General features: G+C 40.3%; 6 protein-coding genes and 2 long non-coding RNA genes across 10 annotated transcripts; 4 read left to right on the forward strand and 4 right to left on the reverse strand.

The window, feature by feature from the left end:
- Nucleotides 1–2,193: 2,193 nt before the first annotated feature.
- LOC307022640 lies at nt 2,194–12,365 on the reverse strand. 2 transcript variants are annotated; one of them, XR_013803462.1, is made up of 4 exons: nt 12,254–12,365; nt 6,907–7,041; nt 2,869–2,934; nt 2,194–2,265 (listed from the first exon to the last, which is right to left on the reverse strand). It is a non-coding gene; the product is annotated as an uncharacterized lncRNA (long non-coding RNA). The 2 variants fall into 2 exon arrangements; XR_013803463.1 differs by having other exon boundaries at nt 2,237–2,265; nt 2,808–2,934.
- Nucleotides 12,366–28,792: 16,427 nt separating this feature from the next.
- On the reverse strand, nt 28,793–31,376 carry LOC307022935. Of its 2 annotated transcripts, none has more exons than XR_013803529.1 (3): nt 31,241–31,376; nt 29,904–30,015; nt 28,793–29,625 (listed from the first exon to the last, which is right to left on the reverse strand). It is a non-coding gene; the product is annotated as an uncharacterized lncRNA (long non-coding RNA). The 2 variants fall into 2 exon arrangements; XR_013803530.1 differs by having other exon boundaries at nt 29,894–30,015.
- Nucleotides 31,377–33,628: 2,252 nt separating this feature from the next.
- On the forward strand, nt 33,629–35,717 carry bet1 (Bet1 golgi vesicular membrane trafficking protein). Its single transcript, XM_079655301.1, has 4 exons — nt 33,629–33,820; nt 33,997–34,103; nt 34,432–34,488; nt 35,041–35,717. Exons 1-4 carry the CDS (start codon nt 33,802–33,804, stop codon nt 35,194–35,196), a joined length of 339 nt encoding a protein of 112 aa, XP_079511427.1. The 5' UTR covers nt 33,629–33,801; the 3' UTR covers nt 35,197–35,717.
- A 25-nt stretch (nt 35,718–35,742) lies between these two features.
- On the reverse strand, nt 35,743–53,673 carry LOC307022491 (putative acyl-CoA dehydrogenase 6). Its single transcript, XM_079655297.1, has 9 exons — nt 53,448–53,673; nt 46,998–47,118; nt 42,269–42,398; nt 40,948–41,054; nt 40,375–40,542; nt 39,976–40,149; nt 39,315–39,476; nt 37,343–37,493; nt 35,743–36,226 (listed from the first exon to the last, which is right to left on the reverse strand). Exons 1-9 carry the CDS (start codon nt 53,646–53,648, stop codon nt 36,136–36,138), a joined length of 1,305 nt encoding a protein of 434 aa, XP_079511423.1. The 5' UTR covers nt 53,649–53,673; the 3' UTR covers nt 35,743–36,135.
- Nucleotides 53,674–54,371: 698 nt separating this feature from the next.
- Nucleotides 54,372–55,284, reverse strand: gngt1 (guanine nucleotide binding protein (G protein), gamma transducing activity polypeptide 1). Its single transcript, XM_079654573.1, has 3 exons — nt 55,239–55,284; nt 55,014–55,112; nt 54,372–54,802 (listed from the first exon to the last, which is right to left on the reverse strand). The coding sequence occupies exons 2-3, from the start codon at nt 55,107–55,109 to the stop codon at nt 54,677–54,679; spliced, it is 222 nt and encodes a 73-aa protein (XP_079510699.1). The 5' UTR covers nt 55,110–55,112; nt 55,239–55,284; the 3' UTR covers nt 54,372–54,676.
- A 1,149-nt stretch (nt 55,285–56,433) lies between these two features.
- On the forward strand, nt 56,434–58,508 carry tfpi2 (tissue factor pathway inhibitor 2). Its single transcript, XM_079655228.1, has 5 exons — nt 56,434–56,591; nt 56,776–56,949; nt 57,286–57,465; nt 57,710–57,883; nt 58,112–58,508. The coding sequence occupies exons 1-5, from the start codon at nt 56,519–56,521 to the stop codon at nt 58,192–58,194; spliced, it is 684 nt and encodes a 227-aa protein (XP_079511354.1). The 5' UTR covers nt 56,434–56,518; the 3' UTR covers nt 58,195–58,508.
- Nucleotides 58,509–68,369: 9,861 nt separating this feature from the next.
- calcr (calcitonin receptor) lies at nt 68,370–121,512 on the forward strand. Its single transcript, XM_079654698.1, has 22 exons — nt 68,370–68,669; nt 93,281–93,348; nt 96,137–96,284; nt 96,562–96,663; nt 98,402–98,487; nt 98,589–98,748; nt 98,831–98,941; nt 99,065–99,171; nt 99,699–99,771; nt 99,890–100,000; nt 100,253–100,365; nt 100,856–101,018; nt 101,098–101,208; nt 101,417–101,529; nt 103,163–103,254; nt 105,815–105,941; nt 110,425–110,578; nt 113,047–113,107; nt 113,284–113,350; nt 114,885–115,103; nt 115,630–115,671; nt 120,122–121,512. Exons 2-22 carry the CDS (start codon nt 93,304–93,306, stop codon nt 120,341–120,343), a joined length of 2,427 nt encoding a protein of 808 aa, XP_079510824.1. The 5' UTR covers nt 68,370–68,669; nt 93,281–93,303; the 3' UTR covers nt 120,344–121,512.
- Nucleotides 121,513–132,631: 11,119 nt separating this feature from the next.
- LOC307022495 (uncharacterized protein) lies at nt 132,632–137,003 on the forward strand. Its single transcript, XM_079655302.1, has 5 exons — nt 132,632–133,650; nt 134,366–134,947; nt 135,037–135,180; nt 135,491–135,746; nt 135,973–137,003. Exons 1-5 carry the CDS (start codon nt 132,946–132,948, stop codon nt 136,632–136,634), a joined length of 2,349 nt encoding a protein of 782 aa, XP_079511428.1. The 5' UTR covers nt 132,632–132,945; the 3' UTR covers nt 136,635–137,003.
- Nucleotides 137,004–137,979: the final 976 nt, after the last annotated feature.

Genomic DNA, 137,979 nt, shown 5'->3' on the forward strand with positions numbered 1-137,979 from the left:
ACTGAATTGTAGTTCCACTGTTCAGTTGTGACCTGAGTAACCCCGACTGACAGGAAAAAAGACTAGCGGTGGTCTGACTGGGGGGGTTGAGAGAGGACAGGCACTGACTCGTGAGAGAGCGAAACATGGGGGGGGGGGGGGGGGTTGTAATTTAATTGTATAAAACAGAAACATATTATAGAGCTGGTGTTGAAAATGCCTGCATGTGTAAATGATTTATGCAAATGTGAGTTGTGTCATATTTGATATTTGTATGATCATTAGGATGCATCCACTGAGCCCGAAGTCAGCGGTGTACTTCAATCAAAACAATTATCTTGCCGGAAAGTGTTATTTTTATGCAACTCATACATAATGTGATGACAACAATATGAAAGCCTCATATCTTGTAATGAGTTTATGTTCATCCTGTGTGCCTTTATTTTTTACTTTGCCTCAGTGTTGTTTGATCATTACTGTCGCTACAGAGATGTGATTCTGCAACAAGCTCTCTTTATGAGAGACACTTTGATTTGTTAGGACGGGAAGTTAGAATGTGAAATAATAAAGACTGTAAGAAGGAGATGGTTGGGTCTTTGAAATAAGACTGTTATTTATCAAAATGTTCATGTCTGTAATCATAAATAGCCCCGGGGTCTATCTTCATCGGCAGATTGCATCAAAGGAAGAAAGGACTGAAGCTGAAGTGGTAAAAAAAGAAAAAAGAAACACTGGTTCTCAAAAAGGATGGCACCATTTTATGATACGAATAAGAAAACACTGTAACTGATCGTGGGCTTTGATCCTAAACACAAGTCTGTTTCCTACCATATAAGCAAAACTCAGACACATGCTATGAAAGGTCTGAGTTCAGGTAGTTTAATAAAGTTTAATAATTCTCTACAGCTATCTCGAGGTAAAATGTTATAAAAGGATTTGCAACTTTTGGACTGAAATCCTCGTCTTTCTTTTGTCAATCTCCCTATTTTCTATTAATCCCGGACCATCTTCTGCCCAGTCATCATTACTTTTTCTGATATCACGATAGTTCACGTTGCGGATGTTTGAGACTTAGCCTGTCAGCCTGGTTGGGATCAGAGATGTGTTGGGACTTGCTGTTTGCTGTGAAATGTGACCCCTTTCCCTCCCTCAGGGACTACAGCACAAAAAGGATTCACCAGGGTTTCCCTTCCCAAACATACACATACACTTTACTAATTGATTACGTATTTATCTTTAAATCTTATTGATGAGTTTGAGTTTGAGTAGGTTGTAGGACTATCCCAATTAAACACCAATATAAGCTGCAAAATGTTAATGCAACTTTCAAGGACATATTCAGTATTTGGGGCCCTCAGAGCACTCATAAATCAATGTGAACCTTTTCTCGCTTTGCATTATTCACCTTAATCTGTAGCAGCATTTTGTTTGCACTTAGTGTTTTGGGATGAGAGAAATTATTTCTCACCTCGTGGATTGATGTTTGTTTGGTGTTTTAGAGGCATAATGGAGTGATGAAGACCACTCACTAACTTTTTTCTTTTGACCAAATACCATTCTTTTTTTAGTGATGCACTTGTTGTTCTTGACTATTTTATCTGTACAGCAAAAGCAGACCCAAATCCAGCTTTTTGCATATAGCATACTGTTAGGATTTAAAATGTGTTAATAATGTTGATCAACAATGCAATAACCGTGGGATCCTTTAAGATATTAACACACAGAAAATGATATCTTACACGTCATTATCAACATTGTGTCACAAGTTAATCTATTACCACACACACACACACACACACACACACACACACACACACACACACACACACACACACACACACACACACACACACACACACACACACACACACACACACACACACACACACACACACACACACACACACACACACACACACACACACACACACACACACACACACACACACACACTGACAAACACACACTCAGGTGAGCATGTGTTGTGGTTGGGGGGGGCCATGTTTCAGTATTTTCTTAGCCTGGTCAGACAGGAAGACCACACTGAGCAGGAATCAGGGGTGTTTCCTCTAACTGCTCCCTGGGGTCTACAGAGTCAACACACACACACACTCGCTCCTTCACACACGCTGTCATTTGATATCACTTTTAGTCATTTTATCTCTTAATTAGTGTGTGTTTGTGTAAGTGTCAATGTGTATAAGAAAGAACGCACATTTGTCAGAGAAATCTCACTTTTTTTCACCTTTTCATCATCCTTCAATCACCCATACGTCCGGCTTTAATCTGGAATGAAAGGATAAGAAAGATGCCGTTTTTTGCTAATGTATATTTTGACAGAGCTTTGCAGAAACATTGTTAAAGAGCTGCACGATTTTAGTTTAGGGAAGTTGTTGAGAAAGTAATAAGAAGAAAGCCTGTAGTCTGAGCTCTAAATCTGCAGCCTCTTGCCTCACAGATCTTATTCCAACATGGCAGTCATTTTCTTCTTTAACACAAAGCACTCGTATTTCAGTTTTTTTTCTGTGCACAACTAAAAGCACAATTCCAAAAAGACCACTTATGAACTGATTTTGGGAAGGACACATGATCCACACAACTGTTACAATATTAACATTTGATGGAAGGGTGCAGCCATAAAAACGTTGATTCTTTGGTTTGAGTATTGTGTAAACCTCTTATTGCTTCAATGCAGACTTTGAACTGCTCATATACACCCAGTCACAGTGTGGATGGTGAGGATTTAACAACTTTAAGGGGAAATTAAAAGAGAATATGAATGTTAAGGGGTTAAACAGCCTCATGCTGGAATGTAGACTCTTTCTTACTTTGATGATATGGCTTTTTTTTATAATGGTGTGATGCACAGTGATGATTTCCCTCACAGACCTGTAGATGACGTGGCTGGGGCAGACTCCTCAGATGCTGTCTGCTTCTCGTGGCGCAAACCAATTTCTAAAAGGGAACGGGAAAAAAAAAAAAAAGTATAATGACAAGCCCAAGCAACCAAAGTAAATGAAGAGCTGGCAGCGTTTGCATTTCCCTGCATCTGCCCGCCCATTGTGGAGAACAGTCAGTGTTTAGGGAGGGAAGACTCCAGCTTAGAATAACATGACATTAAACTTACAATTCGGAGTATCATTGTTTCCTATTTTATGTTCATGTGTCATTGTTTAAACTTTCTGCTAACTTATATGTGTGTCTTCATTTTGTCTTTATCGTCTTTTAATATATACTTCACTACGTTCTCTGATAGAAACCATGACGTCTCACTCTCACATTTAAGATACCTTCCTAAACGTTCCTAACTGTTTTAAAGGAAATGTGTTTTCTGCTCTTTGCATAAACCTATTCTTCTCTTTTTTCTTTCTAGCCAGATGTGTTTCTCCTCTGGATCTCCCCCTGTGTAGGCCCCCATGATTCATTTTCCACAGACATCTGAAAAGGTCCAAACCTCTCCCCTCCCCCACGCCTTTTTTCCTCTTCCCTTTCTCTCTTTTCCTGAGCTCAGACTCCCACTGCTGGATTGTCTCAGCCTGCAGTGTCAGAAACAGTGGAACCAAAACTCAGCACAGGGAAGGAATGAAGCTTATGTGGAATATCTTTAGCCAAAGGGTTGCTGTTTATCTTGTTCTGCCACCCTGGTGGTCAGAGGGGGGAGGTGGGATGAGTCTGCCCAGGTGTTTCAGGGTGGATCAGTGGATGACAACCTTTGGGAGGTAAACACACCTCCAGTATAAGGGGAAGGGATAACGAGGAGGACTTTTCTTATGGCCTGCATTACTTTCACTGATCAAAGTTGAGAGGAAGAAACCTGCATGAGCTTGCAGCCACTCCTCTTCCTCCTCCTTGGTTCCTTTTGCCGCCCCGCCACATTCCCACCCTTCCCGACTCCTCCCTGTCCCACCCAGACACCCTCTTTGCTCCCTGGTTACTCAACTCCCACCTCTTTTCTAAGCTTTTCCTACGACTTTCCAAGGGGGTTTATGCTTTTTTGTAATTGGTCGAGGGATATCGTGACTGGAATCTGATCTCAGTTTTCATCACTGTTGCTAATGCACTCAGCAACATATTATATTATATTTGGAATATTTGTCACTTCTTGAGGGATGGGAAAATGTATCATATCTGTTAATTAAATATTAAGGACAAAGTTAGCTTAGCTTAGCATAAGGCCCAGATTCGGGGGACAGATACACTTACACGTTCAACAGACAAAAACAACATTTGTCTCGTGTAAAAATTATAAGTTGTAGTTTGACTATGCTGGACTATTTCTTGGCCGAGAGATGTTAATAATGAGCTTTCCAGATGCTGGTTGGTTTATTTACATAACCTCGAACTGAGACAAACTAACTTTTCCGCTTAGTTTCTTATCTTTCCACTGACCTGAACTAAGCTAAGTTAAGATAAGCTAAGGTAAGCTAAGCTAACTGAATGGCTGTTGGGCATAGAGTTGTATGGTCAATTGAAAGGAAATAGTAATGTTTCATAGCATTATCCCTTTAAATGTGCCATGTTTTATGAAATTGGTAGTTAACAGGAGTAGAGCTTTATTCGTACCAATTTCTATGTAAATATATAACCAAAATACTGCTGAACTTATGACTTGCATAGTAAAGGTTGAACTGTCATTGTACAGAAGGGAAAACAGATGTGTTCCACACACACCTGTGTGCTGTGAGGTGAAGTGTGTGCAGGGAGTTTGTGAGTGAGCCAGCCATACCTCGTCTTTACAGGCACGTGGCCTGTGATTGCATGTTAAGAACATCTCCCCATTTCAACAGCAATAAACTGTAAATTGAAAGGTGGGCCACAGAGAGGATAAACCTACAATTACCTGCAGTCTGCATCTATATTACCTCAGTCTCACACACACTCTGATGGGGACACACACAGTCCCTTTTTCTCTTAAGTGTGTAGAGTTGGACGTTTTTTGCACATTTTACAATGATGTCTTTCCCAGATTAGCACCAAGATACCAAAAGAATGTGGGGTTTTATTCTTAAATTGATGTCGATTTCTGTCCTGGCATAAGCCAATGAAGGGTGGATGTCAACCTGGATAAAAGTCAGGAACCGCAAGAAACAAAGATAACCTGCATCCTTAAGTAGTTTGTCAAAGGTTGAACTGCTTAAATCAAACTTTCTTCACATTTTGTAAAGGTTGTTCAACAATCTCCTCCAATATGCAGTGACCTTATAGTGGCTCTGATTATTCAGCAGCCATTCCTTTATTTGGGGTAAACAGGAAGTTCCCCTTTAAGGGCAGCCTGATCCTTGTGATAAAGTCTGACTGCAAGCAGAAACAATACAAAGACAGGAGTGATTTGGAAACGCAATACGTTTGGGCAAATGCAATCCTCTTCTATAATACTCATGCATTACATTGAAGTACTGCTATTACACAGAGACTGTGTTAATTTTGTCTTATATTAAAGTGTACTTAATGCTGTTTGGTATAGCGTCAAATAGGTAATGAAAACTAAATTGCATGATGCAAAGAATCTCATCAGCCACAGTGCAAACAGCAGATAAAGGGGTTGGAAAGTTAATGACTGTTTAGTTAGAGCATACTTACTGTATGCATGGTTAGAGTTTTCTACCAGCACACATCCTGACATGAACCCGGAGTCCTATCATCTCATCCAGAGACTACATCGGACGAAACCTCCTGCCACGTTGTCTCTCCTGTTCTCCCCTCCCTGTCTCACTCCCTCTTCTCTCAGTCTCTCAGTCTCTTCCTCATTCCCCGCTCTACTTTTCTCACTGTAATTCTTTCATTTATTTGACCAAAGTCTGCCTCTGTTTTTTCACTGTCTCTTTCTGTAGGCTCTCTCATGACACCTTTCTTTCTTTCTTTCTTTCTTTCTTTCTTTCTTTCTTTCTTTCATTCTTTCTTTCTTTCTTTCTTCCTTCCTTCCTCTCTTTCATATGATGTGGTTTTTGCAGGGATGAAGACAGGGTCATTCCAGTTAATTTACTTCCTGTGCTCTTTGCCGTTTAAATGCCAGCTTGGTGGCCACGCAGCATTGCATTATGGGTGCAGCGATGGTTCAGCTGCAGCGTCTTTTTTTTCACCATACTGCACTCTCTCATTTTGTCAAGACTCTCAGACAGTCACATAGTTTGATCCCATAAACACACTGCATGGTGCATGTTAGATTAAAGCAGGATCGACGTGGTAAAAACGTCTATATTAGTATGGTCATCAATCAGTTGTTTTATTGATCAGATCCAGAAAACAAAGGTTATTAACAAACTGCAGTACACTTTTGTTTTTTTCTTAGTGAGTATTTTATTTTTTTCTCTGTGAAGTATTCCTTCTATTGTTTCATTTGCAAGAGGAATTGTAATGTGTTTATTTATTTGTTTGGAACAATGGCAGCATGCAATTAACTTCACAATATTCCCTGGCTTAATAAATTGAACATTTGAATGCAACCTTGGTTTCGTGCTGGTTTTGTTTCTTGTTAAACATTGAATCCACAAAAGAAGACTTAACCACCCCATCCTCTTTTTTCCAGTTGATATCATTTCACTTTGTCTCAAAAAAGCAAATCAAATGAACAGCTTTCTTTCTGTCAATCCCCCCTAATGTATCAACTGGCTATTTTTTGCTAGTATTGTACATTATTTGATATACAAGTCGACAATGGTGGCGACATCAGAGCACCTGAAGGCCAGACAGAGCTACAGAGTAGCTTCATACATACAGTACAGACAGAACCTGTATTTCCTGAATTAAAAACTGGCGCACCATGTTAATGATGCAAATAAATAGACCTTTTCCAACTTATTAAGTACATTCAAACGCTTCAAATGATACAGATAATAAACTAGTGTATCCCAGCCTCTGTTGTCTAGACTGAAGTCTCTCACTAAAGCTCCAGAGGGCTACAGTGGTCTAAACTGTACTTCTTCTTACCTGCTCATTACCACATTTAAAGATATTTTGGAGAATCACACCAGTGCTTTGCCTCAAACGCCTCTGGCAACAAAGTGGAAGACGTGAAGTGTCTGAACGCCTCCCACAATCCTTTCTAGGGACCGCCCCGACCATCTGAAGGCAAAAAAAAGACAGAGGAAAAATTAACTGCTTCTCCTAAAATAAAAGGCAGATAGAAAACAAGAAAGATAAAACAAATAATATCAAACATTCTAAGATACATCGGACTGTTTTAACGTCTACATTTCAAAACTTTTCTCTCAAATTGCCATCTAATAGAAATGTGTTGCATATCAAAAAAAGCATTGTGTCAAACGTCTGTATTTAAGTTAACTGCTTAAACTGTGTATCATAGTTTTCTCTTTAGCTTGTTTCTGTTTCTGTCAGACAAATACTTTTTTTCCTCGCTTAACTCCTTGGAATACTTCTAGTGTCCTTCTGTCTCTTCATGAGTGAGAGAGCAGCATCCTCTTCTGGTTAAAATGTTCAATAAACAGGACACTCCTTTTGTTGGGATTTCTAACCCCCTTTCTTCCTCTACAGTTTGCCACAGGGGAAACTGTAACGCAACTGTAATCTGTACAGATAATATGGTGCATATAATGGCTTTGTAGCATTCATGGAATACATTTTGTATGCATATTTCTTACATGAATTCTACAATCAAGCTGCTGTATGAAGCATTGTCATAGTGTTTGATCCCCATCTCCACAAATTAACTGTGAAAAGCCATTTCACATTATCCACTGGAGGGTGCCACTGCATCACATACTTTACAATAAACTACTGTATTTTTCTTCCATCAAAGTTTAAAATACCCAATACAACCACGGTCTGATCTGCTGATGTCTATATCCCTACCGGAGCAGCCAGGTATTGTGTATCTTGCTCAAGAATATCACAGATTTATTCTGGCAATTCAATGATAGCACTTCACTTATTTCACAACCAACCTGCTGTGTTCACATAACCCATTTTTTCTCATCTCCTATGAGATCCTCTTAAGCCTAATCTGCTCCGGGCAGCAGAGTAAAGTCATTTTATTCAAAGGAAAGCACAAACAAATCTCTGCATCAGTGCTCGATTCATCTTGTTTCTCACCTTCAACTCAAACGACCCAAGCATATAAAAATCCTTCAATGTATTAAATTAAAATAATTATATTGGAGAAAATTGTGCAGATTCCACATGTTGGGTTTGTCTCAAACCACTGACTGATCTGCTGACCATGGCACACATTTCTCCATCACTGGCATGATGTTGAAATACAAGATGTATTATTTTCGTATTATTTTCTCTGAGGCTGTTTGCAATCACATCAAAAATATTTATCGGAAACCGTTGTGAACTTCTGACCATCTGAAGAAATAAATATAACTTCTGAGTGCAGGGTGACCTGGCTGTCTGTCAGCATAATCATTTTTTTGATTTTCTCCCGCGGCTATGTATTTCTCTGAAGATGCAGAATGACAGACGGGTTGCCAAAACTGTCAGGCCTCGTTTATGAGTACAATATAGCAGTCATAAATCATTTTCTGTTTTTGTCTGTCGGACAAAAATGAAAAGCATGTATAAAGCAGGTTGAGATGGATCACATGATGCTGTTGGGATGTACTTAATGTAACACAAGTTAAAGTTAAGTCAGTAAGTGAAAAATAAGTACCAGATGCTTTGGCTAGGTAAAAGTAGCAACACCTCATACTCCATTGCATGTCACAGGGTGAAACAATTACACTGCAGCCTCACGTCCTGCAGTTTTGCTTCATTTCTGTTGCAGTAAACCACGCCAACAATCAGCACCACACATTTAATTGAAAGTAAACTCTTCATTTGCTTGTAACCTGACAATAATTTGTTTATTTAATATATATTAAATACTGCAAGGAGCCAATTGGGACAAATTGGGCCAAACCACTTGCTTGCAACTGAAAAGGGGAGATTCAGTTAATCATAATAACCCCTTGTTTTCCAGTTGGTTTGGCTTGGTTTATTTGAGGTGTTTTATACGCCTAGTTATTAGAGATTCTTGGTTTATATTTTTTGGGGGGGATTTCTGGGTTAAACACAGTTTCTTTAAATAACTCCCGTGTCGTTTGGCCTTACTGCTTGGTCCCTAACAACAAAATGTCAATTGATTGTGGCGAGACAATCCGGAACAATGTCACATTTAAGTTGCTGGTATGTTGTCAGGCTTGACACAGTTTTGGTTCACTTTCACAGCTTAAGTGTCATTTTCAGATGCAGAAGGCAGCTGTTCAACATCACCAATTCAGCTAAATTGAATTAAATGTACAGTAAAGCATTTGGCAGCCGAAGACACAGGAGTAGATGCAGACCAAACACAAGCTAAAAGTAAGCTGAATTGGTAATAAACAACTAAAACTAATATGTCAACATGGTGTTCACACTACCTTCACACATGTTGGCCTTGTGATTTTCTCAAGTTTGAAATATTTCTGTATATGTTTTATAAACTCTATGACATGGATATTATGAAATAATACTGCAGGGCCATGTTGCTTTTAGACATCTTACTGAAGCTCTCCTTTCCTTTCACAACACTGTGCCTTTTACCTGAGTTGCTCCATATTTGTCTTGGTTTCCATTCCAACAGTGTGACATTGACTGACACCGCTTTAATGACATCTTTGCTGAAGCAGTGCTCCAGCGGGTTCTCTCAGAACATATCACTATTGCTAAGCTTTTTTATATTAGGTGCAATACTCTCACCTCATATCACACTAAAACCGCCAAGAATTCTTCTGTTCTCATTCATAACACTCCGTTCGATGTCTCACTATGGGATGGATGCGCCTCATCGCGGAGCAAACAGAAGCATCAATCTCATTACGCCAATCCTGATTGGCTGGTGATCTTGACGTCAGCGTCAGGGAATCCACCCACCCTATAAGTAACACCTCTTCTCGCTTCAGAGCACATCTCCATGCATCAGTAGCCAGGCTAGCTTAACAGTCCACAGACTGAACCCAAAACTAACTTTCGGTCGACGGGCGCTCGCCGGCTACTTTTCTGCATCGCAAGAAGACTGTTAATACTAACACACCAGTTAGTATTGCAATCTACCTCGCCGTTTCTTTCTTCGGAAATAAAGGTAAGGTTTTGATTTTTCAAGCTGGTAACACACCTGTTGCTAGCTCGCCTTCCCTCACTACCGACACCATGGTAGCGAGGACGTTTTTTCTTTTTCTCTCTCACACCAGAGGAGAAGAGGATAAAAAGGTATTAACACACCAGTTAATATTCTTTGAGAATAAAAATCTACACCGTCTGAGTTCCTCTTGTCCGACTCGGATGAGCAAGAAGATGATATCTTCGTGTCGTCAGCTCAAGCTGCAAAGCCGGGAGCGATGGCTGCTCTCCCGGGCGATAGCGCACCAGCTTCGCCCTCCCTGTCTGAGCATGGACCTGCAGGCCGTGTGTCAACGCGCCGCGTCCAGGCTGGACATCCCATGGCCTGAAATGGCAAAGGAGACCTCCAGGTCTCGCTACGAGGGGAAGACTTTGCCCCAAGCAGCGAGGACAAAGAGGCAGCTCCTTCCAGTCTTCCCGGAGATTCTGGACGAGGTGTCGGTCTCGTGGAGAGACCGCCCCTTCAGTAATAAGGCCCCAATCCAGGGTGCCTCCTCCCTGGACTGTGACGGTATGGAGAGGCTCGGCCTGCTCCGCATACCGCCCATGGAACCGCTGGTGGCAGCCCACCTCCAACCGAGGCTGGCTCTGACACCGAGCAGGAACCCCACGCTACCGGTGAAGGCAGACCGATTCCAGTCAGCGATGACGGAACGGGCCTATAAAGCCGCAGCGTTGTCCGCCAGGGCACTCAACATATCCTCACTGCTGACCACCTACCAGGCGGAGCTCTGCGAGGACCTGTCGAGCAAACCTGGGCCGGCCGTGTGGGACGAGATCGCAGCGATCACGGACATTTGCCTCCGTGTGCAGCGCTGTGCAGTCCAGGCCACGGGCAAAGTCATGGGCATAATGGTGGTACAGGAGAGAGCCAGGTGGCTCAACCTGACCAACCTCCCAGACCGGGAAAAGGAGGATGTTCTCGACATGCCTATCGTTCCCGAGGGTATTTTCGGCTCCGCTCTAGTCTCGATGCAGCGGAGATGTGAGTCGAAAAAGAAGGAAGACGAGGCCCTCCACCTCTGTCTCCCCCGAAGGGTCCAGCCGCTACCTGCAACGGTCTCGCGGCAGTCCTTTGCCCAAGTGGCCTCACGTCCTGCCCGGTTCAAGATACCGAGGCAGCAGAGGCCACAGCCCGCCCCGAGTCCCCAGCCCAGGCAGGAGACGAGGACGAGCTGGCAGAGAAAATCTCCGGTTCCGGCAGCAGCCGTTCAGGCACAGCCGACCCAGATTTTCAGCCACCAGACGAGGAAGAAGAAGCGGGCGGCCTGACAGCCTCCTCTCCTCTCTTCGGTGACAGAGCTGGAAGTTCCCTGTTCCCCAGCTCCAGATGTGTTTTCGGGGTGCCACCATGCCCCCATCTTCCCGCCGCCTCGAGTGATGCCGGAACGCCATCCTCAAGTTCGCGCCAGAAGGGAAACGGACTTAGTACCAGAGACAGCGAGTTCTGCTATCTGCCTAAGTCACAAAAACACCTGTCACAAATACCATTGTTTTCGAATAAACCATTTTTCACTGTCGCATCCAGGCTTCAAGCCGAGGGCGCAGTACAAAAAAATGAAAAGAAAAACAATGAAAACAATAAACAGTCTGTCACCTGTCCCTGTTTTGAGAGCAGCTACGGCCTCTCTCAAAAGGCGGATAATAGACGGGTCTGTGAAGGCACCACCGCCACGCGCATGCGCAGTGCCGGCTGGGGCTGTGAAGACACCACCGCCACGCGCATGCGCAGTGTCGGCTGGGGTTGTCAACCTGGGGTACCACCGTGTTCAGACACTAGAGGGCCCCATAACACAACAAATAGAGACTCAGAGGGAAAGAGACGTGACATCTCCGCTCGCTTTAAGGAGCGAAAGGTGGAAGATGCTCACAGCTTCTGCTTGGGTTTTCAAGACAGTAACACGGAGCTACAGGCTCCAATTCACTGTCACCCCCCCTCGTTTCTCGGGCATTCTGTATTCACAAGCCCGGGGAGAGTCAGCCCATATTCTGGAGCGAGAGATTCTCTCGCTACTAGAAAAGAAGGCTATATCTATAATACCCGCCGAACAGAGTCAGAGCGGCTTTTATTCCAAGTATTTCCTTGTTTCCAAACGGGGAAGGAACGGAATTCGGCCTAGATTTGAGAGCTCTGAACAAAAATCTCAAAAGATACAAATTCAGAATGCTCACTCACACATCTCTGCTACGTCCCGTGCGACAAAACGACTGGTTCACATCAGTCGATCTGAAAGATGCGTATTTCCACATCCCAGTATATTACCCACACAGGGAATATCTGAGGTTCGCCTTTCAGGGTGTCTGTTACGAGTACAGAGTACTTCCCTTCGGTCTGTCTCTCAGTCCAAGAGTGTTTGTACGATGTACGGAAGCCGCGATAGCCCCGTTAAGACAACAGGGTATTCGCCTGGCAACCTACCTGGACGACTGGCTGCTTCTCGCAGTCGGAACAGGAGGCTATTATGCAGACAAATGTCCTCGTAAAACACCTGCTCGACCTGGGTTTCATAATAAACACAGAAAAGAGTATGTTGTCCCCAGTCCAGACTGTACTCTTCCTGGGTCTACACCTGAACTCGGTGCCCTTTACAGCCTGCATGTCAGCAGAAAGAGTGAAAGCTTTCAGAGCTTGTCTCGCTCATATAAATGAAATATGAAATATCATGAAATATGTTCTCTTCAGATCATGTCTGTGGTTACTGGGGCTCATGGCGTCAGCCATCCTGGTGGTATGACTGGCACGCTTACACATGAGGGAGTTTCAACGCTGGGTAGCCGCCCTCAGACTAAACCCCGCGCGTCATGGCGCGCGGAGAGTGATGGTCACTGTGTCACTGGCTGCACCCGACTTTTATAGTACGGGGCGTGCCTATGGGTGCTGTCCTATCGCGGAAGGTGGTCACCACCGACGCATGTCTGACGGGCTGGGGAGGTATTTACGAAGGTCTACTGGTGAGGGGTCTCTGGAGCAGAGACCTCCAACGGTCGCACATAAATTACCTGGAGCTTTTAGCGGTGTTCCTCACCCTGAAACGCTTTCTGCCTTTTCTCAGAGGACATCATGTCCTCGTGAGGACAGACAATACGACCACAATATCGTATATAAACCGTCAAGGGGGTTTGCGTTCTCTCCAGTTACACATGCTGGCACGCAAACTGATCTTGGAGCTGCGGACGTCTTCTCTCTCTGAGAGCGACGCACGTACCAGGAGTGATGAACCTCGGGGCAGACCTGCTGTCCAGAGGTGTACCACTATATGCAGACTGGACCCTACATCCAATGGTTGTGAGTCAGCTGTGCGTGCGTTAAGGCTGAGCCGTGTTAGATCTGTTTGCATCAAAGAAAATGCTCATTGTCAGCTGTTCTTTTCAATGCGCGATCTAAACGCACCGTTAGGCGTGGACGCGCACGTTTGGCCTCCGGTCCTTCTGTACGCGTTCCCACCCCTGGCTCTGATACCCCCAACTCTGGCCAGAGTGAGAGAACAACGCCACACACTGATCCTGATAGCTCCGCACTGGCCTGCAATGTACTGGCTGGCGGAGATTTATCAGCTGCTGTGCGGACAGCCGTGGCAGCTCCCCCTACGCAGGGACATACTGTCTCAGGCGGGGGGGACGATCTTTCACCCACACCCGGAGCGCCTGGCCCGTGAGTGGTGCAATCTGAATACAGTGAGTCTCCCGCAGAAGGTGATAAACACTATTCAGAGTGCAAGAGCTTCCTCCACCAGGTCCCTCTATGACTGTAAGTGGAGGGTGTTTGAGAAATGGTGCCTTCAAAAGGGACACATCTCTTTTCAATGACCTGTTGGGGTGATTTGATCATTTCCACAGGACCTAATTGATAAACACAGGGCTTTTTCTACGATCAAAGTATACCTGGCTGCTATTGCTGCATGCCATGTGGGTTTTGAGGGTAAGACGGCCGGCCAACATCCTTTGGTCTGCCGTTTTATGAAGGGAGCTCGCAGGCTCCTCCCTGTTTCCAGGTCACTGGTGCCCTTATGGGACTTGACAGTGGTTTTTGATGGGCTCACTCGAACCCCATTTGAACCCCTGGAAGGAGCTGACATGAAGCACCTGTCACTGAAGACAGTGCTGTTACTGGCCCTGGCATCCGCCAAGCGGGTCAGTGATATTCATGCGCTCTCTGTACATCCTTCGTGCACTCAGTTTGCCCCGGGGCAAACAAGCGTGTTGCTGAAGCCCAACCCTGCCTTTATACCTAAGGTGGTTGGTTCATGTACCCCATTGACATTGAGGCATTTCCTCCGCCACTGTGTTCCTCCGGGGAACAGCGGCCGAATTTGCTGTGTCCAGTTTGTGCTTTACGCACTTATATGGACAGGTCAAAAGAGTTTCGTTGTAGTGACCAACTCTTCATATCCTGGGCTAACCCTCAAAAGGGTAAGCCCGTTACCAAGCAACGGCTCTCCCACTGGATTGTGGAAGCGATTGATTTGGCCCATACGAGTCAGGGTTTGCAGGCACCTACGGGTCTGCGTGCTCATTCGACTCGTGGTCTGGCTACATCCTGGGCTTTGTTCAAGGGTGTTTCCATCCAGGACATTTGTGCAGCAGCGAGCTGGTCCTCGCCGCTCAGTTTTGTCCGCTTTTACAGGCTAGACGTCTCTGCTCCTAGTGTGGCCCGAGCAGTGCTGGGCCCCGTGTTGAGTCAGAGCTCTACCTGTTAAGTTCTGGTTGGTTTGGTGATTTTCGAGATAAGCTCGTCTGGCAATACGGGAGCTTCAATATCCCATAGTGAGACATCGAACGGAGTGTTATGAATGAGAACTATAGGTTACTTACGTAACCCCAGTTCTCAGAGTAACACGTAGTGAGATGTCTCACCAGACGGCCCTCCTTGCTAAGGTGAAGCGAGAAGAGGTGCTTATTTTGAATGACGCTGCGACGTGGCGCAAGCTACTTATAGGGTGGGTGGATTCCCTGACGCTGACGTCAAGATCACCAGCCAATCAGGATGGGCGTAATGAGATTGATGCTTCTGTTTGCTCCGCGATGAGGCGCATCCCATAGTGAGACATCTCACTACATGTTACTCTGAGAACTGGGGTTACGTAAGTAACCTATAGATTTGTCTGCTTTTTTAGAAAAATAACAATACCAATATAGGAAAAGTGGCACATGAGTGTATTGATACTGACACTAAAATAATCCATATGTGGTCTGTGATGTAAGATGTCTTTTTCAAAGCAGAAATAAGATGTCTGATCTAATTTTAAATTCATTTCTCCAGAGGAGCTGCTCTTGAATCTTGCCTGATGTATGATATGATCAGAAAGTCTTCCTTGTGTTTGCTTCCCCTGCCCCAGCTTAGCTGTATTTACTAAAGGTCTTGTTCAGTGACTCAAGAGTCACCAGGAGACTCTATAAGGCAATGAAATCTGCATACATTAGAATTGCAAATGCAGTCAGATGCTCACGACAGCAACCATACATAAAGATTAGTTTGGAAAAGTGACAGAACTTCATAGACACACGTAAGGGAGGAAGGGGCACAGGTCAGTCGGCTAGAGACAGGTGGGCCATCAGGACATTAGATTATCATGCATATGGTAATTAGCTCTGTTAGCTGAAAATGTGCCCTTGAGGAGGAATAAAGAATTGTAGGGCTCTAAAGATTTTTATTTTAATTGCTGGGTAATGGGCACTTTGGTGGATATGTTGCATAGTTAACAAGCAGGGGAACAGCAGTGCAGTATGCTTTGAGATTCTACTTTCAAGGAATATGAACACAAGCTCAGTCATTTACAACAAGTTTACACATACAGGAAATTAGTGTAACCCATTCAAATGACAACATGAACAGATTGGTTTGATTGACATTGATCGGACTGTCACAATAAAAAAAAAATGTACTGTCAGAAATGGGAATAATGTTGATCTATTACATTATTTTCATTATTTATTATCTTTGTAAGGGATTTTTTTGTATCACCAATCAAAAACATGGAAAAATATTAAGGGCCTGAAATATTTCGAATGGATGAAGTTTAGTGTTTGGTTTGGCCTAAAACTGTTTTTATGAAAGTTATGACACAGTTTGTGATGATATAGTTACTTTTGATTGGACTGTGCTTCATAGTTTTCCTTTAAATTAATTAATACATCTTTACTGATTTAAATCTGTAAAGACTTTGCATCTTTAAAAGATTTAGAAGACCACCAGTTTGAAACAAGCGGGGAACTTAAAGGTCACCTATTATGCAAAATCCACTTTTTCATGTCCTTTATACATCAACATGTGTCCCCTCTGTGCAAAGAGAATCTGAAATTTCAGGAAAAAATATTCGCGCACTTTTTGTCCTGATCCATTTCTATAAAAACATGTCTGACAATGAGCTGATCAGATTTTGGCCACTTTATGATGTCATAACGATTGTTTGGCTTGTGTAACCATTAGCCAATAACCAACCAAGGTAAGACCCGCCCACCTTCTCACCTGAATCTCCTCCTAGAGCACCATTGTGTTCTTTTTAACCAAATATCCCTCAGAGGGGAGTGGCTCCTTATTTTCATCTAAAGTAACAAACAATGGGCCTTTCTCATTTCTCTAATTCCCCTCCTCGACTCCTATCCTCGTGTCTTAGTCCCGCTCACAGGAGATGCGAGCGGAGGAGTTGAGGAGGGGAACCGAGGAGAGAGGAGGGGATGCAGCAGGCGGTTAGAGAAATGAGAAATCCTCTCCTCTGAGCGGTCATTTTAAAGAGACGTTGATTAATGATGACAGGAGGGACAGCAGCCCTCTGTCTGATGGACAGAACTGTGTTCATGATGACTTATATATTTACTTTAATTAATTGACAGTGCGGTATAATGAGACAATAACATATATACAATTTCAGATTCAAACAAGTATGAGAGCACTCTCATAATAACGTAACACTACGACCTGTCTGTCCGCCGCATCTACGCACACACGCACGTACACACACACACACACACACACACACACACACACACACACACACACACACACACACACACACACACACACACACACACACACACACACACACACACACACACACACACACTGTACCACACGCACCTACACACTGTACCACAAACACCCCTACAGCTCCTGAAGCATATAATATATCAGGATAAAGCCGTTGTGTATTTTATTATGTGAAGCACTAAATGGTTTTAGAAAAATATCGACTCTTTGTTTGTAGATATCAACTAAAGCATACAAATAGAGAGAGTAATCTAGGCCTGTTATACTGAGTGATATATATTATACACTGCTCTGATTTCTGCACAGACCTCACAGCTGTTCTCACTAAACATCGCGTCGTGATGAAAGCAGTTACTAAAATAATATCCAGGGGATGCATGCAGAGCTGTCATTGGCTGAGATAAGTCTGGCCATGCGTCACGACTCTTTTAAACATCACTGTTGCCGGAAATACATCCGCGGAAAATCCGCGGAGGACCCATCAGTGTATCCTCGATTATAGCTCCTCCAGAGAGCCTCCTCGATGCACGATCCTTGGTCCTCAAAGTGAATTTAGAGAAATGAGATGTCCTTCAACATGGCGCGCTGAAATCCATTTCCGGGTCACTACCGGAGGACCGAGGATTCGAGGAGTCAAGGAGGGGAAATTTGAGAAATAAGAAAGGCCCAGAGAATCAGCACTTTTGAAACAGGGCTGAAACAGAGGGGTTTATGGGATGCTACAATGCACGATCTGTTTGGTATTTTGAACCAAACACTTCAGAGACATGTTTGTATATATCTGAGAACTGTAATATATTGATGAAAAACAGTATAATAGGAGACCTTTAATAATCTATGAATAGCTATAGGACACGAACAAATATATTTGTGTCCCTTAGTGTCACACTGATGCCCCTTTCACACCAACGTGGTTCCCGTTCTAGCTCTGTGCTAGTGCTCTTCTGGTTCGGAACCGGTTTTTCTTTTCAGCCACCGTTTTGTTCACACCGCCCAGAGCCCGACTGGTGTTGCCGCTGCTGCGTCATGACGTCACCGTTTACGTCGTTGATATTCTCCCCAACGGCGCTCACAACAACAACAATGGGGGTTCATTGTTTATTAATGTGTTTCAGCGGCATTTACCGACCGCTGCAGTGCTACTCTTCCACCGGAGTTTATTCTCCCGTTAACTCACACGGCAGCGGCTGCTGTAAAGTATTCACTGTCTGACTGTCACACAAGCAGCTGATACATATCCCCAATTCCCCACAAGTGAATGTGTTTTAGTATGAATTGATGTTTGGCATCACAACGCTGTTATGAAAGTTTCTCTGGTATAAAATGGGTGATGTTAGCATAGCAACCAAAGCTAAACTGACTACCTTGACTACTTGTTGTTGCTATCCTATTGTGGCCTAAACCGTTTTCTACAGGCACATTTTACCGGCGTATTTTTCATTATGATTCTACTTGTGATAGTCGGACATGACAACCTGTGCAGCCCATGTATTGATTCCATCCGATAGCTGCTATAATCAGAGATGGGGTCGTTACTAAAAAAAGTGATATATTACACTACTTTGTTACTCTCTCGTTACTCTCTCGTAACTTTACTCGTTACTTTACTCGCAGGGCCGCCCGCCCGCCCCTCCCTACAGGCAGGTCATGCAGACTGCGGTGTAAGCGCGCCACAGTTTTGCCTCTGCGAGACAGATGGCTCCTGAATGTTTTCCTATCTGACCATTGCTGTCCTCTGTCTCCTCCTGCTATCTGTATTTTGCGCAGTATATCTCTGAACGATGGTGATTCCACTATGCAAATGGGCAACATGTCCTCTACTATGAAGGATGCTACAAGCCTGTCCATCTCTGCTTTGGTTACCGGTCCTCCAAATTACAATTTTTTGCTGCTTCGGAGTCGGCGGCGGCGCACTCACAACATCCTCAAAATAGGTTCGGGGGTCCTTAGCTATTAGCTTCACCTTAGCATGTCTTCTTTGCAGGTGTTTGTCGAGGTTTGATGTGGTGTTTACAGCAGTGGATAACAGCTTCTGGCCTGGACACAGTTTGCACCTCACCGTCACATTCCTGTCTATTCTTCGGACAAACTCAAAATAATGGGCATACCTCCACCCCTCGAAAGTTATCGCTGACTCAGCCATGTTTATGCAGCACTGCACGTGGAGATGTGGACGCGCAAATCGCGCAGATTATGTAGCCTACATATAAACCTGCGGCGGAAACCATTCTTGTCTGTCAGTGTAACGAATTAACGCGTGTCGGGGCAATGTTAGTAACGCGTTACACTACTCCGTTACCGACAAAAGTAACTTTACTTTGTAACGCGTTACACCCAACTCTGGCTATAATACAAAACAAAACGTCTGCCTGCTTTCCACAATGATCAATCATGGTCAAAGTAAGTTACAAATAAATTACTCGCCATAAACTGTTAGCTCAGGTTAATCTCACCCCCCTCCGACGTAAGCGTGACGTATGCGGTTCTTGCTTCTAGACCGACAATTTTTTGGTGCTTGGTAAGCACCGGTTTTCGGTGCTTAGAGCCGGCTCCACTGCGGTGTGAACAGAAAAAACTGTGCTTATCAGGCTCTAGCTCCGAACCGGCCATGGAACCACGTTGGTGTGATAGGGGCATGAGAGTCCACTGTGTCCTCGATGCACTTTAATCAGTCCTGGGTCAAGACCATTAGGGAGTCGGCAGTGCCTGCTTCCCTCTGGTCACCCTGAGTGGAAGTGTGCAAACACTTGATTAGCTTTCTGAAAGTCCATGGCACATCCAGGCCTCAGGTGATTAGTGTTGATTTGACACGAAGACATCATGTTCCTAACACAGTATGCGGTTAGAAAACATGTACGTAGTTTGGTTTGAAACTGACTCTCAACTTAAGTCACCTGATGCCAACACAATTGCTTACTTAGTAGGTATTGTGTTGTTTTTCAGTAATAAGGCAATATTCAGTACATTTTAAGCATTATTATCCCATCAAATCACATTTAAAAGGTGCTCAGAGCGCAAACCACTGCCAATTTTAATCTACAATATACCTTTGTGTGAAATCAAGTCTCTATCTAGGTTTAATTTCACTGTAAAAGTTGCAAATCAGCCAATCTTTTTATGCAAAACTGTATTTAAAATCATGCATGGTCTTCTTGAATAATAAAAAAACAAATATATTTATGTATACGTATCAAATTTGCATCTAAATGAAACTTGCCTAGACCCCCAATACTTAAAAAGAGTCTATATAAAACTAAGCACCATAATAAAAAAATGAATAGTGAAATGTTGGCATGTGCTACACAACTAGTGTTCTAAGATGTTGATTTTCTTGCCACATCTGTATGATTATCTGACATTCTGATTGCCAGTTGCTCCATATATAACACATTTCCATACGATACTACATTTCTTTGAAAGGAATAGCTTGCAGACTGAATCCATCCTGAAGTTTTACACGTTTTCACCCCAAAGCTGCTCTGTCAATTATGTTTTTTCTTTAGAATTTGATATCAGCGAGCTTGGTCCAGGTAACCAACTGTGAACAATCTCGGTCTTCTGTGACATCTGGCTCCGACCTGAGTAAAACCTGCGTATAGAAGATAAGGAGCTGGTAAATTACCTTCCAAGCAGAGAGCAGCACATTATCACAGGAGAAAAATTAAGCAGCTATAGACAATATTGAAATTAAACTCCCTCGCAAGCAATTACAATTGGCTTTTATCTTCTCCAGGTTTAGATTCTTGTCAGAGAACATAATTTCTCATAATTTTGCTGCAGAAATGTTCCATGTTGATTGACAAGCATGCATGACAGATTTGAACAAACCCACAGAAGTTTCACTAATCAATCTAAAGTCCTTGTCTTTCAGTCAGTGACAGCACAGCATAATCCTGTCAGTCAGAACCAGCCACATTTTCTTTGGCTTCATTCAAGCTGTGATCACCACTGATGTCATATTGTGTTTGTTAAATGGTCTCTGTCTCTCTCTTTTGCATTTATTCTTCATGTGCATTCTCTTATACAATTGCCTTGTGTCCACTTCAAAGCAAGGCTTTCATGAACAGTTGAATGGAAATCCTCAGAGACAAGGGCATCAGATTAGATACAGTGGCTTTGGAGGCAAAATGGAAAAGGCCTTCGATTGAACTGTTCAACTTTCTCTCACATTATGGCCTCAGCTGCATCTGCCTGCATCTTGTTTTCTAATGTTATTACCGTCATCCTCACTATGACTCCTCTGACCACCGCCTCACCCCAACCATCTGTCCCTTAAACAGTTGTCGGGTCCCCGAGCCTGCAGATCTGAAGTAGGCATGTTTAAATGTATTGTGACAAGAAAACAGAATGGAATTGAAATCTCCACTGCTGGAACAAAGAGTCGCAGAAAATTCAGTAGACAAATAAAAGAAGATTGTACACACTGAATTTAAAGCTTTTGTTGCAGAAGGACCACTAAAGATCCATGGAACGAAGGGAAAAACATCTTTATGTCATCTCGTCAAACCCTCTGATTGATAATCCTCCAACAAGTATCATTGCAAGTAGTAAAAGAGAACTCAGTAATCTGTGAATCAATACAACTCTGGGAAATTGAAACTCTCACTTACACACAAACAGATTGCATTGCATTTGTTTGGGGTGTCCTCAGGATACACATTAAACCAATTTAGTTCGCCTGAGAGCCACTAACAGATAGAAATGGGCTGGAGCCCATGGATCCCTTTACATACTCTGTGTGCATGCTGATAACTGCATGAGACCATTAGACCTGCCTCAGTTCAGTAGAGGTGATGGATCAATTCATTACCCTGTGGTATTTATTCACATCATGGAGTTGAATGATAAACAGTGTGTTGTATTCTTGCAGCTGATTTTGACCTTCTGTACTTTTTTACCTTCTACAACGTGAGTAAAATCTCTCACTTTTAGAGTGCATGGGCATTTGTCAGTTGGCGCATAGTGACTCATATCTGTGAATTTTCCTCTCTGGAGTCCTTTCTGTGAACTAACTGAAAAGAACAAAAATGCGTCGACTTCAAAAAATGTGTTTCATTGAAGTGCTTTCAATTCTACATAAATGCAGCATGTTCAATATACAGCAGGCAGACATAAACTCTCAAGAGGAGAGGAGAGAGGGAAATATCGTCAACAGTATAAAATGACTTTTGAAGATGAAATAGCACCCCAGAAAATGTTCTCTTATTTAACAAATATTCACCATTTCCCTGGTCTGAATAAACCCTCGGACAAACTGAATGGGTGCTTTCCATGAGGGTTTATCATATTCTTATCTTTTATGTCTTTTAAGCTGCATGATCCAATATCTTTACTTCACAAAAAAAACATTTCTCTGTGACTTTCAGTGTTAGTTCAGATGTTTTACTCAAAAGATGCAAACACATACAGACCTACTTCAATGATATGTACAGTAAATTCAATATTGGCATGTTTCACATTTCTATCTCAGATATACTGTGAAATAGGTACCTTGGGACTTGCTAGTCTTAACTCTTGATTCAGTACTTCATAGCTAACCATTAGACTTTCTTGCGACTGTTTGCGAAATTCAGAAAGGCAATTTCTCAGCTCAATATTAAAAATCACAAATTACCACAAGGCCCTTTAAGATATATTCAGCATACAGCCCTTTGACCCTGACTTCAGATCAGGAGAAAACCTCCAAAACTAAATTTAACTTAGAAAAATTGAAGAAACTTTGAGTAGAGAAAGTGAGAAGGGACATGTCTTCCTGCCATGTGTACAGAATATATGCATAATAAATAATGCGGAAATTACAATATTGACAATCAGGATGAGCAACAAGATGTTTAGCAGCTTCCAGGTGTCGCCACAACACAAATCAGAAATTCTGACATCAGGTATCAGGAGACCTCAACGTGCCAGAAGTACCCTTGACATTTAAAACACTGTCTCGCAGCTTGATTTAAAACAAACACTCTGCAATTAGTTTAAACTTTCTAAATTGACCTTGAGACTCCTTTTACCAAACAAAGATGAACAAATGCCAGCTAAAAGCTTCCATTTGAAAAAGTTATTATATGCTGCAGAAAACTCATTATATACAAATATATTCAAAAGACCCAGGCTTACTTGTGTCGGTCTTGAATCAAAATGACAGAGTTAGATTTTTTTCTGTCAAAGTTTTCAGTTTCCCCTCCTGAGGGTGCTGTGATGACTCAGCCGAGCAAGGGAAGGTGGGAAAACATTTATATGCCATCTGAGGAATTAACAAGTCTGTGAAGAGCTGACCTAGGTCTAATTAGGATGTGTTTCTCTAAATAAAACTCTCTCCATGTATACGTGTAACTCTTTAGAGAAATATTTACCAACAGAGACATTTCCATGAAGGTCATGCCTAATGTATTCCTGACAGCATTATGTTGATGTCTCTGTAATGACACAGCAAGATTACACTGACCGTGCCCATCACTCATTATGTCAATCAATCTTAATGTACAGACTATCTAATGATATGCCCTGCCATTAAGAGTGAAGGTTCCTTCAGAGCACGGACACTGGAAAGGATCTCTCTCATACATTAAACTAGGGGGCACTGTTGATCTTCCTTCAGTAAGAGAGAGAGAAAGGGATTATTAAATACAGCATTGTGAGTGATGGGATAATCTTAAAATCAATCATGGTTAAAGATTCCAGCTATACTAGTGATTGTATAGTGTTGTGATCTTTACAATATAACTTTAAAAAGAGCTCTATAATTACAGTCATGTCCTGATACACTTGCTGCATTAATTGAAAGATAAATCATTTTTTCTCGGCTTTAGATTTCCATATCAGCTATGACAAATTTCACAGTGGCTCTTTTTGGAAAATGCTGCCGCACTAATACCTGTGCTGGTTTATATAATTAGATTACAGTTCTTTTAGTCTGGAAAGTGGGTCAGGATGTTATAGAAAAAGGCAGCATGGGATCCGACTGCTCCTCCTTATTTTCTCTTTTTTGAAGATACCGGGTGTTTTCAGAGGGTGGTAGTGTGAACTCAAAGTCACTCTATAACTTTAGTCAACCTTCAGAAAACAAAGGCTTACTTCCATTATGAAAGCTACTTTGATAACTGACTGTGGCCTAGATATGATATTATTAAAAAACTCTTAAGGCTTCATTGAAGGTTTATATTCAACAGCAGAATGCCAGTGCTTAAGTGTTTGGTGTTTAAGTAAGAATAGTATAACTTTCAATAAATAAATATTTCTGTTCCTTATCTTGAATTTATTTTGCCAATGTTATTCATTGATTGTGATGGTTTTGCATTCTACAGGATTCTATCAATGAAGTTAGAAAACCTGGGGACATTTTACTCTACAACAAGGCAAAAACAATGTATCCAATTTGTCGGATTCATTTAAATGGCAAACAAGATCAGATAAGACAAGACATAATTAAATAAAAAAAGAGTATTAATACAGAAGGAAATTAAGACTGATTTGACATGCAGTAAATACCTCTATATTTTTCAGTTTTTCTGTATTATTGTGTTGCACTGTTGGAGAAGCCTGTGACCTAAGATTTTCATCGACATAACTACTCTGTAGCTATGTTAGTTTGACAATATAGAACCTTGAACCTTGAACCTTGGGTTAGTCTCAGCTTCTTTTTGACTAAAATGGGCATTATCCCTGTAAACGTTTATGCAGGTCACAGAGCAATGTGACAATATTTGCACTATAGTGTTGTGAGAATACTGTTTTGTAATAAACAGTGCATGCAATAGCAAATATTGCCAGATTTAGCAGATTGCTCTGCTCTTCCCTGTGTGAAACCTGCAAACAAGCCTCATTATGTCCACCATATGTTCACCACTTTGTAATTCACATCTGCCTCTCTGGTAATTCAGGGGGGATTCGCTCTTCAAACATTGCCCAAATCCCCTCCCGTCTGGACTTAAATGTCTAAACTCTGCCTGGGCCAGCCTCGGTCACAATGAGTATTCTACAGGCGCAACAAAGCAGGAGGTTTGACATTATGCCTCATCCCTGAAGGGAGATTACCGTATAGTAATTCATAGCACTACTCAGCAAACTATGAATTACTTGTCAAAGCTTGTCATGCCGAGCAAGAGGGTGCTGGATTTGAGCCCCGGTGATACTCAATTATAGCAGGACAAAGGCAGCGCGGTGACACATTGCAGGGAGGAGAGACCAAAGCTCTGGTAACATACTGTAGGGAACACAGCAATGCAGAACATTGTGATTTGGTTTTTGGTATGTTAGTAAGCCTTAAAAATGGAATTCACATCAGGGTAGGCTTTGTGTGGTTTGCTCTTTTGCTGAGAGGAAATAAATCCCATTCATGATGGTAAAATAGAAAGCTGTCAAGTCTGTGGAAGCAGCGAATAATTCAGCGGTGTATCAGCACGTCCGTGCGGTCAGTTCCAGGACTCTCTCCACCATTTCATTGAGAGTAGAAGATTTGCTTATGAAAAATAGGCTAGAGCAAAACCAGCTTGCACGTTGATGCTTTTGTCCGACCGCGTTGGAATGAAATGGCTCAACTTTGCTGCAGGAATCGAAAGTGATGACAGAAATGCTTTCTCAATATAATCAAAAAGACAACAAGCTCAATCTGCTCCTGGCTGGCTGATGACTCACTCAGCTCAATTGATCCTTTTGGTCTTGTAAACTTTTCTCCTTCGAGTGAACAAACAGAAGAAGCTAATTAGTGCCTTACATGCCTTTTCATCATTATGATTCATTATCTGTTTGTTCCCCCTGACCCTGAAAAGGGTAGAAAGATAAAATGACCGATGGACCCTTGAAAAACAAAATCATAACTCTTTGTTCCTCACATCCTGTTTGTTTCTTGGATGACTCCCAAACAAATGAAATTAACATATTTATTAGATAGGTGAATTGTATTCTACCGCACCCTGTTCTTTTCTTAGACTTTGTAAACAAGAGTTATAAAGCAGGGAAACTCAGACATGCAGTTGTGTGTGGGTGACTTTAAACACCACACGGGATTCTGCAGACAGGGGAGAGCAATACAATAACCAATACAAACCAATACAAGCAATAGCTTTTATTGATGCGTGCCACACTGTGTAGCTGTAGACAGACCATTATGGGCCGTTTCCTTTCTGGGGACCATGATGCATTGCATTGCTGCACACCAGTTTATGGCAAGCATTTATATAAATACTCAATGAATTCCTGATATTAGAGAGACCCTGCTTCACTGTTGCTGCTTAGCCAGTTCCTCTATCTGTACTTATATAATGTGTTACCTGCTTGGCAGACAAGATTTAAATGCAGTATCCTCATTCTGTTTGAGGTAATGTCCCAAAATAAAATAATACTTGGCCATTACATTTGTTTTGTCTATAAATGTTTGCTGATTGGAAGTGTTTCCCAAAACAGGCTGTGACATTCAAACATCCTGTGAGAAAAAAAATGTGTGCCTGAATCAAGGAAAAGACAGATTAGTATGTTGTTAGAAATACAAGGTTATGATATATTCTGATCAAAGTAATGGGCCAGACTGGGGAAACAGCCTATCCTGTATAAAATCATGAGAAGTTTTACGATATACTGAGATTTAATTAAACCTAGTTTATATAGTATGGTTATATGTCTTTACTTTAAACCAGGGCATCTAGCTCATTCAACGGCCTTGGACAATACCATGATTCCTCCAAGGTGTCTGACTAAAAGAACAATGGGTTTTTCTCAGTGTATAATTCCCATTGTATTTATAAATTAATCAAAAATAAATACTTATAAAGTCTCTTTGTTAAACTTGTCCTGTTACTTTTAAGATCTGTGCTGCAAATGATGCAAGGTATTTCAACATGATTACCATAATGCAAAATCATTTCCACCAGCTGTAGAATTACTTACATCCTGTTACATCATGGGTGTTTCTCAATCTCGAGTAAAGCTGCTCCAGAGCCACTATTTCAAGCATACTACGTGATCAAGTGCCGCCGAAGCACTGTTCCAACTTCCAATGTCCAGCATACTTGGAATTCTACCGAGCCCGGCGTACTTGGTTTGGAGAAATTTCGAGGCTGCACATGTGTAGACAACTCCGCGGTTATAAAATCCCCACAATGCTTTGCGCACGGACCAATTTCCCCCAAATCTGTGGTGGAAAATGTAAGGCGGGGCCTCTCATATGACTCTATCGTTTTCTGAGGCTAGGAAGTATTCTTGCCTCGCTTCTGAAGCAAGATACTCGGAAGACGTGTGCTACCAAGCAAGCGCACTCGAGATTGAGAAACACCCCATGGGTTGAGCTAAACAGCCTGCAGTGGCCTTGAGTCTCAATGCATCTGTGTAGCTAATGGACAGGAGAGCGTGTCCTGCAAATTATCCTTTTTCGTTGAGGGCAGTAGGTGACCAAGCAAACTTTAAATCACTTCAGAAAATAGGCTTATCAAATGTTTAAGCAATTTAGTTCGAATAAGTGTTCAAACTGCAGAATTTTCAGTCTATCAACTTTGATAATGGAACGAAAAAATATGAATGTATTTTCCATATATGGTCTCATGGTTTCATTCCATAGTGAACCATAGCAAAAGCAATGGCCAACATTATTGTAAACACACAGCTCACATATCTTTATCTTCTCTCCCAACCGCTGTTCATTCAGCACACTGATAATATATACGCTCTGCATTAAGTGCAGATAGAGAAGAGAAGATTGACTATTAGAGGTGTGTGTATGTGACCATGTCTGAAAGAGAGTGACAGGATAAACGACCAAGCCTGAGAGTCGGATCATGTTACATCAAGGCTCATCCGTGTAAGTGTCAGCACATGAATAAAAAGCTCAATGTGAACAAGACATGAAGCTCATATGATCAGTATTTGTAAATGGGCAATTTTGCACCATTTCCACAGGATTTGAGGGGGGTTGTCAGGGTGCTCACACACACACACACACACACACACACACACACACACACACACACACACACACACACACACACACACACACACACACACACACACACACACACACAGATAAGAGAGGTGAATAATCCCATGGGTACAACGGTGTGACAACTTATTTCACTTTGAGTAATAGTCTTGGTCATTAGGAGTGACGGGGGATCCCCTAAAGGAATTCAGCCGCAAGGAAAAGCCATGAAGCTCAAATGTGAGCTATTAAATAGATGAATTTTAGAAAGGAACTTCCCTGCCATGACCTTCCCCCAACCTCTTTCGCTCAATGTCAATTATCTGGTGGCTGTGGCTCAGTGGTTAGAGTGCTGGACTTCAATCCAGGGGGTAGCAAGTTTGAGTCCCACTGCAGTCACCATGTCATTGTGTCCCTGGGCAAGACACTTCACCCAAAATTGCTCCTGTGGGGATTACCCAGTACTGAATGTATGTAAGTCGCTTTGGATAAAAGCATCTAACTAATGTAATGTGCTTCATTTGCAGAAATGGTTGGTACCCATTCCTGTAAAAGCCATTGATGATTTAGAATTACACAGCATAATGTGAGATGGCAATACATGGGGGTATAGGAAACCTAAAAAAATACACATTGAATCCCTATAAAGACATACATATCTGTGGGAGAAACTTCTGTGTAGTGGGAGTCACCGACTCAGCAAGGAGACACAGGGAGAGCTGGAGCTCTGATGTCAAACACTGATGGTTTATTTAGGAGCTTCGGCCGGTGTATTCACAAAACAAGTCCACGAGCCAGAGGTTCTAACTTCATGGTAGAGTTGCCACGTCAATTCTGAAGAACTCAACCCCAGACCCATGTATTTAGCTAGTTCAGAGAGAATAATCAACATTGTGCATAACAAGATAGAATCATAACACCTCTATCAGCTGACGCCAACAGGCAGGAACAGGGAGACAGAACACTGAGAGCACAGCAGCCAAGGTTACAGGTGCGTGTGCTCAGTCAGGACAGTATGAACTGATAAACTGGGCCAAAGTTTTGGGCTTTGGAAAATATTTCCCCAACAATATCTGCATCTGTTCATCAGAGAACGTATTTAGACAAGGTTTGACAGAGGGCTTTCTTATGTTCTTATAGGCGTGACGGCAGATGCCGCTCTGTTTTAAGACAGCTTCTATTTAAGCTTTTCTTTTCATGTGGAAAATTAAGTATGGCATTTATGATGCTGCAGAATATTTAACATAATGTGCTTTACGTCTAGAGAAAATCTACACAGATTCCTCCATAATTTCCCAGTAGACACCAGCCTTTCAGAGCTCAGGAAAGTCATGCTAGTGATCTGGAGTTTAGCTTCCCTTGGTTTAGAGCCATTTGTGTATGTGTTATCTCTGTCCTTATACTCAAAGCCTCAAACTTTGAGGCTTTGAATATAATCAAAGGTTGGATTTTCCACAGTGTTTGTACAGAACAAACAAGATACAAGTTGTCAATACAGCCAGATGGTTGTTTGACCTTTGGACAGACCCAGTTTAGCCAGTCGCCCCTGTTTGAAAACTGGTTGATAAGATAGTGGTGGTTCCTCAGGTCCCATATGGTCTAGCGGTTAGGATTCCTGGTTTTCACCCAGGCGGCCCGGGTTCGACTCCCGGTATGGGAACTGGAGTTTTAGGGAGAGAGAGAGTATGAATCCAACACTGATCTGGTTTCTTGGAGCAAAATTACCTTAACTGATTTGTAGACACCTAAACGCGCTTAACATCTCAACAAAACAATTACATGTCGATGGGCCTTTCCAATTTATCGGGGAACACAAAATAGATTATCATGAAAATTAAGTTAGCTCGTTATTATGATGTTACCTCTTTGGTGTTGCAATTCTAAATCGTTTAAGGAAAACACAAAACTCTGTGCAAAACAAAACCTACAGACTCCTACTTTGGTTGTTGTAGCCAAAAGGATCTGCCTGGCTCATAGGGATGTCGTTGACCTGGTGAGGACGCAGGTGATTGGCTTAGAAGTGAAGGGGCGGGCACAATAACAAACCCACCTGAAAGGTGAGAGTGAAAAACACTTGAAATAAAGGTTTTATGAAAAAAGACATTAAATGAAAAAATGGATCATGACATTTCATTTCACAATATCTAACAGAGTTAGATAATTTATCTAATAATTAAATACTTGGGGCTCCAGGCGTTTTATGTAGTTTGCTGCTTGTCTTTCATTTTAGCCTCCATCCTCTCATTCACAATTCTCTCACTATCTCCCAACTCACCCAGTTTTGTTCGAACCTCATTAAAACTCATTTGCTAATGAATGCAGATTTAGGCTCATTCTGAACAACGCAACCATCTATTCAGGATCCAAATCATTTCTGAGCATGGCTAATGGGCTGCTAGAATTCTTTTAACTGCAGTTCAAAGCAATGCTAAGTGTGGGAATCAAAATCCTTTCTCCTGAGACTAATAGTAGGAAGCACAATAACATCCTCTTGATCTATCCTCCAGCATGTTTCCCTCTATACTGCGACTCCTCCGTCATCTGACTCATCCATTGCTCCTTTCTCTGGAGGAATTATGCTAATCAAGGCAAGCCAAATACTGTTAAGCATCAGCAGTATCCACTGAGACGTGTGGTACAAAGATAGCCTATGAGCATTTCTCATTTTCAGCTAATTATAGCCCCTCTCGCCAAATGGTAGCATACTTAACTGACTGGGGAGTATCCCTTTGATCTTGAGCCATCATAGATCAAGTATTGGAAGAAAATAAATCCATACATTTATGAGCAGAGTAGCCAATGCATAAGTCCCTCATCAATCTTTTCTGCCATTTATTTTCTTACTTGATGATATTTATAAATGATTGCTGATTGCAGAGTAAGATGATAAGATTGATACCACTCTTCATGTATGACGAATATATAACTGGAGTAGGTTTTTGTAGCTTATTCTTAGCTTTGCTTAGCTTAAAAACTAGATACAGGGATATACAGTTAGCCCGGCTCTGTCTAAATATAACACAATTTGCAAAGCAGCACCATATAGCGCAAGTGCTAAACAGAAAGTATAACAACACAAAATAAAGTATTTAGCAAAATAAAAGACATTCATATAGTTTCCTGGATTCCTTTGCATGCAGGGGCCTTTAGGTTGGCTGACAATTGTTCCCAGACAAGAAATGTTCAGGCCCATTTCAGGCTTGATTCTCCACAGTGTTTGTACAGATCAAACAAACAAGATACAAGTTGTCAATACAGCCAGTAGCTTGTTTTACCTTGGGAAAGAACCAAGTTAGCCAGTTGCCCCTGTTTGAACTCTAATTTGTAAGATAGTGGTGGTTCCTCATGTCCCATATGGTCTAGCGGTTAGGATTCCTGGTTTTCACCCAGGCGGCCCGGGTTCGACTCCCGGTATGGGAACTGCAGTTTTAGGGAGAGAGAGAATATGAATCCAACCCTGATTTGGTTTCTTTGAGCAAGATCACCCTTACTGATTGTAGGCACCTAAACACGGTTAACATGTCAACAAAACAAACGACATGTCAGTGGGCCTTGTGCCTGTGTCTCTAAATTAACAACCTAGTGACAAATTGAATTCCCCCAAAGGGATTTAAGAAAGTTATGCCTCATATTAACTATATACAAGAGGTATTAATCCTCTCTTTTAATCTGTTCGAGAAAAAGTGTATTTTTGATTATGATATCGATGACATAACAAGTATTGTCTCTGAGAAACTTTTGCCAAATTATAAGTATGATAAACTGATATATAGCTTAACTTTCTTTACATTTGTACTCATTGCAGAAAACTATTTTATTGAACCCATACGATTCAAATCTGCTGCAGACATTTAAAACATAATTTCAAAACACTTCAGGTAGAATAGGTAAATAGTATACATTTCGTATAAAGGCTGTTACACACAGCTTACCGTGTGCACACAGGGCTGCTAAGTCATGTGTGCATCTGTGTACATTCAGGCCAAAGTGTGTGTGCGTGTGTGTGTGTGTGTGTGTGTGTGTGTGTGTGTGTGTGTGTGTGTGTGTGTGTGTGTGTGTGTGTGTGTGTGTGTGTGTGTGTGTGTGTGTGTGTGTGTGTGTGTGTGTGTGTGTGTGTGTGTCTGTGAATCATTGCAACAGGAGTGCTATGGATCCACAGAGTTTCAATGAAGATTAAGAACAGTTTCCAACCGTCCAAACGCCTTTCCCCACTCCAAAGACCCATCTGACAAATCCAATCCTCTCAGATCCACATTGAATGAGATGCACACACAGTTCAATCAATATCCTCTGTTTCTTGGACAAGCTTGTCAAGGTCATGCATGCAGTAAAGCCTTTGGGTGATACATAAAAAGACGAGTGATAGGGCATTGAAATGCACTATGGTAGATAGAAGCTTAAAGTTGTATTTATTTATAAGATATTGAACTGGAATAAATTAACATTATGAAAGTCATTGTGATCTCCAATATCATATTAGCTGTCTCCTGCAATATTGGCACAAGGCAAGGTGAGGGATGATGAATGAGGGGATACGAAAGCTAATCACTGCTAAATAGCACCTCTAGGATTTTGGAAATATTGAGAAACTCTTTTCTATCCTACACAGCTCAGACGGATGTGTCAGTAAGCCCCATTATTAAATCCACAAAGGATATTTGTCTCCATTTTATGGTGGTAACATTTCAAAATGTTCAAAGCAAACAATCTGTCTTTGTCTAAAAGAAACATCTTAGCAATTTTCTCCATATAATAATATGTTGCTCCCCATATATACAGTCTATGGTTGCTCCTAGCAAAGGGAGATTAACCCATTTCTGTTTGTCTCTTTGGGACCTGTGTTTTAAAAATGAGAAAAAATTGGTTGTTTTCTTTTCAGCACTTTGCCTTGATATTTGTTTTCTTTTATATGGAAATCAAGCATCGGACCATGGAGTTTTTGGTGTGAAGGAGGAGTAACTTGTACATTATTATCTGTATTTTACATTACATTACATGTTACTTATTAGACGCTTTTATTCAAAGTGACTTACATACTCAATACTGTGGGCAATCCCCACAGGAGCAATTTGGGGTGAAGTGTCTCAGGGACACAACAACATGCTGACTGCAGTGGGGTTTGAACCTGTGACCCCCTGATCCGAACACCTACGAAATATCTATCATTATTTTTGCTCCCGTAACAGATATTGTATATTATATAATAGAGATTGTGAATTGTTTTATAATACTCAAATAACATCACCATGAGACTGAAAGAAAGCATGACAGCAGTCACATTATTTGGATATAAGATTATGTTTACACATAATAATTAACTTAAATATAATTATGTAATGTGGATCTATTAATGTTACAGCATGCACATGAGTCAGGTCAACAGAGTGAGTCTGCTGCTAAGTGTAATTTGGCTTTAATAAGTTTGTATCCTCACATGCTATTTTCTGTTGTTATTTCAACTATGATTTCAACGTGAAAATAGCCCTGTATTCTCTACACATTATCAACTATAAACTGCATAAACAGATAGTTTATTTTAAATTAACTCATCTTATTTCAATCAGTGTTAAAACAATAATTACATTTGAAAATACCAAGCAGTGTTCTTACTTTGCATGTAGGCTGTCAATCCCTTTTTTTAAATCATGAATTATGCGGTTTCGTCACACAGGGATTTTCCTCCTCGGCCACCGTATGATGTCGTGGCGTTTGCTATGCACTAACTCACCATATTTACTTGATTACTGTTAGCTCTCATTTCTAGCTTATTCGGTCTACATTTTTTTACGTACACGTTACATAAACCACCGGACAGTGTTACCGTCAGCCTTTCAAGATGAGACGCGCTGGTGCGGGTAAGAGACAGACGGACATGTTTAATTTAAAGCTAATACCTAGCTTGCTGGCTAGTTAGCAAACAGCTAGCTCACGTTAGCTAATGTTGTTGATATTGTAGTGAAACGTTACAGGGCTAATTTACAGTAAGGACAACATAGCCAACCGATTGTGTTTTAATTATCGTTTCATTCAGGTGAAGGAGGCCCTGGGAATTATGTAGCAAGTGGCTACAGTGTGTATGAAGAGGAAAATGAACATCTACAGGAGGGATTGAGGTCTAAAGTCCACGCTTTGAAAAGTGTAAGTAACTAAATATAGTTGATTAATGCATTTATATTTGGTTTAGCAGAATATACTGCACATGATCTGTGTAGTCCACTCTGATAAAGGTACATTTTGTTTTTAGCTCATCTTATACGATATACTTTATTGTCCCCGTAAGGACATTTGTTTTTATTTAAAATGTCAATAGTTTACTTGTTTTTTCACTATTATTATTGTTTTTGTCTTGAATATATTTATGTTGAGCTGTTGAAGGAGCTTGGGACGTAATACTTTCATTGCCAAACTGTAACTACATTAGCTACTGTGCATATGATTCATATTTATTGTTGCTTGATATTAACAGCTTACCATCGACATTGGGACAGAAGTCAAATACCAGAATAAAATGTTGGATGAAATGGTGAGTTTTACTTTCTGTTCTTTCTCTTCCTGAACAATGTTAAAACACTGCATAAGAGTATGTAACTGGTGGAAGAGCTATTCAGAGTCAAAGTTAACATACTACAATGTAACGTTTTACAATTAAAAGTCCAGGATTAAATTCTTATGTACAGAAGTATTGACCACAAAATAAGAACTAACAAAATGTATTATGAATGGCATGCTATAATTTGATTGTTTTATTCATAGATTATCTGGAAGTATAATTTAAATGTTTCTGCTGATGGAGAGAGAGAGAGGTTATTTTAACTATGTTATACTGTTGGTTAATTTTTATTTAATCAATTATATTTAAAAGTTCATGTCACTTTAAAAAAAAAAAAAAAAGCTCAAATAAATGAAGTGGATTCAAAAGAACGCTTTTCCCCTCTCAAACCGAGTTGAGTTGAGTTCAGTCAGTGCCATACTGCTCCAAGAGTCACTGGAGTAATCTTGGGTCTGCGTGTTACACTATGTTTGTTTGCTGCTGGCCTGGACTTTAAACTCTCTATATCCCTCTTTCCCACACTAGGACTCAGACTTTGACTCGACGGGCGGCCTGCTGGGTGCCACCATCGGCCGAGTCAAGCAGCTGTCCAGAGGCAGTCAGACCAAGCTGCTGTGCTACATGCTGCTCTTCTGCTTCTTCGTCTTCTTCGTCCTGTACTGGTTCATCAAGTTGAGATGATAGGAAGACCCAGTTGAACTTCTTTACTCCTCATCTTCATCCCCAGCCTGTGCCAATGCTGATGGATCAAACCAACATAATGCTGATGAGAACACGCAGGGATTTTATTCCTCAGCTACACATGTGCCCATGTATCTGAGTATTTCAAAATCCCAAATCCTTCTGATTCTGTATGATTGAATCCTTACAAATAAACCACGGTCTAAATAATGGACCACGTGAAGTAGGTATCTGAAGTATGCGCAACTGGTGTACTTTATCAGCCAATTTACAACTGATACTCCTGTGTCAATAACCTTAATGCAGTCATTAACACATTGTATGGTAAACATGAGCAAATGGTAAATCTGTCATTAAGTTATAGAAGGCCACTCAAAGCCAATAATCTAGTCTTTTTGCTTTTAAGAATGAATGGATAAAGTACAACATTTGGCGTCCATACATAAATAGATAGTATTGTTTTTGTTTTATGTTTATTGTAAAATATTTGTAATGTAAATAAACACATGTTATGAGATGAATTGAACAGTGTCAGATTTAAATATACACAATTGAACTGGTTCTTTTATTATTTTTATAAATTTGTCGTTGACACACAAACAAAAGGCATATTATTTCTTGGGATATTTATTGTACAAGTTCTAGCACATTATTTTTCTTCACCTATTCTATAAAAATAGATTTAGTCTTTTAACTGACTCATCACATAGCAATACAATTAGGAAGTTCACATGTTCATGAAAACAAAACAGGAGCTTCATTATTCTGTGTGTTTAAATGTCTTTTGAACTACATACAGTTCAGTCCAAACAATCAAAGGCAAAACTAACATGCTTACATAAGTCAAGCATCTTAACATACTGCACTTGGGTGTTTGTTTTAAGCGGTTCATTGGAAGTGATTAGCACAATATCAGCAGTACAGTAGGCGGTGATTGCATCACTTCTTGGGAAGTGTGTCCATGTACTTGCAGATGATTCCCAGCATAACCTCATCAGCGCCTCCACCAATCGACATCAACCTGGAATCTCTGTAGAAAGGACCAGACATATACAAACAGTCAGAGACAACACTGACTCCTCTTGAATTTTCCCATGACTCAAAACTATTGTCTAAAAGCTTCATGAACATATGAAAGACATTTTCCACGACCAACTTTGAGCTCTGCTGGTCCTTCTGTCATTCTTGTGATCCACAAATGACATCTCACTGTGGAGCCATGGACTTCATTCAGACCAGTATAATGATGGAAAGGAAAAGTATACTGAGAAGAGGGAGCCATACTTTCAGGGATGGATCACAAAGTTGACAAACGTGGCCTCCTACAAAACGCATTTCTTTTAAAGTTCGAAGAACAGGACTGAGAAATATGTGGTAGATTGAGGAGACTACCTTAAAATACATTGTGAATGAGGACAAATGTTGAAGTAAGCCCCATGTACAAAACACTAATACACAGCACACACATACTCATTATTTATTTAGAAGTCATTTGTTTCGTTAACCAAAATGTGATAATGTTTATCAAAAATGTCTAAAAAAAGAAAAAAAAGGGGATTACTTTATTCACATGAACAATGGCTTCAATCAGGTTTTCACGGTCGTACACCCTGAACCCCTCGTTCAGCTGCATTATTTACCCCATCAGTAGATGTCAGCACAGCATAACATAAGGTTTAAAATAATCTGAGTGAAACAGTGTTACTTGATTGAACACTGTATAGAAATGAGGATACTCGAAGCCTATTATGATTATTATGACTTGATTACATGCTATGTTTATGCAGCAGCCATCACTCAATCTGATTCTCACCATCTGGTTTAACTTCTCTTAAAAAAAAGACATGGACCGCAAGCTTTATCTAGCTCCTGCCAACTGGTGAGGTTGTTCTTACCATGGAAACATTATACCCTCTAAAAAAGCATAGTTGGCAGCCAAATGTAACCATAGTTGGCTAGCAACGGGTGTTAGTGACTGGTGCTGCTATGTCATGGTTGTTTCGCAGTTTGTTTTCTTGGATGAGATGAAAAATGCAACACAAGGGTAAAAAATAATTGAATTGTGGTAAAATGCTATAAATCACAGTGACGGAAAACACAGGAAACTCATTTTAAAAACCAGATCAGTGAACATTACTAGGCTCACCTGTAAAATCTGCTGACCAGCACGTCACTGGTGAAGCCCATTCCTCCCCAAAACTGGAGGCAGCTGTCGCCCACCTCCCTGGCCAGGCGGCCCCCCTTTAACTTGGCCATGGAGGCCAGCTTGGTGACATCATTGCCTTTAATGTACAATGCTGCAAACAAATAAAGAAAATATGTATTGAGGAAGGTGGATACAAAGGCATTATAAAGAATGTCGAGAGGAAAACAAAGACCGTGAACAAATGATGTTCAGTTCCACCGGTGGCTGATCAGTGCCTCTATTATTTCTCTACGTACCCTCCAGAGAAAACATGTGTGAGCTGTTTATTTCCTGTTGAAATGTGTGTAAAATGTGTGTGTGTGTGTGTGTGTGTGTGTGCACGTGTGTGTGCGTGTGTGTTTATCTACCTGTGCCAAACAGATGCAAGCTTTCATCTGTTTCTGGGCATGCAAATCGGATGAGATAGAATTCACTCAAAGCTGGCCGCCAATGAAGTGGTTACAAACACGATGAGAAAATCACAAGACCTTGAACACACGCCCGCCAGATGCACCCTCGTATTCTAAAGCACTAGCGATGTATTTTGAAACAGGTGGGTATGAGCCCGTTTTTCAGATGGGTTTTGAAGTTCAGTGTGCAAGAGCCATTAATCGTTTGATACCTTGAGCTCCTCCTGTCTACAAGTGTCCTTAAGCAAAACACTCACCATTTGCTCCATAACAGGAGTTTGAAATGTATGCTAAGAGATGAATGCATCAACACATAAATAATGGTATTACACAGGGAGGATTACATTAGAATAGCTCTTGATGCCTGTGAAAATAACAAAAAAAAAATCTTCTTTACAACGCAGAGACCTAAACTTGAGTAAAATTCACCAGTTCGGGCAACTTATCCAGGAAATTCTTGTTGTTTCAGAGATATAGCAGCGAGCCATTTTGATGCCAAGCAATCACTGTTCTGTCTACAGCCAGCCAGCCATATTGTTGTTTACTGTTACCTTATCACTACTAAGCTAGCATATCACTCTCCAGCCAGCACTGTTCCCTTTATCTTCTAACCCAACCTGCTGCATTGTACATAATTTACAAATTACAAACTGAAGGCTGGTTTGGCATACTCATTCTTCTTGCGTTGCAGAGTGAACCGTGGCCTTTCATACAGAGTCTTCAGTCTTATCTAATGTATTGAGTGCCACAAGGACAGCTACATGCATTTATTTGGAAGGATCTTCTTAAAATACTGCACATCTAAGCAAGCCTGTTGGATATGCAAAAGGGTAATTATGCATGTAAAGAAGAGACGGATGATAAAGGTCACCTATTAGGCAAAATCCACTTTTTCATGTCTTTTACACATCAACATGTGTCCCCTCTGTGTAAAGAGATTCTGAAAGTTTCAGGAAAAAAGATTCACTCGCTTTTTGTCCTGATCCATTTATATAAAATATTGAAAATGAGCTGATCAGATTTTGGCCACTTTATGATGTCATAACGATTTGTTGGCTTGTGTAACCATTAGCCGATAACCAACCAAGGTAACCCCCCCCCCCCCTCCCACCTTATCACCTGAATCTCCTCATAGAGCACCATTGTGTTTTTTTTAACCAAATATCTCTCAGAGGGGCGTGGGGAGTGGCTCCTTATTTTCATCTAAAGTAACAAAGTGACAGACAATCAGCACTTTTGAAACAGAGGGGATTATGGGATGCTGAGACATGTTTTGTATATATCTGAGAGCTATAATATATTGATGAAAAACAGTATAATATGGGACCTTTAAAACAACAACATCAACACTAATACAAGTCAGAAACACACATATTTGAAAACTACGTATATGTACAGTATATAATACTATATTGATGTATGTGCCTTAAGAATAGAGAGGGACAAAAGGTTATTCAGCTTCTGCAGCAAACACTACCAAGCTATCATTATGGTTCACATGTCTGTATGTAAAGTGAGCCCACCTGTAGCGCTGTGCAGGAGAGCGCGCAGCAGCTCCACCTCAGTCTGCAGCTCGGCCAACCTGAAGTGAACCGACTGGTGGTGGAGGACCGGCTGCTTGAAGATCTTCCTCTGCCTCGTGTACTGGATGGTCTCCTGAATGACGTTCTCCATCATGGTCAAGACTGGATGTGTAAAGATAGAGGGATAGAGAATTACTACTAATGCTGCTGCTGCCACTTGAACTGCATGCATGTCTGTGCTTGCTTCTCATTTGTGCCTCTGATCTATGATATAATTCAAAAATGTTTGACAGGCAAGACGCCTCAGATTTAATAGAAGCATATCAACTTTCCCTTCTCAGAAGTCGTTTCTTACAAGTTCTTCCCAAGAAAATATTGATGCATGTTTGCTAACCATTAACAAAAGCAAACATCTGCTTTGCTACAGAAGATAAATGGCTTATAATACTGTAAGTGACTAAAACTCCCACATTCTTGGAAACGGAAATGATCCAGTATTATAATCTGTCCAATCTACTGCTCGATCTGTGTGGGGTGGATGAGACTTAGTAAAAAAACAGGGGAGAGTGAAGGATGAGGGGAAAAGTAGGACAAAATGAAGTCTGATTACTGGATATTGCTTGGGGTAGTGAGAGATTAGCTGTAAGAAGGGCTCACTCACTATTGGCCACTGCCCAGAGCCTCTCTTCCTGGAACTGAAGCATCTGATAGGTGAAGCCCATGCCTTCCTGGCCAATGATGTTCTTGCAGGGCACGTGAACGTCATCGAAGAACACTTCAGCCGTATCCGATGACCACATGCCGAGTTTCTCAATCTTGCGAGCGATTTGTACTCCTACGGAGGGGAGGACAGGAAACAGGCACACTTATCATAACAAATGCTAGTATCCATAGACCGGATAAGGACCTTCTGAAGAGAGGGATTTTGTGGTAAAATGTGGGAATATAATGTGTTTTAGTAGGATTTGAGGGCTGTTAAATCTACTTGAATCACAAAAGATGAATGTGAAAGGCCTTCTGCTTTGAATGGAAAACACACACATAGCAAACAGACCCCTACCTGGGAGGTTCATGGGCACACAGATGAGGGACTTGTTCCTGTGTGGGGGGCCGTCACTGGTGTTGACAAGCAGACATATCCAGTCAGCCTGGGTACCGTTGGTGGTCCACATCTTTCCCCCGTTGATCACATATTCATCGCCTTTTCTCACTGCCTTGGTCATGATACCTGAATCGATGTATGGTGGAGCGTGTAAATGGAAGGAGAGAGGGAAATTGGGAAGTTAGTGGAAGGACATAAGGTTAAATGAAAAGTTTCAACGGATGAATAATCTAAGAAATAAAACCATGTTTAGGAGCAGAAAGACACACCAGTCTAAAGTTTAAAGCTGGTGTTAAGTTTAAGCGTGAATCATAATGCATACTAATAAAAAAATGCACAAAGTTATGAAGTTTGGTCTATATACAGAATGTACAGCATGGGACCCTTGTCCCCTGAGAGAACATTAGTGTCAGATTGATTGTAAGACTGCTGATTTCTGGCTCCTCCATCATTTCCGCAGCCTGAGCTCATTTCAAATGGTCCTTCAGAAGCTAAAAAGGAAATGATGTGATAGATGAAGGAGAGACGTACTTGAGACATCCGAGCCGGCTCCGACTTCACTGACTCCGAGGCACGCCACTTTGTCCCCCATGATGGAGGGAAGGAGAAACTCTTGCTTTAGCTCAGCTGAGCCAAACCTGCAAACACACATTAATAAATAACTATTTAATCAACTAACAATACAGTAAGTCCTAAGTTTTCTGACATTACAGTACTTTCTACAGACTTCATTGTCAGGCTACTGTCTAATAAAAGTTGTGTGAAACTTTTGTTGTACTGTAGAGCAATAGGTTGTGTGCAAACAGCACTGCCATTTTTGAGGCAATTACATTTCCAGTGGGACAGAGGAGGGAGTCTTATCCTGAAGCTCAAATGGTATTTTTTTTTTCTGCAGCTCTCTTAGCACTTCGACCTCGTTGCAAGCTAGTGTGGATCCCCTAATTCAACTCCGGAGACTCATACAGTCTGTTCAACTGAAGTCTGTCTTGTGTCACCAGCATCTGTTTAGAAGCAGAACAATATCACAAGCCAAGGCCCTACATGCGTGAGACAAACAATGACCAAATATACAAATAACAATACCCTCAAGGGAGTTTAACTTTGATATAACCACTAACACATGATGCCCAGTTAAATAGGGCTTGGACAAAATACATTTGGTCATAATTATATTTACAATTGAGAAATCCTTGTAGAAATGTCCATATAACCAGTAAAAAAATTATATGGATGTGGATTTGGTTATAGGATTTGTAGCACTGTCTATAACATACATTCTTGCTTCATGACTTTAAGTGCCTTCAGTGCAATTCACTGCTTTTTAAAGAGTGCAGCCTTTAAATTCATTGTTGTCAATGATAGACCAATATAAATGCACCAAATAAACACAAGCTAAGAAAAGCTGAGGGGAGAAAGAATGAGATAGATATGTCTGCAAAGCTGGAACAAATAATGAAAATGTCTGAAGTAGCGATGCTTCCTTTATTGCTAAGACATTGGTTTGATTAGAAAAACTCAAGCTTCAAACACAAGGTAATAACTGCAGGGTAATCCATGTCATACATTCTATGTGCTAATCAGTGAGGGATAGCAATTCATGCTAGCTTTTTATAGCCTCATTATAAAAGATGTCCATGTAGGGAGACTTTTTAAAGAATGTATTGTAGCCTGAGTCAATCATTAGTTGTCCTTCTGATAAGAAAAATGCAGAGGTGGAGGGAGATAAGTAAAGCTAAATGTACAGTGACGTGTCTCCAACCCAAACTAATGGGAATTTTGCTCACCTACAGTAAGACCCATATCAGCAGATTCGTAAAAAAAATAACACATTTCCTTGTTTATGGGAAGGTACCTGGCCAGTGCAGGAGTGGTCATGTCAGTCTGCACCCCGATTGCCATGGGGATGCCTCCGCAGCGGATGTGGCCCAGCTCCTCTGCAACTGCCACACTGTAGCTGTAGTCCAGACCCAGGCCTCCATACTCTGCACGGGACAAAACACACACTCCTTCAAGGACAGATCGATGCTCTTGTGTGGAAAATTGTGTGCCATACTTATGTTAATTTGAAAAGAGAAGTGGACCTTTACCAATGTGAAGAACGGCTTAGAAATGTTTGTTTGGACATAACTAACCCATCACTTAATTCTCCTCTTAAACTAGCCTTGAAAAAACCATCTTACCCGTTATCTCTGTAATAACCTCGCTGCCTAACATGTTTATGTCAAACCCGTATTCTGAACCGTTGGCACCGGAGCATGCACTCAAATTAATTACAGGATATTATCATTAATTGAGCTTTCTGTAATTACGTGTAAAAAGCACTGCCGGGAGGTCAGCAGCACGTTGCGTCACAGTCATCTCATCTCTTTGGCTTAGTACACTTTTGTTCTCTTAAACAACCCATTTACTGAAAAAAATATCTAAATTGATGTCTATTTCTTTTATTCTGGCAGTAGAGGCATTTGCAAAGACCTTAGGGCCTTAATGGAGTTGAACAGTGCACTATAAACTATGTTTAAAACACCACTTTCTGTCAGTTATCCTCATAGAGCCATCTATTTTTCTTTCCTCTGCCTTTCATCATCAGTCGGAGCATCTATTGTGAAATGAATAGGGTGTTTTTTTAATACTAATATACTTAGTGCTAAAAGCCAATTTTCTGTCTACTACTAGTGGAACTTACTGTAGCTAGGTAATGTGCTCGCTTTTATTCTGCGTTTCTCTTTAAGTCATTAGTGTCGAACACACACACATTCAGACCCTTTCAAAACAAAAACAATACGAAATTGAAGTCTGTTTGCAGTGAATTTTTGTTGACATTATCATCCAATGCTAGCAAATGTAATCTGACAGTTATTCATCTAGGACAAATCTCTTGATAATAACGCCAAGTCAGCCGAAAGTAACAAGACATTTGTGAAGGGGTCGTCAATGTCGTGGTTTTCCCTTGACTAAATACAGTATGCCAGGTACTGGATGATGGATACTAAAACTTACTGACAATGAATAATTATCAGCGAGTTTACCACATGGAGGCCTGCACTCCAGCATAGTGGTTTAATATCACCTGTCAGGCTAGTTATCGAATAACGGAAAGCCGTCTGGCAGACTGTCAGAGAGCCACAGGGAGGGGAAGAAAGAGAGCACAATAAATGGCGACAGGGAGAGAGGGACATTTATTAGTGGGACCAGCAAAAACAAGGGAGTAGGGGAGTCTAAAATAAGAGGAAGTAGGTGCAGCTGTGCAGCGATAGGTCTCTGAGCGCTGGAAACCCTGCGGTGGATAATGTGGACTAAGGGAAGCACCAAGGTTTATCCCACTTTAAGCAAAACAGCAGGCTGTCTGTTTGAACAAGCAAGCAGGAGAAAAACAAACACGATTCTGTCATAAATGTCAAACCTTTACACATGTGTTTCTACTGAACACCAGATGTTCCTCAGCTAGGCTCTCATCGGGTTGAAATCCATATGAAGCTCATATTGAAGGATTGAGATGAGAACATTTCAAGATGCACTCACTGCATATGTCGAGTAAACACTGTTTTCCATCTTATTTGCTCAGGGATACAAGTGATGGTAAATCGGGGATGACAACATGGGAGAGATTGCCGATGAATCACTGCCGTTAGCTTAGATCCATGATAATTCGGTATAATTACTACAATAGACATAGGTGTAATTACACTATTAGTCAACCCATGAATGCATGCATCACTAACACAGTGTGATATACTATAACATCTGAAAAGTAACTATCATGCATATAAGTAGTAATCGTGAGAAAGGGCAACAGCCTTGACACACAACTTTCCAACAGGTTATTTTTCAAAATATTAGTAGCAAAAATATGTTAAAGGAAAAAGTATGCAGACTGCCAGGGTCTATCTGTCAGGCAGGAGACAAGAGGCCATTGCCATGGTGTGAGCAGCGGATACTTCTCTCAGAGCAGAGGAAAAAAGGCAGGGAGCCAGGGGTCATCTCTGTCTTCTCTCTCAACGTGGCTGCCTTAGGAAAACTTCCTGTTCTCTGGTTTTTATGTTAATAGTGCCTTTCCTTGTACATGGAAAAAGTGAAAACATTTGTGTTGAGTGTTCATGTCAGGGGATTAAATAAAGGGACGTGCTGGATATGTCCAAAGCTGTAAACAGGAGCGTTAACTTTGTTGCTTGGCCTGAATCCATTAAGTCCACTGATAGTGCTGTTTTCCCATTATTTTAAGTCATCCATGCCCACAGAGGATCACTGAGAATTAACTGGGATAACCAGGTTGTATTCTTCTGCCAACCAGTCAGTCCAAAAAGTCATGCCTTCATCATTACCAGCGGCAATGCTGGTAATGAGGGTCTGAGTGTGTTTCATCTACAAAATGTGGTCTTGGAGACACCTTCTGTAGCAGAGACACCACACAAGTTGCTTTGCCAGGTGTTTATATATCTGTCTGTGAACACATTTGTCACAGCGATAGTAAAAGGTTGGAACATTTGTACTGTTTTGAGAATCAAAATAAAGGAAAAGTAAGAAGAAGGTTTTGGTCCGATTAAGGGTGCCATATGTCTTCTCCAAAAACCTTTTTATATATTGTAAGTACATAATGAAAGCTCACCACATGTTGCATGTTTTATTTAAAAAATAAACGCTGTTTGTAGGAGATTATTTTGATTGTATTTGGTGTTGAGTTATTCTCACATTCCGCCTGATTAATCATTTCTCCATTGGCCAGACTCCTAAATCCCCATTCCTGTAAATCGAGCCTCTAGATCAATTAACTCAGAGCAGAATTCTTTAAGAGTCTGCTCCATTAGTCAGCACCGCAGAGAGGGGACATCTAGTTGTACACTATCCCAAAGACATATAATACCATAGCAACTTAACTGCTCAAATTATTACAGATATCAAGCCAAATTTGGCAGGATGATTAATAGATGCCAGATTAAATAGTGTGGTAACTGAGCTCAGTCTTTATGAATACTGTAATATTAAGCCTTTATTGTCATTATTTGGAAGGCTTTTCCATTTTTAGTTGTAAAGACGAGAATCAGTGGCTATTCTCTCTAGTGCAAGTGTGAGAGGTAAATGCATACTGAAACATTGCAACCCAGACATTTGTTTGTACACATTTACCTCAGGTAATCCACCTGATAATGCAGAGTGTCTTCCTCTGAGCTGCATCTCATCTGTAATCCTGCCAACTAATGCTTATCTCTCGTCTACTCAGCACATTTTAATTCCTTTTCTTTGACCTACAGGCCTGTGGTGCAATCCTCTTCACCGAGCTCAGTGCTCAACATTATTGTTCACACATTTGGTTTTTCTCAGCATCCAATGGAAGAACAGCTATAATACTGTAGAACAACAAAGATTAGAAGTGGAAAAGATAGCGGGATAAATACATCTACTACAGCGGGAAATAATAAGGGAATATGAAATTACTTTAAACTATAAATCTCTGCAGTTGATTGTCAAACATTTGCCATAAAAATCCCTTTATGTATTCAGAATGATTTCACACACAACTATTTTGTGATCCTTAACTTTGCAGAACTTATTCCGCTCCATCTCTTACCCCAGCAGGGACACAGCTGGGTACACATCTGGAAATGGGATATATAATATAGCAGACAGCTGTTGTGGGATGTTGCTGTGACACCCGCACCCATCAACACAGTGGGAACATTTCTGAAGCCGAGCGACTATAATGTATGGCTGAGAAACAAAGGGAAAATGAATGGGAAGCGACTACAGCTGTGAGAAAGTAATGCCACATGCTCCTTGAAGCGGAGATGGTCACTCTTTGATTCACCTATCCCCTCAGAACTATTCTAACCACAACTGAAATTATGTTTCTGAGTGACATTTATTCATGTGTTCTTGAATTACAAAAGGAAATCCTTAAAGGCAAGGTCTGAAGACATGTTACTGATTTATCATGGGAGTTTTTGCAGTGGCAACAGAAACAGCACGGCCCAACAACATATATCATGTGGACTGAGGCATAGGTTATTAATCTGTTGTCATATTTGAATGGACTACAAACTAAAATGCCCTAGAGTACAAAGAGACTCAAGGTCTGGGCCAGAAAATGCCCCTTAAACACTTCCAGAGCCATGGATACACATGTTGCAAACACATGCCAAACATCTCTGTTTTTTAACAGTTTTATTCTCTTGACTTCTCAATAAAAGGGTTAGCACAAAAAAGCTAATCGTTTCCCCGCAGGATTATTATCTTCTTCACTGACATAAAAAGGCTTCTGGGTCTCTTTATCAAACCAACCTTTTCCCTAACCACTCTGCTACAGATAATGCCACCCAGAAACACTCACTAAATTAATGAAACCGTTATAATTGTTCAGAAATCTTTCTTAATGTTTATTACAAAAAACACTTGCATTTAGCTAATCCTGAATTCCTTTTTTATGATTCAAGTGGAGTAGTTGGATTTTGGAAGAAGACACAGGAATCCAAAACATACTAACTCAACGTCATGCAAAAATCCCAAGAACAGAAGTATTGAACTTTATCTTGGACTTTATCCAAACGTTCTGTGTATGAAAATGAATGTTTAATAAAATACACTCTTACCAACTGGTTTGTTGACCCCGAGAAAGCCAGCACTTCCTAAGGTCTTAAAGACTTTATGGGCTGGAAATATGCCTTCTGCTTCCCACTGCTCCACGTGGGGGTTGATCTCCTGGTCAATGATCTAGAACACACACACAATAAGGTACAGATATGTTACTGTATGTTTCTGATAGTGTGTGCGTGCTCTTTGTTTGTTTATCATGGTGAATTTGAAGCATAACCACGCATATGTGCATTTTTACCGTGCCAAAATGCACATATTTCCTTGACTTCTTTCTTTTTTTTACCCTCTTTGTACGACAAGGAATGACAGCCCGGCTATTTGATCTCCTGTCACGTAAATACCACCAAGCAGATACCCATTATGAGTGAACACACACACAATGACTGTTATACATACACAAGTTTCCTGCTGTCCAGTGCAAATCTCTATTTAAACCTATGTAATCTATCTTCAGCAGACAGCGTTGAAAGGTTTTATATATCAATGAATAGAGAGCAGGCTGGAAAGTTTTAATATATGGGAAATCCGTTATACTGACAGCAAGGCATGCTATTTTCTTCATATGCATGTTATCAGTCCCCTACTGATAACCAAGGCTTGGCTTGTGACACACAATATGACAGCTGCAGGCTGAGAAAACAATGGCAGGGGTTTGGCCTTAATCCCAATCTATGCATTTGGGAGCGGAAAAATAGCACTAAAAACTAAAGCATAACAGAATCCAGTAAAAAATGATGGTAACCCAAGTTGTCCAAAACAACTTGCATTGCAAATTACACTGAGGGTTTTGGGGATGATTGGTTTTTAAGAGCTGACACTGATGGAGATGACTGAAGTTGTTGGTATAGTGCTGACTGCTTTGCATTCAGCCATTCAAAAGCCAATTTTTTAATGATCTGTTTCCTCCGGCATTTTTATTCTTGGCAGGAGAGAAAAACCTCTAAAGTAACATTTAGACCATAATAGCAAAAATAAAGTGCAGTACTGAAACCACACGAATGACATTCCTTCTGGGTTAGCAGTCACTTTATCTATTCAGCCACTGGCATAGACAGCCGCCTGGAAATGAAAGGTGACTTCATTATATACGTTAAGAGGGGAACAAAGAAAATATGTGTGCAGTTGTGGTTAATGAATGAATTTCTATCTATAGGAGGTGAATGTCATTAACCGGCTGATACAGTATCTGAATTTGATCATTTATATATCTCTAAATGAACCAGCTTTTCGTTAATTTGATTCAGTACTAATTCAAAAAATAATGACTTCATATGTGAAGAACAAATAGATTCTGGTAATCTCGTCACAGAATTTTACATAATAATCTTGAACAGTGAGTGCCTCTTTTGTCTCTACGCCCAATTGAAATGCTTTGTGCTTTATCAGTGTTTATCACTAGTGACTGGTTAGGTGAGTCATGCCCAAAAGATCCACAGGGAGTTAATCGCAGGTTTGCAGCCTGACATTGGACTGAGTGCCGTGACTCATTTCGAGCACCTGGAAGTGGCCCACAGCTGGAGAAGCACTTATGAATCTATTGAGACACTCATACGGTGTTATTTCTACTGGAACTCACACAGGATAGGCAGTGGATCTATAGTGTGGATTAAAGTTCATGTTGTATTTTCTTGCCAATTCTTATAACAATTCAACCTTAAACAGCAGGCTTTGTCAACAGGAAGCTTTAGTGCACGGGACGTCAACAACCGTTTCTGCTAAATAATGTTGGTATTTTGTGCTTTACCCACTATTATAACCAAATAAATTAGAAAATGAAATATATGAGCTGTGACCTGCCTTGTCTGCTTCTCCAACTAAAAATAAAATGTCCTCCAACAAATGGATTTGCACTTGTGTGCCAGAATTATATAAACAACAGCTTTTTTATTGGTTTTATTTACTACAATGCATAAACTATTTTAATGGACCCTGGTTTCCCATTATAATCTGCTCCACAATGTGTTTCTCTGCTCAGTACAATATGCTCTAAATCAGGGGTCTCAAACTCAAGGCCCGGGGTTCCAAATCCGGCCCGCGATTTCATTTTATGTGGCCCAGCAAGAGCTTGCAAAGAATACAATACGTTTATTATATGGTTACATGCCACTTTACAGAAGCAGGTTGCCCATAAACTACATTTCCCACAATGCATCTCGTTTTGTGACATGCACACTGAAGAGACTTGCAATTATTTGCCCTGGACTTCTGCTTTCAGACATAGTTAATTACTAAGTTATTATCCTATCCGATAATAATCCAATTCAGAGGCAATAATGTAATATAATACATTATTTTATAAATATATTATATATTTATATAGTTACAACCGGGCCTTTGATTGCAACCTTTATGCGAATGTGGCCCGCGATGAAATTGAGTTTGACACCCCTGCTCTAAATGGAGGGTAAAGCAAATGAAAAGTAGTGATTAAATCAAAATAGGTTGCTCATGGAAATAAGAAACATTAGCTCCAAGCGTTGGCCAATGAAAGGAGTTTAATGAGCCATTTGAAATATAGTGTGAAATATAAAAGCTATTTGATTGTTCTTTCATGCAGTTTAGATTCAATTTCTGCCTGAAAGTGAAAGCACGACCATCAATGAGGATAAGACCTGTGTTTTGCCATTCAAACTAAAAAAAACAAAGTGCTGAAGAAGAATTAACAGGTTTTTTCCAGGATTGCAAAAGTGATGCACACACTTTTTGTCTTTCCAAAACACACAACCAGTCGGACAGCCAAAAAAAACACAGTGGCTGAGGAATATCTGAATACCAGGCCGACAAAAAAACATGGACATCATGTTTTCACTGCTCAAAACAGAAGATAGGAACTACTTTCAAAATATATGGGGTAAATAAGTAGCTTTTTAAAATCTGTATAAATCAGCTAAATAAACATCCAACACAAGATACAGCATTTAAAAAAAACTGGTCCTCTTTAACCTGCAATAAACTCATCTGGTTTCAAAGGTCGAATCATGTGAGGAAAAGGGAGGAAAGAGAAGCTGCTGGAAAGGGAAACCAAAAGGTCATTAGGGAGTATGTCCACATCTCTATTGTGGACTATTTGTGCTGCATACCAGAACAATCATCACACCGTCAAGGACAGGGTCAAGGTCACCAGGTCTTACAAAATGTCCAGACTGGCACAATACATAAAGACTGGGCTTCTCTCAACCAACCCTAACCATTGTGTTAAAATGGGTTTTCTTTAATACATATAGATTTTAGTACTTAACACACTATGTGTTAGAGCTAGGACCATATATGGTATTATCAAGACATTTTGTCAATTACTGTAGGTTTGGAAAATGTGACATTCTACACTGTAGTGATACAAATCAGCTCTGAGATTTCTCTGGTTGTATTATATATATATTTTTTTTACATATGAGGCAATGTTGCAAATGGTTAACAGGGCTACCGAGTTCTAGATCTACTGAATGATTTATTAAATGTGAAGTACATGTTCTTACATTTATTTTCAAGTAAATTATTCAATTGATCAGCAAAAGACAGATTCAGACTCCAAGTCTAGCATGGATCACAATACGTGTGAATGTAGAAGAAACTATACTCATAAAGCAGGAATCAAACTTATAATGTATCAAATCAGTTCATTAAAGAGTGTGTCCAGTTAGTGGGTTCAGCATAGATGAAATACTGGTAATGAAGTCACTCGCAAGCAAGATGAAAATAAACTACCAAAGCCATCATCTATCGAAAGGTTAAACCACGAGAAAGCAGTGAACAGCTAGGCCTCAACATCACTACATCCTGATATATTTTAACCAAGAGTAAACTATTTCAAATCAACATATGAATGAATAAGGCTGCATGATTTAAGTCATATATTGGTATTTTTTGCAGGAAAGTCAAAAGTATTCAGACAAGAAGAAAGTTATATTATTCACAAGCCAATTGTAAAGGATGGAAACATAAAAAGGTAATGTGTTGCTAGTAGCACAAAACATAAACAAAGTAAAGAAATACAGCCCACCTGCCAACAGTGTTCAGCCTACAATAGCTTTAAGTGTGTGTTGGGGAAGTCTGAAACCATGGGAGGCCGCATGTGAGGATGCTCTTCCTAGAAGTGCTCAGGAAAACTCTATTGACTCCATGTCCTCATTAATGTCAGAAGCTGACCCCACACACTCTCTCACACACACTACAATTGTTTGGCTGGTTTGTATATGGGAGACTGGAAGCCTGACTAATTTCTTACTATGGGAAGTTGTTAGTCTAATCTATAAATGAGCATCATGCCACACACACACACACACACACACACACACACACACACACACACACACACACACACACACACACACACACACACACACACACACACACACACACACACACACACACACACACACACACACACACACACACACACACACACACACACACACACACACACACACACACACACACACACACACACACACACACAGCCAATTTAACAACATTGTATGTGGCCCTACGCCCTCCCCACCCATTAACAGAAGATTGGTAGTGGAAACATTGGCACGATCAACATCTGACCTTGGACAGTCACTTAAGGATTTCCTATAACCCTATTTGTATAGCATCTATAAACACACACTATTCTACAGTGAATTCTTTTAATAAACCTCAAGTTCCCTTTCCTGCACTGCCAACATATTGTTCTGCATTTCCTTTTCACATTTTCATGCTTCCCATTATTCCCAGTGCTCGTTTATTTTCAACCTCCAAGCATCCTTTTGAAGGTTTAGTCACACAACAAGCTTCCCCCCATTTACCGCAACATCTTTCGCTCCCTGCCTTAAATTAGACACTTGTTATTTCTGCAGTCTATGTCTCCAAAGTCTGTCTAGTAATATGTATCCCAAATGAGTCATGCTGATTACTAATCCTTGCTTTGATATTTTACAACTCTAATTTGCAGCTTCTGATATTTAGCTTTTCAAAAATAAAAGCTCTGCATGTCACAAATCAGTAACTAATATAGCTGAAAAAGGAGAGGTACACTGAGTTTAAGTGGAAGAAGCTGGGAAACAGAAAACATGAGTAAGACCTTCGCCTTTGAAACCAAATTGTTCTCAAGCAAATAGAGAATAGACTGCTGCTTGTGTCACTAACAAAAGCATTACATACTACTGGAGACATCAGAGCAAACACTAAAGAAATAATCCATATGCCTTCTATTCTAGGATTTTGAAACAAAAGTAGCAAATTTAAATTAAACAGCCATTTTACACTTTTAATGACCAGAATATTGCAGGGTTTCATCAAGCAATGTCATGGGAAAATACAAATTATTATATCATTGTGCTGTAAAACAGAAAGTGGGACTCACTTTCCATTTTTCCCAAATTACACAATCTGTTTTTATACTGAATATTTTCTAATCAGACAAAGTCAATGGCCGGAAGAAGAATAACAAATGTGCAGTTTTTATATAAGGGAGATGCAACATACTATTCAGTGTCCAAAAAGTCCAAACATCAGATCTGCTTTGGTTAAATCCCATTGACCAGCCCTACTGGCTTGATAGGAGATTAAATCTGAATGTCATGGCCCAATCAGTTGTCAAGCCACGTCAAAATGTGTTTAGGTCTACAAATAGTCCCCAAATCCTCTGGTATCAGAACATTTCCCACACTTTATCAGTACTTTACTGTCATACTAATATAAATATCGTTTTATAGGAAGAACACATCTAATTTTGACCTCTAAATCAATCAACCTAATCTACGATTGTTCAGCCAACATCAGTCTCTGAAACACATGTTAAAGCATATCTAAAAAAACTTGTTGCAGTATTCATTTTTAAATTGTTCCGTGAAACTCCTACGTGGTCAGGCTTGACCACAACTACTTAATCTTCATTGAACATAGTTTGTGCATCCAGCCGTATCACACAATGACTGCTGCCATGACACCATATGTTATCTCAAGTTGAACTGACTAAAGTAACCAAAGCTTAAAAATAATCTCAGTGCCAGAGCAGAGATGACATTACCCAGGTAGGATATGTGGGAGTGTAGTATGGGTCATAAAAACACTGAGTCTGTGCAACAACAAAAAACATGTTATTATTTGTATGTTTGTGCAGTCATTTGAGGATGAAGACAGCTTTCCAACAGTGCTAGCAACGTACAAAGTTATGTTTAACTCAGTGAAGCCATAACACAATCAGCTTCTGCAGACACCACGACAGTTCAATGAAGGGTACCTATATACTGTAACAAGCTAACAAAGTGACCTTTCACCCACTCCCATTATAATGCCCTTTTCTGCGTCATACAGCTACTTTAAGCATAATAACACTCCTGCTTTCTAACAACACACTTGGGTACTACAATATATCCACCTGTCACCTTGTTACCAAAGATAAACCTAGCCTTGTTTTCATGGTAACGCCAAAGGATGCTATGTTGTTAGCAGTCATGTGTTACCTTTCTGAGGGACTCCTTTAATGCAAAGTGCTCTTGTGTGTAGATTAAATGGTCACCCGCGATCTCTGGGGCACTGGGTGTTACAGGTTTAGATGAAACATTGTCCGACAACGACCGGACACCAACAGAGGAGTTGAATTTGTAGAAAGTACGGCTGTTGAGTAGCAGGTTTAAACGGAGAGCTCCTTCACGCAGCGCCATGTCTGTAGACAGCGTGTGCGCATGCGCAGTCTGTGAATGTAACTTTCACCTACTGTGAATTTTGTGTTTCTTCCGAGATAAAACATTAATCCAAATGGGAAATGTTAATGTTGGTAATGTTTGATTTCCCGTCAGCTTCAGTCATGTAGGGAAATACCCCTACTAGATAAATATACAATGTGTAACCCAGTAGTTGAAAAAAGCTTACTACCACTTGCAGTTTATAATCTATTAAAGTAGTGGTTCCTCCCAGTATGAAGGAAGTTGGGGGAATCATACTTCTTCTGCACTATTACACATGTGTTTTATTTTCTGTAATCATTGCTAATCTCTTGGTAAATCCTAGAGAGTTTTTCCTCTTCAATATTCATCAGAGATTGAATCACAGAACAAAGCTTTGTTAAATATAATAATCTGTGGAAGGAAATATCCTTGTTTGATGAAAGTCCTGCAATGTATGACTAAGAGTCACAAATAGACATGCTTGTTTTAAATAGATCAAAAGACAAAACAACTGTCTTAAAGGATTGGTAGATGTGCATGTTTTTAACCATGAAATATGTTGTGCTTTTTTATTCCAGGCAAAGATATGAAAAACGATATGCAACATATAGAAAATTATAGTTCAAACTTGCGCGTAATCGGATTTATGAAACTATATATTGTCTGAAACCTTTCACAGTTATGATGGAGACAAGCTGAGTTATAAACAAGCTCGTTTAATGACAGTTGCTTCTGTATATGACACAACACATGGGCCCATTCACCCAGACTATGCACCACACAAGAGAGAAGGATTACATAACCATGCCAAATACTACTTTTTTTATTGCATTTTTTCAAAGAATACTTTTATATGGCTATACATCCTCCTAGAAGAGGGGGCATAGTTTACATGGGAACTTTTGTAATATCTTTCTTTTTATTATATCCCTCAAGTCTTCTCAGACTGCAAATCCATTTTATGAGGGGGAAGGAGAATGTTCTTTGGTGCTAATCTGAGATATGAAAAGCTCCTCAGGTTCAGTTTAGGAGATGACACAGCCACCTTTTTCCTTGAAGGGGTTCTTATCCTCTGCAATGCCTTTGAAAAGGACGTCCTCTTCCTCTGCAGCCTGAATGTATGCCTTGATTTCCTCACAGCACTTAGATGTCTAAAGTGAACAGACAAAGGGGTTGAGACAGTGTTATAGTCATATAGCAAATCCTGGAAGAATGAGTTGCAGTTTGTATAATTGCATTTAAACAGGTTGACAATTATATGTTTTTGCTTGTCAAGGATTAAAGTCTGACAACTAAATGTCTTTACTGAGGTCTTTAAAAAACATGAAGACAGTGACATAATATCAAGGGGGAAAGACTTACCAACCACCTTTCCAGTTTTATTTCAGTTTTAAGTTGGTTTACTTCCATTAGAGCCTTGTCCTTGTCTGTCAGGTCTTCTATGTTTATGTATGGCATTCTCTGGAAAAAAAGAAACAATTTTCTGCCAAATCCTCACTGCCATTTATAAACACAGATAAAGATCTCTAAAGATTCTTACTCACATGTTTCAGAAAACGTACATTTATGGAATATAAATTCACTTACGGATGCTTAACGAGGAGCAGTCCTTCTCCCTTGAAATCCAGTTGAAGAATCCCTCTCCTCTCCCTCAATCTGGGTTATAAAGTAATCTGCAGAAACAATCCTAATCCTCTAATCTGATTAAAAAAAGGCCCCTCTGATGACCAAGACAGTGTCCGATGCTTTTAAACAGGACAACTAATGACACAGGTGTCTGTTTTGAGTAAAACAAGAAGCTGTATATTGCAGATTACATTTAGATATAGCTGTATTTTATTCTGTTTTCTCTCATATAAAATGGGTTACTGGTTTGCTTCATGTATGAGGTCCCTTTGATAAGAAGGATAATCTGTATTAGCCTTCACCTGTCAAGATGGATGCACATCTTCATTTTATTCATGACTGCATGCCAGTTCTAACATCCTGCAATAAACAAGTGGGGAGATGCACATATTTGAAACCAAACAGCTCTATTTTATCATACATCTTTACCTAAATTGACAGAATAGGTACTTTGAACATTTTAAAGTTGCCAGACATTACTGTTTCCTTTAAATAATCTAAAAGGCGGCAGCAATTATTAGGCAAAAGAAAATAACATATAAAGCACAAGGCTGGAAACGGAGGCGACTGTGAAACCTTCAGGGTGTGTGTGCGTGTGTGTGTGTGTGTGTGTGTGTGTGTGTACGTGCGTGTGTGTGTGTGTGTGTGTGTGTGCGTGTGTGTGTGTGTGTGTGTGTGTGTGTGTGTGTGTGTGTGTGTGTGTGTGTGTGTGTGTGTGTGTGTGTGTGTGTGTGCCTCTGATCCAGTCAGACGGGTAATGGTGGGAACTTGGCAGGATTAATCAGACAAGTGAAATGTTAATGTTTCACAAGAGTGTCTGTCCATTAAAACAACGCAATAAAAGGGGTTTCATGAAAGAAAGTCTGTGGAAAAATTACAAAGATTATTTGGGGTTACTGTGTAGATCATCATGATCATCATCACCATCATAATCATCATATCCTACTCAGGAACCAGTGAAGACCGAGGGGAATTAAACTTCTCTCCATGTGTTGGTTTTAGTTGTGAGGAATACGCCGTTAGTCACAAAATATACGCACTATTACAACGTAAAAACGAGTCTATGATGTCAATAAGTGAATTCATCACCAATACCCGGGTTAACATGAAGTATTCAATGAGTCATTGAATCCCCGCCCCTCAAATCCATGGTTGGAAACACTTCACAAAGCTATAAAAAGGGATGTGGCTGGGATGGTCGTCAAAGCGGAAAAGTCTGGAGTTAGAGCAAAAGTTGCACAATGGAGTTTTGCACATTAGCGCTGTTTACACTGTTCTCCTCGTTTTACAACGTGTTAGCGTTGTCACCAAAAGGTAAGCTCACAGCATGTTTTATCGTTTCTTCTGTAGTTTTCGAAACTCTTTTTAACACTTTAAAGTCCTGTTGTCCAAAACATAACCTCCTGGCTTCGTAAGACCTACGGATCGCCAGTTTAGCGGCCGTTACGCACAGCTTCTTTACTTCGTGTTTAAACAACAATGTCTTTGCTGCTTTCAGCTGTGAAGTGTCTCCTTCAAGTGGACGAGGGACCTTGCAGAGCGGATATTGAGCGTTACCACTACAACACTATCACCCAAAAGTGCGAGATTTTCTACTATGGAGGGTGCCAGGGGAATGCCAATAATTTCAGGAGCTATCAGGAGTGCCAGAAATCATGTTTCAGAATCCCAAGTAGGTTCTCACTGTAATGATGGTGCTCAATTCTGTAACTTATTAAATATGTGCTAAAGGATGTGGTTTACTCTTTGTATTGTATATGATAGTGTAATTGACTGCTATGAAAGTTATATTAAAGTATCATTTATTCAATACTTTGAGTTTTTCTCAGGATGCTCTGATCCTAACCTAAAATGTGGCTCTTCTTCTTCTTCTTCTTCTTCTTCTTCTTCTTCTTCTTCTTCTTCTTCTTCTTCTTCTTCTTCTTCTTCTTCTTCTTCTTCTTCTTCTTCTTCTTCTTCTTCTTCTTCTTCTTCTTCTTCTTCTTCTTCTTCTTCTTCTTCTTCACAGAGGTTCCCCAAATCTGCAGGTTCCCTAAAGAGGAGGGAACATGCCGGGCCCTCTTTAGCCGCTACTTTTTCAACATGACCACCATGCAGTGTGAGCCCTTTTATTACGGTGGATGCCAGGGAAATTCCAATCGCTTCCGAGACCTCACATCCTGCAAGGAGTACTGCAGTCCAAAAAAAAGTTAGTATACACTTTGTTTACTTGTTCTGCCACTGAGTAATCCTGGAGTGAAACTCACTTTATCCATCTCTTCATGCGTAAAAACCAAGATACAAGACATGATTGCATTCCAACAGTTTGATCTATATTGTTTAGAAAGAAAGAACATTCAAGGTGAACTTAATGCATTCACTGTGTGTGAAAAAAGGGCTTTTCCATGCCTTTGTGATGCACCATGTCTTATGTCTTGTGTCTTATTTTTCAGGTGTTCCTGTGCTCTGCCTGGACCCTCTGGACAAAGGCAGCTGCTCTGCTTCAATTCCTCGGTTTTATTACAACACCGCCACCAAGATGTGTGATGAGTTCATCTACTCAGGCTGCGGGGGGAGCAGCAACAACTTCGTCACGAGGCAGAGCTGCATGGACGTGTGTGCTAGAAGTGAGTAACAGGTGAATGCATGCAGTGAACTGAAGACGATAATACAAGGAAAGTTTGCAGAATTAATTAAGTAGTAATGACTTGGATTGCCAACTATATTGCTAAGTTAATGTATTCATCAGAGGAAACCAAGGAAGATCTTACTCTTGAATTTGCTGAATTATGAGAAAAGAATGAAAGGAATTGTAATTATAGGTGATCACACTAATCAGTTTTTTTTGTTTCCAGGAGGCAAGAAACTCACAAGCCAAGTCAAAGGTCGCCGCAAGAGACGGAACAGAAATAATCGCATCACCTTCTTGCAGGCGTAGATATCTGACGCTCGAGGACTCTGACTCGGACAAGCCCTTAAAGGAAACTAACATTTATTAAACTGACTTATTTGAACCGGCTCTTCTTTGTTGTGACTAAGAGTTGTAGGGGCACATTTCCACTGTATTTGTAATATGAGCAATTTCAAATGTGATTTATATGAAGGTTGTTACTACTGCACTAATGTTCCTGATGGTGTTTTTTGAGACTGTATGTATGTTATGTATGTTTTGTAATGTAATACATTATGACGATGAACATTTACTGTTTTATAAGCAAATTTTTTTATAAAGATATACACATTTTTATGAAATATTGTGGTGTTTTTTTGTACTTGAATTCTGCCGATTGTGTTATTTTAAAAATGAACTCAAAATGTGTTGCTTATAACTTCTTCAAAGGGAGCATTTTTAGCATAAAACCTCCAGGGGGTATATCTTTATGAGTTTAAACAAAGCATAACAACATTGCAGCCAGAAAGAAAAGAGGTTTCTCTGTTTCCTTCCTTTCTCACAGTCACGCTCAGTGTATCTCCAGGCCTCTTCCATTCCTTACTAATGCTGCTGTCTTCTTATCTGGTTATACTTCGCCAGGCACTCAGGCGTATCTCGTCGCTTCAGCATAGCCTTGAATCAGGAAGAAAGCAATCATGAGCGAACTTGACCGTGGCAGGTTCATTAGAATGTTTCTGCATGTTTAGAGTGGAAACTGCAGGTTTTCCTAATAATGTTTTCACAAATGACAAGTGGAAATATATTGAATTAAACACCATTATAAGTGTGAATGGGATGCACGCATGCACAAAGCATAATTAGCTAATGAATGCACCGATTTTCTGCAATGCTCACTTATTAAATGTGTCTTCCCTTTGATCAATATTACCAGTTTTCAGGATAAATCAAATTGCTACAGAACCATATTAAAGTCACGATGCTATTAAATCAAAGTATTCTGTTTCCAGAACTGGCCTAAATCTCTGCTCTGTTTCATCCTATAATAGATTAGATGGTGCGCTGTGATTTTTCAGACAATAAATATTTATGGAAGATATAAAAGGAAATTGCTAGCCCATCCATCTTGGATATAAATAGCAATAAAAGCTAATACATCTGGTCAGGACCTTTGCTATTACAGTAAGAACCAAAGCTAAATCATAGGCACATAAGAGAGGATATCATCCTTCTCAACTTCTCTGTCTTTTTGGGGATAGAGGTTAAGCTTTTGTGACATACTGCTCTTTGAGGTAAACTTTTCTTAACTACAGCAACTTTTCAATCATTAAATATACAATTGATATATATTTAAAGGGTTAGACAAAGCTAATCCCTGATACAGCTCAGCAATAGGTTATTAAATTAAACATGATGAGCTACTACGAATATTATTGTAACAAATGTTTTGTTAGGTATAAATAAACCTTGCAGTAACATATTCTCACAGTGTATTTTAATCACCAATGACATGACGAATGTTTGAGATGGTACAGAAGGACACAGTTGGTTAACTTTTAATTATAACAAATTTCTTTCTAGGGCCATTAATGGATGGCATACTGTATATGATACTGACCGCAAAAGATCTGTTGTACTGCAGAGAGCTCGAGATGAATTGTTCCTGCTCTGGTTATTTTATTAGATACAGGGCATTAGGCAGGATAATTCTGTCCCTCGATGGAGATTAATGGACCTTTACATTGAAACATGCTTCTCATTAACAAAATTAGATTAATTGATGTAGGATGTTTGACCATTTATCAGACGGAAAAATTGTTTTGTTTAAGTATACTCATTTTAAAAGAGGGTATATGTATATGTCTATTAACTACTAAACACTTTCTGGACATAAAATAAGCTAATTTTATCATTTGAATGAACATATACTGCTCTTAAGAGACATTAACATACTGTAGGACGCCCCCTGGTGGCAGATGTACTTCTCTAACAAAACCAAAACCACACATCCGATACTTCTATTTTGGGGTTTAGGTACATGGGTATTTGTAAACACATTAAATAAGCAACTCTTCAAGTAAATCGTTTTCTGAATGCTTTCATCAAACTAGTGAACTTCAGAAACAACAGATGTTGCAGCCTGTACACAGAGAATTGGAGTATATTGGAGCAGCCCACGCCATGCAGCTCAGGTGTTGACTCAGCACAATATATTCTACTACAATCAGTGTCTGTGGGTGGATCTGTTTTCTGAAGTGAGTGCTGCCTTCAGAGTACTCTCACGCTCTGGCAGTGTGAGAATATAAAAACCCTCGGGTGGAGATCCAGCTTCACTATTTACAACGTCCCTCTCCTTTTTGGCACGTGGCCAACTCTTCTTGTGTTTCTCATTTAAGGAAACTGACATTGGAAGATGGTCAAGCAGTAATTGACAAAAAAAATCAAACGGTATTTCCTAAAAAAACAACATTACCCAAAGATTGATTTTGCTTTCAATAAATCTTTCAAATAATGTGCCTGTGTCCCCAATGCCAGAAACAGGAAATCAATGTTTCCATTTCAGTTATGACATTATAAGACAAAACAGCCTGGTCAATATATTGATGGGTAACTTTGTTTTTGCTCATAAAAACTTCTCAGCAAATGTAACAGGATTGGATCAGTTTATAGAAGTTGGTGCTAAATGAAAATAAAGGTGAGGTATATATGTTCCTTTATATATTCTTCGCGTCCACTAAATAATGGGTTCTCTACCAAAAACTAAATATATTGAAATAACCATTTTTATTCTTTATGTAACCCAATGTCCCGTAGCCTCTCTGAACACCCTGGGACTCTGCGTTGTGTTTATTACTGGTGATGGGATGTTATGCAGAGGGGAGGAAGACAGGACAAAGTAGATCACCATACTACCATAAAAAACATTTAAAATATTATGTGTAGCCCTTTCTAATAGTGTTTTATTTAGTTTGTCTCTATCTTCACTTTTGCTGTAACAATGTACATGTCCCCTCTGTAGGACAAATCAATTCTGATCCTGAAAAACACATACGTTCGGCAAAAAAGCTTGTCTAGTCTTTATAAATATGTTTTTTTTCCTGCTTTCCTTTCCTGTATTTGATCTCTTGTCCCTTCAGATTCACAATTAACTTCTTGCTGCATTTAATTGGCAGTACAACTGTGTTTAAAGACACAATCTGCTGATAGAAGTTGGCCACCAGGGTAACAAACTGCATGCAAATGTAAGCGACTTCATATTTTAGTTGGAATGCTCGGTCGGGAATCGATGGCTATTACTTTTCTTATTCATAACTTTCATAATTCCAGAGATACATCCCATAATTCATCAAATGTTTAACATGGAAGTCAATGGAGAAACTCTTCAGACTTCAACAATCTCAATGCAACTGCTTTTTCATACTTTCACTCAGAAACCTCATTCCAACATCTTTCTGACATTATTTGTGCAACACAACTTTTAAATCTGATTCGTACTTTTAGAGATATTAAACATTGTTCAGACCTTGGTCAAGAGGCCTTCTTCAGATTTAGAGTGCGTGATGTCACAGAGTGGAGGATGGATTTAATTTTGCCTTCATATTTTCTTTTAAATCTGCCATAATTCCTAAACCCTACATTCCTGAGACATAATCTTTCATGAGAAACGTAGGAAAACATCTCGTAGCTTGAAATATAAATAAAAATTAAGTAAAAAAATTAAACAAAATGCCTCTTGAGGGCATGAAGTGACAACAACTTTAAACACTTCTCCATTAAACCCCATTGTAAGTTCAGCCTCATCTTTCCCCACCACAGCAGCCGCACACCTTTAGTTAATCTGCCAAAAAGGCCACATTATTAACCAGAAAGTACACCAAAAGTACACTTCAGGTGCTCAAGTTCCTTAGCCGCATTCACACCGCGGGAGTTTCCCTGGTACTTTGGTTCTTTAGTTCCGTTAGTACCAATAATATCGCGTTCACACCGCCGGGACTATTGGCTGGGCGAATTGCAAACCACGCCCCGTTAGACTCTGAATTTGTTTTGTTAGGCAGCCATTTTTTTCCTCGCTACAAAACCAAATCCACACCTGAGCGAGTAGTTTTTGTGTACTTTAAAGCAGTTATGACCACACGTACTACAACACCGGAGCGAACTCCATCATGTCTGAGGTCGGAAAGTAAACAAACGCCTCATGTACAGCGGGTGGGCTTTATACCCCATCCCCCGTGTAGTTCTTCTTCTCTCGTTTTTTTTTGTACTCGCCGTGAATTGGTTTTGCGGCCTGCCAGTAAACCCAGAGAAGAAGAAGAAAAAGTGACGTCAGCGTAATCTTGCCTCAGGGAAAGTACTGCGGTGTGAATGCGATTGGCACTAGCCCCCTGGCGGATTCAGTGCTGTGGTACTTTAGTGCCGGCACTAAAGTACGGCAAGTCCTGCGGCGTGAAAGCGGCTCTTGACATGCTTCACGCTTTGAAATTTCACCGATATCTGTTACGGTTCTTCAACAAAACGTTCACATGTAAGAGGTTTATCTCTCATTCAGAACAATGAAAATGCTCTCCTCTCACTGATTACTGCACATCACCATGGAAACCTTTGATATCTGGACGCGTTGTTAGCTCAAATATAAACACCTGTGTCATGGAACACGATGATGTCATAACTCCAACTGACATGCTCAGAGCAGCATACTTCAGATAATGGTTAATGGTCCTGCCCTCAACAGCTCTACGTCAATTGTGGGGTGTCATCCTATGCCGTTTCCATGGAAACGCATAACTTGCCATAAAACAAGATGTCGCTGTAACTCCAATGGACACGGTCCGATCATCCCCCAAACTTCGCTTGTATATCACCGGTCCATGCCTCAACAGCTTTACGCCAAATCTGAGATCTCACCATAGGCTGTTGCCATGGAAACGCATCCCTCGCCATTAAACACGATATTGCTGTAGCTCCAATGGACACGGTCCCGTCGTCCCACAATCATCACCTGTATATCACGTCTCCATGCCTCAACGGCTTTACGTCAAATCTGACATGGAAACGCATCCCTCGCCATAAAACACGATGTTGTCGTAACGCCTATGAAAAGGGTCAAAACAGCACCACACTTCAGATAATGGTTAACGGTCCAGCCCTCAACAGCTCTACGTCAATTATGGGGTTTCATCATATGCTGTAAAGCCGACAGGTCACCCCCTCTTTCAGGTAACATTGAACATCTCCATCTCCATCCCCCCCTTTCCTTTCCTCTGATTGATGTGTCTGGTAATGTGAATCTTGGCTTTTCTCCACTGACCATCAGGCTGCCAAACACACAGTGCTGATAATGAAACATGTCAGAAAATCCACACTTCTAAATACTTGGAAACCCCAGCAGATTAACAATTGATTTGCAGAGAAATGCCAACACAAAGAGATTAATTTGTCAGCGTGTGTTGTCGGTGCTTGTTCATGTAGACAAGGTTTACTAATAGTCATTACACTACCTTCCCGATTCTGGAGTCCTAATGTAATTTCACCCTGCCTTGACTCCGGTAGTGGTGCGGCAATTTAATTTTGCGGTGAATACTAATGAATACTGTGAATACTAATCAAGACTTTTTTGTGTAAGGGTTCTAACCTAAAGAATAAGAGTATGGCATTTTGTTGTCACTATTGTCCAAATCGTACGCTCTCTTCACTGGTCTTTACTACAAAAACCATCCTGTGCTTTTGTTGTTTCACAATCCCAAATAGCTGGCAGCAGATGACTCATTTTGCCCTCACCTTCCCGCATATCTGCCAGAATCTTTTTCCATCAAGGTTGGGAAGATTAAAAGCGATTTGAGCAGAACGAACAAATACAGATGCCTATTTTCCCTAAAGCCATGATTTTTCTCCTCCTTCCGGCACAGTTGAAAAGCTCTGAAATAAGATAAATAAAAATAAAGATTTAAATCTGAGCGGGAGGTTATTCCTCTTTGCCTGTGCGCTTCAATTACCATCTTCTAAGAGGTCAATTACTTCATATAAAGCTCCCTTTCAGCACTTCTCTCACAGTGGCACATTGGCACAATTGAATTTGAATGGGTTTTTAATATATATTCAATTTAGGAAAGCTGACCAACCATTTGCTGCCCACAAGAGGGTTTAACAGGAGAGGTGAACATTGCCTGAGTGAGCATGTTTTAAGCAAAATCTGAGAGAGGGAAAAATCTGTCCTTTAGCATAACTGCTGAACACTTTATTATTATGATTATATTATTAAAATTCAATATAGATTGGTGAGTGAATAAGGATATAAGCAGACTCTTATTTCAATAGAGATGAGAATTATAATAACCAACTGATCACACTGCCTTGACGAGTTTCACTAACTTAAATGTGGTGCCTGAAACACCTCCATTGGACTCCTTTGTTTACTTCCGTAACATAGTGACATCACTCTGTAACTCTTGCGATTCTATTGGAGCTCCAACTAATTATACATGATAAGCTAAGGGGCGGCCGCGGGACATATCTAAGCGTTGGCCAATCAAAACAGAGCCGGGCAGCTAACCTATCAGAGCAGACTGGGCTCTTGTTTCAGACAGAGGGTGAAAAGAGGTGCTGCAGCACAGGCAGTATGAGAAAAATAAAGAGCTTTTTGAACATTAAAGCATGGAGACATGTCACAGTAGAGGAACAAAATACAAATATGAACCTGAAAGGAGTGCATTTCATGTACTTCTTAAAGAAAAGGATGTTCGATAATATAATCCACACAGTAGACACAAGCTGCCAACACATTATCAGTTATCAACCCAGCACTCTTAAACCAATGCTACCTGGGTACAGCAGAAACATGCTGACATATTATCACATTTTCTATTATAAAGTTGAATGTGTTAGCAGTTGCACAGTACACATCCAGCAGATACTTGGCAACACCATCACTCAGTTGGAGTTGAGTTGTTGGACATATGTTGAATGTCATTGCAGTGTTCGAACTTCTCTTGAGTTTCCGTTTTGGTATCCATCAACTCCTAAGGGAATTACATAGTTACACGCTCCACTATGTTAACAGTCACTACCTTTCCTGTCTGCTGTTTGGTGCTTGGCAGGTTGAGGTAAAAGTAGTGAAAGTTAACCAAACGATGGTCTTACAATAGAGACATATTCAATATAGCTAATTCAATGTTCAAATAATCTACCCTGTATTAGAATTCATAAATGTTCTCTCCATAATATTGTTTCATCTTTCATGAAGCTGAGCAGCAGAGTCATTATGTCATTTAGAGACGAATAGCAGGGCAGCCATGGGATCTTCCTGGAAAATAGGCATAATTCCTGACTCACTCCTCGAAATCTACATAAAAAGCAGACAATTAGGAATGTAATGTTACAGACAGTAGACAGTCTGTTATGAACGGAGTCGGACAAGAATAAGGTTAGAGAGATGTTTGTATTTTTTTTATTGGCAGTTTAGAGACTTGTATCCAGGTGTAGATAGGTGGAAATAAAGAAACAAATCTGTAACTAAAAAAGAAAATGTATTGGCTTTCCTTTTCCAGAAATCAGTGCTACCAGGAGATTCAAATTATTTGCTCTATTGCAGGGTTAATCCAATCAATTTATGTGTGCAGATATGCCTGTCAGATATAGATGACAATACTTATGTTGTTGTCATCTTTGTTTGTCCACTCCTGTCCCCCTCTCGTCTTTTCTGCTGGTTTGTTTGCAGATCTCCTGGCGTTAGAGATGACAGCCTCATCAAGTCTTTCACTGGTATAATGTGTTGACTACCAGGCCTCAAATTACCAATCGACCTGCTAGGTGAGTGCTTTCTGCTCTCAGTGGTCTTGTTATAAACATAACATATGGGTGCTGCTTTTATCAAAACCAGCGGTAATGAGATAACATGATGAGTTTGAGCATCTGTTTTTTGTCAATTATTGTCACAACATTTAATAAAGATTTCTGTTAAAATGTCCTTTGTACGGTGGCCCTGAAGTGCAAAACACCACAGCATTTCACAAAACACTACAGCATTTCACAAAACACCACAGCATTTCACGAAACACCACAGCATTTCACGAAACACCACAGCATTTCACGAAACACCACAGCATTTTAGAAAACACTATACCATTTCAAAAAACACCATTGAATTTCAAAAAACGCAACAGCATTTCAGAAAACGCCACAGCATTTCAGAAAACACTACATCCTTTCAGTAAAAACCACAGCATTTCACATTGGACGGAAAGGGTACTCCTTTAGGGAGAACACTTCTTGTTTCTGACTGGACAGAGCCAGCCAGAGAAGCATTGCTGTGATTGGTTGTTTTTACTGTCAGCATCCGACTGCGCAACATGTCCACTCCCAACACATCAGCCGTTAGCTGTTAGCACACACTCAGACCTCACAGCTCCTCATATCTGTTCAGAAACTGGACAGTCTGTGTTTTATATATGTTTAACTTTTGTCCAATTTCTGAACAGATATGAGGAGCTGTGAGGTCTGAGTTTGTGCTAACAGCTAACGGCTGATGTGTTGGGACATGTTGCGCTGTCGGGTGCTGACCAATCACGAAGCGTAATTTCTTGACTGGCAGCAAAAACAACCAATCACAGCAGTGCTTCTCTGGCTGGCTCTGTCCGATCACAAACAAGAAGTGTTCTCCCTAAAGGAATACCCTTTCCGTCCAATGTGAAATGCTGGCATTTTGTGAAATGCTAGGGCGTTTAGTGAAATGCTGTGGCCTTTTCTGAAATGCTGCGGCGTTTTGTGAAATGCTGTTGTGTTTTGTGAAATGCTGTTGTGTGCTGTTGTGTTTTCTGAAATGCTGTGGTCTTGCACTTCAGGGCCACCATACCTTTGTTTTCATCTTACCTACATTCACTTTAGAGGGCCCACTGCTGACAACCATGCCACTTTAAAGTCTACAGAGCCATTTACAAAAGTGGATCCAAAATCCAGCATGTCTTCAGTTAAATTCAGTCCACCCTACTCCACTAAAAAAAATAAAAAGGCTGCTTCCACCTTGATCAACAGAAGAAGGAAAGTGTGTCTGCACCATAGACTGTACTCACCTTACAGGTAACCCTGGAGTTGTCTTTGAAAACAAAAAAGTTGTACCCACCAAAATACATTGTATGTATCCTTGATGTCAAACAAACGTGATGAGAGCATTATTTTGCCATGAAATATATTAGCAGTTGAGTTTTTCAAAGTATTTAAATTCAGCATTGTTTATATCGATATTTGTTAGTATTCTTCTTCTCTCTTTTCTTTGCTGTTGCAGGACATTTTGGCGTGTTACTGCCACCTAGTGATCAGTGGAAAAGAGTCACACCTGTATTGAGGCACGTGTTAAACAAAATGGGGACCAACTCGTTGAAAACAGCCGCATAAAGCTAGTGGAGGTCTGAAAAATCCTCTTATAACCATTACTTATGGATTAAAGATATGTATGAACAAGTAGTGATGTGTGATATCACAACTAAAAACCAATCATGGTTCTCAAGGAACATATTCAAAGTAGGACAAAAATAACTCTGAAACTGTCAAATTATGATTCCAAGCATATCATGTCACGTTTTACAGGATCCTTTTCAAAAGGTAAGAGCAATAATGAACTGACACAATCTATATTTATCACCGGATACTGTGCCTGTACTTTTGAAAGTAGGCCTACAGGCACAAATTTAATTACAGATGGTGATCAGATAATATCTTTAATAACCAAACAATGTTATGATGTGATTTCTCACAATTTATCATTTGACCATTAGTTATAGGCTGCTATATTATTGATAACAAAATATATGATATGACAAGATGATACAAGTAGAAATAGGTTGTTTAACAATCACTGTTGACTTTCACTGACATATTGAGTTGTATCAAATCACTACCCTATTATTTATTTATATAACAAGGTCATTTAACAATCAAAGAGTAGGCCTAGGCTAAACACATGTACAAAGAGGTAGTTTAACAACCACACACGACACATGCATAATTCACACACATAATGAGTTTAATCAAATTACTAGCTCGTGGTTTCCTCCCATTATGGTGTTTTGTTAAATTTTTAACGGTGTCCAGAAGTGTCCAAACCGAGTGCATACACGCTGAGAAGAGGCTGCCTCCCCCCGTTGTGCTCGGCACACAGACCGAGATAAGGCGAGGAGGAGCTCCACCACACACACGCTCATTCGCATAACCGGGAGGCAGTTAGACGCTCTTGGATTACCGGGCAGCGAAGTGTCACCGCTCAGACCGGCTCCAGACCGGCGCACCTCCACCGCACCGCCGATCATTAATCCTTCTCATAAAAAGGCAGACACCTGGGCAAAGCCGCGGCAGTAAACAGCATTTGATTTATTTTTTTTATTATGGGTTTTATCTCCGTGGATGCAGAGAAAAAAGTTTTGTATTGACGCTGCTTTGAAAAGGAGAGTCAGTCTCCAGGAGGGACAGCACTGGGATTCTCCTCAGTATCTGTCTCTTTCTCTGGGGCTGCTGTTTCCAAAATCTGTTCAAGTGAGGTAAGTCACTGATCGAAGATTTTCTTCGTATTAACTTATTTTAGTTACGGCTGCTGCTGTTACAATTAGTCTGCTAAATTGGGGATTGCATTTTCAGTTTGCCTGTCAGTCAATTTTAATCCAAATTATCTGTTTACGTGACACATCTACTGATGAAGGAGGAATGTGCTCCTCTTTGAACAGGGTTATGGTGACTGTGTGCAATGTGAATTGGATTTTCATTTCCCTGTATTTATGTTCTAGGGATCATATTAATTATTATTTAAGGATTAATATTATTGCAGCCTGTATTTGGTGCTTAAATCCGAACACCAGCTAAACTCAAGAGTATTTTAAGCATGGGAAAAAATACAAGATGTGACTCATACTCATGTGCTGTACAGTTGTCTATGGTTCTCTATTTATATGGCTGAAAAACTCAAGTGAAGGCATTCTGTTAAATACAGTAATCCACATGGTATTTCAAATAAACCAATGCGAATCTGCTAATTTCTGTGCAGATCGGATACCACTTGGTGAGTCAATGCAAATGTATATGTGCACAGTTTGTATTTTCCATACAAACTGTGCACATATATTGCAGCTTGGTTTCTTCTAAACGTGTCCTCTTTGCAACCAAAAATATGTGAATCCTGTACGACACACACACATTCACTCTCTCACGACCTACACAGCCACACACAGAAAAGTATTGCTTTGTACATGGGCTCCTGCTTTTCTTCAAGAAAAGAAAAACCAGAACACAACTGGAGAGTCATCTGCTGGCATTAATTATCATTTTAAAAGGTAATAAATACACATTAAGACTCCCTCCACACACACAAAGCAGTCACGCAGCGTGCAATTCACAAAGGTTGACATGCATACACAGATTAAAGGTCAATGCATGCAACCTTTCTGCACTTGCTGTATTAATCATAATGCCACACTCAAAGCACACGGCGTTGGTGTCGAGGTGAGGCTTAGACTGCTTTTTGCTTTGCTCCAAGAAAGAGCTGTTGACTTTTTACGAGTTATATTTTCATCCAAATCCACCCAGGACTCTGTCTCCCTTCTCATCCTTCTCAACGCTTGAAACCACCTTCATGCATTCACCCTCATATTGATTATATTAGCAAAACTGTGGAAAGGGGAAATAAGCATTCCTTCATGGACCCATCGGCCCGCAAGCCGGAAACAAAATAATCCAAAATCGCCGAATGCTGCGTGTCTCTGTTCAGTCTCCAGTTGTGGAGGAAACAGAGCAGAAAGCTGAAGTGACTGCCTTGAAGATGTCTGTGGCTAAATTGGGATTCTTCTTTTGGGGATTCCTTGGTGTTTACGTAACCATGTTTAGAGTAATGGCATGTGTCATCTGGGGGTTTGTTAGAGGCGATGGGGAGTGGAGCTGATATGAATGCGAGGAATGAGAGATTCTCAGTATCCTGATCTACAAGTATTGTGCACTACAGACAAGGACAAGAATAGCAACAAACACACAGAGAGGATGTCAGAGAGAGGGAGGGAAACAGAAACAGCAGGCTATGAGAAAGACGGCGATGAAGTGATACGTGCAGACAGCAGGCTGAGATATGTTCAGAGCCCCGCAGTGAGTTGGGCTGCGCTGGCATCGTGTTTGGCTGCTTTCTGAGTGTCAGAGATAAGTTTGTCATTCATCATACCGCACGCTGTCTGTCAGTCTGGTCTGAGACGGGTGAGCGGGCAAGCCAGCAAGCAGAACATTCACTCCCCGTTTCAAGGAGCAGCAGCGAGAGGTCTGCTTGGAAATATGAAAAAGGAGAGGCAGGCCTTAGAAGGGACAGTGTGCATCGAATTCAAGAACTGCGTATGTGAGATATCAGTGGCTTCCAAGGGTTTGGAAAATGCTTTACGTCCAACTGAAAGGGAAATGGATAAACACGGGGATACACACTTGTGCAGCATCTCTGTGCGTTTGTATCGGAATAGGATGAGGACGACTGCCATGGGAAAAAACTGCACATGTGCAAATACACAGCTTTACCTAATGGCACACACAGCTTCAGTTTCACACACACACACACACACACACACACACACACACACACACACACACACACACACACACACACACACACACACACACACACACACACACACACTGAGTCATGCAATTAGGTCCCATAACTCAGGGAAGGTCAGCGACTATCTTCTGCTTGTTCTTATCCCTCAATATGAATCAAGCTAATGCACCATGTTTAATTCATAGATACATGCGATGTCACTCTCTCTCTGTCTTGGCATCCTAATCGTCGTGTTCATGAACAAGGCGCTAAATTAACTCCTCAGGAATTACAGTGAAACTGCTCCTGCGTGTCTCTTGGAAAATCAGAGGAATCTTGAATCATGTGAACTAACAGGATTGTGGTACAGAGTTGCCAACGTAGAAAAGCCCTCTCCTTTGACTCCTAGCTGTATTAAGCTTGTCGGATAATGCAGACAATTTTGCTGTCATGGCATTGACTACTTACATTGGCTGTATTTCAAACCTCGAAAGACGAGCTGTTTGGAAATGTTCGGAGAAACTGCATAATTTGGACTAGTGCTGAAATGTCACACTTTCCCATGCTAGCAAACCATCTATCATGCTCAGACCGATCCAAGGGTGTGGTTTAACCTTTTCCATTAGCACTGTGTTGTCAGAGCCAGAGGTCAGGCTTTACTTTTTCATGTCCTGCTACCATAGAGCCGTGCACAGCTGTGTAAAAGGATAAAGACATTTAAAAAGTAGCATGAGACTCTCAAGTTGACTTAGCTGAAACCATTGAGTGAGCTGGACTGGTTAAGGTGGTGCGATTAAAGTTAAGTGTTATATAATATGTGCAGCACAGCTGGAGCAGTTTCGCGCTCTATCCATCCTTCATGTTCACCTCTCAGCGTGAGTCAGATGTGAACTTTTTTCTGTCAAATGCTATTGTTTGATCGTGATTTTCCACGAAGACAAAGGGGTCTGCTGTTGTAAAATTCTATTTCACAGTCATCTGTTGCAGTTGTCTCTGCCCCGTTAAGCTGTTTACCAAGCACAGGCTGCATGAGCAGTTTCAGTAATAGAAGCTCGCCTCATTTGATTTGTGCTCACTGAAAACTCCAGGAAAAAGACGCACATGAAATAAATGGACCACAATTGTCTTCATGTATTTTATGCACTGATACATCTCCTGTTAATGGTCAACTGCAGCACTTCATATGGTTGTATCAATAGGTGGTGCTAGAACAGAGTAAATGGTTGAGTGATGTCTCAGTAAACAGACACAACGGAGACGGTAGAGTGTGTGTGTGTGTGTGTCACAACGGAGACGGTAGAGTGTGTGTGTGTGTGTGTGTGTGTGTGTGTGTGTGTGTGTGTGTGTGTGTGTGTGTGTGTGTGTGTGTGTGTGTGTGTGTGTGTGTGTGTGTGTGTGTGTGTGTGTGTGTGTGTGTGTGTGTGTGTGTGTGTGTGTGTGTGTGTGTGTGTGTGTGTGTGTGTGTGTGTGTGTGTGTGTGTGTGTGTGTGCATAGTTACTCATTTAATTCTGATGGATCAACATTGTCAGATGTTTTTTCTTTGTGTTTCCACTGACATGTGATATCCTTCCTCCCTCTATTACCTGAATTAAATTTGCAGCGTGGCTACAGCTGCTCAGCTAATGGCATAACGTCTTCCCTTACTTCCTTGATCTATCAGATGTTCCCTATCTTAAATCATGGGCATTTGTTAGCAGAGCCAAAGAACGTGCAGTCCCACATGACACTTTTATTATTCCCCCTGCATTCATCTTACAGGTTTTCCTTATGGTAAAAATGGCCTTATAGGCTTTCAAATGTTTCTTACAAAAGGATATTGCAAATGTTGCTGGGGTTATTATATTATTATTATTATATTATATGTTCTGTTTTTAATGGTAAGGGACTCCAATAGGTGTCTCTATGTGGGGCAGACTGATGAAAGCCTCTTTACAGCTATTTAATTGGTCTTTAAACGTTCAATTAATTCTCCGGAATGGTTTGTTAATTTCTTCCAGGCTAATAAAGCTTTTAATGTTTTAAGGTTTACGTTTAGGAACTTACTTCACTTGCAGACAACAGTGAACAATTACTCTGCTCTTTGCTAATATTGCCATTTGTCATTGACATTTCTATTAAAAAGCCTCAATTGAGTGTGAAAGCAGGGGGAGACATGTCAATGCACGTTCCTTTGGGTAAAATCATTAATATATTATGCAATGTATTTCTCTCACACAGTCTTTAATCCCATCTTTATCCCTCTGGATGATATTGACAGAACATTTGACAATCACATCTGTATAAAATAGCCAATTAGCATGCTAATTTCCGAACACTTCTATGTCCCTGCTGTCAGAGAAACAAGAAAAATCATGCATGACAATTTGTTTTTCTTTTGATCTCACTGGTGTTTTCTACTCATTGATAGCAAGTACTAGTTTTTATTTAGCCTGTTATTCCAATAAATACTTTGCTCAAATGTGCTTCTACTTTGGTTCACTTGTAGATCCGAGGTATCTGGTACCTGGCACCTGGTTAGACTGCAACAAATCTGCATGATTTAAAAATTTAAGAAATCTTATTGTGACATTGGGGAGGCGTGTGGTGCAGTGGGTAGTGCGTTGCAGTTTGGATCAGGGGGTGACAGGTTCAAACCCTGGGCAAGACACTTCACTCTAAATTGCTCCTGTGGGGATTGTCCGCAGTACTGAGTATGTAAGTCGCTTTGGATAAAGGCATCTAACAAGTGAAATGTAATGTATCTTGTTTCTTCTTCATAGTTTCCCCAGTCTTCTGTCTTCGTTATTTTTTTACTTTTACTTTTCTTGAATGATACACCGACCTGCTTTCTCCCATTTGATTGAATGCTTCCCTGTCTATCTCCTCGTCTCTTCATCTGTGTCCTCTGTTGTCCTTTAACGCTTCGTCCTTCACAGTTAATTGCATTCTCCGTCACTCCTGTTTTTTTGCTCATTTTTGTCTTCCTTCCATCCTCCCACTATTCCTCTAAATCTTTACACCCCCCCCCCCCCCCCCCCCCCCGTGTTTGGTTATAACACACTTTCATGAGGGTTTTTTGTTTCTTTCCAAAGTGTCAATCCCTGATAACTTTCTGTCGCTCTGGGAGATGCAAAGTCACAGTGCGCATCATTTGGAGTCACTGAAATGTTGTTAGACAAGTCAAAACAAATATATATTTTTGTTGATAATGTTTCAAGTTGGTCTGGTTAAAAATTCAAGTTACCAAAAAGATTATTCAACCTCTCATAATGTCCCTAATCTCCACTCAGATAAGACACAGCTCCCCTGCCTTTCTGCCTGTGTTCACCTCAGATCTTCCTTGCTGTTATGCCAGCCAGGTGTCCAGATTATCACTCCAGATAGGCCTGTGTTTTCTTTCATAAATACTGACATTTAAAGTGGCGCACTGGAATATCTTTTGGCTCTTGTTTTGCAGATTTGGCATCCTCACTCAGCCCTGATGCATCTGCAAACGTGCCTGCAGACTGTCAAAAAGATCACTATCGAAGGCATAGATAGTGATTTTTTATTAATGAGAACCTGCCTGATGAAATACAGGAGAAGAAACAAACATGTTAAAAACACACATGAAAAGGTCATTGCCGTCGTGTTTCTTTGCTATTTATAAAGATTATTATCACAGGGTAAAATGCGTGTTTATGGTTATTTCTTTAAAGCTATCATTTTGCTCTCAGCCAATAAATGGCTCTTCAGTTGTATTTTCAGATTAAATAAACAAAATATAACATGTTAATTAGTGAGTCTTAGATGTGCTGGTATGCAGATTTTGACTCAATGATTAAAACAAATCCTTGAGGCCCAGGGAAATATCTAGCAAGAGCATTAAAGGCGCACCAAACACCACAAGAAGACCCCTGCTGTTCAACATTGAAGCCTACCTCTCATGGGGGCTGAGAGCAAAGCCCAGCGTGGTTGGCAGTAATTAATGTAGCTTTCTTTTCCCCTCCAAGGGCAGTTCTGTGTGTGCTGTGAGACATTGGTAATTCTGACTTATTGCAATATCCCCTAGACTACCAGGACACTCATTGATTTCCTTTGCCGTTCGGCTCTTTTTCATCCTCATTTTCGGCTCTAACTTCAAGACTCTTTATGACTCACAGGGTCGAATGTAGTACCAGGTGCATTCACCGCCCATTAAGGTTCCTCTGATTGATTGGTGCCACCCAGGGAAAGCCGATACGCTGTCTTTGGATGTTGATTTCCTTTCCCTATGAAACACTTCCTTTTGGTTGGTCTCTGCATTTTTTTTGAAAATCTGGCGGTGCATTTTCAAGTTGGATGTGACCTTGGGGCTGTGAAAAAGCACTGAAATGTGACTATTTATTTCCATGTCATTGTGATAACTGGAAAATATATTTGTCTGCTTCTTTTACAGCCTTAGCAATGATGTCTGTTAGTTATCATTTCACACAGGTGCATCTATCTTGAATTGTTTCTAAATGTTACTAAAGAAACGGTACAGATCTGACGTCCACAAAATCCAGAGCGAGGTATTGGAATAAAGCTCTTGCTTTTTACCACTAAGCACTGTGCTCACGTGGCAGACGTGCTCTTCAGTGAAATGGTAACACTGGGTCAGAGCAGTAGAGAGCTCCGGGCGGTCTCCCTTCTGAGGGTCTGAGAGGGATTCAGGGGCTTCAGAATGAGGCTTTATGGGCTTGTTGTGCAAAGAGAGAGAGTGATTTGCAGCATAACCACCATGTTCTTAAAAAGCTCTCTCCGTCCACTCGCTGCTTCACTATTTTTCTCTTTGTGACACTGGTTACTTTCTTCTTTATATATTAACGTCACAAAATTAAGTGTTTAGTTCCCCCCCCCCTCTCTCTCTTGGTCTGTTTACAGCATCCAGACACAGCCCACTCCCTGACCCAACAGAGCGTACAAGGAACACTGTGCCCAGAAGGGAATTGTAGTTAATGCCTTTCGGCTTGAGTCCAGCGACAAAATACTTCTTTAATTGCTTCCCATAGCCCTTAGCTGCAGTGTGCTTCCTCTCCGATTGTCTATTGATGCAAGTGCGAGTTAGCACTGCAAAACCAAAGGCAGTATCCTAACGGGATCCGTATTGCAGGAAGTTTGTTGTAATCTTTGGTTCCACTTTATCAAACTTGGTTTATTTTATTATTCTATTCTGATCAGTTAATATTATCCCTTATACTTAATCAATATGTTTTGCTTTACTTTTAAGCAGATTTGATGTATGTAAAAATGGCTTGTGTGCATTCACGTTTGTGGATACCTTGGCTGCCTTCATTATTCATTTATCTTTTTTTCCCCCGCCCGATCGCCTCAGTGACTGACAGAAGATTTAAATTATTTTTAAAATCATATTTAATGTGGAAAGAAGAGCAGTGGTTTGGAGTGGGAGGCCTTAGGGGAAAGGATTCTTCCTCACTGTAATAATTGAGAGCATACTGTGGAAGAATGCACTTTTTTATTTATGTTCTAGAGTTGGAAAAGCAAGGCTATCTTTAAGATGTGAATTATGATGTGCAGATGTGAGGAGAGGAGGGGAGGAGAGTGCCGAAAAGTAAGTCCCCTAGAAGACAGCGCAGGCCTCGGCTCAGCCCATCTGTCACTGTCGTCTCTTCACTCACTTCAGAGGGAGGCTTCCCGTTCATGCAAAAACTGAAATGTTTGAAATTCGATTTTAAAAAGACACATGAAAGTTACCTTATAGAAACAAGAGGTGCAACATCCTACATATAAACATGAACAAGGTTATGTTTGACTTACCATATGATTTGGAAAATGATAATAATAATAAAGGTTAGGACATAATGAATAAAGTCACAATAACTACTTTATTATTATTGAATTTGTTCAATATTATGTATGATTCATTTTGTTTTATAAAAAGTGTAACAGTCTAGAGTAGACCCAAGGTTGTGATATTTAACTTTTTTAGGATATACTGCATTTATTTGCTTTAGAATTGTTCTGATATTCCAGAGTTTAAGAACAAAAATAGTATTGTAGTAAGGTGAGTCCAAAATATATGTAGATGAACAATAACATATATTTTTGAAATGTCAATTTCAGCATTAAGATTGTAATGTAACCCCAACATATGTACAGGAATTCATATAATTATGTATACTGTATATTGGTAATTAAAAAACAAGAAGTTACATTTAATTTGAAGATTAGCAATCGTTAAATGATACTAAATCATAATTTTTAACTTTCAAAATATAATACTTATAAATAGAAGCAATACAGTATTTGTCAATTATTACTCAATTAAATCATAACTAATTACAAATCAGTAATTCATCATTAAAAGACAGTACATTCTGTAAGTGAAGGTTATAATAATCCTAATAATTATGACAATTGCAGAATTTCCATAGATGCTAACTTCATGTTTGAATCATAGCAGATGCTCATTGTTTAGTTTAAATATATATTTGTATTTAGATGTACTATAAAAACACACTCGCTGTTTTCTCCCATTTCATTTTGTGAACATTGCATTATTTGTTTTAAATGACTCTTGTATTTCAATGAATAGATATAACTCCATTTTTTTTGTTTTTTAAACAGTACACATGTGGGCTGTTTTTACTGAGTTCATGTAATGATTTGATACTTTTTCAGTCAGTCAGATTTTAATTAGAGTAAGATGTCTGTACTCAAAGCAGCGTGATGGGGAAAGCTCTCTATAGGAGCATGTCCTCCTGCTAAAACTTCATCCTGATGGTTGTAATGGGTTATTATGAGGCTCCCTTTGATAGTAACGGTGCAGAGCGTCAGCGCTCAGTCTACATCTCTCCATTGATTAGTGCATAGTGGGGCAATTTGCAGCACGGTCAGAATCCTCCTGGCCTCTAAACGGTGGCCATGAGCATGGCACAGATAATGGTAATGGTATCAGACAGAGAGGAAATGGGGGACTCTCTTCACCTGTGTGTGTGTGTGTGTGTGTGTGTGTGTGTGTGTGTGTGTGTGTGTGTGTGTGTGTGTGTGTGTGTGTGTGTGTGTGTGTGTGTGTGTGTGTGTGTGTGTGTGTGTGTGTGTGTGTGTGTGTGTGTGTGTGTGTGTGTGTGTGTGTGTGTGTGTGTGTGTGTGTGTGTGTGTGTGTGTGTGTGTGTGTGTGTGTGTGTGTGTGTGTGTGTGTGTGTGGACGCTGCCCATAAGGACATGTGTTGTGATTTAAACTACTTTCATCTCACCACCAAAATGAATGCACATGTCCGCTGAAAGCTATTAAACAGAACTTTCTATTATTTATTTCACTCAAAGACAGAATATTGAAACTGAAAGAGTGATCGTCTCGTCCACAGTTATTTTTAGAGCACTGACTTCAAGCTTTGGCAGACGTTTAATACATTAATATTGCAAGATATTGCATGACAATGACTTTTGATAAAGTATCGTTGGTGCCGTTTTCAAGGTTGTTACATCCATCAAAAATAGCTCAAAGGATTTTTAAATGTTCTGCCAATACTGCGTGTATCTGCCAAATTATCCTTATAGTATATGATTGATCGATGCGGATAGCGGACTGCCTACACACACACACACACACACACACACACACACACACACACACACACACACACACACACACACACACACACACACACACATCTCCTCTTTTGGCACTGCAAAGAACTGAAGAACCAAAGCGTTTTACAGCATTGAAACTCCCCCACTATTATTTATTTCCTTATTCATTAATTCATTTATCTACAAAAATTAATTGTTCCAACTTTTTACCATTATTTCATTTTCAAATGTTTTACATTTATCTGTTATTTAGTTGTTTTGTTAATTCATCTAATTAGCTCAAGAAAAGCCTTTAAAAAAATTATAAAAGAATAAATAAATACAAATATATTACCTTTCTGCTGATGTTCACCCTTATCCCAAACAGTTTGAGGTTTAGGTTAAATATCTATACTCTTCGAATTGCACCATTAACATTAAATTCTGTTACTGAAAATGTTCCTCAAGTTAAGGAGTCGGCAATTTGCACATGAAATGGAGAAGTGTCCTCATTCTGTTCTGGAACTGCAGTCAATAATCCCTGCTCTGCTAAAGCCAGCTTAATGTGGTTTTACTGTAGGTGCCAGGGCATGGTCAATCACAGGGTGCGAAGGAATTCACCCCCTCCCTGCCACTAGTCGATAAGGATTGCAAATGCAGCGAGAAAATATTGCATTAGGGGAAATGTAAGCATAATTTAGAAAATGGTGACAAATCATACATACAATGTTAAAGAGCCAATACATTTAGAAGAGTCCACAGTCAGCAGAGCAGCTTTTCTCAGAGAAGAAATGTATGCCCTTGCTTTGGGGAGATCCAACCTCTCCATCCTCCACAAAGTAATTAGAGGGACAACAAGAATCGTCTCGCCTATGTCTGTTAATGATTTGGGAACCTTATTGCTGGGCTTGGTTTCATTCCAGGCAATCTTGCTCAGAGAGCTGCACTCAGGGCTGCCACCTATCAGAGAAGCCTTCCAACCTCGTTCTCTCTCACCTACACTCGCCAGACGATGACATCCGGACAAATGTATAAAGTTAGAAATATCTCACTGTTATTATGGAGGACTCATATTCAGTTGAAGAGTTGGCTTGGTTTAGGGCTGCTCTGTCTCAATCTTATGCAAAGGAACAAAAGTCTTCAACAGATTATTGTTCTTCGGCTAGAAATAACTTGTGGTCTACTTTGAGAGGAAGTTAGAATGTGTGTTTTCTTCTGTGTGTGTGTGTGTGTGTGTGTGTGTGTGTGTGTGTGTGTGTGTGTGTGTGTGTGTGTGTGTGTGTGTGTGTGTGTGTGACATTAAAGCCTTATTTTGACGTAAATTTGAAATCACCTTGTGGACTATATAGAATAAATACACTGCTATAATTCTAAAACAAAATGTCACCGTTTGGATTATCTACATCATTTTCAGTACAGGATTTATGAAAGTGTTCAAAAATATAACAATGCATGTATTCAGATATTAATTTAAAACAAAGCTGAAAGTGAGTTTCTTTTTATAAACTATGTGCAAATGACTGGAGATGAGAGGAAAGCAGCAGTAGAATAAGAGTAGGTGGGAGGAGGGGGATGCTGCATTATCAATTGTTCTTTAGGTTGTTTGAAAGGGAGGTTTTTTATGTTTTGATGTTGTTTTTTCGAACATGTTCATATCCATTACATTCAGAGTATGAGTGCTTACTGAGAAGTGAGGCTAATAAGAGAACAGTTAAAGTGCATTCTCTCTCTTTCTCTTTCTCTCTCTCTGTCTCTCTATCAATCTATCCTTGACACACACACACACACACACACACACACACACACACACACACACACACACACACACACACACACACACACACACACACACACACACACTGGCAATGTGTTTATATGAGTGTTAAGTGGGCTGTAGTAATTCGGAATTTAATCACACACAAATGCAGCCAGTTACACATTTAGAAGCGCATACTTATAGGTACACTCATGCCTGACTTTATACACACACACACACACACACACACACACACACACACACACACACACACACACACACACACACACACACACACACACACACACACACACACACACACACACACACACACACACATGTAATCCCCCATCATTCACACTCACGCTCACACAGCCTGAAGAAGAAGTGCTCGATAATGCAATGCACATCGGTCTTCCTCCCCTCTCCTCTTTTTCTGCTGTTCCCCTGTCATTTTTCATTTGCATATAGTTTACTTGAGAAAATACGCTTCTTTGCAGCAGACATAAGAGATGCATAGCTTTTGGGTTTGATTGACTTGTCTTTTGCATTTCTGTGTTACCTCATTCAGCCCTTTTTAAATGCATGTCCTTGGCATCACGGCTTGTGTTCCTGCAGGCACAGAGGGTCATACATCTGATATTTACAGTAGTGTAGATGTTTTGCCGCGAGGACAACTGTATTGGTTTAGGGAAATGCTTCCTGGATTACTTGGAAATGTGTTTCCATATCTGCTAAAGATTTCCCTATCCGGAAAACACGGTTGTAAAAAGGTTACAGAAAGCTACGGTATTTTGTATCCACTAAATGGGATTTATGCAGTGTGTTTCTGTGCATGTGTCTTTATCTGGCAGTCTTATTAGATCATGCAGCAATGATATGCCCTTCAGGCCTCGAGTGAAATGACTGTGCTTTGTGTCTCTGATGTGCTTTTGCCGTGCCCGCTGGAACTGAGCTATTCCTGTCAACCCTTTTTGTAATTTCCTCCCACCTAGACGGATTTATTGTCAAGAAAGTGGCTCCATTCACATCCCAGAGCTATCAGTTGTTCCGATTGGTGGTAATCGATTTCCCTTCGAATAAGCCTCCTTCTTCGTGACGCTTCTTGAACATTTCTTTTTGAGATTGAGATTGAGAAGCAGGATTGACTTGCATCTCTGCCTTCGGGAACGCTGATCTCGTCCCCTAAAGTAGGATCAATTGTCTGTCTGATTGTGACCCTTGATCCAGAGGGGCTTATCTTTTACGCTTGATTTGTGGCACCTCTTCTCTGCTAATGGTTCTACAAACTGCTCCCTGCAGCCATATTGAACCTCTTCTTACATGCAGCTCTCTGCACGTACTGCTGCATTTTTATCCCCTTTAGCATTTAGTAATGCCTTCAATGTGAGGGTGTAATATTGTATCTTCTTTAAGCGCAGAAACCTCTTGAGGGCTCAACTTGAAAAGTCAAGCGTGGGCTTATGGCTCCAATCAGAATGGGAAACTGGGAAAAATTTGCATTCTCAGAAATCTCCAGACATCAAGAGGACTTCAGTCCATGGCTCTGTAAAGTTGACCAAATTCACATACCAGCACTTTTTAAGCTGAATAATTAGCATATTAATTATGGTTAGTTCAGCTTGGTTTCCAAAAAACTAAGCTGAACTTAACATATTGTTTCAGAGCTTTGGGGTATTTTTAAATGAACCTGGGAGAGGCAATAAGGCATCATCTGTAATGTAATGTAATCTGTAATCATCTGTATCATCATAGGGCACCATCTGTCCTCTGCTTTTGGGAAATGAGACAAACAAACGTCATTGGTTATTTGACAGATGAGATGCACACTCAGTGGAATGTCAAGAGGAAATAAGGAGGTTGGGGAAAGGAAAGGTTGCCAGATGAAAGGACTTTGATCCCTGGAAAATACCCTCCGTTCAGTGGCAGATGTCATCAAGCACCTGGAGCTCTCCTCCCTGCCTCTGAGGCTGCGAGTATAAAGTGACACTTAATCGGTCCAGGAAATAAACACAAACTTCGTGGGAAGACGTCAGTGTCAGGGAGAGAGCTGCTTATTTGAAAGAACAAAGTCTGCACTCGTAAACAGAAGCCTTTTGTTTAACGCTATCAGGAGGAGAAAATGTTATTCAGGGGATTATATAACGCAGCGGATATATTCAATTAACACAGCTGAGTGGTCTCTGCACTTATTGGAAATCCTGTCATGTTCAGTGACAGTCTGATCTGCAGCTACATTTGGTTGTAAATGAGCTTCATAAACCATGCTGCATGAAATGTATACTAATGTGCTTAAAATATGCAGTGTTATAGTGTAGATCATGTTTCTTTTGTTCTCTCCGCTACATATGGCAAGTATTACAGAAATAGATGTGTTGAAAAAGAAAAGAAACAGCTGATTGCTTATTGTTAAATGCTCACATGAAATAAGAAACTAATATTTCAAGGTGCAGTGTTTCTAAGTGCCGCTCTGCTTCACACACAAAGCAAGTGTAATGTTGGTGTGAAACTAGCTCTTTAACAACACACCATTTCAGCAGCAACCCTCGGGAAGCGGTGACATTAGCATGAATTAATCACTTGTATGCAAATCAGCCTTTGAAAGCAGCAATCACACCAGTGTTTTTCTTTTGTTAGCCAGGCTGTAACATCGGCAGACGCTGTTGAACATCTGATTATTATATTGTGTGATGATGTTGATTGGCAAATTTGCTGCTCCTGGAAAAATAAAGGCAGGTGACTGTGTAGCAGTTTTGCTGTAGCCCAAAATAGAATAGTAACACCATTTTCAGAAGCAAAGCAGAATGAAGTATGTGTAAACCTGGCAAAGAGAAGTGAAGAAGCTTGTGTGAATGAACCGAAGCTGGACTGTAGTCGGTTGATTAGCTGTAAATGTGTCTGCGGCAGATCCTATTCTAGATCCTGGTGGTCCCTCCTAGGATTAATACTAAGACCACCGTGACTGTAAGCTATGAGGCAAGCAGAGGAAGAGAAGTGGCAGGAGAGGAAGATGCAAAGAACAATGGGTGCAGGTCCTGCCAGGATGTATAATGGACCATGTCATTGAGCCCAGGGAGGGGTTTGCTTATAAAGCGTATAATTCTTACTCCTGACTTCAGTTATTATTTTAATTAAGCTATATATATATATATATAATTTATTTTTTAAACACACAACTACTCATAAGGGTAAGGGTGGGAAAAATTCCACTGCGGTTCCTCCCTTCTCTACAACTCCACAGAATGCCTTTATTTTTTAACATCTTTCAACTTATTATTTAGTTTTTACGGCTAGATTTGGTTGTGTCTCAACAGTCTCTAAGTACTGTTTTTTGCATCATCAGGCAGCTGTTTTCATTTTTTTTTTAAAACACTGCACGTTACCTGCTCAGCATCAGACAGCTGACATTCAAAATTACAGTAATCCAAAGAACATAATGGAGCAATTAACTGGACATTTCCCTCAGGAGCTGGTGGAGACCAAAAATAGAGAAAGAAAAGTAAGTATTAGACTTACTTACATTCATCAGGTGACCTAAAAGACAACTAAATCTATGCTAATGTTGCATTGCATCTGCTGGATGTGTAAATAGGCAACTGTTAGCTAAACATCTGACCAAATAACTTTAAAATGTTATATTTCAATGTTGTTTTCACAACTCATTTCTGCTGCCACTGAAGCCCATACAAAGTTTTATCAAGTTTAACCAGACGTTTTTCCAAAGCCAAACGGACCGCATTCATTGATTTAATGCAGCCAAATAATTGCTGTGCTGAGATGTCGATGAGCAAGTCTTTCATTGCTCCATTTTCTTGTTTCTGAAAGTCAAAATACTTTTTTAATTAAATAATGGTTTGTGCTTTAGAAGAAATATAAAAAATGATGAGGGATGTACAGTAGATTACACAACAAAACGTTTCCAGACTTGTTTCAGACAAATCGTTGGTAAGGGTTCAGTAAGTAGACCGCACTGAGATTGGTCCATTCCATCAATCTCTATTAATAAATTAAAAAATTGAGCTGAATCAAAAAACAGCATTTTGAAACTACTATGATGCCAACGTTAGGCTCATCAAGGGACATTACAGAAATGGAAAAACCCGGTTCACGATGTGATTTTACCTCACAGTAAAAAAAAAACACATTATACCAAGATGCATGGGCACACCTAAGGTTGTTAACCACAGTTAAATTATTAGCTGTTAGAGTTGAAAAGTGTCTGCGAGCGCTCCAACCTGTTCCATGCAGTCATAAAGAGGGAAACAGTAAGACGGCTCCCATTAGTCTGCCTGGCAAACACTGAAAAACACCAATTTGCAAAAGATCTTCAAGACCTTGAATAGAGTCAATACCAGTAATACCAGAAACATTACAGGCTCATTTATCTGGGTGAACCCTAGACTATGACAAGATTATATCAACCAGAGTTTTGTTTCACTGCTATTCATGTTTCCTATCCTAATTAATCCAACCAATCTCTGTCTCCCCTATGTGTGCCTCTTCAGTTTTTAGCATATGAAGTGTGTAGGCTGTCATTGTGTTATAGAGATCAGGGGCCGTATTCACAAAGCATTTTATCTTACCGCTAGGAGTGCTCCTAACTCGCGCTAAAACATTTTACGTAGGAGTTTTTTCTTAAAAGTTATTCACAAAGCCGCTGAGACCTACTCATACTAAGGATAAATCACTAAGAGTGAACTAAGAGTGACGCGCCGTTGCTATGGATGACGTCGATTCTCGTGCATGAGTTTAGAAGCGGTCAGTACGGTGATTGGTTGTTCAGAGTAGGCGGTCTCGGTGAAACTCATCCGCAACATCCCACAAACGAGCCCACTAAATCACCGAAAAACAAGGAAATAGCCTAGGCTAGAAATGTATTCCTATCATATAGTTATGGACAGTGCAGTTAGCAGAATACACGCATAATGACAAGTTTGTGCAGACCACGATAATGACGTTGTATATGCACGTTAAAGAGAGAGCAAACAATAAAAATACGTAAATTACATTAAATCGAGGAGGCAATTAAAAGCACCCTGCAAACTATTATCCAATGAGCATATTTCCAGCACTTAAACACTTTCAATAACAGCCCATACCGCCGTTCAAGTCTCCCTATCATGATGAATGAAAACAATCTGCGTGTTGATGGAATGTACTTTCTTTCTATTGACGAACACGTCCTCATCTTTTGATGGCGCAATTATTTTTATGTGCGTCCCGTCAATAGCACCGACCACACCGGGCATACCTGCATTGCCATGAAGTTGGCTTTGATCATGTGTAGTTGTTGATTGTCCAAAGGAAACCGGATAAACTGTTGGATGATATGTGGTCTAGAGAGCGCGTTGATGGTTTGGTTTATGGCACAGCTGACTGATGGTTGCGATATTCCTAAATCGTCGGCATTGCAAAGTTGCATTTTCCCTGTTGCTAAATATCGTAGTGTTGCCAAACATTTTATTTCCGGACTAATCGGGTTATTCCTGTTAGTCGGGGATGTTATTGCATCCCGCACTAATTCCACAACAAGTTTGATACCCTCACGATTTAGCCTATATCTCTTGATCAATTCACAGTCTTCCATTATCTCCAAAACATTTCGTCTCTCAGCCATTTTCAGATTCTTTGTGAATAGGTCTTACTGAGTTAGGAGTCCTCTCGAGGACTTTTAAGCTCTCCCAGACTTAGGTGCTACTTTTAGGCCTAAAATACTTTGTGAATTGCTCTTAGTGAATAAAATTAGGAGTCCTACATTTAAGACTGACACGCCCATTATGCTTAGGAGTTTCTCCTAAATTCGCCAGTTAGGAGCTACTTTTAGCCCTAAGATCCTTTGTGAATACGGCCCCAGGTATAAATCAGCTGTTTACACAGGGCCAGGAAGAGTCTTTTTATTACAGGCGGCTTGTTTTGAACAGCGGGAACACTGGGGAACACAATGCTCTCCGTCGTCAGCGCCTCCAACCATATTCCTGCCACTTCACTGGTGAAGGAGGTGCTTGATCTTGAATGCTGAAGGCAATATATTTTCTTTAGGGTGAGCTGCAGCAAAACATCTATATTGTCCACTTTATAGGGGTTAAGTGATCGTTCACATTTTAGAGAATCGTACGGCTTAAAGGTCCCCTATTATACTGTTTTATCAATATATTATAGTTTTCAGATATATACAAAAGATGTCTCTGAAGTGTTTGGCTAAAAAAAAAAAACATATCATGCATTATAGCATCCCATAATCCCCTCTGTTTGAGCCCTGTTTCAAAAGTGCTGATTCTCTGTCTGTTACTTTAGATGAAAATAAGGAGCCACTCCCCACGCCCCTCTGAGAGATATCTGGTTAAAAAGAACACAATGGTGCTCTAGGAGGAGATTCAGGGGATAAGGTGGGGGACGTTACCTTTGTTGGTTATTGGCTAATGGTTACACAACCTAAAAAAACCTTATGACATCACAAAGTGGCCAAAATCTTATCAGCTAATTTTCAGACTTTTTTCTGGTTTTTATATAAATGGATCAGGACAGCAAGAGAGGGGGTATTTTTTCCTGAAACTTTCAGAATGTCTTTACACAGAGGGGACACGTGTTTATGTATAAAAGACAGGGAAAAGTGGATTTTGCATAATAGGTGACCTTTAAGAATGCACAACATGTAGCTAGGAAGATTGTGTTTGCAATTAAATATGCTGAAGATGGACCACATTATGCTAGAGGAGATAACGGTCCAATCAATCCAGACGATGAAAGCTTTGTGTATTCAGATGCATCTTAATTTGTTTACTCATCATGCAGATTCATTTCCCTGTCATAATCTGTATCATCTTCCACCGGTCAACCATAAACATATCCGTGGGTTGTTGATGCTCAAGACAATAAATCAGGCTTCTGCGATCCTTCACTCTAACAAGGAACAGGACACTGAAATGTTTGCTTATCACTAAATAAGCTGCTTTGTCTTGTGCTTTTACAAAGAAAATCAACATAGACTGCATGGATTTCAAATCATTTATTCAAGCATTAGTAAACAAAAACACTGACTGATGGACAATAAGTGTTATTGTTTTAAGTAAGGGCTGAGGCATTGCAAACTGATTGACTGAGAGGCTATTTGATGTGCACTTTAAATCAAGGCCTCATTAAGTTTGACAGAAAAGCAAAAGCAATTAAACATCTACTGAATTAAAAAGCAATAAATGCAGAAATGTGGCAAATCTGTTAAGACTATCTGAAGGCAAAATAGGGTGTTTATTTTTGTACATCTTGTTTAAAGACATGCTATGCTTCAGCTGAGTTGGATCCTATGGATAAATATGATACATACAAATATGCTCTAGAAATAAAACACTGAATATGAAAAACAATAAATCACGAACTCTTTTTTGGTCAGCATTATAGTGCTCCTTTTCGGGTATGGCGTGTTTACAGAGACATGTTTTGTAAATAATTGTTATACGTAGAGTTTGTGCATACTATGAACGGAACAAAATGAAATAGTGAGGCTCATCCGTTCACAGCAATGTTGCAAATGTTATTCTCTTGAATAAATGTTTATTATGTTATTTATCACTTTTTATTTTACAACATGTATTCTGGTACATCATCTTTTTTCATTTCGGAGTCATGAGTAACTATTCTAGCAACTTGTAAACTAATAATATATCATAGTTAATTGGTTAGGGACTGTACAATAATCCCCCCACACCCATTTTCATTGTCATCAATTGTTTAATTAACCAAACACAAATATAATGTTTCTTCTACCAAATCATTATTTCTATTTTCATCAAATTAGCCAATCTACTCCACAATCTGTAATCCTTCCCATCCTGTCGACTGTTCCAGGATCAAAGCTCTGACTTGAAAAAACATTTATCCTCTGTGAAATAAAAGAACCATTAGTCTCTAACTTTTACTTTAAACCACCATATGTGATGTTACATGAAGCTTAACAATCATAAATCCTTCCATTTTCTGTTATTGTGCTTTTGTTAAAGTAACGTTTTATTAGTCCTGTGTCTCGTCTGGTTTGTTACATTTACAGTAAAACGTGGAGCAGGACTGAGGTTCACAGACGGATTAGATGAAAATATGATGTGTCACCAAAGCGGGAACCTGTTTAATGTTTAAAGGATGTCCTAGCTGATGAATCTGTCGGATCTGCCCGGAGAGAAAGCCATGAAAATGTAGCCGGAAAGGGGGGGAAAGGAGGCAGCTGGAGAGAGAAAGAGGGGAGAGCGTTTAAAGAGGGATATTGTAGAAGAAAAAGGAGGGGAGGGCGGAGGTCAGAGCACAGACGGGAGGGGGGGTGGATGCGAGGGATGAGATGAGGTGATAGGAGAAATAGATTACAGGAGCAGATGATATATGGAAGTGAAAAGACAAAAGAAGCCTGGAACAAAAAGAAATGCAGAGAAAGTAGGAATCGGGCGAGGAGGGGGAGGTCAATAATACATGTGAGGGTACAGCAGAGCTTGTTCTTTTGCAGACATTGGAAAGACTGATATTCTGTTTATTTTTAGGTAGATAAAAATGCCAGAGAAACAAAATAAATTGAGCTGCAGAGCTTTCACCAATTGCACTGTTTACCCGGTTTCACCTCAGCATAAAATATGCTCTCCACATGAGCTTGGCGCCGTAAAGTTCTTTGACTCTTTTTAACAAAGATTTGCATAAAGATATTGAATGTGTGTGTGTTGAGGAAGACGTACGGTTTAAATCACTGCAGAAATGTAATAATACTTTAGACGTTGGCAATATAATGTTATATAGCATGAGATGATAAATGTGGAGTGTGTCATATATTGCACTCTACTGTTTAAACCATGGTCGCTTTCCTTTTAATCAACCTGATTTTCTATTAGTCCATTGTTCGCAATCTTGCATACCATTGAGCACGGAAATACATTTTTATATGATTTTCCCATCAGTATGATTAAGTACTTTGATTTGTCCAAGTACTAAATTACTAAGGCATTCCCACTTGCTATTGAATACTTGATAGTAGAGACAATTTATTCATATCACGTCCTTCCATAAACATAAAGGCCTATATATTCTTTTTTAAATTATTTTTAATCGTGTTAAAAAGTGTTTTTACATTTTTCCCGGATTTCCTTTAACAAATTCAATGAACAAAGATAATAATCGTCAGTATGCAATATTTTCACTTTTCCTCAAGTAAACACTTTAATAGCCCTTATTTTAAATCATTGAATCAAATCATTATCCTAAAAATAAATAGAGTTTTTTACCCTCTTGAGCCAGAGAACAAGCAGCCTGGAACAACTTTTTAAAAATGCCAATGCACTTTCTCTAAGGATTCAGAAAATGTGGGTACTCAAAGGGGACGTTTTTTGGATTGGCCACTAACTTTCATAAGAATGAATGGGTTTCGTCTCCAATGCCGTATCCAGTTCTCTTAATGCATCAATGATACATGCTTCATGTCCGGACATGAATATTCCTCCCAGAAGGCTCTATCCAGTGCAATGGATGCTTTCCCGGGTGTCAGCACTGAATGGGAGGTGTGATTATGGATGTGTTGCTGTAGAGTTGTTAGACCCTAACCCTGTCATAGTAGAGAGACTCCTTTAACATAAGTTGTAAATCAAGTAGCTTGTAGATCATTGAGCATATTTTGCTCTTTATATGACAGCTTTCTGCGTAAGATCCACAGTTTTTCCATTTGTCAAACTAATCCACTTGAGCTTGCATTGTAATCCGGCGAATTTGTCGTTGCTCTGGGAGTTGGCCGCCAAATCACGTCTGCGTGGCTGCAGCCTTCAGCCTGAGTGATGGGCTCCGAAGTGGTGAGACGGTAAGGGGGGTGGAGGGGAAAGGGGTTATTTAGGTGCTGCATCCTCAATCATTGATGTGATGTCAGCACAAATCTGTGTTGTCACCGCGCTTGGGCCGCTCACTGCGAGAAAGAGAAGAGACGGGTGGCTCCGTCTGCTGCTGTCAGAGTGATGTAACCACGTCTAAAAGAGAAGGAGGAGAAAGGATGAGGAGGAAAGTAAGAAGAAGAGCTGGGAGAGAAGAGACAGCATCAGACCAAGGGCAAAACACATGAATAATAACAATGATAAAATAAGGACAATTTTATCCAATTTTATAAATATTCTGGGAACAACAAAAGAAGCCCAAGGCGATATGTCCATTCGAAGGACATGTATAAGTCCTCCGCAAAAACATATTTCAAAGTTTTTTGCATTACTTAAAGTTCAAATTTAGTTTGTGTTAAAATGATAGGTTTTGCATTTGACAACCAAATAGAATAGAGAATATGGAGGCAGGTGAAAGGTGGATTGTACAAAGAAATCATTTCAATCATTTTGAATGACCATCAAAGATCCATTGTGTACCTTTACAAAGTACTCCAGGAAAGAAAAGCTTTTCAAACTGAAAGAACGTCGGTTCAAGGGCACACTTTCACAAGCACATCTAAAACAGAAACCATTCTTTCACAGTCAGTGCTTATTTATAGTCAAAACTACACACTTATTAACATGTCTTTGTTTCCCAAGTGGTTTAGTATCCAAGCAGTAATTAATGTTACAAAAGCAGTCTCTTTTTAAATCCCCCATTACAACAGATTTACTTTTTACTTGATCCTCAATAAACTTGATGCTGAGCAGCATTCCTGGAGAGTGCTTCATTCACATATACTATGCAGTGCACTCATTCTGTTAAGTGTTTTCCCTTGTCTTCTCCATATGGGGTCTTGTCTCTTTAATAAGCTACACATGCTTCAAGCCTTACTGATCGTATCGCATTGGACCTAATGGTCCACAAAAATGCCGTCGGGACTTTGTCTGGAGAGGTATGAAGAACTAATGGGTGAGGCAGAAAGACTTACATCTCCTTGCTGCAAATATAGCTCGTAGGTTGGGGTAAACTGTCTCCTGTGCAGTGATATTCAAATGAGGAACTTTCTGATGCCAAATGTATTATTGATGGACTGAGAGTGTGTTATAATGTTCCAGGGATTAATGGTGGCTATAAAATTAAAATCCCAATTCCTTCCCCAATTCAATCAAAGAGACACAATTCCCATACTGTAGATTTTTTAATGTCACCTGTTTAACTTCACATATTAATGACATGCCAGTGATTGCACTTTTCAAATGTGTTCCTTTGAAAGTTTTCTGAAATGTGCATGATTCCTGTCATCACCAGCAGATGTGTTTTTTTTTTTTAGACAAAACCTGCATAGCTGTTTCCCCCATGCATCCAGTCGTCATGCTAACCTTGTCAGAGTTTGGTGTGCAGGTAGCAGACGCAGATACAGATGCTGAGTCAGCGAGAACATTTAATGGTTTCATTGAAATGGCAGGCATGGATTTGAGAAGACAGGCAGGACAAAAAGACAAGGTCATGGCAAACGGATCTAACTGAACAAAAGGACTGGGCTAAGACATGTGATGGACTTATGTGGCGGTTAATCATCGAAAACTAATCACAGCGGTGCAGAAAATAACAAAATGGCTGAAAAGCACACAAATGCAGGAAGTAATGTGAGCCAGAATAACAAAAATAAACCAAGAAATCCTTGAATGAACTAATGAATGAAGAACAAAGGAGAATATGGATCAGGACATGATAAAACTATGCAAGCCATCTGCTGACTTGATCTATTTAGTGTATAGACATCAGACAATCTTCTCATCTAACACTAAGCGCCATTATTATCCCCCTAGTGATATCTAGGAAAACGTTAAATTAAAGGCTCAAATTGATGTAATTTGTGCCGAATGTCTTGATGTGTCTCTACTAGAAACATGTCTCTTTCAGAATATCCCACTTTGAGACAAATCTACTCGCTCATGCACACCCAGAGGTCATAATTGACTCGTGCGATCTCAAAGCTCTGGCATGATGATAGTTTGTATAGATCTTCTCTTCCTAGAAGGCATTTTGGGATCCATTTTTCCATCTTCTTCCTTCTGTTATCGCCTCGTCTCTGAATGGTGTTTTTCTTTGTGTTTCTTCTCTGCCTCTTTTCAAATAAGAGATGTGGCTGTGTGCTTGGCTTTCCAGTTTGTTGGATCCACATTATAGTCTTTTGTTAAACAGGAAATACTTTTTGGGCTGAAAAGATGGAGTCTTCAATTCAGTCTGGAATGAGATTGAGGGGGAAATGCATTTAAATTGACAATAAAAAGATGTTGGTGAATTCTAGAGCTCAAACAATTCAGCACAGCCGTCAGGAAATGACGGTTATCCAAGGTGATTTTTTCAGATTGTTTAGTTTTTTACTTCAAGTCATATGTTACACTTACATGGAAACAAAGAAAAGCCACACATCCTCATAGCTTATGAGCTTGAACCAGGTATTGTTTGATATTCCTGTGAAAAATGACACAAAAAATGCAGCCAATTAATTTCCTGTCCATAACCTATAGATTAACACTTCAATCTAGACTTCACTTGAATGTATGCAAATGAGATAGTGGGTATATATACTAGGATGTAGGACAGCGAATTAGAAGTGGTTTTCTACAGATGATATCTGGGTCCAGCATAAATGATAATAATAGTAATCATAATTTGTACTATCAATAACGAATAAGAAATGTGTGGGAAATTCAAGGGTTCTCTGGTTAGCAGTCAGCACTCCTAGCCTAAATTCTTGGCAGATGCAGTTTCAGTTTTATTTGTCATCCCAATTCTAAGTAGCCTACCATCAGTGTTTGTCTTAAAGCCAACACTAACAGGCCTACTATCCATCAACCTTTCACGGTGACTTATAGGATGTCTATCTGCTAAAAAGCCTGCCCCATGGTTCCTCCGTGGGGTGTGGAAAACAACTTCTAGGTCGTCCTAACTGTTCAAACTGTGGAGAGATGAGCTTCCAACGGAGACTCTCTTAGCCAACGCAAATAGAACCAATGTGAATTTTAATCTCACATGCACTCAGTTTCTAAACTGGCAGATCTGCTGCTGCCGTCCTGCAAAAGTGGAGTCTCAGCTGGAGATGATTAATGACTATCAACTATTTTGGTCTCTCTGTCTTTCTTCTTCCTCTTTTACTCACACAATATAATGTTACTCTTTTGTGACGCTTTACATATCAACGGGGTACACTTTCTCCCCGTCTCTCAAATACAAACACTCACATAATGGAGAAATGCAAAATGCCGTTAACTGCGGTGCCTCTGCTGCAGTGTTTTGCATTTTTTAGATTAAGGATTGCTGATTCTGTTTTCTCCAGAGAACATAATCCCGATTTGAAACAGCCATCTGTTTGTTCAGTCTGTCACTTTCACGGTAGACGACATGTTTACTGTTTGTAACTTGCTGTTCTTTTCTTTCTCTCTAGGGACTCGCCTGTGAGAGGACGATATGAAGGTAGCAGGCTCCCTTTGGATCCTTTGGTTTGTCCTTGTGGTAAGCTCTTATTTTTGCATTCAAGGAGTGCTGTAAGTCAAACATACTATTATTTTCCCGCCTATTATGTATGCTGCACACGTGTGTTTAAACATAGCATTCCATTTTCATTAAATGGACATGTAATATGTTGAGGTCTAGTGGTTTTCTTTCTCAGCAAAAAATCTCATGATTAATTTTCACTTACCATTAATAATTATTAATTATAGTTAAAGCTCTGCTTGTTCATTACAAACTTGAATGACCCCAAAGAAAGAATATGTGATTTTTGACTGCACGTGTCTGCATGTTCTTATATCTGCATGTTCTTATATCTGCTCTATGCAGATAAAACACAGCTGATATTTGCATTTTCCCTGTATTTAAAGATGGTTTGTATATTTACATTTATTGAAATGTTTGTAATGCACTTATATCTAATTTTGAATATGTAGTGGGTTTATCATTTTGGATTGCGTTGTATTGTGCATCTGTGGTACTTCTGGGACTTTCTTCAAGGAATGTATTGCAAGGCATCAGAAACGGCATCCGCATAACCTCCATGCAACCGAAGAGGAAGCATTCACAGGCTTCATAAATGCTCCATGTGCCTATTAAAAAGTGCACAGTGTGGCATAATTCCCCCCACTATCAACATGGTCACAACAGTGCACTTTAGTCATGCAAGCCACATGACAACATTCAATAAAACATGCCTCAACAAATACATCTCCCGATTAACCTAACCATGTAAAAAATGAAGGCTACAATGACTTTAGACCTCTGCCAACTGATGTCAACGGCGGCCCTAAAATATACTTTTAAAAAGGAGAAGCTAACGGTTGTACAATGCATCTAACACATTAAGATAAACTAAAATGTGCCTTCTTGTTATAGCCAATTTGTTTATTTTTTAATAGGTTAGGATATTCTACATTCCGATATACAGTATCTGATCCAGTGAAAACATCTTGAAATAGTTAGAGAATTTAAAAACGTAACACTGAAAGTTTGATCTGTACCCTTCAAAATAAAAGTCTCTGCCAAATCCACATTATAGTTTTTTGCTACGCCCCTTTCATACAAATATAACCAAATCAAAGAAAGTTGTTGACGTTCCTGCGATAATACGCCACAGTCCCACACATAGTACATTAAGCATTACCTAAATCCAGAATGTAATGTCAGGGTATTGAGGGTTGGAGTAGGAATTGATGTGTTGTGCCCACCAAATGTGCGGTCTTAATCTGAGTCGCTTGCCAACGAAATGTAATGAGCTTTAAAGGTTGATTCATATTAACACGGGGCATAGAGTGTTTGAGAAATTACATCAATGGGTTTAATAGGGGTGTTGCAATCATCAGTCAAATATGTTAACAGAAACGTAATATTTCACACTTTGGCACCATGTTATTTAATTCAAAAAAGATACTGATCTGCCTAATGAAGGGTTGCTGAAGGGTTGATAATTAAATAAATCACACTTCCAAATGTGTTTTTGATGGACTTGCGGTTCTCTTTACAAATCACAGCACACCTATTTGCTTAATGAGGTTTCTGTAATAAATGGAAGTTTCAACACCATGGCTCTAGATGTTGGAAATCTCAGAGATTATATTTGTCTTGTCTCTGACAGGCTGAAGCTTTTACTGGTGAGGTATTTATCATGAATCAATGTCCCTTTTGGAAAAAACGGTTGTTCCACTATCCCTCGGTGTCGGTGTGAAGTTTGAATTTCCTTTGCTGTTCAGCTTCAAACTTGACATTGAGGTCCAGAATAGTATCCCTGCCAATGGTGTATGCCTGATATACCTGTGCTGTTCTGCTTTATGTTTCTGTACTTTCTCTTATGATTGCTCTTGTCATATGTTGATTTAAGAAGAAACGTGAAATGTAACAGGTGAGAAGAGTCTTTAGAGTACATCTTTCTTTTCTCATCTGTTGATATTGGTGGTGGCCTGGTGGTCGTATGTATGACGTCATTTACTTCAGTGTTTGGAGTGACATCATATGTACGGCTGCTAAACTGCTACATGGGACATCGGCATTCTCACAAAAGTCACTGTATCTGTGCTTTGCCTTTTTACAAGCCTTTTTCAGACAGGTAAGAATTTTATTTTGGTTTTACGGGAATTCCATTTGCCTGCTAAAAGACACAAGGGGAACAAGGTTTGTATTTTAATGTGACAAAACTGTGGAAAAATGTGGAGACAATCCGACATGCAAAGTCTGAAAATACCTTCAATAATTCAGAAAATGCAAGTGCATGAGCCTGGTTCTCTGAGAGGCTTACATTTAAAAGATTTGCGAGATAAGTCAGACCAAAATGGGCTTTTTATCCCTCAGTGAGAAGCATTATCAAAGTCAGCATTTCACACTCAAAGATTCTTCCTTTTTAATGCAACATGCAAATATTAACAATAGAGCAGAGATAAGTTTAATTTGAAGGAAATCAGATTCTTAACAGATCTTCCAAACACACTTTAATTGGTTACATGCATCGTGTAGATAAATCCTCATCAGAACAGCTTTGAAGAAGCTTCAAACACTTTACATGCTTATTCTTTCATTTAATGTTATCTTTAGTAAGGGTGCATGTCTAAGCCTGATAAGACTGGGAATCTTTAGAAATGTAGCCAACATCATCAAAAATAATATTTATGCTTAAGCTTTTACAGTCAATGCATTTAGATCAAAGCAGCAAACACACAACAAACTCACTAACAAGTCCCTATCTACACAGCATACTGTTTTCCAAGTCAAACATGTTTCCCCCCCTTTCTTCTCACCCCTCGTGTTGTCTCCACAGCGCAGGGTGGCAGGAGTTGCTGAGTCAATCTCAGACCCATCACTCAGGCCTGGGCTTAGCTTGACAGATGGACAGGACCAGGCGGTGAGCCAGGGTCAATATAAATGTCTTAAACTGTCCAACCGAGACCAGCAAGAGAACAGAACCGGTGAGGCCCGAATCATTTAAGTCCTCTTGAGGCCAAATTGATTACCTGTAGGAGAGCATCCCAGGTGTAATAATGTTGTAAGGCGGTGGATGAGAGCAGATTACTGTTGTTATTCTTGTTAAAGGTAATGATAGTGTTGCGGGTAGAGTTTTGTCTTACAGCATTTAGAGTGGAAGCTGTAGCTGTAGAGAACTTATGTTACAACAAAAGACAGAAAATATGTATTTGTAATAACCCACTCAGTGCATTTTCTCTTCTTTTTCTATTTCCTTTCAAGGTACGTTCTGTGGGCGTATGTGGGATGGCTCTTTATGCTGGGATGAGACTCCAGCTGGGACGTCAGTAACACAAAACTGTCCAGATCACCTTGACCCGACTGGTAAGAAGAGATGTTCACTTCTGGCAACATTAGAAAACAAGACTCTTGAACTTTGGTTTTAATGTCAGCAGGAAACAGAGGAAACGATCAAATCTTCTGTGTGATGGAGGTCATGGGGCTGATTGTATGAACAGAGCTCCAATGGCCAGCATGGGGCTTGAAGACTCTTGGACGATTCAATTTTGTATGTGTGCCGGTCAACAGAAAGTTTTTAGGCTGAGCCCTGAATTTTAAGCTTTTGTTCTTCAGCTGTGAGCCTGCAAGCTGACTGGGAATGTCCAATGAATGCCCTCTCCAAGCAGAAGCTGTCTTACTTCTAAGAATCTTTAGATTATTTCTGCTTCCTTTCTACCAAATCTAACCGCATTATAATGTAAGTGTCCCTGACTAAAGTGCATAAAGTAATTGCATTTTCCGCATCATGTCCTCAGCAGATATGATTTATGTTAGACAGTATAGATTTTAAAAGGAAGTTTTTTTCATTTAATTAAATCCTTATAAAAGTATTAACTATCCAAATTAATTGATTCACTCAGATAACACATGGTAATACAAACGACACTTTCAGTACATCTCTCAATAACTGATTCATTCAAATTTCTTGCCAACTGTTCGATTTTACAAGATTGCAATTGAACACAACATCATACCTTAAAATGTGCCCAATCCTAATTCTTTGAGCTTGAACGCATCTTAGTCTAACTCATTGTTGTTAGCTTTTAGCATAAACTAGCTCCGATGTTGCTCCGAATTTCCGACAGTGATTTATTTGTCAAGACTAAAGTCTCCCGGTTTTTTTAGTCTTGACAAATAAATCACTGTGGCTCTGTATGCTTCAATGCAGGAAGACTAAACAATGGGTGCAGAGGAAAGGTTGAATACTATATTTATGAACTGGATGCAAGGTAATTCATTAGTCCAGTGTGTTCTATCAATCAGAATAAATTGAAACAGATTTATTCGTATTGAAATTGACTGTGGGACTGCGGGATGAGCATTTGTTGCATTGTGAGGAATGCATGGCCCAATAATGTCTAGTTTGAGAAATCCACAGTGCAGTCATGTCTGATTTAGGAGATGCAATATGATGGAGGGGAGGGGGGTGAGGAAAAGGACAAAGAGGACTGAAGGGTACATGGAGAGAAACTTAAAAAAAACAAACAGAAGGATTAAAAAAAAAGTAAGAGTCAGAGAGATAGATGGGGAGAGATAATGTGAATGAGAAGTGTTTTTGTAGGCTCATAAAGGATCTTCCCAAAGTGCCTGTGACGTTAAGTGTCCCCTTGTGGCTGCTTATTTGAAAACTGATGGTGCTGATATGAGGCTTCTGGGAGAGACGTACAGTTGGAATAGGATGCTGAACAGTTGATGAGCTGTCGGAGATGACTAGGCTGAGGCTGCTGTTGTCAGGACGATGTGATCTCATTCAGACCTACACTACATGTGGTTTCAAGCCGGAGCCGAGATTTGAGAATTTGCCAGAAAAAGAGGGAATTTGTTCTGTTTGACATAACGTTTGATGATGGGTGCCATGTTACATTAATCACATTCAGCGTCCAATTTATGTGTTGGATTGATGCTGGAGAAAAAGACAGAACAAAGAAAATAAGAGGTTCTCTGTTGGACATGAACATCAAACAGAAGCAATCATTTGCTTTTTAATAAGGTAAAGCTTTTAGGTGAATCATCAATGGAGTATTCAATTGTGAAGTCATTGCATGTTATTCTTTTTTTACAGAAAAAGTGACCAAATATTGTGCCGAATTTGGTAACTGGGTTGAGACTGCGTCCAATTGTCAACCAGCTTCAAAGAGCAAATTGGAGGTATTTTGCTCTTCGCTTTAAGTAATATGAGAATGAGATGGTGCTATCTTTAGCTGCTCTGTGCTCTCAATATCACACTGAACTATCTTCATATTTCTTAGAGGAAAGTTCCCCATTTCTTATTGGATGCGCCTGGAGAGCCGACCACAGAGTCCACAGCGCTTAATGCAGAAAAAGGCAGTGTTGTGGAAAAAATGATCATTAAGAATGAAAAGAAATGCTCAGAGAAAATGAAGCAAGATCCGCCTTATAACAAATCAGGTAGCTATTAAGTGTAACTCTAATTTCACGCTGGACAAACTTATGAACAAATGGCCTGTAACGTTTTTTGCTGGTTTTTCAGGCCTGCACTGCACTCGTAACTGGGATGGCTGGCTGTGCTGGGAGGACACTGCAGCAGGATCCCACGCTTCACAAAACTGCCCCAATTATTTTGGTGACTTTGACCCCACAGGTGGGCGGAGAGACTTTGCTGCTCTGTTGCTATCTTGTTACCCTGGCAAGACAAATTCACCTTAAATTATATGTTGACAGTAATTCAAGAAATTAGATTTAATCACGTAATTTTGTTTTCCAGAAAAGGTAACAAAGTTCTGTGCCGAGGACGGTCGGTGGTTCCACCATCCTGAGTCCAGCATGACCAACTATACACTCTGTACCACCAACCACGAGAAGAGACTGAGGGTAAAGTATTGTTGACAAAATAAACTTCTGTTGTGTATTTATTGTTCAAATTATGCATAAAACCTCAATGCTGCTTGTTCTTTCTGCAAATTCAGGGCATGTAGTCTTTTCTGCAATTACAGAATAATGGAATATAACAATTTGGCACGACAATCGTATGAGTGGCCTCCAAAGATGTAGTGAACAGGATGAGCACAGTGTTCTCCTGTAACAAAGGGCCACAGTTTTGAAGTGTTATGACAACATAATGCTACTTGTGCCATTGCTCCTCCTCAAAATAAATATAGGTAGAACTCCACTTCTGAAATGTTTTTTGCCAACTGTCTTGGCTTGCTTTGCCTACTGAGATTGAATTTGATAGCAGTAAAGATCTCTCTCTGCGTTCTTTGAAACATTATTGCAGTTTAATTTCAAGTCTGACCCAGACCTTAGACTAAAAACGAGTATTTCTCATCAGGAACCAAATCTCCCTTTCTCAAATTGTCCTATTATGCAATGTTGTAAAAAAATGTTGTTATTGTTTACAGAAACTGAAGATGCTTGAGTACGAATACAAATGCCTCCGGAAAATAAATCGAGACCCACCTTATGACAAGTCAGGTACTAAAACTGTCCAATGAGTCTCACTGTTATTTGGTTGTAAATCCAGGATTTTGGGAAAAAGCAGCCAGGAAACATTTTTCATGATGATTTTGTGCTTTCTCTGTCGATGCTTCAGGGTCGCACTGCAGTCGTAACTGGGACGGCTGGCTGTGTTGGGACGACACTCCAGCGGGAACATACGCCTCGCAGAACTGCCCCGATTACCTGTTTGACTTTGACCACACAGGTGAGCAGTATGTCTAAATAATTCATCCCTTTTTCTAACACATTGTCCTGTTCTTTGCAAAGAAGATCGACTTTAAACTGTTCATTTGTCCACTGCAGTTCAAATAAAGGATTTCTGATTCTGAAATTGCTTTGATGATTATAAAGTAAATCTAATGGGACTAACGTTTATGGCTACTCAGATTCATAGAAAAGTGGAAATGTATAGAAATGTTTAACATTAGTATATTTATCACGTTATTTTCCTTCTTAGAAAAGGCTAGTAAGTACTGTGGAGAAGACGGCCAGTGGTTTCATCATCCAGAGAGCAATAAGACTTGGGCAAATGATACTCTCTGTGCTGTCAACACTAAGGATCGGTTGAAGGTAATGTATCCTGATTTACTGTAATAACTACTCAATGCTTCCAATACATACCGAACAGATTCTTCAAAGAGATTCTCAGTAATTCAGTTTATACTTCTGTGGTTTTTCTGCATTTCATAGCCTGAAAGGAAGATGATTGAGAGTCAAAAAAATAAAAATTCCATTTATTGTGTCTCTCTTAGTGGAACTTCATATGATTTCATTATCAATAAATTAGAGATTGAAAAGAAACAAAATAGTAAATCATGTTTTGCTCGGCTGTAAGGGTGTTAGAAAATAGGAATGTAGTTTTGCGTTGGTTATGTGATTCTGTATTGATCGTCAGAGTTTGAGGGCATATTTCTTTCTTTCTTCTCAAAAGAGAAACGGGATACGCATATTTTTGCAATTAAATGCAACTTTTCTTTAATCGTCTGTCATGTTTTCTTTCCCATAGCCACTGTTCGGTCCTGATTGATATTGACTTTGTGTTTGTGTGTCTGTCTAAAAGGCAGCCGCACTCTCAGGGGAAACTGAGGTACTGACTGCTGAAGAGGCCACAGTCGGCCCCATGGTTAACCCAGAGGAACAGGAAGTTGTGAGAAAGAAGATCCTCGACAGCCAGTACAACTGCATCGAGAGAATGCGTCGAGATGCACCTTATAACAAATCAGGTAGAGGTATGATCTACTGGGACTCGTCAGGCCATCTGTAACCTCTGTGGTCGTCTCACTCTCTTTGTTGCTGTCACAGCGCAGCACTGCAGTCGTAACTGGGACGGCTGGCTGTGCTGGGGCGACAGTCCAGTGGCAACATACGCCTCGCAGAACTGCCCCAATTATTTCGTGGACTTTGACCCGACAGGTGAGCCGCACGACTCCAGAGACGCTGATTTAAAGGTCCTCTGAAGCGTGAGGGATTCACCTCTGACACTGTTGACTGTTTTTCAAGAAGTACTAAATATGAATTGCTAAGACGATGAATTATTCACCAAGGCTGACAGAACCTGAATATATGGACACTGTGAAGACATTTGGAGAATATGCATTAATTCCTTAATTGTTACTTACAGAAAAGGCCACTAAATACTGTGGGGAGGACGGGCAGTGGTTCCGCCACCCGGATACCAACAGGACTTGGTCCAACTACACACTCTGCAACGAAAACACCAACGCAAAGTTGAAGGTAATATATCTAAGATGCTATCATAGATGGGGATGACAGTGTGATGGGTCAGCATACTTTTTCCTTTACTTTTGCATGGAGTCGTCTGGTATTTGGAGCGTGGGCAGATGATATATAGTCTGACGTAGTTGCCCATAAATATTGCTGCAGAGACCAATATTAACAGGCTTTCTATTTCCAAAAGACATTACTCTCCTGTACTAAGCTCCACAGAAATATTTAGAGATGACAAGTTACATGCAGGCCCTCCGTCCTTCAGGCTTTATAGTCATAAAACAGAGGATTCTAATTACAAATTAGCATTATTAACAACCCTCTTATCACCAGGCTGCTGTACTAAGCCAGTAACAACGTTTCCCACATGGAAACCAGATCAGGAAACCACACAGCGTACGCCAGTGTTGTGCTGCAAGAGACATCATCAACTTTATGTGTTACCCACATGTCTTTTGATCAACACTGCAATTCATTTTACAGAATACTTGTACAATTTAGTCAGTATTGACCTCCTATATCTTATGGCAGGTGATTACAGAACATGGTCAAACCATACTGTTGTAGGAGGTTAGTTTAATGTGTTTGTTAAAAGCGATTTTAATTGATAAAATTATTATACTTTTACTGACTTTACAAACAATTAAAATACATGTATTAATGTTTAATGTGTATTATAAATGCTGTAATTCATGTTACATTTACAGTTAAGACACATTTCTATCAATTGTGCACAAATAACCACTATTTATAATATAAGATGGATCATTACAATTATTAATTAAAATCAGATTTAATAATCAGTGAAGGTGATTTGGTGTTACCATATTTTTTGATATTTTGATATAATGTAAAGTATTTCTCTACAAGTTTGAATGGAAAAAGCACACTGTGCCAAATTTCACTTTTGCAAGTTTACATTTTCCTTTTTGGAAACGTTTCCATATTTTATTCTGTTGATTTGGCATCTTATTGACAACAAGTTTGCCAGCTCCGCCAAAACTCCGCCCTGCTATCCCATCAGCAAAAGAGAAAACGATTGCAAAAAACAACAACGAAAAACAAAAGAACTGCAGGAAACCGTGTCTCCATCCAGGCAGTGGTATTTGCAGCTGTCCTGGCAAACCTGGGAGAAAGACTCAAAGTCTGCTGATCGATCAGAAACACAGATCAGCCGCTCCATCTGTTGCCACAGAAACCCGAGCTTTGCTGCCTCAGCCTCGCAGCTTTAGGAAACCTCTTAAACAAACAGCCTCAGCACTAAAACCCCAAAGACATATAAGGCAAAAATAAACCGTGCACGATTTTCTGATAAGACTGAGTCGATGCCAACTTAAACTCTTAATTCCTTTTTTCACGAGCAAGGGCCACACCATGAACTGAGATGTGAGCACAGCGTTATAGTTGAATTCCTTGCAGCACTCTTAACACTTTTCTCTGAAGAACAAAACAAAGATGTCGATTTTTGTGTAAAAATACACATTATTTATGCTTTTTTATTTGATTTGGGTCTTCCATAGGCACAAAAGAAAACACCATGTGACACTTCAAAAACTTCATATTTCTTCTGCAAATCTTATTTTTCTCCAATAGAAATGCTTCACAGTTTCTCTAACTTGTCTTTTCTCTTATTTTACAGTCAGCGTACATCCTGTTCTACATGGCAATTGTGGGTCACGCTCTCTCCATAGCCTCCCTGCTCATCTCTCTGTCCATCTTCTTCTACTTCAGGTGATCAGTTCAATTATTATTCAGCTGTCATTTCTGGTCTGATGATGCATATCGTGATGTGAATTCAGGATGGTTTTGCTGAGATTGAAAGCTGATTACATTACATGTTACCATTTGTTTTCATCATTGGCTGATTAATAGATGGTGGCTTTGCTCTTAAAGGTTGAGTCAGCACAGTCACTATAATCAAAGGACCAGACAGACACACAGATGGTGTTCAGATTTTACGACCAGTCTCATCCAACCATTTCATCACTCACCATGGTCAGTCATTTAGTCTCAATCTTATGTGCAGTCAGTGAAATCTCCTTTTATGCTTTTGTCCGCAACAGCAGTTTTTTTTTTGTAAAACTTGCCCAAGAGCCACAAAGAAGATCTGTCAGTGTTAATGAGTTTTGATGTCACATTTTGTCATATAATCAAAAGGGCTGATTGTTTATTCCCTCGTTGAGATGCCCTGAGGCAAGTAACATCTAAAAGATTGTAAGATCTAAAACTGTTAAAAATAAATTAGTGCAGTTTTAAATTAAAACTGAAGACTAATTAGAAAAGTATTACTTTCTCAGCTGCTGCCAATGCAAACTATTGACCTGAAAATACTCCTACTGCTTCACTGATTGTAATTTATACGCAATTTAACTGGTGTTAATTTCATGCCAACTTGGATTCCTTGTGCTGCACATTTATTTCATGGATATTAAGGATTTAAAACTGGAGAGCTGTGAAGTCCGTTGAATGTGTCGGCGGTGTGATTTTATTACAAACATGTGCACCCGAGTGCATTGCTCATTGGGGTTGTTCATCCCGATGAACTGCTTAATCCCAGAGGGGGAAAAGTGCACAATTAAAGGAGATACTGCAATTGAAATTCACTTAAGGAAGAGTTCAAAGCGCGTATAGCAAAGGAAGGTATTATATTTAGTTAATGTATGTGAATATTCATTTGGAGTTGATGAAGCCTGAGGAAAGAGTTAGCAGACATTGTTAAAACTTTATAATTTATCTTTAGGAAGGAATGAGCTTAATAAGCATGTGTAACGATGCAGAAAGGTTTATAGCTACGGATAACTGTGAAGAAACCTGAATACGCAGAAAATTAGTTTTATGTTCTGTAACAATATTTGGAAACGTTTCTTCGTTGGCCCTGTTGTTCATGAATTCTGCAATTGTAAAGGCAGCTGTTATCCAGGACCGATCTTTTAAGAGACCCTCACTGTGCTACAGTTTAATACACACTCGTAAATCTAGCGGCCATGTTTAGGGCAGGTGCATTGTTGCAAAACCGCATGACCCTCTAAGAGTCAAACTCTTAACTCAGCTACACAAAAATACGACGGGACATTCACAACTCATCAAGATCTAAGTGCCGACCAATTAATAACTCAACGGAGTAACAGAGATGTTGGCTTTGAAATGACTTTATCTTTAACCAAGTCTCACACTATTTATAGCCAAAACACTTTAAATATTGGAGGCTTAATGTTGTATTAGACCCAGATGTGAAGCTTACAGTGGTATGCAATGGTGTACAGCTGCACTACGCTGTTATTTACAACTTTACATCAACACTGTCTGGATTCCCAGATAAAAATATTCAAGCTTGCTGGGGAAAAACCTACGTAGTTAAACAGCCATCCCCGAAGATGTTGATCTGTGACGGTGCAAAAAAGCGCTGCCATTAGAATTCAGCCCGTGTTTTGACATCCCTTTCTAGATAAAAACCACTTGTATACAAGCATTCAACAGCTTCTGCATTTCTTTTTATGCCTGTAGCCACAGTTAGACTGTTTTTTGTGTCGGAGATAGCAGCTGTCTCTGCAGAGTGAGACGGTGAAAATGTGTTTTTGTGTATTCGGTTTGATCCTGGCTTGAGAGAATGCGCTGCTCTTCTTGTTTTTCACGAGTCTCTGGGGTTTTTATGGCTCAACAAAGATAAAATTCTCCATGGCCAATAAAAGGATATGACTTCTTAAACTGTGGAGGACATTTTTATAGGAGGCTATATTCTACACAAATATATTTGGTGTATGGTTTCATTCAGCTTTAAACACCCTCTGACCTGCAGTTCATTGAATGGCCTTAAATAAACCATTACACACAATAAACCTACTGGATAGAAATTAATTGTAATGATTTTCATTAGAATAGATATTTCACTTTGCCTTTCAAGCATTTCATTATGTGGCCAGCAAAGGTAATGAGGACTACCCTCGGGATCCATTATACATTATTTAACTGTGTTTATAGCTTGTACAGTACAGAGCATTTAGAGGCAATCCAATTCATTATAATCAGGGATTTATGATACCAACCACAAAGACTTCTGAAATGAAAGATCCCAATTATATAACAGACTGTAGCAACATATTAAAACCTCATTAAATCATTAGCCTATTAGCCTGCTGATCACTTTTCCTCCTGGTTACGGTAACATTTGTAGCAAGTGTTTTGTCAGTGTCAGAAAGGATTGTTTTCCATATTTGAAGATGCTATTTCTTAAGATTACCTCATCATTTAATGGTATGTTAGGCTTCAAAATAAATTGTTTCTTTTCACACAGGAGCCTGAGCTGCCAAAGGATCACCCTGCATAAGAACCTCTTCTGCTCCTATGTGTTCAATTCAGCCCTCACCATCATCTCCCTCGTAGCTGTGGTCAATAATCCTGAAGTTGTTGCCAGAAACCCGGTGAGTAGCCTCTTTCACCACCAGGACAACCACTAATCTTACTTTAAGAACTTCGATATATCCAAAGTGGGGTTGGAACTCTTATTATACATCCATGGTTGGAAACTAACACAATGTATCTGTCAGACTAGATACATGCTAACATGTTTACAACATCAATGCTAACAGGTTTGTTTACTTTGCAGGCCACACCACCTTAGCTTAGCATGTTGCTATGCTAAAATGTGTTAGTTTTAACAAAAGCCAAATAAAGTTGGATCTTATCTCATCAAAGGGAATCTCACTAGTTTAACAGTTATTTAATACATTATTTGTTTAAAGGTCCCATGTCATGACCATTTCTACTGATCATATTATTAATTCTATTGTTGAGGTTGTTGTCTATTGTTGAGAACTCACATTGGTTTCTCATACAGCATCTCTGTATAGTATGTGTATTCACTCTGTCCTAAACGGCTTTTTGGAGCACCTACAGTGTAAGCGCGCCACAGTTTCGCCACAAGCACACACCCCCCCCCCCCCCCCCCCCCCCCACCCCCCCAGCGCGGTCTTTTCTGTATTTTTCTCGCTACAGGGTGTAATCTGAGGGTGTGTGACTCTGCAGACCGTTTACATGCATAAAAACCTTCATAACACACAAGGGGACGGGTAATAACTGGAAAAGCATGACATGGGACCTTTAAGTTAAGCATGATAACCTGATGATAACATGCGAACATTAGCTAATTAAGCACATAGCAATTTACAGCTGAAGCTAATGGGAATGTCATTGGTTTTTAACGAAGGCTCTTCAGTCATTAACCAAAATATTGTATCTGATAATGGCACCACAGGTGAACTTATTGGAACACCAAAAATATGACAATAATTATGTCCACCGGCAAAACGGCTAGCACATTTTCAAAATAAAGCAGCCAATGATTACATTGTTTTTTAAGCTGGTGAATGATTTATAAATCTATGAACCACTTGCATATTTTATTGCAGCCAATATCTATTGTGCAATATTTGTCAATCTGGACGAAGTGGTGAATGTTCACCTAAAGAGCCAAATGCTAGCATTACAAAAAAAAGGAAATACCAGTTAGCAGAATTTGATTTATGGAGGAGGATTAGTTCCACTGTCTTGAAATGCGATTCAAATGCATTCACAATTTATGCTAAACCATATAAAAATTCAAAGAAGAATTTCCATGAACTTTTAAAAATGTATATTATGCAGGGCCAGGGGATCAAGAAAGCTACATTCAAATAGATTGCTCTATATTTTAAATATTTAAACATTTGTAGTGAGACTTTTAAGTACATCCTAATTAGTGCTCACTGTGCCGCATCTTGGCAGTATTATGGGTTTTTGCTCTCTTCCACATACTCCTACCCAGAGTTTTGGAGCCACACTGAATGCATTATGTGAATTCTTTGGACCCCGAGGTCTGCGTTGGTAGAAATGATAAATCTGTCTTGTTGGAATGCCTCACTATCAGGCCTGGGACATAAATTCATGTGTTACTTTTCAAGAAACACTCCTTTTGGAAATATAAATAAGGAAAACCTGCAAACTCTGTGATTGCTTTTTTCTTAACGGTTGTTATCGGAGGGTTTTTACAAGCCCAAAAAAGGATCATATCTTACCTTTTATGTAGAACAGAATAGAATTTACCACATGCAGAAATAGCTAACAGGATTGTAGCAGTTGGCTCACCGTTCATACTACCCCATCAGATCCTAGTCAGTTTTCAGCTTGAGCGTATCTGGCCCGACAAAGTATCCGAAACAACGGCGGAGTCAGCGGAGGCCTGAGCCTGGTTTGGGTTTTATTTTCTGTCCTGCTGCTGCTCCTTTTTCATTCATTCACCAAATCTGTCTGGCTCATCCTGACCGCCGTCTTTTATTCACATCCTATCTCCAACAGTATCCAAGGAGCAGCCAGGCATGAGAGCCATTATTATCAATGTCAAAAAATGTGTATTTTTGTGCGATGGATTGCTTTCAAAGCTCCACTCGCTATTTGTCAAGAAGCCTTGTGTCGAACCTGCTACTTTCCGACTTAGAACTGTCAAGTTGTGCTAACTCGCTGCAGCATGTCAGAACAAAAATGGTCACCGTGGCGCCGCTTCTCAAGAGGATGGAGAAAAAATAAATCTCAAGCACCATTAGTTAGGCTTCATGCATGTCTTTTGGGAAACAATTCGGAATTTTCAGCTGCCAATATAAGAATGATGAGCCTCTGTTCTCTGCGCTGGCGATTTAGGAAAGGTGGATTGTGGTGGAGATTTGCTCTCACAGCGAGTACAAGCTCTTTTAATTCTCTATAGCGTGGCGATACAGAGTCTGGTGTAGCCTGCCAGCAGTGTGGGGGAGTGAATCCCCAAAGCTTATGTCAAACCAGGGAGGAGCCTGAAAACAAGAGAAACATCTACATGATGTATAGCTGCTTGATTTGTAAACCAGAACATTGCCGGTAACTTTAGACATACCTTTAGCTGTAATGCAAAACAGTTGTGAGTAAAGGACAAGTGAGTTCAGCATACGAGATGTCTGCTATAGCCAAAGTTCCTCGAGTGGAAAGGGAAACGTAGGAAAGTGAGGGAGAGACATATGGCTAAAGGTTTAGGAGTGAATGATTGTTGTGTATTTTGAATAAGACCCCCGAGAGCAGACGTTAAAAGCAAAGCCAGCACCGTTGAGTTATACTGTGGCTGCACGCATGCTCTTTAAACACACCACAACGATCTTGAGAACCTGATTTGCTGTTTTTTGTTTGTTATGTTATTGTTCAAAGGTTTCTTCTGTCTTTCTTCTCCATAGGCAGTTTGTATTTCAGGGAAAACAAATTGTACTGGTTTTTTTTCAGAAAGCTATTATTCAAGATTACATGATACTTAAGTCACTCAAAAGATAACTATAGACACAGACAACCTAATTTAAATAAACTTAAAAACATATCAGAAAGCAGAATTGATTAGTCAGAAGAACAAAAAGTCCCTAAATTTGATTTGTTTTGTATTGAATTACAGTAGTAAGGCGCATAATGAATGAAACCACTATTCTCCCAGTACAGTCACCATTATGAGCTTTTAATTTAAATATACAGTATATTGAGATTACTTTGTTATGAATCTTCATTTCAAACACAAAACAAATATTGTAGAAGAAAACACAAATATATTGATACATTTTGGCTGCCAATAATGTGATCCCATAAGAAATGAATGAAATGGCACTGTGGAGACGGTCTCTTTTGGTGTAGTAGCAGTAGTAGCAGTATGTGCCACATGTTAAAGTGGATTTAAAGTATAGTATTTGTTTCTGTTTTGAAAGGAGAAACAAACCGCGACATATGAGAAATCTGTAACATAGCACAACTTTGTAGGTAGCTGTTTGATTTAGATTACCACTTGCAGCCATCTTGGCTTTTATTGGAGCCACATGATCCAAAATGGGGAAGCCATCTGAGAAGAGATGAGCGAGCAGCCGCCAACATTTGAGCAGTCCAAATATATGTCTCCTTAACAAATCTCCTAAGAATTGCAACTATAAGTCTAAAAGTTTCCTAGAGGTACACACGCAGAACTTGCTAGAAAAGTTTGGACTTTTTGAATAGACATGAGTACAGTTAGGTTCATTTGCACAAGTACAGCTTAAGGCACACCCACAGATATCTTGGTATTTATAGAAATAGCAATAATTATTATTATTCAATCAAAAGAATAGCGCAAAAATGTTTGCACTGTGCACTTTGAAGAAATGTGCATAGTGCTTTATAAGTAACTACTATGTCTTTGCTGAACATGTCTCACTTCCTTTTGCAAAGTGAGACAACACAATCAAATAGCACTCCAAATACAAAGTACATTTCCATCTATGCTCACCTCCAGGGGGGGTAAATGAATAAACATCATCTCTGTCTGCAGAGGGTAATGATTTTGTGCCATGGGTGCCGCATGCACATTTCTGCAAAACATCCTCTTAGATACAAGCGGCCGAGATGGGTTTTCTCCGCAGGGTGGCTGGTGTCTCACTTAGGGATAAGTTGAGAAGTTCAGTCATCCGGGAGGGACTTGGAGTTGAACCGCTCCACCTTCGCGTCGAAAGGAGCCAGTTGAGGTGGTTCGGGCACCTAGTTAGGATGCCACCTGGGCGCCTCCCTAGGGAGGTGTTCCAGGCGCGTCCAGCTGGGAAGAGACCAAGTGGTAGACCTAGAACCAGGTGGAGGGATTATATATCTTCGCTGGCCTGGGAGCGCCTTGGGATCCCCCAGTCAGAGCTGGTTGATGTGGCCAGGGAAAAGAAAGTTTGGGGCTCTCTGCTGGAACTGCTACCTCCGCGACCCGACCACGGATAAGTGGGAGAAGATGGATGGATGGATCCTCTTAGATGTTTCTGTGTCCCGCTGAGAAGACGTCAGCAGTGTAAATCAACCTTTTTTTTAAGCAAATACAAAAACAACTAACATGCTTCCCTGTTTGGGCTCTCTCTGCAGGTTGGCTGTAAGGTGCTGCACTTCTTCCACATGTACATGCTGGGCTGCAATTATTTCTGGATGCTTTGTGAAGGCATCTACCTGCACACTCTCATCGTGGTGGCTGTGTTTGCAGAGGAGCAGCATCTGCACTGGTACTACCTGCTCGGCTGGGGTGAGTCTAACATTTGATCAAAAGTCTGTTTTTTCTAGTTGTTTTATACGACACATATTTTTCTCATGCTTTCCTAACATGTCAATGAAACAAATCAGAAAGACAGAATCCAATCTATACGCTCCATTTTAGCCGTATGCACCTGATCCTCCTACAGCAGGGGTGGCCATCCCGCGGCTCTCGAGCCGCATGCGGCTCTTTGCCTAGTTTCATGCGGCTCTTTAGTTCATATCGAGTTGTATATGTGTGAATTTGGGGGGAGAGACACTGACTCCTGACTAGTGTTGCACGGTGTACCGATACTTGAAAAGTATACCGCGATACCCTGCCGTTAAAAACGTTACGATTCCTCCGTTTCATTAGTATCGGTACTTTAAGAATGACGGGGGAAAGTACTCCAGTTAGAATGCGCCGTTTTATTAAAGGCCCAGATACACCGGCCAGTCACCTGAGAAGTCGCCGACGCCGACACCGACTGTTGCGTCGCCGGACTCTCCTGCGTATTTGCCGACTTCGCGCACTGGAACACACCGCAAATCCGAGCCGAGCACGTATGAACTGCGTATGCGTGAGTGGCAATAACTCTCCTTACCAGCAGGCGGCGGTAGTGTGTATTCATCATTCAAAAGAGGCAACAACCGGAACAACCGGAAGACAGAGAAGAAGAACAGACTCCGTGATATAAACAAACAAGAAATAGCGTTTTTCTTTCCATTTTCACTCTCGTCCATTGAAAACATGAACGAACAGGAGCTCTATAAACCAATGAGGTGAAATAGCCGTCCGTGTGTGTTCCATCTTCCATTTTAAATCATTTGTTTACCTCCCTCACTTCCGTTAACGCTTCTCATGCACTGATTCGCTAGCTGAACAGCCAATCAGTGTTATCCCTTTGTCCGACTTCCGGTGGTGTTCCTGACGCCGATTCAACATGTTGATTCAACATGTTGAATCGGCAAGAAAAGGCGTCAGGTCGGCAGAATAGACCCGACGGTGCGGCGCACACCACTCCGAATAGGGCGTGCCCACACTCATCTTCGGCCCGACTCCCATTTACTGCCGATTTCGGGCCGGTGTATCTTGGCCTTAAGAGCCGTGTGTGTTCAGCGCTCTGCTTCCAATCCCTGCACTGCAGCCGTGCCTGCAGTCCCGCCCCTCTCAAGCACGCTCAAGTGCCTCCCCTCTCTTGTGCACGCGCTAGCTAACAGAGCATGTGAGAAAACGAGAAGCATGGCTGCAAGTGGGAGTGCAACTGCCGCTGCGCCTCGGCTTGTTGACAAAAAAGAAAAGTGTGTATGTGTGGTGTCAGGTGTCAGTATGAGAGGATGACAGCGCGTCTAATTTTGATGTGGCCCAAGAGCCAATCAAAAGAGTACCTGGATGCAGAGAACCAATCACCTTTGAGGGGGGGAAAACCTATCGTTGATGAAACACTATCCAGTGTTTCCCCTACCATTTTCTTGGAGGGGCGCCAACAGACCTCCGCGCCCCCCCTGAAATTCAAGGTGTTTAAAAAATATATAGCCTGTATATAAAAAAAATGTTTTAAATATATATATAGCACCAAATTGCAAATAATCTATAACTACTGTCACTTTTCACATTGAACATGTGCTCTTTTATTAAATAAACTAAACGCTTTCATTTTAAGTTGTAAGTTTAGTGTTTTTGACCCTAAGAAACACTGATGCATTAATCAATAACAATAATCCACAGCTCCTCTCTCTGCTCCAGAGGATTTAAAAAATATATATCCCAATGCCACAAAAATGCATCATTGAGGTGGTTGAAATCTTGTCTCCAGAAAATAAAAAACTGAAACAAGCGGTATCAGTGACTGTGTGTTTGATGTGGCTCTTTGCAGTAACATAGAAAAAAAGTGGCTCTTAACCTCTGACTGGTTGGCCACCCCTGTCCTACAGTCTTTCAACCTTGGTAGGCTGACAGCTTTATTAGCCCTCCTGTTGCTTAGTGCTGTCCTGTTGTTCACCTTGTTCCAAACAGAAATAATGTGTGCAGTCTGTCAAAAGTTGGCGATGGAACTAAAAGGATGGTCATCATTAAAAATAAAAGGATAACCTTGAGAGAGTGCGTGTGAGTTTGTGTTAGGCGGATAGTCAGTCAGGTCCATCTGTGGCCGATACGCCGCAGAACCTCAATGGAGCCTGAAAATAGCTGCACATGTTTTCATGAGTTTATATCCAGAAATATTAAAAGCTACTCTGAGCCCCTTATTACACAACACTGTAACATGGAATTAACCATGTGGCATTGTTTTTCCTGTTGGAGTAATTCACTGTCTTTCAGCCTTTCCGATCATTTATACAATGATATCTGTGAGAGACTGATTTATGTATTGAGGAAAAACAAGCTAACCCCATTTCGTTTTTACTGTCGCAAAAATGACAAATGAATTTCCCTAAAGTCACTCAAGACCTCATATGGCTGCCATCTTTCTCCCGTCCAAGGCTTTCCTCTAGTGCCTGCATCCATCCACGCCGTGGCGAGGAAAAAGTATTTTGACGACAAGTGAGTAATGTTCCAAGACTTCTGCAAATAAACAGGAGATGTTTACATACGTGCTCGTCCGTGTGCGGCGGAGATTCGGGAGCGTGCAGATCCTCACACGTGCATGTTTTTGTATGTGTGTGTGCATGTGTATTTTGGGTCGCAGACAGCACTGACGGATGTGTTTTTCCTTCTAGCTGTTGGATGAGTGTGGAAACCCATCTGCTCTACGCCGTCCATGGTCCTATCGTGGCAGCGCTTCTCGTAAGTCTGATAATCTGCTGTTTACACACAATATCACAGTTCACAGAGTGAGCAATATGAGTATTAGTTTGTTATTTTTCTAGGATGTTCAGTTGTTAAAGGTCACCTATTATGCAAAATTCACTTGTTCATGTCTTTTATAAATAAACATGTGTCTCATATGTGTAGAGAGATTCTGAAAGTTTCAGGAAAAAAGATTCGCTCACTTTTTGACCTGATCCATTTATATAAAAACCTGTCTGAAAATGAGCTGATCATATGCCGGGCCTGTAAGTGTCGTACTAACTTCCGCCACAAAATACACCAAAAGCAGCGAAGAAGACCCCCGAGCATGGTTTCCATGGTTGCCCTTCTGTTTATGCCCCGCGGTGGATTTAGCAACATGTAGTTCATGTAATTCCACTTGTTGCTGATGGTTGTGGTAGAGGAGCTGTAGATTTTGCACTAACCATGCTACAGATGGGTTAGGGTTAGGGTTAGGGTTAGGGTTAGGGGTTAGGGTTAGGGTTAGGGTTACTACTGACCATGCTACAGCAGTGAGCAGCAGAGGTGGGGCTGTGGCTCATCGCAGATCTATCCACCGCGGGACCCGTTATCGTTTGCGGGGTCCGTTTCCGCGTTTCCGTTACGGCCTCGTGTGAACGAACGGGCTAAACGAAAGAGAAAAGTTGGGGATACAACCGTTTGCGTTATCCTGTAAACACCACCTGAATCTCCTCCTAGAGCACCATTGAGTTCTTTTTAGCAAATATCTCTCAGAGGTGCGTGGGGAGTGGCTCCTTATTTTCATCTAAGACCCCGTTTACACGAGAACAAAACGGGTTGGATCCGCATAGTTTCTCTTGCGTATAGCCCTTTCATTTACACGAGGCCGTAACAAAACGATAGAAACGGACCCCACAAACGATAACGGGTCCCAAGGTGAATAGATTTGCAAACGAAACGCTCTGGGGGTCAAACGAGTCTGTGTAATGGCCTCTATACGATCATCCTGAAAAAATAACGATAGTCCCACCTCTCCCCACCTCTTATACTCGCTGCTTTTGGTGTATTTTGTTGCGGAAGTTACAGCGCCAGTTACAGGCCCGGCATATGTACTACAGCGTGTCCAGCGCTTTCGAGCGGTCTCGTGTGGAAGTACAGCGCCACTTACAGTCCCGGCATATGTACTACAGCGTTTCCAGCGTTCTCGTGTGAACAGACACGTCAAATGAAACGAATACGTGTGAACGGAATACTTTTTTGAAAACGCATACTGTGCATTAAACGCAAACGTTCCCGTGTGAGCAGCACCTGAAGTAACAGACAGAGAATCAGCACTTTTGAAACAGAGCTGAAACAGAGGGGGTTATGGGATGCTACAATGATCTGTTTGGTCTTTGGAGCCAAACACTTCAGAGACATGTTTTGTATATAACTGAGATCTATACAGGCCTATTGATGAAAACAGTATAATATGGGACCTTTAAATCATAAAAGATTAAAACACATGGCTGATATTTAAGTTTTTCATGATTTGGATACTTCTTTGCAGGTGAATCTCTTCTTCTTACTAAATATTATAAGAGTGCTGGTGACCAAGTTGAGAGACACCCACCGGGCGGAGTCCAACATGTACATGAAGGCCGTGAGAGCCACCCTGATCCTGGTGCCCCTGCTGGGAATACAGTTTGTCATTTTCCCCTGGAGGCCGGAGAACCGCCTGGCTGGGGAGGTCTACGAGTACATCATGCACATACTCATGCACTATCAGGTAAATACTGCAATAATCTGAAAGAAAAATGGGAAAAGCTAATATAAATCTGCTTCACTGCCCTTGTGGATTGAGGTATTTTGCTCATCTGGAAATAATCCAATAAATAATACAGGAAAGAAACATATCAGCATCAGTATGCGAGCAGAAATGTTCCTGAACGCAGCCCACCTCCGGGTCCTGTCAGACGCGAGATTTAGACGTTTGGCGCGCTCGAAAGTTTCCACGAATAAAAAACCTGTTTTCTGCCTCGTTGTTGCGTTTGATCGATGTGATTCAATCACTGCTGAATTACAGTTTAAATAACCAGTTAGACACTCCATTACCTTTGTTTAACTACCAGTTTGGCACTTGATTAAACAACAGGAAGACAAGTCATGAAATCCCCTGGTTGGCAGTCAGTTGATTCACTTAGGACTGCACAAGGACAAGGACTGCATTGCTTAACTGTGGACTTTTCTTTTTGATTACATTTGCGTTAAAAAACCAATACAGTGCTAATTATGTGTACTTGTTTCCTTTGAAGGGATTACTGGTGGCAACAATATTCTGCTTCTTCAATGGAGAGGTAAGCACTCTTATTAAGTTTGTTTTCCCTACAATGTGCTGCTGCAGCTGCTGCTACAAAAAGGGGAAAGTAAAAAAAAAAGGGTTTGACATTTGTGTAATTGTGTTTACATTTGCTGTGTGTTTTTAGCTTGGGTCAAAAACAGGAGAAAACTAAGCCTCCCATAAATACTTAGAATACATTTCAATTCTCAATATGTTAAACCTTTAATAATATTTCATCCTGGAAAATATTTAGTTTCATGTGTGCTCAAATAACACCATATTTTTGGTTTAGCAATTGCTTTTTTATAAATGTCAACCTGCATATGACGGCGATCTGTTCTACTTTGAGCAGTACCTGCTTATTGCTTATGACATTAAGTACGAGACATCAGACTCCATCAGGCAAAACATTTGTTTTTCCAGGCCAGATGTCAGCATATCGATAAGTGACCCAGACACAGACTTCAAAGCTGGGTTTTGGCATTGAATGGTGAAGTTGTTGTAGCTGTGCATGGATGCTACATCTGTCATTAGTCCAATTGCAACAGGTTATAAAGCATTGGGTTGCCTTTCTCTTCTGGGACCAATCTAGTGCCGCCCCAGTGAAAGCTGAAGGGTCATGTCAGGTGAAGAGTAAGACACAGTTTATAAATGACTGTGTGGTTTCCAAGCCCAGCTGGAGATTGACTCTCTTTTCAAGTCCTCCTGTCAGCCTTTTTAAGTCTGTCAGCAGCTGTCGAACTGCGAGCATCCCTACGTTTCGCTGGGTTTCCAGTAAACTCAGATCTGGGGTTAATGGTGTTTTTTTAAGACCTTTTGTCTCCAAAGGTTCATTTTATAAAGATGCTTCTAAGCTCTCAAGGACTTCTCAAAGAAAAGCACATTTTGTCAGTGGCCTCCACGTTGGTGTCAAACCAAAGTCAAATAGGACGCACCTGTTCTTACTATAACCTTTTTATGTTTTTCTATTTTTCTTTTTTCTTGAGTTCTTTTAAGTCGCACATTTTATTAATAGCTCCATGCCATGTGACCCAGAGACACAAGTGGGACACACCTCTTTTTTTTTAGGCTTTTAGTATTTAGTGTTCTCTTTCTAATTCATTTGCATATTACTACTACATGACTATTACTACTACTATTAAGACAGTACCATGCTGTAAACATGTTTATTTGTGCTGTAAAGTTGGATATTTCAACACTGGGGTCTACGCAGCCTCAAGTGGCCGTTCTAGGCACTGCAGTTTTTCACACTGGCGTGGCTTGGTTTCCACTTGCTGAATACCACAGACAGTTTACACTATTTCTTTGTACAGTAGTTAAAACAACAAGTGAAATTCTCCGTTATCCATAACAACAAGGTTGTTAAAGGTATTTTCTGCATGAGAAGAAAAATATGAGCGATCTATTGTTCAGATCGGAATATAGGACATGTTTATTAGCTCGTGCTTGAGCAGCCAGACCGCAGCGGCGCCTTGGTAAACAATGTACAGTATGCGGTATAAACAAGGTGTGGAGCGCTTTTACTGTATAAAGGACGAGTAGACTTTCAGGGGGATGTGGGGTCAGCTAACACTAACCACCACAATGGACTGAAAGGGTTTGAATTATTCAGGCGCATAATGACCAATTCAGCTCGCTTAATCAGGACACGGGTTTCTGGGGCCGGTTCAATTCTGTTCTTTGAATTAGAGGCCAAACTGCACAGACCTGCCTTGTTTCGTCAAAGGCCTCATTGTGATACCAGGTCAGTGAGACAAACAGCTTTTATGCTGTTTCTGTGACAGCAAGCAAGACGTTCTACACAGAGCTGTAAGCCCAGGCTGCTCTTTTGTCTCATTACAACAATTACTTTCATAATTGACATCATTAGATCATTAACATACCCACAGTAATTACAGTATGTGGGCGTTGCAAAGGAAAATGTTCCAAAATACTCTGCTTTAGGATGGTAGGTGTGATTTGTGCTTTTAGGAACTTGAACACTGTTCTTTATCAGTGAATATGAACAGTGTGATGAATTGATTGGTTGTTCAACAACAAATTAACAAAACTAAACTTTATAGTAAATTCATTGTTGATCAAGAATGTCGAACATACAGTGGTTACAGCTGTTCAAATATGAAGATTTACCTCTTGACTTTGTCTAAAATCCCTTAGGATTTTGTGTATCTGGGATTTAATGACTTTTTATTGACAAAACAAAACAAACAACACATTAAAAAACTATTAAAACAAGCCCCACATCCATCCAACAACAACATACTAACTTGCAGGCCCTAATTAACATGCTTGAGCTCCCTGATTAAAAAAGTAGTTAGTAGTCCTAATTGAGACACACACACACACACACACACACACACACACACACACACACACACACACACACACACACACCTACTATCCAGAAATATACCACTATGTTTTTGCTCTCCAAACCTAGGATAGAGGAATATTCCCCTGTTCTGGGTTTTTTGTAGTTTGTGATCATTTTGTTAAAATGTTTTACGCATGCAAATCTTTATTAAAGGAACAGGAGATTGAAAAGGACTCATGGCCTTTCTCTATTCAGTTTTGAAATGTGCTTTAGTGGTGCATATTACCATAAAAAGTCATTTCAACCCAGGTTAGGGTTATGAAGATGTCACCACTACAAAGATGCTGGTTATTGCATTTCTCTCTGAAAACTATGAAAGGTTTCTGCTCATAGACGTAGGTGTGTCAAATTGATTTGAGAAAGAAGGCCATGTGTCATAAATTAGAATAATGTAATCTTTGGCATTTCTGTAGTTACTGAATTCTCAGCAGGTAGCCAAGAGGAGTTTGCTTTTCTTTTGTTCATCTCTATTGGCAAAGGTAGGCGAACCAAGGGAGGGAGTGTAAAAACTGGAACATCGAGTCCTCTCAGGCATTTAGGATCTGCAGGGTGAAGAGTTTAAGTTTGTTGTTATCTCTCTGAAGTTTACTACTCTTCTGAAAGGGTAACTGTCTTACACAGGATAAAGAAGTAGAAAAGGAGAAGTGTCCTGCTTTTAAGATATTTCCTTATTTTCTGAAAAATCAAATAAGCCAAGGCAAATATCTCACATTTTGTTGGTTCATTTGTTGCCGATAAAAATGCAAATATTTGTCTTGTTACTTTTCAATGGCTGTGGCTTTGACAGCTGTAGGAGAGAAAAGGCAATTAATTACTGTAACACTTTAATTATCCTTAATAAATGCTAAATTAAATGCATATTCATTATAATGTAATTGTTTGGCAACAGTCAAATTAAAAGTAATTCACAGTTTGACTAACAGTTATTACAGTATGTCGTTTTTCCTTAATTTCATGATTAAATCTTTTTATTGATTGCATCTTTTTTCCCTTTTAATAACATGATGATCTGGCCGAGTGCACAATTGGCCTCGTTCCAGGTTATGTGACTTCCGCGTGTTTACATTTCCTAATACAGTAACTGGCATCTGTTAACTTGATTGAAATCTGAGTGATCCACATATGCTGCAGCAATTATCCCCGCATCAGTTAAGATCACTGTGGACGGATTAACGTTGTCACAAGATGATATTTACATCGGCTCTGCTTCGATACCGCCTTCTGATCTGCATGTTCATTCATCTGCTGGAATCATTTTGTGGTCAAAGGAGATCAGAGAAGCAAAACAGGAGAATACAACTCTAGAGAAATGTTTCTGATTAGTAACTTTGACATCTCAAAACACTCAAAATGCTAAAACAAAAGGTTATGAAAGGGTTATGATAGAGATTAGGGTTGCACGGTTTGGGAAAATATATATATTGGCTGATATTGCACCTGCGATATCATTTACTGCCCTGTATAAGAGGGATTGATATTTTTTTAACATTATTCGCATAATCAAATAATAAAAATAAAAATTCACTTAATAGTGACAAAACGAAAAAAAACGAAAATGTTTCCCATTGGCAGACAACAAACGAAGATGCAGACCATAATATTAAAGCGTGTGAGTGTGTGTGTGTGTGTGTGTGTGTGTGTGTGTGTGTGTGTGTGTGTGTGTGTGTGTGTGTGTGTGTTTGTGTGGCCGAGCATTACCATACTTGTGGGGACCTAAATCTGTTTACACAGTCACGTGTGGGGACTCGCTTCCCTTATGGGGACAAATTGGAGGTCCCCATGAGGGAAATCATTAATTTTAGGGTGAAGACTTGGTTAGGTTTAGGATTAGGGTTAGGGTACGGTTAAGGGTAAGGGTTAGGGTTAGGCATGTGTTGGTTATGGTTAAGGTTAGGATAAGTCTCCAGGAAATGCATGTAAGTCAATGTAATGTCCCCTGAAGTGATGTTTACATGGTGTGTGTGTGTGTGTGTGTGTGTGTGTGTGTGTGTGTGTGTGTGTGTGTGTGTGTGTGTGTGTGTGTGTGTGTGTGTGTGTGTGTGTGTGTGTGTGTGTGTGTGTGTGTGTGTGTGTGTGTGTGTGTGTTCTTCAGGTGCAGGCGGCTCTCAAGAGGCAGTGGATGCAGTATAAAACGCAGTGGGGTCAGAGGAGGAAGGACCACTGCTCCATGCGCTCCACCTCCTACACGGCCACCTCCATCACCGAGGTGCCCGCCTTCATGTACCACCACGACTCCAACAGCGAAAACTTGAACGGGCGCAGCACCGAGGACTCTGAGCTGGTGGCGCTCAAATCAGGAGAGACGTACGCTTGAGCCACGCTGGAGGAAAGAGAGCAAAGTAGTGGAAACAACCGAAGAACCGAGCAACAGAGAGAAAGAAAGAAAGGAAAACCCCATGTGCCATTTATCCGTGATTAAAAGCTCACAGGCTGACGCTGGTTTGTTCAGCCCAGGACTTTGATCCGAGCTCACTGGGATGGAGATGGAGGAGCTACCGTGCTGACACTTCATTTTACTCTACATTGCTGTTGCGGCTGCTTTCTGAGAACTTTTGATGTCAAGAACTTGTGGCATGACAGCTGCTTTTTTGTGTCACTTCCTAAAGCTGCTAAAACTGTGACCCAAACTTGTGCTGGTGTTCGAGACAGAAATAACTGTGACTGTGAAGAAGGAGAGGAAGATTTCAGTTTGAGATGATGGCGCCGAATGTGAGAGTTGTTGACAGTAGAGGTAGAGCTGAACAGTATGTTTGATGATGGAGGATCTGCGTATAACTTCTCCCCGAGTATCCTCACCAGATGTTGCCACATGACTTGCTGTTGTTGGACAGAACAATGATTGTCAATACAAACAATGGAAGGGAAGGGGTGTCATGAAGATTTTTAAGGTAAAGTAGTATCCTTCCTAATCTCACCGATACCAAAGGGTACTGAAAGTTGGTCACAGCTACGAAGGGGTGTACCATGTCCAGCTGAGCAAAGATGGTGGTACTCTTAAGCTAAAGACACACACACACACGCACACACACACACACACACACACACACACACACACACACACACACACACACACACACACACACACACACACACACACACACACACACACACACACACACACACACACACACACACACACACACACACAACTTCACAAACCTGATCGTATGTGCCATGATGGAGGTCAAATGTCAAAATACCCTCCGTGCTTAAAGCTCTGGAATTGTGTACATAATGTATGTTCACCATGTTTCACTTGAAAAAAAAAAGCGTTTATTTTAGTTTTTTATTAATATTTTATTCTTGTCAATTCCTACGTGCGTGCTAAGTGTGTGCCCTGTGATGCTGCACTCCAAACTGCTTCGTTGTTTTGGCAGTTGCTGTTCTTGTGCCGATGCTGAACATCACAGGGCGAAGAAAAAATACGTTTTAATGCACAAAAAAGTTTACGATTAAAAAACTTTATTTTGAGGTCGAACCGCCGCTAGAGTTGTTTCACTGCGTTTGAGTATGCCATGAATTATTCTGACTTTTCTGCAATGTGTCCTATTTGACTCACTTGTTGTTTTACTTTACAATCATCCTTTTTGCTCACGATGCCTTTAATCAATCTCCTTTTCTTGTTTTCAAAAAGTTATATTGCATATTTATTCATGAACTTTGTAGCATTGTGTATTAAAGAGCACCCGGGGCAAAGGAAAGGTTCACTAAAGATGAAATGAAGATCACATCCATACTGTGTGAACAGCCAACAAATCCACATCTTAAAGGCATGTTCACAATTCTGAAAACATGAATTATGTACTCTTTGCCCTCAATATTTTTACATTCATATTCTCAATTTATTGTTGCTTTGTCTTAACTGTGCCAGGCTTTTTGGAGAAGGAAAATTGAGAGTATAAACGAAGGACCACACTGAGTTGATCAGTATTCCTCGAACTTATAGAACTTGGATAGATGCAGTGTCTCTGGCATTTATTGATTCAAGTCATTGAGTAGATCATTGAGATTCTAAACTGAATAAATAATTGCCGACATTTAAATTCCTCAAGGGAAAAAGTTTCCGCCTACTTATTCAGATGGGGGGAAAAAAGGTCCAAGGAGTAAAATATTTGTTAAAGACAATGTTGTATGGATATGGCTAGTGATTATCTGTATTTCTGTTATTGACCGCAAGCCTCTTAAGAAGACAAAACCAACTGTCTGTCAAACTTAACAACTCCCCTAACCTTACTGCCTCTATCCATTCATTCTCAATGAGACTTCAATCTTTAAAACTTACAGAAATGTGTTTTTAAAGCCAAGTAATGTTTTGAATGGATGGGCAGTTTAATATCTTGCTAATGTTACTCCCTGGACTATTCTCCCACTGTTGGTGCTCTAGTGAGAATGTACAGCCGCAGGACATTAAACATGATTGACACCAAATGAACTGCAGTGCCCATGCTCATAGTGACACAGCAACATATCACTGAGTGCACCTGTGCTGCTGATAGATGTGATTTTAAATCATTTTGGGGACAACAATGGAGCTCTACAGCCCAAAGGAAGGAGCTGAATCAGGCCTGGCGGAGACAGTGAGACTCCATTATTGATTTTTGTCATTTCATGGGGTTTGTTGACAAATACCCCCAAAATCACAAAGAAAACAATCGCAACACATCGAAGAGTTTTCTGAAGTCACGTGTTTGGTTCTATCAATGCTAAATGGATGCTTTTATGGGTTATTATCTGTTTAATGTTTGTTGATTTTGTGATGGATTTCGTCAAGCTCAGTGGCAACTGGAATAACAAAATGTGTGAGATATTAGAAGGTTCAAATGTATTTGAAACATTTTTTTATTTATATTTGCAAAATGTTGCGTAACAAACTGTATCGGACATGTTTTAGATTTCACATAGCAGCTCCATGAGACCACAGCTCTGACCGCAAGTCTGTTGACCGAGATTAGCCACCTCACGTCTCTCATGCTCTCACAAAGCTGCTTACATTTGATTAATTTCAAGACTTCACTACCTTCATCAGATGTTAGGTTTTTCTATGTTATATAACCACCATATTTGAAATCCTTAACCATTTTTAAAATCACTATTTGGTAGTCCGTTCCAATCTATCTCTAAATGCGCAAGTTCAGTTATGAAGTCACCATAAACTAATTTGTAATAGGGTCCATTTCTGGCTCTGCCTCTTCTTTTTTTCAATCCAAATGTATTTTACCATGGACCTGTAATGTGAAGCTGAAACAACATTTGCACATTTAGTCACACGGAGTAAGGATCTGAAGTTACAGAATGTAAGTAAAGGCACCTTGTAATAATTGGCTTAGAGTTATTATTAAACAGAGGTGGGAGAAGCACTCAGATCTTGTAGTGGGGTAAAATTACCAGAGTGTAGGAATACTCCGTTACAAGGAAAAGTCCTCCATTGAAAATGTTACTCAAGTAAAAGTACAAAAGTATCAGCATCAACAAATACTTAAAAGTGCCAAAAGTAAAAGTATTCATTATGCAGATTGGCCCATTTCAAAATAATATATGATGATATGTTTTGATTAATGATGCATTCAAGTGTTATCAAAGCTGGTAAAAGTGCAGCTAGTTTGAATGACTTTGTATACTGCAGGGTAGCTTATTAAGTCTTATTTAAGGAGTTGACTATATTTCAAATCATTAATCCAAAAAAGTAAATGATTTACCTCTGAAATGTAGTGGAGTAGAAGAACTAAGTAGCAAAACATGGTAATATTCAAGTAAAGTACCTCAAAATGTTACCTAAGTACAGCACTTGAGTAAATCTACTCTAGTTACTTCCCACCTCTGCTATCGAGACAGAATAAAAGACGATTTAACCAGATAAATAGACACATGAAATTAGTGTAATTAGTTAATACAATTAATGAAGCTCTTAACTTCTGTAGCTGTAAAGGAGAATTTTAACCAACAGAAAAAAGTGAGTCTTAAAATGTAGCGCCCCAAGACATCTGGACCTGTTGCAATATAATGTTTTAATGACTGTTGAGGTACAAGAAAGGAACAGAGAGACAATCAATCCTCATGCTATTCATCGTGAAGAGTAGGTTTCACTGCTAATTTTAAAGAAGTGTATTTATTTTAGTATGAAATTCATCTTTTCTCTTTATAACGGTGATTTGTCACACTGTAAGACACGCTATTAATCTCCTGTGTTTTGGAAACACAGATTGTGTATATTTTGTATGTTCATACTCGTGTAAATACAAGCAGGCACTGTGTATATGATAGATTTCTTTACACTGTGAAATACTCTGACAGCTATTTTGGTTATGTTCCTGTCATTCATTTCGGCTTGTGTTTGTCTTTTCCTCCCTCTCAGCTCCGAGGTGGCGTCATCTCAAAGCTGATGTTTAAAAAAAAAAAAAATGCATTTTGTAAAAGCCAAATTGAATGATGTTTTATTTTTTTTGTAAGTATTTAGCACAAGAATACAGATATAAAAGACTATTTGGTGTTGCTCTTTATTTCCTAAGCAATCAGAGAAACAAGCTGCAAATCTACAACTTGTACTCAAGGATAAAAGGTTTGTTATTATGAAGATTTCAAATGATTTTAATGAGATTATTGACTCCTTTTTTCCAAACACACTTTTTTTTCAAGCATTCAGCGCTCTGTGATGATTCAGGAGCGCCAAAACTATTCTCGTCAATGTTTCAGGGTTGAAAGATTTTGTATAATGAGAGCGCAGAGAAAACAACGGGAGTCTTCCTCGATTTTGGTTTCTTTGTAATCCCCCGAGCTTGGCAATGTCATACAGACCCCTTTTAATTATAAGACCTCAGCTCAAATCACATGCCAGCAGCAGATGTGTACAGAACACAAACTCCACTGACACCATTTGTCTCTCAGATGTACGGCCGCTCTCACCCTGCGTCAAATTAAGGTTTTTATCCCACTAACAAGGCCAACTTCTCTCCTTTATGTGACTATCTTTCAGCCATTTTTTTATAGGCAGCTATTATAAAATATATATAATAAGCAATTTCAGGCTCTGCTGAATCTTAATTGTTCAGCTGAGATGTAGACGTCCTCTCCTGCGTATTCACAAGCTTCTGGGTTTGTGAGATAATAACAAAATGATGATGAAGTTAGACGTGTGTTAAGGCCTTTTTGTTATGATTCTGATAAATATTTTCCCCTGTCAACGCACACAACCCAAATTCATCATGAAATGTATCTTAAAATGCAAAGTCTGAAATTGTATGCAAACTGTATTGCATTTGGAGGCAGAGATCGACGGTCTATGCAATAATGACGATACAATGGGGTCTAAATCTCCATAATTTTCATAAATCCTCCTGCTATGGAGATTCAATGAGACAATGGAGCAGAAAGTTGGAGGAAGGAGCTGTAGATTGCTCTGAACAGACTCCATCTTGGGAGCATGCAGCATGGGAAACTTCAGGAACATGTAAGCGGCGGGCTATTTGAGGAATTCAAACAGTTTCCGTGACAGCGAAGATCAATCACGCCGGACACCGGACAAATCCAAGAATGTGTCGTTTGAGCTCAGAAATCAGCTGTGAAAGTAATTGTGTGTTTTGTTTTGCTCCGTGGTGTTAAAACAAGACATGAACGTTTTTTCCAATCTTCATCTGTTACAGATGTTTCCAGGTCACTTGAATCCACCACGCCCTCAGCTTCTGACCCTGAATGCTCAGATCAAAGTTTACCTGGATGTTTCCTTACCTTTCCTCCTCTATGCCCCGTGCCGCCCACAAAAACGTTGCATTTGAATCTTAGGGTTGCACACCAAACCAAAGGCAATTATGCTGTAGCTCTATACAAGCTAATTGAAAACAATATCAAAATGTGAGTAAAGGAATCACATCGTTTTTTAAACAGTTACAAAAAATATATATCAATCATAAGACATAAAGGAGACATGTGATATGGGACACCTCAATAATCTATAAGCTTGAGAACAGGGGCCCAGACAATAAACATCATATATTTGCATTATATCATTAATACTGTACATATAGAAAGAGTTCATGTATTATTCAGAAACATTACAAACCAAACATACCCCACATTACCAAAGAAAACTAGTTTTGATAAATATTGATATGAAGGTTTACATTGTATGTCAGGTACCAAACATTTACTGGGAGCTGTGAGTCTACAAATACACAGAGGGCCCCTTGGCAGAGCCACAGTCTGCGCCTCGCTCAGTCATGTCTATTCATTTCTTCTCAAGTGTTCTGAATATGCAGAGTAACTCTTCCACCCAGGGCTTGGAGTGTTTTCAGCTGTCGCGGCAGGAAAAGTATTTCAACTGAGCCTCGCTGCAGAGCCACAAGGACAATGGAGAAAAGACCAGTTTTAAACGTATTTTCTGTTACCTACTCTGCTGTACATGTGATTCACCCATGTCTGGTTTTCTGCTTGGCGACGGTTCACCGCAGCATTGCAGAAATCAACCCTGCTCTCAGTCGGGGCTTCTGAACAAACATGCCTGGAGTGCTGAGAAACCAAAGGTTGTCACTATGTGGCCGCAGATCCTCATGTTTAACCAGCAGGCCATATAAAAGAAGCCAGAGAGTCTCAAGAGGAGGAAACTACTAATAAACTGGAGGCCTTCTGGTGATGTCATCAAACCAGCATGTTAAATTGGGTCGGGGGCCTGCACAGTTTCATGACCGCCACTAGCTTGATCGCAAAACCATCACACGAATCTGTCCACATTCACAAACACATACTCACAATGTGAAGACTTAAACAGCCTCACTGTAGCAGCCAAAGACATTACTAAAGAGGACAACGGACATATGTACAGATTTCAATAAACACATTTGACTAATATAAAGGGATAAAGCAGTGTTTGTAGACACTTTAATAAAAAGAGACACATGTCACTGCTATTTATCCAATCATATTTCAGAATGGACAAAAGGGAAGGCCTTACCAACAGCTGTGTGAAATGTCCAGGTAAGTTTGTCTGTGATAAAATAATGTCCTAAAAGAGTGGATCATAAAATGTCTCTGGTACTTGGTTCTTGCCTATTTCTGTGTTTGTTGGAGACTTGCGAGGAAAGACATGTGTGTGTGTGTGTGTGTGTGTGTGTGTGTGTGTGTGTGTGTGTGTCAGCCATTTTGAGCATAATTCGAGAGAAGGAACCCCTACTGTGTTCAGTGCCGCTGTGTCGAAAGTAAATAAATCAAACCATCAAAATCAGTTTTCGCTCAGGGACTAATCTGCAGCATCGTCCCTATCTGCTCCAGAGAGATAGGACTTTTGAGTCGTGATTGGATTTAACCGTAGTGGCTGCATGCAGGCATGGAACATTTCAGCGAGGTGGAACACTTTGTAAAAAGAAAGTACGGGGAGGAGTATAGAAGAGATACTATTCATGATGATTTTACAGTAGGAAACATTCATTCTAAGTGCATGATCGTCCCCAGATACATGAGCTGACTATTTCCCGTAACTCTCATGTCATCTCTGTTTTTTTTCCACCATGGTGTGCTTACAGCTTCCAGATATTAAAGGCGAAGTACATTTATTCACAAAGCCCAGAACAATTAAGATTTTATTGGATTTAAATTCGCACTTGATGGTGTTTTGCAGCTTCAGAAAATTAGCATCGAATAGAGATTACCTAATGAAATAACTCCTCCTTCAGGATTACAATGCAGCAGTCATAAATTATAATGTTAAATGAGCTTTGTTTTGCTTATACCCTCTGATGTATTGTAGGGAGACAATGCTCGCCGCGGGATAATTATCCATGCCCTCTTGAATTAAACCCTTTGATATTCAGAACATAAGTGCAGACGCATTGCCCCGAAGCAGATCCACTTGAAATTTACAGCCACATTATATCTTATTTCATATCGCGGCAGAGGGGTTAAAGCTGAGGGTTGTAGGGTTACAGAGATGAGAGAAAGAGCATTTGCTTCTAGGTATATTATTCTAACCTTCAAAGGGTGAAGGAGGATTCATCTGCGTGGGATGGAGGCTGCTTCACCGTGTGCAACTTAACTTAACATACTGAGTCATGTCGTCTCAAAAGAAACCCTGAAAGAGTTGATATCTTTTCAAAAAAGCCAAACACAACCTGATGGTGTGGAGAGCAAATGAAGGGTTTGTTTGTTCTAAAAGCAGGGGGAGGCTTTCAGTCTGCCTAGGGCTTATAATACTTCTTAGACGATAACCGTCTCAGTCATGTCTCACTAATAGCACTTGTTCCCTCTTTATACACTAATGGGATTCGAGGCAAATTATTAATTATCAGGGCCCTCGATAGAGTACTTGCTGTGGTCACTGAGAGGCTTTCCTTGAAATAACAATCCTTTGTTGCTTTGTGTGTTTCTGTGTTTTGGTTCATTTCTGACAGATATTTCAGCACTCTCCAGCAAAAACGCAATTATGCACAGTGTCGAAAAAATAATTACCCAAACAGAGCTATGTTCTAGAGATCCTAGGGAGCCAGACGCGTCTCCACACTTTGACTTGTTTGTCTGCTTGTATATTTTTGGCAGAGTGGTGAACAAATTACCAAATATATTCCTTGCTGACATTACTGAAAAGTTTGATTCATCCACATATTGTACTCTGTCCTTAAATCATCTTAAAATGTAGGAGGTATTACTCAGAGATGGGGAAGGTTTTTTTTGTTAACATTCACACAAAAGAAAAATAACTTTTTTTAATGCACTTTCTTTTTTGTGAGGTTTTTTCAGGGATTGAGAACAATTTGATGTAAAATCCTTTTGCAAGACATTGTTAACTATAATAACACCTCCTGTTGAGTGTAACCCAAAAGGTCATACACATAATACCGCGTGTCAACCGAATTCTGTAGTCCCATTGAAGAATACAACCGGGTGAACCATGTAGCCTCTACGCTGGAAACATTTCCCAAACTTTTGTTTCAGTCATCCTACAAACATCTCTGATCCCTCGCGACTAAAATGCAAGCATCAATGACCTTTGAGCCCCAGATTTCAACATCTACTGCGCAGAAATACGGATGTTCAACAGTGTTGTAATTCTTTTAAACAGCCGAAAAACCAAAGTGCTTAAAGTTAAGGGACCAGAGAGCCTCGTTAAACGCCGGGTTTGGCGGCCAAAGCTTTCCTTCCATCCGAAGGCTATGTGCTCGGATTTTCCACGGTGCTCAAACATTTTATGAGGAATCCCAGCACAGCGGGAGAAGCACTAACTTATTTCAGTTTTATTACCCCGTGGTGTGAACTCGTGGTAGGCTTAAAGAGATACAGATTTCACTGGAAATAAGAGACTGGAGATGATTCTCTTACACATGTTGATGTTTTTACACATACTGTGCATACATGCATACAATTTAGACCCTCCAGAAAAACGCGATTCTGCGATCGCAGAATTTACCGCATAATCAGCAAAATGGCGCAGATTTTTAAAAGGCCACATATTTATCAAAAGGCCGCATAATCCCCGCATTTTTCCACACAAAGTAGACACAAAAAAAAAGTTGACTCTTCTTGACGTGACGTCATCAGCTCGCGCATCACAGAATGTAAGCAACACAGTATAGAGTGAACGTGTGGAGCTCACACGATAGAGAAAACACCAAGATGAAAACATCTAATCCATCTCATTTACCGACGAACATTTCTACTAAAGACCGGGCAAAAAGTGGGGGGAAACTATTCTGCACTCCGTGCAACTGTGTGTTGGAGCATAAGAGAAAATCGACGGGGACGACCCACTTTGATTCATTCAAACATTCGAAAATGCTTTCTGCTGCTGCGGACAAGAAAGCCATTAAACTCACGTTCACCGAGGGATCAACCTCCAAAACCCTTCCGAGGGCTACAAGAAACGAAGTGAGTAGCCTACAAGATTGAAGCTGGTCAGATAACGAACGAGTAAATGAAAACGGAATGATGCGGAGAAGTGTGTGTGTGTGTGTGTGCGTGTGTGTGCGTGTGTGTGTGTGTGTGTGGAGGGGGGGGGGGATGTGTTTGTGAGATTAAAAAAGCCCAATTGCTTTTACAATAAATAAACATTGAATGTTTTTAATTGAATAGTAAAGGGGTTTAACGTTAGTGGCAGTTTGTGTGTGAGAGAGAATAAAGGGTTAGGGTTAGGGGGTTAGGGTTAACCCAGCCCGATATTTAAAAAAATTGTTATTCTTTTTCCCCGCATATTTCGCAACTTTCCGCATATTTCGCAACTTCCCGCAATTTCACCGCATAAAATCACATAAAAACCCTGCATGTTTAATCGCATAATCAAGGATTTTAGCCCGCATAATCAAGGATTTTGGCCCGCGTTTTTGTGGAGGGTCTAAAACACACACACACACACACACACACACACACGCACACGCACACGCACACGCACACACATTTGTTCCCTTTATGTTGTTTTATTTTAGTTATAAAAAAATGTGACACATGATTACATTGATGTGTCAATGATGAACACATTCAAAGTATTGTTTTAAAAAAAAGTTTATAAAAATGTCAACGTTTATGTCATCACAAAAAGTCGTATTATAGTAAAATGTAATGTCATAAAAATCTCATTGTATAACATGTCATTAAACATGTCATTGTAAAAGTGTCAAAATATAAAATGGAAGAGTATGTGTGTCATTCAGCACAAACAGATCTTCTAATTGTCTCAACATTAACAGCCCGCACACGTTAGTACTTGAAGGCTCTTCCTGTGCCACTGTAAGTCACACAGTCAAAAGGACGGGACAGCTTCCTCTCTCTGATATGGCATTGTTTACTCCATTCAAAGCTGCCTGTGGCGTGCTCGCCGCTACACAGCCGTATCACCTCTGAGCTGAAACCAAGCCCAGATAGCGCCAATCTGTCTCACTCCAAAAGTCCTAAAAATACCCGCTGAAGTGGAAGAGATTAAAAAGAACACAACTGTGACAAATAAGTCTGAGGGACGATAGACCCGAGAATCCTGCAGAGTACGGACATTGAACACAGGATTCTGGAGGCGAAGCGACAAAGATTAGACTGAGCAGGATCAGATTTTCCTTTTTGGATTTATGAGATGCTTCTCTTGGGTTTTGCCTAAATAGTGTGATTGATTGGATATGTGCAGTTGAAATACTTTTTGGAGGAACAAATAAACAAGTTTGCTTTTTTCTGCCCCCCTGTATTACAAAGGTACAAAGGCTGCCAGCAGTGCAAATATTTTAATAATTCTGAGAAATTCAAGCACATGCACAACATATATGCATAATGCATCCGGTTTAGTGAGTGCACAACACAAACCTCAAGTTGATCCTGAGGTTAATTTGAATATGTAAATAATACTGGTAGAGGTCCAAGGAGGATTGGATGGTAGATTTACCCAGAGCAGGTCCTCTGTTTGAGGCTTCTTACATCCTCGGGGAATCCACAGGGAGATCCAGGAAAACCTGTTGAAGCTCAGTTATCCAGCGCTGAGCTCAGTCTGTGTGTGAGTCCCATTCCCCTGAGCTCACACTGAAACCTTCAGGATTACCAACATCAAGATCAAAAATCTATCCTGAACGCCACAGAAAACAAGCAATCAAGAGGGCTGATGGTCATCTTACTCAAAGTGCTCCAAGGCACGTATAAGTGTGAGAGAAGAGGATGACAGAAGTGTGGCAGGGCAAATATCTTCATCTGCTCTAAATCTGAAGATCTGACAGGACGGTGGATTTTGCCAAAGCAATGTCAACAGACGGCACTCAAAAAGAAAGATTGTGTAATCTTCTGGGATATCACACAATCTGCTGCTGGGAGCTGAGGGGAGGGTTGTGTTTCCAATAGATCTTATGAATAAAGGATAATTACGTTTTTGTTTACAGCTTGGGTCTCGTAGTTGAGGTTCCAAGTTCATCATTGACCTTGGAAACAGCATATTCAACAAACTATATGATACTATGTTGTTGTGTTCAGTAATAATTCAACTTTGAACATTTACTTTACTTTGAAGATTTAGAAAACTCAATTTAGGAAGAGAGACAATTACTTCACGGTTTCAATAATTGATATCAAATATTTAACTTGATGAAAAGACTGCTCTCGAAGAATCCGAGCGGCTTCAAGATTGCTGATGATAAAAAACGTATCCCCTCTTAGTAAACACACATGAACATTAAATCTTAATTCAAGCTGGAGTGCAGAACTTCTCCTCCCACCTCTGGCAGTCAGAGTCATTAACATAAGAGCTAGGAGTGCGATGAAAGCTATGGCGGAAAATCCTTAGAAGGGTTCAAGTAGAGGTTCTGGAGTGGATACACCTGTTGAAAAGAAAACTGCATTTTGAGTGGGATTAGAGTTAAATATCACTCTGGAATACTTGCGTTCCTGAGGGCAGGGGGGACGAGATCAACTAAACACACCAATAAAGGAAAGTCCAGAAAAGCTCACCACAAATCTGGTATACTATGAAATACTAAAAGCTTCCCCCAGCTGTTATATTCAGCATTACGTGATCTTGTTTGGTAAACGGAGAATATAAAAAATATGGCGCATGAGGAGGTTGATTTGGTGGAGCTGTAGCATCAAACGACATTAGGATGAGCTTTTCAGTTATTGTAAAAAAAAGCCGCTGCCGCACTGTTCTCTACACATTTATGCAGGGTGTCCGCGGGGTCTTAAAAAGTATTAAAAGGTGATAAATCAATTTAGCGAAAAATAAGGCTTTTAAAAAGTATTAAAAAGTATTAAATTGCATTTTCCAAGGTATTAAATTTTGTAGCTTGTTTGCAATAAGTATATAAATTATATTCTAAAGTTTGCCTGAATTTAATCATTGCGTAGGTGTATAGTGTGATTCTGTGTAGTTATTTTTTTTTTTCATCCCGTTGGATTTTACGTCATCTGAACAGGACATTGCACGCTCACTGATGACTGCTGCTTGATAGCGCGCGAAGGTCAGTTTACGCCAGTTACAACATGGGGAAATGCAAGTTTTCATCCAAATGGTTGGAGGATACGGAGTTCGAACCATGGCTGAGGCCCGTGTCTGGGAATAACCGTGAGGCCTACTGCTGCATGTGTCGGAAGGCGATTAGTGTTGCCTCGATGGGGATCAAAGCTGTCCGGTCCCACATGCTAAGTGCTAGCCACAAAGCCGCTGTGGGACGCAGACAGCAGGTCTCAATCGCGCATTTCTGCGTAACATCACCGCCCCCACCCACTATCGCTGAAGCTACTACAGCCTCCGCCACTTCATCTAGCGCTACTGCTGACCTCCGAGTGATGCTGGGCGCCACTCCAACGCTGCAGGCAGAGGTTCTGTGGTGCCTCAACACCGTAATTAAACACCAATCCATCAATTCCAATGAAGGGATTTCCGATCTTTTCCGAGCTATGTTCCCAGATTCGGAAATAGCCAAGAAGTTCGCCTGTGGAAAAGACAAAACAGGGTACATAGTCCGATTCGGCTTGGCCCCTTACTTTAAAGAACAGCTCGTTAATAGCATCAACAAGGCTGGGCCGTTTGTGCTGATGTTTGACGAGAGCCTTAATCAAGCCACCAAGAAAAAACAGATGGACGTCCACATTCGTTATTGGGATGATGGCTGTGTACGGGCCAGGTATCTTGGGTCGCAATTTTTGGGACACGGAAGAGCCGAGGACTTGCTGCATCACATTAAAGTAAGTGTATCTTTAGTCTACTTGCATTTCATGTTTAGGGCCTGCCTGAGCCACGGGTCTTTTTTTCTTCAATCCCAGGTCTTTTTTTATTTTCAAAACATATATTATGAATATGAGTTATGTGCTTTGTAAACGACTGAATCTTTTGTTGCACACATGGCTATTTTTGGTAGATTTGGCATCTTTTCAGACGCTCTTAGGCAATTAGCGAGTATTATTTAAGATGCGACTAGAAACACATTTTTACGACAAAAGTTATTACCGGGGGAAATGCGAAAAATATACATAAAGATCTATTATATGGTAATTTAGCATGCTGCTCAGAGTAATCTAAGTCAGCAGCAGCGCCGTATAGATAGAATAGATAGATTATATTATACGGCTCTGGTCAGCAGCAGCACAGCGTCTCTCCCTCTGGTGAGAGTGAGTTACTATGGTTACGGGAACGCTCTGTGTCTCTGTCGCCCTGAAACTTTCTCGCGATTCACAGTGGGAGGAGAGAACGGAGATACCACCAGTAATGTGTTTCAATTATAAAATGTAAGTTAATATTGCAATCTTGCTTCATGACATTTGAACACCAAATAAATGACTAATTTAAATGTTATGAGTGACAAACCTATAGTTGCACCTTACCGTGCATCTGAATGACCCTGTATTTCAAGAATACACTTTCAAGGATTGTTGCCATTAATTTATTACTGTTAATTCACAGGAATGTGGTGCACAACTGAAGATGAGGCAGCTTATGTCTGTCAGCATGGATGGACCCAACGTCAACTTCAAATTGGTGAATCTTCTACAGAAAGAGCACGCAGAGCTCTATGGAGGTGCTCAGCTTGTCCTTGTTGGAAGCTGTGGCCTTCACACTCTCCACAACGCAGTAAAGGCCGGTTTTACGATGTGGCAGCTTGAAAGGCTCCTGAGAGCAATGCACTACCTCTTCCACAACGTTCCTGCGAGGAGAGAGGACTTCACCAGTCTGACAGGGTCCTCCTGCTTCCCACTACCATTCTGCGGCCACAGATGGGTTGAAAATGTCCGTGTGGCAGAGAGAGCGGTTGAAATTTGGCCGATGCTACAGAAGTACGTGGATGGTGTCAAAAACAAGAAGATCCCAAACCCTGCCACAGCCTCTTATGACACCATTGCGGCAGCACAAGGGGATCCACTCATCATAGCCAAGCTGCAGTTCTTCTTTGCGATATCCAGGACCTTCAGCCCCTTCCTGTTAAAATTTCAAACTGATGAGCCAGTGATGCCCTTCTTAGCTAAAGACTTGGCTGAGTTACTGAAGGTAATAATAACAGTAATTAAACTGAATTTGATTAATCCACACGAATGGTTCTGTCATTGATTTCTTGTTATTTCTTTATAATATGGTAGAGTCTACTGAGACGGTTTGTGAAGAGTGAACTCCTAGAGGACATCACCCCCCTGAAGCTCACCAAAGTCGATGCAGCTGATGAGAAGAACTGGGTCTCCCCGATGAATGCTGACATAGGCCTTGGTGCTGAATCTGTCATCAAGGTAATTTTGATATATTTTCAGAGACGTACTGTATATGTATAGATCTATACAGTTATGGGCCTACTATGTCTTTGCTCTACCTGTACACTGATCCAGCCAGTTTAATATGATAAATTGACCTTTTTACCATTTTATTATGCTAATGAAGGGACATTTGTTAAAAAATTAAATGAACTTCCATTACATATTGTGTAGTTTCAAATAAATGTATATTGAAACTCATTTTGTCATTTCAATGAGAGGTTGATATAAACTTTATTTTGTAAATCATCCTTTCTGCACAATTTACAGTCTATGTATTATTTGTCAGGCACTTCAGAGCAAACCAGGAGGCAGAGTAGGTGAGCTTTCTGTGCTCACGTTCAGGAAAGAGTGCATGAAGGGCCTGGCTGCAATGGTCAAGAAAGTGCAGGAGAAAAGCCCCCTCAAATTTCCAGTCGTCAGGAACATTGCATGTTTGGATCCCACAAACATGAGCAGGGATCCAGAGTGGTGCATCAGCAAGATGAAGAGTGTAGTCCAAAGATTCCTGGAGGACAAGCAGTTGGCAGGAGGAGTTTCAGCTGGTAGGAACAAGTATTGTTTAGGGACAATAGAAGCTTGTGTGGATTTAATTATTACGCATTCTTGTTTAAATTTGTTTTAGGAAATCTACAATACACTGTGCTTTTTATGTGTACAGATGCTGCGAGCTATGTATCTCTCAAACAACGGATGAAGCAGATGACTGTGGAATGAAATATAATGACATATGAATAATTACTTCTTTCCCTTTCTCTGTCAATGTTGTAGGTGATGTGATCGTTCAGCAATTTCAAAGATTTCTGTCTGTTGAGGGTAGAGGTGAAGGCTTCCTCTCCTTCCAGCCATTTGAGCAGCGGCTCGATGTTTTCCTGCACAAAGCTCTCAGCACATACCCTGAGCTGCGGAGATTCTGCCAGAGCCTTCTACTTCTGTCCCATGGTCAAGCCACGGTTGAAAGGGGGTTCTCTGTCAACAAGGAGGTTGAAACTGTCAACCTCCTTGAAGAATCCCTGGAGGCACAAAGGTTGATCTGCGACCAGGTTAGTGTCTGTGGGGGCGTTCTAAAGGTGCCACTCACTAAGGAGCTCCTGGCTTCTGCAGCCTTCGCAAGATCAAGGTACAGGATTTACCTGGATCAACAACAGAAGAAGAGACAGAGTGCCACACAGAGCCTCAAGAGAAGAGCAGTTGAAGATGAGCTAGAACAGCTCAAAAAGAAAAGGAAGATCCTAAAAGAAGTGTGCGGCGTCCTTCAGAAAGATGCTGATCAACTTGCTGAGCAGGCTGAGGGAAAAGCTGGATCTTTAATGGCTCAACTGCTAACAAAGTCCAACACCCTCAGGAGGAGGCACAAAGAGAAATGCATTGAGCTGGAACAAACCGAAAAAGAGTGGGACAGCAAAGCAAATGAATTGAGGCACATGCCATGATGGGTATTTGTGAACTCCTACATGGCATTACCCCGCTGAAGCTGACCAAAGTTTAATGTATATTTCATAGTACAACATTTTGTCATTTGTTTTGTTTATTGGTCAAATAATTTTTCTAATAAACCTTGCATTGGGTTGGTCACAAAATTCATTCTCTTGTGCTTTGTTCTATCTGAATTATGATAAGGAGTTATCATAAACGGTTTAGTTGTGCTATCTTACAATCAATACTGTATAGAGTAAATGTGAGGTAAAGTGTGTCGCCAATGTTAGAACTTGAAGTGGCGATGAGGTCTTAAAATGTATGGAAAGGGTCTTAAAAAAAGTCTTAAAAGGTATTAAATTTGACTTCAGGATTCCTGTATATACCCTGTTATGTTATATGTTTCTATCTTTCCCTCTCTAAATCTCTTTAAAACAAACACACACACGTACACACGCTCAGTATGTGCATGAAGCAAAGACAGAGTGTAATTGCCGTTAAAGGAGAAGCTGTCACAGTTTGAGGTTAGCTCAGCACCTGGTAAACCTTCATTTGCCGTCACCTCCTCTTCTTCAAACTCCCTGATCAGTAGGCCATGGCTTTGCTCCCAGTAATGAGAAACAGGGAGAGCCAGAGAGCATGCTGGGACTTATGATAACCAAGTGATCGAAATGGAAGATACAGTATACAGATTGTATTACTAAGAGCAATGCAGGGGAGCCTTTGACAAATTGATGGGTGAAATATTGGTCTATATGGTAATGGTGGTTGAGGAATGTGTTTTCCTCAGAAGACACAGAAAGTGAGCAGGACTACTTTCCTTTCTTTGATGAATTACTCATATTATTTTGCCATCAGGTAAAAAAAGGAAATACTGTAATCATTTCTGGGTCATTGTTTGAAGGCTCTCTTTTTAGCTTTTAGGGGTAAACATGGCAAGAATGAGTGGTATCTTTCTTTTAGGTCACTAATGTTCGATTTCTTTTGTAATGCAGTGGAAGATGTGGACTTTCTTTGCCAACTTGTGTTCACTGTAAACGAGATCTGATCCAGTGCTACATTAGTGACCTTTTGCAGTGTCATTACAGTAAATGCTGTGCCCCATTCTGTCAGTATTAGTCTACCCTGAAGGGTCAAATGGAGATAAAAATTCTTGTTGCATCTTTGACTCCTGTGCTCAAGATCAATCTACAATGTTAATGCAATTTAAACGTGGAGTAATGGCGAGTCTGTCTGTTTCAACCTTAAGGTCAAACATGTTTTCTTATCACACACACGGCAGATTGTTTGTCTGCATTATGATGAATATGGTCAACCTTGCAGATTGTAAATATTGACCCATGTTATATAAGGAATGCTCCT

The sequence above is a fragment of the Notothenia rossii genome (genome assembly GCF_949606895.1).
Source record: "Notothenia rossii genome assembly, chromosome: 10".
In the NCBI taxonomy this organism is placed as follows: Eukaryota; Metazoa; Chordata; class Actinopteri; order Perciformes; family Nototheniidae; genus Notothenia; species Notothenia rossii.

Bases quoted from the DNA above. Each gene is read 5' to 3' on its own strand.
- LOC307022491 (XM_079655297.1), bottom strand. From the start codon at position 53,648: ATGGCGCTGCGTGAAGGAGCTCTCCGTTTAAACCTGCTACTCAACAGC. The intron at 42,399-46,997 runs GTAAGAGTGTAT...TGTCCCGTGCAG, and splicing joins CGGGGTCAACAAACCAGTTG to AGTATGGAGGCCTGGGTCTG. The intron at 41,055-42,268 runs GTACCTTCCCAT...GTGTGTTTGCAG, and splicing joins ACCACTCCTGCACTGGCCAG to GTTTGGCTCAGCTGAGCTAA.
- tfpi2 (XM_079655228.1), top strand. From the start codon at position 56,519: ATGGAGTTTTGCACATTAGCGCTGTTTACACTGTTCTCCTCGTTTTAC. The intron at 56,950-57,285 runs GTAGGTTCTCAC...TCTTCTTCACAG, and splicing joins ATCATGTTTCAGAATCCCAA to AGGTTCCCCAAATCTGCAGG. The intron at 57,884-58,111 runs GTGAGTAACAGG...TTTTGTTTCCAG, and splicing joins CATGGACGTGTGTGCTAGAA to GAGGCAAGAAACTCACAAGC.
- LOC307022495 (XM_079655302.1), top strand. From the start codon at position 132,946: ATGGGGAAATGCAAGTTTTCATCCAAATGGTTGGAGGATACGGAGTTC. The intron at 134,948-135,036 runs GTAATAATAACA...ATAATATGGTAG, and splicing joins ACTTGGCTGAGTTACTGAAG to AGTCTACTGAGACGGTTTGT. The intron at 135,181-135,490 runs GTAATTTTGATA...ATTATTTGTCAG, and splicing joins GTGCTGAATCTGTCATCAAG to GCACTTCAGAGCAAACCAGG.
- bet1 (XM_079655301.1), top strand. The intron at 34,104-34,431 runs GTAAGTAACTAA...TGATATTAACAG, and splicing joins AAGTCCACGCTTTGAAAAGT to CTTACCATCGACATTGGGAC. The intron at 34,489-35,040 runs GTGAGTTTTACT...TTCCCACACTAG, and splicing joins ATAAAATGTTGGATGAAATG to GACTCAGACTTTGACTCGAC.
- gngt1 (XM_079654573.1), bottom strand. From the start codon at position 55,109: ATGCCATACATAAACATAGAAGACCTGACAGACAAGGACAAGGCTCTA. The intron at 54,803-55,013 runs GTAAGTCTTTCC...TGTTCACTTTAG, and splicing joins TAAAACTGGAAAGGTGGTTG to ACATCTAAGTGCTGTGAGGA.
- calcr (XM_079654698.1), top strand. From the start codon at position 93,304: ATGAAGGTAGCAGGCTCCCTTTGGATCCTTTGGTTTGTCCTTGTG. The intron at 101,530-103,162 runs GTAATATATCTA...CTTATTTTACAG, and splicing joins ACACCAACGCAAAGTTGAAG to TCAGCGTACATCCTGTTCTA. The intron at 113,108-113,283 runs GTGAGTAATGTT...TTTTCCTTCTAG, and splicing joins AAAAAGTATTTTGACGACAA to CTGTTGGATGAGTGTGGAAA.